Below are 144,179 nucleotides of genomic sequence, written 5' to 3'. Positions count from 1 at the left end.
GTCCATAATACAATGGGTCTGTGTTTGATACTCACCCTGGCAACCAGGAGTAGCCAGTCTATCATCATGTTATTGCAAAGGGCACTTTACTTCTCCTTCCTTGGAATGTTATAGCTTTTATCATCAGGCAAAATAATTTGCCATACAAAATGTTTGTGGTTAATGATGGGTACCCCAAATATGGCTGTACTTTTATTTGCAGGCTTTAATCTTCCTAGTACGCATTCATGTTTACTTTACATTTTAGCTGGTATTGTGCTGGCATGTTGTTAAATCCCAATGCATTTATAGTTTATCTCAGCAATTTGTTAATGTAGGTTGACTATCCATTGGGGGCTGGGTATTTCAGCTTTTGACTATTAATTGTTTTGTATTGGTAGCTTTCTTAAACAAAGTTAATACAAATCTAATGCCACACATCATTAGATGTAGACTGTATAATTTAGGTTTATTTCAGCTTCTGATCATCTAAATAGCTTGAACTATACATTTTCATTGCACGTGCTGATAGTCATTTAACTGTTTTTGTTGCTGTGGATTTATGCTGCTTTTCAGCACATGATAGGCTATACATGGTGGTCAGTTTAACTAATGGAAAATAAAACCCTGGGAAAACTAGTTATGAGACAGTGATCTTTGGGAAAGTACTAGCAAGCTTTCTCACAATCCCACAATGGCCAATCCTGAGACTCAAACCCGCGTGGACAGAGGTAGGATGGCAGTGATCAATAAAAGCAGGCATTTTAGACCACTCAGCCATTGTCTACATCAAAGTACCTGTGACATCTTGTATGTTGTTAATGTTGTTGTTTTTGAGGGTTTTAGACCATTTTCAGCACAAGATAGGCTATACAAGATGGCTGGTATAATCAGTGGTGGTAAAACCCAGGGAAACCCAGGTAAGAACCACTGACTCTTTGGAAATTACTGGCAGTTTTGCTCATGTACCCGCATTAGCCAAACTAAAGACTTGAACCCATGTGGACAGAGGTGAGATGGCAGTGACTAGTAAAGGTGAGTGGTTTAGACCACTCGGTCACCTGGGGTCCCAATATAAGTTTTATTGGGGTTATGTCATTCATTAGTTGGATGGGCATGTTTCATTATTAGCTCCAATGAAAAATGGAGTTACTGTACAAATGCTGATATTGAAATATATACAACACCATACACTTGAAGGCAGGACACAATGACCTATTTTCTCATTCTGGTGTTTTGCATTATATTTTGTGTTAAAATAATTTCTGATTTAGTCATCATTATAGAGTTACAAAAGTTAATCATGTATGCATCATCACCCTAAATTTAGGTCAGTGTAGCAACTGTTTTTTCATTTCAGTTACCTAGCCAATCATTTTGCTGTCTTGAATTCAAGCACAGTTTTTATTGACTTTGTAAAGCTCTCGTTTCTGATTAATTATTAGTATTCATGGCTTGAGAGTTCCATTTCCCATTGGTATAATGAGTATTCATGGCTTGAGAGTTCCATTTCCCATTGGTATCAGTATTCATGGCTTGAGAGTTCCAATTCCCATTGGTATCAATATTCTTGGCTTGAGAGTTCCATTTCCCATACTGGTATCAGTATTCTTGGCTTGAGAGTTCCATTTCCCATTGGTATCTGTATTCATGGCTTGAGAGTTCCATTTCCCATATTGGTACCAGTATTCATGGCTTGAGAGCTCCATTTCCCATTGGTATCAGTATTCTGGGCTTGAGAGTTCCATTTCCCATTGGTATCAGTATTCAAGGCTTGAGAGTTCCAGTTCCCATTGGTATCAGTATTCTTGGCTTGAGAGTTCCATTTCCCATATTGGTATCAGTATTCGTGGCTTGAGAGTTCCAATTCCCATTGGTATCAGTATTCTTGGCTTGAGAGTTGCATTTCCATTGGTATCAGTATTCTCAGCTTTATAGTTCCATTTCCCATTGGTATCAGTAGTAATCATAGTTTGAGAGCTCCATTTCACATTGGTATCAGTATTTATAGCTTGATAGCTCCACTTCCATTGGTATCAGTATTCATGGCTAATGAGAGCTCCATTTCCATTGGTATCAGTTTTCATGGCTAATGAGAGCTCCATTTCACATTGGTATCAGTAGTAATCATAGCTTGAGAGCTCCATTTCACATTGGTATCAGTATTTATAGTTTGATAGCTCCATTTCCATTGGCATCAGTATCCATGGCTAATGAGAGCTCCATTTCCCATTCAAATCAGATAAATGCTGGAGAAAACCATGTACATGTATGTGCAAATTATTGTTCAACATTTGTTTGGCAAAGCCAGGAGTAATTACGCATCAGAGGTATCATGAGTACACACATTAGAGTTCTGCATGATGAATACATCAAGACCACTATTATATTTGACTTTCTGTACACAATTTGGTTTCCACAGAAGGGTCATGAGTTTGATACCTGGCTATAGGCGTACACAGGTCAGCTGTCTCTGTATTTCCCTGGGATAGGTTCATAGCATGAATTCTGATTATGATATACTCAGTGGTGTGTTGAAAAGACCCTTGACCCAATCAATCAACAATGTTATTTCTCACATCATGCATTCAGACTGATTGTCACACTCCCATACACTTAACAAGTGTGCTTATGTCCCAAACAAAACAACAACATTAGTTTCCACAGCATATCTTCAGATTGAATCTACACTCCCATTAACTACACTTAACATGTGTCCTTAAAACCCAACCAGACAAAAACGTTGGTTCCTACCTACAGAATACGTTCAGCTTCACTTCACTAACCCATACTACATTTTGCAAGTGCAATTTAAACCCAACCAGCCAGCAACATTGGTTCTAACAGTTTGACTTCACATTTTCATAATATACTTAAAAAGTGCCCTTAAAACCCAACCAGCCAATAGCATTGGTTCCCCCAGTCTGACTCCACATATTCATGCTACACTTAACAAGATGTCTTAAAACCCAACCAGCCAATAACATTGGTTCCCACAGTGTACATTCAGATTGATTTCACACAGCCAATTCAACAGTATACAACCCTTCCCATCGGTATTTTGTATTGATTTCTTCTCCAAAATCACATCCAAACCATGAAAATAAGACTCCATTATGATTGTCATATGTAAAAACCACCAGAATGATACCCTGGATGCATGTGGTAACCATGGAAACAACAAGCTCCTATTATGGTATAGGTTGCATATAGGACTCATGGTACTAATTCAACTCCAATAGTAAACATATGGAAACACTATCATATTCAAAATTCAATAACTTAAAATTTCTGGGTGCTGATGATGAGACCTATAATTCTCCATGCACATCTAACTTTGGTGCAAGCTTATGTGTGGAGAACACCATATGAACTGCGACATTTTGTTTACATACATGTGCATGAAACACATGTTATTGATTCTGCACCAAACAAATCAGGTGCTACTTTCATTATTGAGTACTCCTGAGTCAAGCCTGTAAAAATGCTAAAATCTCAGCAGTATGAATTTGTCTATATTTATTTAAAATTACATATAGGATAATTTAGCTCTCAAAAGATATTTTTCCTAAAATTTTAATTTTCATTATTAACCAATTATGGACCACCAAACCCATAAATACTCTATTATGTCTTCACCCATTTCTAGACTGGTTCACAGTTCTTCCGTATAATTAGTACCATGCGTCCTTTAGAGAGAGTGATGTATATAAGGTGAAGTTGTTTGCATTTAAAACATGCACAATGGAGAGAATATTATCATACCTATATGGGGGCGATCACCAATCAATATGTACTTTAGAGAGAGTGGTGTATGTAAGGTGAAGTAGTTTGCATTTAAAACATGCACAATGGAGATAATGTTGGCATACCTATATGCTACAGTAATGTAATGTGGATGATATTTCTTTGGATATTGTACTTTCGGAAATTTTACCTGATTTAAGATCACTGCTATCTCACCTCTGTCTGCATGGGTTCGAGTCTCGGATTCGGCCAATGTGGATATGTGAGAAAGCTTGCCAGTAGCTTCTCGAGGGTTGGTGGTTCTTTCCGGGGATTTCCTGGGTTCTTCCTCCACCATTAATACTGGCTGCCATGTAAAGCCTATCGTGTGCTGAAAAATGGCGTTAAACCCTACAACAACAACATGATTTTAGCACACTGCTAACTAAAATGACTGCTCCCTTGTCTTAAAAAATCAGCCTGAATTAGTCTAAAGTACACTATACATAGCAGCTATTAAAATAGGGAAAATGAATTTTGCCAGACTAGACAATTCCAGCTTCTGAAAGTGTAATTAATGAAGTACCAAATATATAAAATGTAAAAAAAGTTATTGGCTCCTTTCTATACAATTTATCTCTGAAGTTCAGGAAGTGAAAATGACCAAGTAGAGCTAGCACTTTTTTGAAAGGTACACATTTGAAGTAAGGCCCAGCTGCATACTCTATAACCCATAGTACACCCATTAATTATACACCAAAATAAATGGAATTAAAGGTTTTTTTAATTATACCTAAGATATACAAGGTCTTTTTTAAATAGCCAGTATAACCAGTGAGGAAAGCTGGGGAATTTCTTTTTCTTTAAAATCCTAACCCTATGGAAAATACGAAACTGTATAGCGCCACCTATGCTACTTTACTGTAATATGGCTGACATTTCTTTGGATATTGAACTTTTGGAAATTGTAAATGATCTAAGCACCATATGAACTAAAACGACTGCTCCCTTGTGCTCCAAAAATCAGCCTGAATTTGTAAAAGTACAGTATCCTTAGGAGCTATTACAAGAGGGAAAATGACTTTTTCCAGACTAGACAATATCAGCTCCTGAAAGCACAATGAATAAATTACCATAAATATAAAATGTAAAAAGAAGTTATTGGCTCTTTTTTATACAATTTACCTCTGAAGTTCAGGAAATGAAATGACTAAGTGGAGCTAGCAATTTGTTTTTGAACTATACCTAAGATATACAAGAATTTAAAAAAAAAACAATCTCCGGCTTTCCTCACTGGTTATACTGGTTCTTTTAAATTCTATGAAGAAACTCACAGTAGAGCATCACCATATGTTGTTGTTGCTGTTTATTTTTTTTCTTCTTATTTTTGGACCTAAGGTACTTTAATATTGGAGCACCCTGGATTTGTATTCTAGATAAGTAAAATAAAATGTGATAGGCCTATAACCTGGTGGTGGCCATATTGTACTGTCTCTAAGGTGGATATTGGTCTACATGTATGCTAGCTAGGATACAGTGGCTGAAATAGGGTAATTAATATTAGTATCTTTGGGCTGTTCCAAACATTCCTGTTTTCAGCTCTGTCCTTTTTCTTCATATGATCATTTTGCTCCTTCCAAACATAAGAAGACTTTGAACACCTCTGAGTACACTGAAGAACTCAGCTATTACAAATGCTATAGAATATCACCTATAGATAGCTTCAAATAAAATATGTAAAAGCTACATTTGACTAATATTAAAACCTAAGATAATAATAATAATAATAATAATATGCACATGCAAATTGTGCAATAATATTTTGTGGTTTTCTTTTTCTGTTCACTGCTTGCATGTACCTTAAAACAATGTATATCTTCTAGTCATTACACCTGAACTGAAAATAGTAATTTATATTTTAAAAGCATTAAATACCATTGCAATATCACATTTATAGTGTGGATAGAAAATAATGATTCAGCTCAAGTTTTTGTTGTTTATATTACTGACCCAGAAGTATAATTAGCATTGAAATATAAAATAAAAGTCTTGCAAATATAGTAAAAGTGAATAGCAATTATTTATTTTTATCTATCATGCCTTAAACAGTTTGTTTCATGGATTGTGTAAATAGCCATTACCAATAAAACATTTTGTCTCTAAGTACTGATAGTATTTGAAATGGTTTATCATTAGCTGTCATAAATTACATTTGTACCAGTGTATTGTTTTTAAAAAATGGCTACTGTATCTTTTTTTTCCATCAGTTTGAATATGTCTCCAATAATAGCATAGTGTGCAATCTATCTCATACACCAATGGAAACATCCATACACACAAATTGTGATACTGAATGCATTTGTATTAAATGAACATATAGCTAGTGGTGTTAATTGATGAATAAAAAGTCTCTTCTGTCCCACCATTGTTGGATGATCATGGATCCACCACACATGGAAATTCCCCTTCTTGTCTGCCAACATAAATTTTCCCTCAGAAACCTTTTTTCGTTGCAGACTTTATGGTCCCACAGCTTTGGTCTCCCAACATGAGACAACCTCTATCTTCCTCCAAGCCAAATGTCATCAATTTCACAGCATCATACAGCATATACAACAACCTACCAATAGTGACAACTCTGCGTTTAACCTATTTAGCTCTACAGCTAATATCACATCTGCGGTATCCAGATTCCTCCATACAGCCCAAACAGCTTTACAGCTGCCAAGCATCCAAACATGGACAGCCAAACAGAATCAATATATTTATGCATCCAGACAGCTGTACAGAGCTAAAGTTTATTACATATTATGACAAGGTGCATTTTGTGATGCGTCTGTTGACTGTATCTGAGGTTTTGACAAACATCCCTAGGACTTTAGTTATATTGTTCTTAGTGTTAAATATATTTCAGGATGAAGAAAGTGACTATGGAGCCACACATATTGACTGGACTTGTGCACAAGATGATTTTTCAGAAACCATAAGTCGACTAAGAAATTTTGCAGTGGATTATAAACTTGAATTGGCTTTTCTGTAAAATTAAATGCAGTGACTCAAGTATTATATTAACAAACATGTTGTTCACAGCTAAATTTTATAGTTTGAAGAAATCTTGTATCAGCATTGTCAGTCAATCAGCCCAATGCATAATGTTGTGTTATGTGTGCTATAACCTAATTCAACTTCTTTTTTTTTCATACACTAACTTTATGTTCAATGTAGTATTTATCCCTGTCTTTATATACTAACTTTATGTTCAATGTAGTATTTATCCCTGTCTTCATATATTAACTTTATGTTCAAATTGCATTTATCCCTGTCATCATACACTAACTTTATGTTCATTGTAGTATTATCCCTGTCTTTATATACTAACTTTATGTTCAATGTAGTATTTATCCCTGTCTTCATATATTAACTTTATGTTCAAATTGCATTTATCCCTGTCATCATACACTAACTTTATGTTCATTGTAGTATTATCCCTGTCTTTATATACTAACTTTATGTTCAATGTAGTATTTATCCCTGTCTTCATATATTAACTTTATGTTCAAATTGCATTTATCCCTGTCATCATACACTAACTTTATGTTCAATGTAGTATTTATCCCTGTCTTCATATACTAATTTAATGTTCAATTTAGTATTTATCCCTATCATCATATACTGATTTGATGTTCAATGTAGTATTTATCCCTGTCTTCATATATTAACTTTATGTTCAATGTAGTATTTATCCCTGTCTTCATAGAGTAATGTAATGTTCAATGTAGTATTTATCCCTGACTTCATACACTAACTTTATGTTCAATGTAGTATTTATCCCGGTCTTCATATACAAAATTAATGTTCAATGTAGTATTAGTAATTTGGTATGTCCATTACCACACAGCTTTAACAGCTGTTTTGCTGAACCAACAAAGGACAAAACAAATAAATGGCACAAAAATAAATTGCACATACTAACATTATTAACCCATTCAAGGTTGCAAGACCATTATGTCTCAACTTAAATCTAAAGTGCTTAAATATGCAAAAATGATATCATGTTAGTCATCTCCTGCAACTGAATGTAGTTTTCATATCCATTTCCTCATGTTCAATATAGCAAGTGTGTTTGTGTGATTAGGATTTTTAATGTAGCTTTAACAATTTTTCAGTCATATTGCTATGCTGTCTGCAGTGTGGCAGTTGATAGTGATGTCTAGCACTGGGTCACCATGCCGCAGACATGTAGCTTGATGTCCCACTCAGTCACATTATCCTGACACCAGTACAACCAGTCCTAATACTAACTTCTTAATGCTGAGCGCCTAGTGAAGCAGTGGTTAGTGCCATTTTTGTAAGTCTTTGGCATGTCTTGGCCGGATTCCAACCCATGACCTCCTGCTTCCAAGACAGCCACTGGATCAATATAGCAAGTAAGGATGGTTCTCTGGTGTCTGCAGTATTACACTATGAAAAAAATAATATGATATTGTCAAGGATGTTGAGAAAACTATGACAAAGATCACACAAGTGCCTTAATTTGCATCTTTCTAGGCCCCCCCCCCCAAGTAAATATTTTCCACAGTACTTATCTATATTCCTATGGAAATAAATTGCCCTTAAACTGGTGTTTCAAAATTCAGCAACCTGGATAGCTTAAAACTCACAAAAGCATCGCATTCAATGAATTGTTGCATATCAGTCATGAGAACTGATCCAACCATTTTCTTGAGACATTGTGCCTTCTCTGGATTAAAATTGTTATCACTATCAACTCTCATTATCTTAAGCATGATGGTTATATGTTAAAAATCTAAGATAACTCTGAGTAAAACGATTACATTGTGTACTTACCAGTATACATTTTCCCCTCCTTATAAAACTATTTATGGGACTCTTACAAGTATACATAGTGCTGTGTCTTTACCAGACACCTGTATACAGTACTCTATCCCTAAAACACAATTAATGGGAGTTGTAGAAGAGTACACAATGCTGTTTTTGCCAGACATCTGTACCTAGTACTCCCTCCATACAACACTACTCATGGAAGTAGTACAAGAGTACACCATATTGTCTTTAACAGGTATATGTATACAGTAATCTCATTATAATACTATTTATGGGAATCATACAATCATGTGTACACAGTACTGTCCTTACCAGTCAAATGTATACAGTAATCCCTCACCATCACACTATTCATGGGAATCATACATGTGTACTATTTTAATGACATTCATTATAATGGTACTTATCTTGAACAGTGATCCCCTGAAAAATGGTCATTCATTATATATGGCTAGAAATGTTTTGTCTCTTTTTACACATCCAGCAATCAGCATATTAGTGCAGAAAATGTGCAATTTACCCCTTCCAAGCATAGATTGCTAAATGTACTGAACTGGTTGCCATACAGTGATCAGTGGGTAAATGTGTTGGACAGGGTACCATATAATGATCAATCATTAAATGTATTGGACAGGGTACCAGACAATGTTTAATTGTTAAATGTATTGGACAGGGTACCCTGAAATGATCTATTGTTAAATGTATTGGACATGGTACCATATACAGATCAATTGTTAGATGTATAGGACAGGGTACCAGACAATGATCAATTGTTATATGTATTGGACAGGGTACCAGACAATGATCAATTGTTACATGTATTGGACAGGGTACCAGACAATGATCAATTGTTAAATGTATTGGACAGGGTACCATATAAAAATCAATTTTTAGATGTATTAGACCGGGTATCCTATAATGGTCAGTTTTTAAATGTGTTAGACAGGGTACCATATAATGACCAATTGTTAAATGTATTGGATAGGGTATCATATAATGATCAGTTGTTAAATGTATTAGACAGGGTACCATATAATGACCAATTGTTAAATGTATTGGACAGGGTACCATATAATGATCAATTGTTAAATGTATTGGACAGGGTACCCTGTAATGATCAATTGTTAAATGTATTGGACAGGGTACCATATAATGACCAATTGTTAAATGTATTGGACAGGGTACCATATAGTGATCAATTGTTAAATGTATTGGACAGGGTACCCAGTAATGATCAATTGTTAAATGTATTGGACATGGTACCATACACAGATCAATTGTTAGATGTATTAGACAGGGTACCAGACACTTATCAATTGTTAAATGTATTGGACAGTGTACCATATAATGATCAATTGTTAAATGTATTAGACAGGGTACCATATACTGATAAATTGTTAGATGTATTGGACAGGGTACCAGACAATGATCAATTGTTAAATGTATTGGACAGGGTACCAGACAATGACAAATTGTTTTGTTAAATGTATTGGACAGGGTACCATATAATGATCAATTTTTAGATGTATTAGACAGGGTACCATATAAAAATCAATTTTTAGATGTATTAGACTGGGTATCCTATAATGGTCAGTTTTTAAATGTGTTAGACAGGGTACCATATAATGACCAATTATTAAATGTATTGGACAGGGTATCATATAATGATCAGTTGTTAAATGTATTAGACAGGGTACCATATAATGACCAATTGTTAAATGTATTGGGCAGGGTATCATATAATGATCAGTTGTTAAATGTATTGGACAGGGTACCCTATAATGATCAGTTGTTAGATGTATTAGACATGGTACCATATAATGACCAATTGTTAAATGTATTAGACAGGGTGTCACATAATGATTAAGAAACAACCTCACTTTCTAGAGACAGATGATTTTGTATACAAGCTCTAAATTAATTTACAATTTGTCAATCAAGACATGCTCATGGGGTTAGAAGTGAAATTACATTTAAAAACCTTGAGTTTTTTTAAGGTTTTTGCAAGGTTTTTCTTAAGACTAAAATCTGACAGAAATAAACTGGATTTTCTTTAATGATGCAATCAACTAGATTTTTGGTATCACAGTAGAAACTTTGTTGTGGTGTCTCTAGCTTTTTAGTTGGTTAAAAACTTTATCAAAATGTAAATACCTTTCCAATCATTAATTGTCAAAACTAAAATAAACAAAATAAAATAAATACAAAACTGTACTGTAAAAGAATCACACAATAATATGAATTGGTCACTTGATCAGCTACATCCATTATATAATGATCTGACCCAAGTACAAACTGACACCATTACTTCTTAAGGTTTATGTAATCTACATTTCACCAGTGATGATATACTTTTTAATCAAAGAGTTATACAACACCAACTCTATTTCTGGTTTAAGCCATACAAATGTTGACAACAGTGCTCATATAAACATACCTTTATCTCTCATGCACCCTACCCATACCTCATGATATGAATGTTTATTGCTGAAACAGATGACAACTCTTGTGAGAATACAATTAGTCACATCTTCTGATGACCACCAGTGTACATATATATAGTGAACACAATAACTAGTCACATCTTCTGATCATTACAATTGCATTTATGAATGACGACTTTATAATATAAACCATGTTTAACCGCAGTCAATAAAATGGCAAGACCACATGCATTCACAACAAAATGTTGTCTGGTACTAGATTCAGCAGTAAGACAAAAGGAACAGGACCTCCAAAAACAATGGGGAGTAAAGTGATTTGTTGACATGGTTGTCTTCCAATCATGATCATAATATTTACCAACTTTCAGGGCAATCCTTGAAAAACTCTAGGAATAGTTGTATTAATGACAAAGTGTTGGATGGATGGACAAGAGTAGTATTATACAGAGACAGAAGTAAAACAGAGAAATTAAATTGTGTTTTATACAACACATATTTAATATTCACACTTACCGCAACTTCAACTAAAAGAAAGTCCCAAAAACTAAACAGTTCAACATAATGGCATGAAAAAATGGTCATTTTATGTACAGAAATGACTAACAAGTTTAATTTTTTCTAAGCATTTAGTGTTTATATGTATAATCTTTCTAACAAAGTTTTCATTAATAAAATTAAGAATTAAAAAAAGTTGTTAAAATATATGAAAAATAATGTTACCACTTTGTCTTTCATTACTCATGCTAACAGGCTTCAGAGAATCAAGTGAAAGAGAGAGAAATATACAAATTATGATGCATCACCTACTGTGAGCAACATGTCCAGGGGACAATTTCTTATCATAAACTGTCAGTGTACCCTAAAGTGAAAAAAAATACCCATCATGATTGTTTCCCAAACTTTACTTCTTAATGTGAACTCACATCTGCACATGGTTATAAACATTAATAGTTTGCTAGTATTTCAAGAACTTGAAATAAAATTCTGCATTTTACCATTTTCTTTAAAGTTTCCTCACGTATATTATATTTTTTTTATTTGCTGATGGGCGTGTCTCTTAGAATATAGAAGGGGCCTTGTGTGAAGCCAGAAGTGTCCCAGATGTCAGGCAATCGGATTTATTTAGCACTTCATTTTATATATATGAAACAGGCCAATCCACTATACAGTTTGCTCAGATAACAATATATTGCCTATTTGCTGCCAATTTTACTGATGTATATTTTATACTTTTGTACTAAGATAAGAACAATTTGAATTTACATTCTTTCAATATAATTGATGCTAAATATATAGATTGTTTCTCAATAACAGATCATGATATCAGAAAGGGTTTAACAGTAAAATAAGATGTATGGTAGAGTTTAGCTGTCCTTGACTGTGACAACATAAAATTGATAAAGCACAACTGATAATAAAACATGCACATCACTTTATGATGATTTCACATAACATGTGTATGGACAGCATATAATAAAACATTCACAAACATGATATTCGTACAATATGTATGGTAATAAAACATCCACATCACATACAAATAGTTTGCGTATCATGTAATAAATCATCCACATCGCTTTGAGGGCTGCACAATGTAACATAACATCCATCTCTCATGATGTTTTTACAGCATGTAATACATCATTCATATCACATGATGTGTGCACAATATGTAATAAAATATACAATTCATATAATGAAATTCACATATAGAACAAATCATACACAGTATATAATAAGACACAACATATAAATAAGTAATGTAATAATAACCAACATAATATCATAACCAATGTGGGTGTATATATATATATATATATACACCGCTCCCTCGATAACTCGCGCCCGGATAACTCGCGATCCCGCTTATAACGCGGTGTCCGTCTTGGCTCCCGATTTTTTCCAGACAAAATGTATTTAAAATATCTTTAAAATATGCTGAACATGAAAAAAATTACGATAAGAATTGATAAATTAAACCTTGATACATTGCTCGTTTTATCATCGAAAATGGTGATTAATGCCCGTAAAAATATAATCCATATTTTGCAATTTGCAAGCTCTAGAGAAGAATTAATTTCAGAGATCTCGAAAACGCTTAATTACGCGTATTTGGACGCCAATTTTTGATCTGGGACGCAGAAAATCACTGAGGCTGGAGTCCTCCGTACGCATGCAATAGGTGCGCGGGAAAATTCAAAGATTTCAGCCACCTGCTTTGTGGGAAAATGTGTTGATCAGTTCACTGTGCTGATATTTACAATGACAGAATTCAGTGACTGAAAGACTCTTTGATGTACTGCTGCTATTTCATATGAGTACATTAAAAAAAAAAGAACATGATGCAACAGCTAGGCGGCTAGTTCAAAGGCTTTGACTTGGCGGCCGAGTGAGAAAATATACTGATATTTAGTGATTGAATTCAGAGGCAGAAAGACCCAGTTTTAAAATCCTAGCGAGACCTCTGTTTAAAGATATCATATATTATGTAAGTTTTTAGGATAAATAGTTGTCATTATACTGTAAATAAACAGTCTGGTGAAATAGCGATCAATGAAAACTTCTGGTAAATGTTAACAGATGGCAACAGAGAATGAAATAAACACCAATTAAACGACTTCCTGTGTGAAAGTCACGTTCTAATCCTTTAATTCCGTTTCAGTGTAAACATTGTAATCACAACATAGTCTGTTCATTGAAAGCATGAAAAGAGTCAATCGACCGTCACATCGAAACCCGTGAGTACTTCTGTGAGAACCTAATTACATGTACATGCCGGCTTTGTTTTGATCAACAACTTGGGGAAGTGTTTGTTGCATTTTTAAAAAAAATCGATTACAAGAGACCTCGGGTGCTGGATTAAGGGTCTTGGAGCTGCCTTTGACGTAAAGCAAAACAGTAACAGAGACAACGACGACGATAGTGACTTCGAATGTTTCAGTGAAACTGATGTCATTAATGCCGAGGCTGTTTGGGAGAAATTAGTACAGACTCATGGTCCTGAGATGGGCGTTTCTCTTGATGGAGGAGTGGATTTGTGCTGACAATGATTGCCCTACAGCCGAATACATGTCAGATTGAACTATAATTATTTCTATAGCGAACAAATTTGCAGCAGAAGACGATTCTAACTGGAGTAACACAAGTGTTGAAAGTGATGCAGACACAGATGTTGCACCCCCACCCCTCAGCACAGGAAGCAAATATTTTGATATTACCATAAGGTGGCTGGAGACCCAAAATGTTGACTACGTAAAGCTCTGAGGGATTTTGCTCGGCGGCAGAGAAACCAAGGAGTAACACACACAAAAAAAATTAACTTATTTTTTCAAAAAGTAAATTGATATTTGTCAAGCGTGGCACAAATGGCAAGTATTAACTTGTTCTAATTTACGTTGTTCTACATTTGTAGACCAATTAAATATATCAGTACTGATTAACTCTTGTTTTTTTTTTTTTTTGTTTTCCATTTTACTTCTATCGCATTAAAATCTATCTATCTATCTATCGTTCGATCGACACTGTTTCTCGAAAAGAGTCGATCTTTTGTGTATAAAAAACTTCTAATTTGGCTCAAACAATAAAACTAGAATGTATACAATTCAACATAAAACTTAGTGACGTAGTACACAATGTGTGAAGTGGTACACATGTTCAGCGAACGGAAACCACGTGGAATAATGTTTTCGATGATCGCCTCAATATACTGTAATTTATCCTGAAATTTTTAATGTTGTCCTATGAGAAAATAATAAAGTACACCGTTATGAAGAGATATTTATTAACAGTTAATCTCAGAACGATTATAAAGTGAGTATTCAACAGTATAATCTGCCTACTCCCCCCCCCCCATTTTCCGTTATGTCGTCAATCACTTTATTGGTTTTGGGCTTATTTTATAGGTCCCTCGATAACTCGCCCCTCGCTTATAGTGCGGTCGATGTTTCTGGACCCCGATGTGCGCGAGTTATCGAGGGAGTGGTGTATATATATATATATATATATATATATGTTTCTGTGTGTGTTTGTTTGTTTTCTGTTAGTGCTAGTGTGGGTATAATGTACTTTTTCAGCACATGATATTCTATACATGCATGGTGGCTAGAATAGTAGGTGGAGGAAAAACCCAGTGAGAACCAAGGACCCAACAGGAAGGTACTGGCAAGCTTTCTCTTATACCCACATTGGCTAAACCTGAGACTTGAACCCACAATGACAGATGTGAGATGTCAGTGATCTGTAAAGATGAGCACCTCAGACCACTAATCCATTGGTCACCCTGCTCATATAGTGACATTTTTAGTGTGGGTAGTTAACCTCTTCCCCATGTTTCAATTACCTAAAACATCAATATAGCCAATCATGTGACATATCATTTGTTTTCTATGAAGTACCTTAATTTTACTTGAGCTTTGCATTTGTGTTACATGTTTTGTATCTCTCTCATTTTTTTTGGGTCAAAGTGATAAATTCCTATATTACCCCATCGCATTTCCCCATATAAATTGTTTTCTGTTTTAACTGCAAGCAATGAACTCAAGAAGAATGGGATATTGAATGAATGTGTGAATGATGATGTCTTGGGCATGAAGAAAGTCCATACTTAAGAAAGGCAATCCCATAATCTGATAATTAGCTTGAAAGGCCCATGTATACATTAATTTCAATAGTGTGGGAAGGTACGTACATAAAAGTGTGGGAATTAATTTATGTGCAGTGTAGGAACATATGTATATAAGAGCAGGGGAAAGTATATATATCAGTGAGGAATGGTGTGTGAAAGAGTTTATGGACCATGTGTATAAGAGTGTCAGGATGTATGTGTATCTGAGTGTGGTAAAATAAATGTGTATAAGTGTGGGAAAGTATGTGTATAATAGTTTGGGGAAAGCATGTGCATATGAGTGTGGGGAAAGTGTGTTTATAAGAGTGTGGGGAATGTATATGTATATAAGTGTGGGGAAAGTATGTGTATAAGAGTGTGGGGAATGTATATGTATTTGAGTGTGGGGAAAGTTTGTGTATAACAACGTGGGGAATGTATATGTATATAAGTGTGGGGAATGTATGTGTATAAGAGTGGGGATGTATATGTATATGAGTGTGAGAAAAGTATGTGCATAAGAGGGTGTGATATGTATATGAGTGTGGGGAAAGTATGTGTATATGAGTGTGGAGAAATTATGTGGATAAGAGTGTGGGAAAAGTATGTACAAGAGAGTAGGCACAATGCATAACTAAGAGTGTCAGAAAAAATATGTATCAGACTGTTTGGACAATATGTATATGCGAGTGTGAGAAAAGTGCACATAAGAGTGAAATAATTGCTGTCTTCTTAGAAGAAAGTAAAATTTATATTCTAAATCTGGACATTTGAATTGGGGGATACAAGTCAAAGATATAGTTTTAAATTAATAATAATAACAATACCATAATAATAAACAGTAATAAATTCAGATTAATAATAATTACAAAAACTGAGAAACAAAGAGGTTCATCCTCACTTTTCTGGTAATGGTTATTAGTGTAAATGACAGCTGACTCCCATTTATATAACCACATGCTATTTTCTGATATGAAGTGATTGGGTTATTCTTCTAGATGCCAACACCTATATTATAATCAGTTGCTTAACAAAAAACCACTTTATAATACACAAAGATGTTAAATTAAAGATGCTCCCATAATTTAGATGGTCTATTAATTTGTGTAAAGTCATACAATTGTATTGCTTTCTTTCCTTTGTATTTATTTGTGTGTATTTTGTGTTTACTGCAATTGTAATTTATAAAAAGTTAATTTGTTATTGCTATCATTTTTCAAGTTTATGGATGTTTCCAGCAGTGGAGAACTGATCTTGCGATCTTACTTCATGCACATATTTATTTAATTACCGTATGACAAAACTGCTATCATTTATTCATTTAGATAAGAAGGCAGATCTCTTCCAATTCACCAACAGGCATGACAGCTAGTAATGATGTAATGATTTACTTTTATTCACAATTCAAAGAATTTAAAATACCTATTTTTGTAGATATTTGGCTTCAGCATCTAAATATGTGTGTAGTAATTACATTAGAATTTTTTTGAATTGCACATACTAAATTGTACACAAACATCCCATGGTTAGGTCATATTTTGAAAGTTGGTCAATCCCATATACTTAAATCATAAACAAATTTATGATAGGCAAGGCTTGGAGTTAAAAGTTGGCAAATCTAGTATACTTTAATATTACACAAACTTCCCATTTGGCAAACCTAGGAGTTGAAAGTTGGCAAATTCAATATACATAAACATTACACAAACTTTCCATTTGGCAAACATTGGAGTTGAAAGTTGGCAAATCCAATTTACTTAAATATTACACAAAGCTAGAAGTTGAAAGTTGGCAAATTCAATATACATAAATATTACACAAACATCCCATTTGGCAGGGCTCGGAGTTAAAATTTGGCATAAATACTACACATACCTATATGGCAAGGCTAGGAGTTGAAACTTGGAATAATATCTTAGCACATTGAATTAGCATATATTGTACCAATGCAATGAACATGTTGTAATCACAGAGAAACGAAATGAACATGAGCATAACATGTCCATGCTAGATCATAGGAATATATATATTGAATATTATCAGACAATAAAAAATTGGGACTATGTATTAAGAAAATATCAAAAGACATTTGTTTCTGCATTTTTGCTATGAACCATAACTCAGCTAGAGTGGATTGCACCATCTGATGCTTGTTACTTACAGCAGTAACTAATGTTTTTAGACTGCCAGCAAAATGCATATCTGGAGACAATGATGTGCACGTTCACAAGGAAAATTTAAATTTTAAAAATGACTGAAAATTTAAAAGTTATGCATATGCTAGCCATAAAAATGTTTTCCAGTCCTGATTTTGATGCCATGATATTATTATCTAATAATTTGATAGAAAAGGCAGTTGTACCTTTGGATAAGAATTAAATTATAATGTTTTGTACTGCCTCAGTGAATTTTGTACAGAAAGATTAGTTGGTTTGTATGGTCCTTTGTTCTAGAATCAGTCTTCTGTATATGTGTGACATTCCATTATGCATTGTTTGTCAGTTCCATATTTTATGTCCACACAATAACATATGTTTTTCACAGTGTAATGCTACCATAGTTTCTAAGTAGCTTATATTTAGAGCAATAAAGAAACCCTCTTTTTCTAGCCTAAAAGTTCAAAGGTCAAGGTAGCGGCTGCTAAAAAGGGATTATATTTCCAGTCAATATAAAACTTGTATGCCAACTATCTGAATCAAAGTGTGTGTGTGATTTGGATTTTTAATGTATCTTTGAAAATGTCTCTGTCATATCACTATGATGTCTGCAGTGTGGCAATTTATATTGATGTCTAGCCCTGGCGCATCATGCCACATACATGTAGCATCATGTCCGAACCAGTCACATTTTCCTGACAACAGGCTGGCCAGTCCTAACAGTAACCTAATAATGTTGAGTGTCTAGGAAGGCACTCATTAGTACAATTTGTGTAAGTCATTGGAATGACTTGGCTGGGGTTCAAACCCACAACCTTCTGTATCCAAGGTGGACACTCTAACCACATTGACTACCAGAGTGGTAGACCAGAAATTTGAAAATAACTTAGATTTATGTTTGAAAGTAACATTTATTGATTTTATGCTGAACCGGTCAAAGGTCTAAGTCACAGGCATTGAAGGGGAACAGCTTTCAAACAACCTTGAGTTATTGATTATATGTTTTGATTAAACATATCTGATGACAAGAAATAGAGACAAGGAAAACAGCTATTTTTTGGGTCCAAATGTTAAATATCTAGGGCACATGAATTGAAGGAATAAACAGTGATTTCTACACAACAGCTTGGGGCCCTGAGTGGCTGAGTGATCTAAAGCGCTATCCATCATGGATCACTGCCATCTCATCTATGTCTGGGTGGGCTCGAGTCTCGGGCTCAGCCAATGTGGATATGTGAGAAATCTTGCCGGTAGCTTCTTGTGGCTCGATGGTTCCTTCCAGGGGTTTTCCCTTGTTCCTCCTCCACCATTAATACTGACCGCCATGTATAGCCCATTTTGTGCTAAAATTGGCATTTAACCCCATAACAACAGCAGCAACAACTACACAACCGCTTAACAGCTTCACCACAAGGCTACACTAAACCTTGAAACAATGATCCTTAATGATTTCAGGTTAAAAGAGCAAATGTCAATAGCAGAGAGACACTAAGAAGGAATTCTCTTTCTTTCAAATAGCATGGGTACTATGACCATTGTTTATCTTGAACACATCTGGTAGATGTCACAAGTTTTAGACCAAGCATACATTTACAGATTTGAATTGAAAGAGCCAAGTATGCTGTGAAAGAAAGAAGGCCTTAAATGTACATAGTAATGCCCTTCAACCACCTGGAAGGTGAATTATGTACCGTTTTACTCAACTACCGGAATATGACAGGTGTGTAATGTAAAATTTAGTCTCTTCTTGTTTTACTTGACTATCAGTACATGGCAGGCATGTAATATACCTTTATGACATTGTTTTTGTACTTGACTACATAGCGTGTGTATATTGTACATTTATGGCATTATTATTTTATTTGACTGCATGTCAGGTGATTAAGATTAATATACTTATTATGGTATTATCGCTTTACTTGACTACATGGCAGGTGTATATTGTACCTTTTACAGTAATATTGCTTGACTTGACTACATGCCAGGTGTATATTGTACCTTTTACAATATTCTTCTTTTACTTGACTACATGGCAAAAATTTATAATATACCGTTTACAGTGTTCTTATTTTACTTTACTACATGGCAGGTGTGTTATGTACCTTTTATAGTATTCTTCAGTTACCTTACCACCTGGCAGGTGTGTGCTGTACCTTTTACAGTACCGTATCTTGTTTATCTTTATTGTTTTTCTTATCTACATGACAGGTGTATAATGTACCATTGATGGCATTCTTGGGGGATTGCCACCATTTTTAAATGAAATTCTTGTAGCTACACTGTCTTATTAGATTGTCATGTCGAAATTGGCATTTTCAACAAAAGACTTCCAATAATGTCTTCTTGTTCCCACATGAAAATGATGCTCGAATTTACATTTTCATCAAGTGTAGTCAGAAGAGAAAGTATTGCTAGGTCGACATGGGAGTGCATATTCTTGCTAGTTTATGGCATCGCTTTATGATGAGGTGAGCTTAGTCGTTCCAGTAGAAGCATTGTTTCATGCAGGGAAGGAGATGGGTGTCGCTTACCCTCTGATTTCGGTAGAGCAAGAGTTAAAAACAGTATTTAACCTGTAAGATAGTATTGTATTTATTAAATATTAATTCTTTCTAACATTATAAGGTATTCCCCAGTAGAATTTTGAAACAATGCTGTCCGTTCCGGTTGGTGTATATTTGTAATACAGATAAATATATCGGCTCGTTTGTAGTTTGCACGATAAGAGAGAGAGAGAGAGAGAGAGAGAGAGAGAGAGACAGAGAGAGAGAGACAGAGAGAGAGAGATTAGCCTAATATATTTTAAACAATTTCTTTTTTGGGGGAGGGGTGGCACCAGACAGATGCCCCCCATTTTTTCCACAAAAAGTGTTTTTCATGTGTATATGTATCCCCCGCAGGTGTGTAAGTTTGTTATTTTTTATAAAAAGAATTTAGTTCAAAATGTATTTATATAAAAATTTTGATTGGGGTATTTTTTTGTTTCCTAGTGTTATCTAAGGGGTTGTTCCTCCGACATAGGTTTTGTTCCTAGTCGGAATCTCCTTTCTCCCCCTCCCTTTTTTCCCTCAGTGACCTTTGCCAGATGTCGCCTATGTCATGTGTATTCTATATGTTTTTTTTTTGCTATATTGTTTGTTTTGCTATAGAGTTTGTTAGGACGGCAGTGTATAAAATTTCCCCTGTAGTTTTTCTCCATTTTTTTACTTTAGATTCTTAATATCTGTATTTTGGAGGCAAACAATTGGTCTGAATTGGAAGATTTGATGAGGGCTGTAGCCTGCATTGGCGGTAACATCCTTTTATTGTCTTACCGAATTCCCCTCTCATCCCCCTCCTCTCATCTCCTTATTTAATTTCAAGTTTTTAAAATGTTGCCGAGAAAACGGTGCATTATAATTTTTTTTAATATAAATAAAAACAAACATAAAGCTAATGTCTCATGTGGGTGATCATGGTGTGTAGTTTTCTCGTTAATCTTTAATACTGGAGTTGGCATAGTCCGAGTAAGGAGCCACATTTTATTTATTTGTATATGCTTCCCTTGTGTGCGGACCTACGCCTTTTCCTCTCTTATTTAGAGGTTCTGAAATTTCGAAAGGATATTTGAAATTGAGGTTAGCCCCTTTTGGTTATCGGCAATCATTTTTGTTCATCACATGTGTGTGATTTTTCGTCGCTCTTCCACAGGCCTTTCCACTTCGCGTGGCCTGTTGTGACTCAGCCCTGCGGAGTCTGTGCGTCATGATTTTCCCACAAGGCGGACCCCTGTACCTAGTTTTCCCTTGAAAGTTTGCTATCATTAGTAGTAAAAAAAGAAGGCTATTACAAAGGTTTATTGTTTTATTTTTATCACTTGGCCGCAGGATAACATTTTCTTAATTATGTAGTTTATTATTTGTAAAATTGTTGTATTGTCACACTTTCATCCAAGTATTACCTATTATTTCTGTGATATTTATATTTTTGCCTATTTCCATAATTAATGTTTGCCTATTAATTTTTATTTTATCACATTCAGTCATCGCATGGAGTTTGGTGAAATTTAGTATTTTGCTTAGTGGACATTTTGGTATAATATTTATCATGCGACGTTTAACAGCTTCTTCGCCCGTAAGCCAGGCGTCGTGTAAGTATTTGAATATTAAACTTTGTGTTTTAGTGACCTTATTTTGGCTCAATTTGACCAAGTTATAGTCCATATAGTTATAGATTTTGAACTTCATGCAACGTTTGCCTTGTACCTTGCTATTTCGGCTTAGATTTAATAATAAATAATATCAGGCTGAAGAAGACAGCATACTAAATGTATGACCTGAGCTGAAACTTGATATGTGTTGCGAGTCATTGTGGCATCTAATACTGCTACCACTAAAGGAATATTAAGCAGTCGCTACACGATATATATATATGATCTATTCGCACACTTTAATCAATGTAAACGCATCCGCTAATGAACCCCATACATATTTTGCTTCTGTATACAGTACAGCTGTATATATTGGGAGACAACATGTAAGTCTTTCATTACATATCGACCGCTCCGGTGGCACTGAGGTTAGAGCGTCCACCTCGGAAGCGGAAGATCGTGGGTTCGAACCCCGGCCGGGTCATACCAAAGACTTACATAAAATGGCACTAACAGCTGTCTCGCTAGGCTCTCATAATCAAGAGGTTAGTGTTAGGGCTGGTGTCAGGATAATATGACTGGTTGGGAAATCATGCTACATATCTTTGGCATGATGCCCCAGTGCAAGACATCACTATAAACTGTCTCATTGCAGACATCATAGCGATATGACCGAAAAATTGTGAAAGCTACGTTAAAAATCCTAATGACGCCCACACCCCCCCCCCCACACACTTTCATTAAATAAAAGGACATATCGTTATTACATATCCACCAAGGGATATAATCATATCAATAACTTACCTTAAACGGTGATTTCCCTTGAAAACTATTTTTATCGCACATTTTATTATCGACTTGGGTATTTAGGTCAGTTATCTCGAACTGTAACATTCAAAGTCACCAATCCTTCGCTTGGAACATGGTATGATCATAATATACTGAAAATCCGAAGGGGGAGGATTCTCGCAGACGCCTTCTATAAAGATTTATCTGTGGATTAGGTAAAATCATAATGCAAACAATTGGGCTAGTATTTATTAGGAGGAATTGATTATATACCTCAATAGAACGGTCATAGCCTTATTCATCCTGGTCGAAACAAAACGAAAGTATTCCATAATGGCGGCAAGACGACATGAATGTACTATTTGTATGGATAGTTTTAAGAATCCGAAGCTAATATCATGCCACCATAGTTTCTGTTGCAAGTGTCTGGATGATTATGTACAGGTTAACCTCCACAACGGTCGATTTAACTGCCCCGTCTGCAGGACAAGTGTAGAATTGCCTGTGGGTGGGGTGTCGGCTCTTCAAAGTAACTTTTACATCGACGCGGACGCCGGTGATACATTTGCCTGTGATATATGTGGTCCGAAAAACGTGGCACGCAGTAGATGCTTGGACTGCGATGAAAATTTGTGCCAGTCATGTTGTTTTGTCCACGAAAAATCTAAAGTTAGTAGGCATCACAAAATACGTGATCTCGGAACACTAGATTCCGAAACGAAAGGCAAAATTCGACAGCGTATATTTTGTGATCAACATCCAGAGGACGAAATCAGGCTCTTTTGCAGAGACTGTCAAACACTTATTTGTTTCATGTGCAAAGTGGTTAAGCACGAAAATCATGTAACAGAGCCTGTGCCTGATGCTGCAGCTGAAATGAAAAAGACCCTAGAGACCAAACTGAATGAATGTTCAGACAAGCTCAGACGTGTCGATGCTTCGAAGAAAAAGGGAGAGGAGCTTGATAAAAGCATTACTGATGCTGAGCAAGAGGAATTAAAAGCAGTTGACGACCAAAGTTCACAACTGTGCAAAGCCATTGTTCAAGAAGTGGAAAAAGTTAAAGCAAGAATAAAACATGTTTATCACGACCTTAGACAGCGTAACGCAGTTTTCACAAGGGACGTGGAGGAGGAATTTAAGGCGTGTTCGAATGCAAAGGACATTGCGCAAACGTTAACTTATCAAGGTACAGACATCGATATAATAAAGAAAGGCCCTGACGTTAAGCAGTTGATTTCTGCAGCCATATCGAAGACTGAACACACACCTAACACGCAGCTGGAGAACAAACTGTTTTCGCCTGCTGAAATGAAGCAGTGTGATCTGATTTCCTTACTTGGAACGATGGAAGATTCAACTGAAGTAAGTATCAATTCTCGTTTGCATAGTTATATATCATTAATGATTGCCTTTGATAAAAGAGGCTGATCTCTAGTCAAGACGAAAATAGAAGCTGTGTTGTTTTTCTTTCTTATATTAATGTTCTGCTAATTATAAAATTTGATGTTCAGTTCTGAATTTAGTTATTGTACTCTGTGTCGATTGTTGATCTAGGCTTTCAGAAAATACCAAAGTAAACAATATCTACTTATTTTGCATTGCACTGACACAACCAATGCACTCTGATCTTTATCCATAGATATTGTCTAAAACCGGTGAAATATAGTTGATTCATTAAACCTACATACTGCACAAGGGTGCAAGATTTAGTACCTACGTACACATCATATATCCGCTTATTGTGTATGTCCATTACATATGATGTAAAATCCGTTTTACAGACCAAACAAGTTATGTGCTCCTGTCTCTTAATAAGTCAATTGTAGACAAGTTTGGGATCCAAATGCAGGCCTGTCCCAACACTACATTATTGCCTCGGGGAATTATTTTCTTGGTTCAGTTACCACCTTGTGGAGGATTATTTAATTCCTTTCAAGCTTGACATTTCAAACTAAACCCTTTTCCGTCTGCTCAAACTTATTTAATTTGGATACAAAAGTGCAATGTTAAGGAAATGCTATTTTCGGTAGACTGTTATCCTAATACATTTCGTAGGGTGCGTGATTATAACCTGGATGGTCGCGAAAGTAAAAATTGAAAACAATAATTTCTAGAATGTGCAAGATACCAAACACTATAACCGGAATTCCAAAAAATATGAAGGGGATGAAACTACACTAAAACAATTATCTTAATCATGCAAATTGAATGTAAGTGTAATTTAGACTTTAGTACTTTTTAGTAGTAATATGCCACAGATTCCAAAAAATTGCAGTCTGAGCAAAACTGTCTTTATACAATTCATCATTAAATATCATTTACAAGTTTTTTGCTGACATGTACTGTTAAAGTTAACCATTCATTGACAATTTAAAAAAAAAAAATCCAAACAACCAAACACTTTTCAACCAATTAATGATGAACACAAATAAATGTATAAATAACATTGTATAAAGATGGTTGATAGTTTTATCAAAAGGTGCGTTACTGAGCTGTGGATCAATATTGCATACACCGTGAAAGATTCCCACCGATTTAATGACCATGTCTATAATAAAGGGATAAAGTAACACAGCTATCCGATTCATGTATACCTCACACAATTCTATAATAAAGGGATAAAGTAACACAGCTATCCGATTCATGTATACCTCACACAATGTCTATAATAAAGGGATCAAGTAACACAGCTATCCGATTCATGTATACTTCACACAATTCTATAATAAAGGGATAAAGTAACACAGCTATCCGATTCATGTATACCTCACACAATTCTATAATAAAGGGATAAAGTAACACAGCTATCCGATTCATGTATACCTCACACAATTCTATAATAAAGGGATAAAGTAACACAGCTATCCGATTCATGTATACCTCACACAATTCTATAATAAAGGGATAAAGTAACACAGCTATCCGATTCATGTATACCTCACACAATGTCTATAATAAAGGGATCAAGTAACACAGCTATCCGATTCATGTATACTTCACACAATTCTATAATAAAGGGATAAAGTAACACAGCTATCCGATTCATGTATACCTCACACAATTCTATAATAAAGGGATAAAGTAACACAGCTATCCGATTCATGTATACCTCACACAATTCTATAATAAAGGGATAAAGTAACACAGCTATCCGATTCATGTATACCTCACACAATTCTATAATAAAGGGATAAAGTAACACAGCTATCCGATTAATGTATTCCTCACACAATTCTATAATAAAGGGATAAAGTAACACAGCTATCCGATTCATGTATACTTCACACAATTCTATAATAAAGGGATAAAGTAACACAGTTATCCGATTCATGCATACCTCACACAATTCTATAATAAAGGGATAAAGTAACACAGCTATCCGATTCATGTATACCTCACACACTTAGACATTATATTTTTATAATTATCATAAACCCAATCAAGCAATATGGACAGAAGTGTCTTCATATATATAAAGATGGCATTTAACATGTCAGTAGTTTGATTATGATTTAAGATTAATATGAAATGTACACATTATTAACATAATTGCTATTGATGTTGTTATCATTGAAATTATTTATTTTATAATCTGATTGCATTTGACAATTTCAAAATTATGATAAAAAATATCAGCCATTCTTTAATAATATTTTTTCTATTTTTATTTGTATTTATCATTGGTTTGGTAAAACATATTTTCGTCTGAACTTTTTAAATTATTATTTTAGCTACTGCCTTTTCTACATGCACATGCACATGGTTCGTTCTGTCTTCTCTACAACTACTACTACTAATACTAATACTAATAATGTTAGAAAATATGTATAAGTTACTAGGTATTTTATATGTAGCCAAACAGTGGCGTTTCTAATGACACTTAATTAGGAACCTTCAACAATATTATAATGTCAATGGTTATTCAGACTACATTATTCAGAATGTGTGGCATATAACAAAAAACGCGTTCTACTTATAATACATTGCTCTGGTTCAAGTCTTTATCAGAACTAGATAAAATGGATCGAAAGCCGGAGGTGAGGTACGATTTATAAACGACTGGAGCCAGACTGTAGCTAACCCTCTTCCTCCTCCTCCCAATCACCTCCTTCTTCCCGCCTCCCTCTCTCCGTCGTCATTATATGATAGAATGGGAAAGAAAAGGCGCGTATCTAATTTTAATATAGAGAGGGAAAGTACTAATTATTCACACTGTATTTGCATTAACAACTCTGCACCTCTATAAATAATATCTCTATTGAGACCGAATCAGCGAAGTCTGTTTCATGTTTCTAATAGTATATTTATTATATCCTTTCAGGAAGAAAGAAACAAAATAGAAAGAGTAAGTATTACTATGGCTGCTTTGTGTTTAAAGTTAAATATTATGCATTCAACACAATTGACAGTTTGACGCATACATTTACTACAAACTATTCATCGAATTTAATGAATCTTTTTCGGCGACTACAAGGTTGTTCATTTATACTGCACTTTTTCTAATTTGGATCTTTACCTCTCCTTCAGATTAATTAGCTTATCCTACTTTCTTTGTTTATTTTCAACGCATAGTAGGAGTCAAAAGACACCTGAGTAATAGTGTAATATGGGTCGAAATCTTTACAACGAACTTAAATTAGTATTACAAGTGCAAAATAGTGGTAGAAGGTGTAGATTATATTTCGAGTTTCCTTACGATTACTGTAGTATCGAACAGCGTGTCCACAGTATTGCTCGGAAAAGTTTAGCACTACAGAGTTCCAAAAGATGCGAAACCCATTTATGTGATCTCAGTATCCCCATGCAAGTCAATGATGTGAGATAGATTTAGATAAATTACATTATTTTAACAATAAATTTATATATTTACAAATTACCGATCTTCATGCATGGAAACCCAACAGTATGTATGTTTGTCTGATGTCGGTTCTCTCTGTGTGTGCATATATATATATATATATATATATATATATATATATATATATATATATATAATACTTTTAGACTTGTGGTGTATGCGCATTTGGTCATAGCACCCCGTTTGAAGGATTAGTACGTACTCATTGAGGGGGCAGGGTTCTACTGATAATGTACGTAGGCATAGGAAACGGGGGGGGGGGGGCGTGAAGGGGGGGGGGGGGCGTGAAACCTCGATAATAAGTTGTGTAATACGTAACCTGTTCGACTGAGTTCAGTCGACGTTTGAATTTTAGCGGACAAACTTATTAAAGTTACGCAGCTTATTTCTTTTGATGCAGCCAGACTTTCAACGTCCTTGGACTATCTGGTTTTTTTAAACACGTTAATATAATTAATCATTGATCGTTTCTGCGTGGATTAAATATTAGATCGTTCTATACAATTGTGTGTGTGGGGTGGGGGCGTCAATCGTACTTACGCAGCTGGGGGGAGGTGTTAAAAATTACGTATGTGTACAGGGGGAAGGGGTCAACCTTTACCAGATGTGTGCATACGTACTAAGTGGATGGCTCCTTACTATTTCTCCTTTTCCTTTATGAAAACAGCGAGGAAACCTGTTGTAAGTTTCTGATAAGATTATGTTTGTTTGTCTTTCTAGAATGCCTAATCCAGGACATGCACAGAACACACATTATTCACATTACATTTAGTACGAATTAAATATAAACTGGCCAATGTACTGTAATAACATCTGCTATTTTATGACCCAGTGCTTACTCCACTTTCTTATCTTTTTCAAAATCACGTCAACATGCTGAAATGAATTATTTCTGCTCTTCTATATGGTTTTGCTTAAAAAGAGGGAGAAGTTGCAGGTTTGTATGCCACATAAGTAAAACGTTTTAATGATATGCATAGTATTATTTAATTTTTGAAGAAAGCACCATGGAAAAGAAAATGGCACTTAACGTTTTGAAAGAAATAAACACGATGAAGAAAGTTAAAAACGTTATTCTATTCTGAATAAAAATATATGTTTTCCTTTCCCACTTCCGCTAGCACACCTTTCGGCGTCCACAGTGTAGATTCATAGTGCCGTTGATAGTTGTATGATTAGATAATATTATATGTACGGTATTAGGATGAAGGGCGCGTATTAAGAACAAAACACAAACTAGCTATAACATATTTGAAGCTAAGTGGCCTGATATTTTTTGTTCATAGTAGTAATCATCAAAAGATTACTTGTTACCTAAACACTTAGAAGTACTCTAAGGTGGAGTACTTTTTTATCCTTAATTTGTATATGTTCAAGTATAGACATGCACTGTGTTCCCATTTGCGAATATGCGCATGCGTGTATACTCTCGTTTTCGAATGAGATACTCAAAGTATATTTCACCGTGTCCAATATCAGATTTTTTATTCTTTCAGGAAGAAAGGGAGAAAAAAGAAAGAGTAAGTGTTCATATAACTGCTCTCATTAAATAAGTACAAAACATACATTGCTTAACGTTATTATATGATTGCAGAAATGCCTGTATTTATGAAAACTAATTATTCGCCAACTATATTTTAACTACAAACCGTATAGTTATTAGTTCATCTTTCATGCAGTTGCTTTCATATTTAGACTAAAATGTCTTATTTATATTATATGCACCGTTTAGGGTGCAAGGAATAAAACAAGACCAAAACATAAACTGTAGAGAGCGTACATTGGTTTGCCTGCCATTTTATTTGTTATAGTGATCAGCATCGCACTGTATCGGTTATGGGAGATGATTCAAGTCACTGAAAATCTATATCTTTACTAGTTTGCGTCTAAACGTAAAATTATTCACTTTTAACTAAACTACAAGGACTACTGTATGGCGCAAAACCTTCGCTGTTGTTTAATTGTAGCCTCTTCAAAAAAAGCAAAGTAGATAAAGATGAATTTCAGAGATTTAAATACGATAGAACACCTGTATTACATCTATGCAAACTAACACTAGATTGAAATACTATATTCAACTAATGGTTTATAATGTATTTGCATTTGCCAATGCATGCTAATTACCTGTCCTTTCTTTTCGGAGGAAATAAGCGAAGTTTATATTACGGTTTCTAATATAACATTTAATATATCATTTCAGGAAGAAAAAGAGAAAAAAGAAAGAGTAAGTATTGATACCTCCGCTTTCAGCTAATAGGAACAAATTATGCATTGCACAAGGTTATTATATGATTGCTAAGAATTGTGCATTTATTGCAATTACTTATTTGCCAAATTTATTTAACCTTTCAATTACCGTGATATCATCAGTTCATGTCTTCTTCGTCTTTCCTGCACTTCGTGTCTTTAATATATACGGTCAAATGTTAACAAAAACCATTTCTGGTCTAATTATTTCATTCAGCTTGTACTTAGATATTTAATTCTCTGAGTCAAATAACACCGAAGTGCCATTATGATACATGTAGAGACCTCAGATTGTGAAAGAGGTAAATTCACATTACAAGTGTGGAAGAGGTAAATTTACATTACAAGTGTGGAAGAATGGGAGAAGTTGCAGAATGTAGTTCGAAATCTCTAATAATTACTAAAATACGTATTAGTGTACTGGAATAATTGCCTGAGGCTACCTAAATCTCGAGGCATCCAAAATATGTATCATCGTGTGGGTATGATTGTGTGGAACGATCTGAATGATAACAAATCCTTCTTATGTGATCTCATAATCATTATAGTTAAGTATATAACTTACCATGGAACCATTATTTTCATACCCATGTTTCGTTTATCTGCTTTCATGTGTCGTGAATTTGTCGCTGTTGTCCGAAATATAAGTCAAATGTATTTAGCTGTTAAACCCATTAGTAGTGAAGGGGGATACTAGAGCGACAATGGGAATTAGCATTACAGACCCCCCTTGGGAACATATAGCGACAAGGGAAATTTAACATGGAGAAAAATCGTGGGAACATATAGCGACAAGGGAAATTAACATGGAGAAAAATCGTGGGACTGTTGAGCGTCAAGGGGATTTGAACATGGAGAAAAATCGTGGGAACATATAGCGACAAGGGAAATTGAACATGGGATTTTTTTTTTTTAAAAAAAAAAATATAAAATAAAAAATGCGTAGGCAATTGAAAAGTCATTCTCTTTTCGAGAAATATGGGGGCCCTGAAAAGGGCCTTTGGGTTTATGTTAATGTATTCATTAACATAAATGGCACCGCATTGGTCTTCTTCTTGTCCTTAGGCTACGTCTCACTGTTGGTCCGTAAATCAGCACTCTTTTCAGGCATCCTTGTCTTTCAACGTAGATCCTACGTATCCACAGGCTGGTGTTTGTCCTGTGGACAACGGTCCACTTGGATCGGACATACATGAGCATGTCCGTCCTAAACATCATGGAAGACACAAGGGTGGATGACTCAACTGTGGTCCACATCTTGAAGCGACGAGAACAGGTGAATCAATGCAGTGAACTGCGCTTATTTATAGGTACAGGTAGGATTGAAACGGTTTGAGTTCATTCACCAATCCGAACACGCGTTACGAAATTCAGTCAGCTCGCATCCAATCCGAAGAGAACAGTCTGTGACGTCACGTGGTCTATATAGATTCGTTAGCGCTTGTGTACAGTCAATCTATGCGACAGTGATTCAACATGACGGAAACTCAGAAAACGATCCATTGGGGTGCACCAGCAGGGGAGACTGCCCAAGGGAACCCGGACTTACTTTCAGAAGAGGTACATTGGGATTTTGTGGATTTTCTCTCCTCGCAAGAATTTGTTCCGGAACCTTCGTTACCTTCTTCATTACCGCAAGTGGAGAATTTTAGACAGAGACAGAAAGAAGAATTGGAGAAATTTATACAACGACAAAAGGAAGCGGAACAAGCTTTTCTCCTACAGCAACAGCAGCAAGAAGAAGAAGAGGTAAGAAAAAAACAACAGCAACAGCAAGAAGAAGTAGCAGCAAAGAAACAAGAGGGTGAAAATCAAACGGTCACGGTACTGTTGGACATTTTAGCGGAGTTAAGAAGTCTGAAACAAATGTATCAGACTTCTTTATTACGACCGAAGAGAATACGACCTTCCCGAGCTAAACACGTTAACCCTGTGACTAAGCCTACCGTACCACCCTTAGTGATTTCAACCCAATCATTATCATCATCATCAACATTACGCAGTCCAGAAGTAGGCCTTTTCCGTGGCAAAGGCTTAAGGCAGTTAAAGTTGATTGCTTAAACTCACCTCTACACCATAAAGAAAAAAGGCCCTTTTCAGGGCCACCCACATTTCTCGAAAAGAGATAGCCTTTCAATTTGTCAATAACTCAAAAAAAATATTAAACAGCCCATTTTACCCTTATAGTACGTTTCTGTGTATGAGTGCGTGAGTGTACGTTCTTATTTTAAAATCACAACTCAAAGACACTTACCTTGTATCATTAATTTATTCTTTTCTCCATTTTTTACAATCCAATTCACAATTCACAACTCAACACTTTAATTTAAAGTTCATTAACTTCTTCTGTTTCCTTGTTTAGTCTCTCTGTTTTTTGAATTTCTTCACCGTCACACTCTTTTCCTCTTCTTCCTCCTCCTCGCTTTCTTCCCTTCTTCTTTACTTCTCCTGTTTCTTTTTCTTCACCTGTCTTCTTTCTTCCTGAGAAGAATCCCTCTCTTCCTCTGAAGAATCCCTCTCTTCTTCTGAAGAATTCCTCTTTTCTTCTGACTCTTCTTGTTTCTTTTTGGGGCAATCTGGAGACCAATGTCCTTTTTCTTTACAATAATAACAGGTATCTTGACTTTTGTCTTTTTTAGCCCCTGTTTTTTTTTCTTTTTTGACGGTCTGGACACTCTGAAGACCAATGCCCTTTCTTCTGACAGATATAGCAAGTATCTTGACTTTTATCTCGAAAGGAAGGAGAGTAGTCCGTGGGCTGGTCTGAAGAGAATTTTCTAATAACCCCTCGCAAAGCTCTGACGAAACGTTCCATCTGGTTAGTCTCTTCCATCGTTGTGCTCGGCTTGAGAGTGAAATGAATAGTGAAAGGACAAGACTCACGCCCTTTTTATATACGCTGGTCTGCTATGATTATAAATTAGTCTATGGTGTTTAAACTTGAGTCATTTGACGTTTTGCACTCAAAATGAAACGATCCTATTCATTCGAGAAGAAAGAAGAAGAAAGTAAGAGGCAGAAACGTGATCTATCGCCTCGTACCAGGGCTGAAATCTTGGCACAAATTCATGCCAGTGATTTTGAAGAGGACATGAGTGAACCAGAATTTGAAACCTCTAAACAAAGTTCACCACCCTTAGTCAACCCTGAAAATTACTATTCCATTCGAGAGACGGAAAAGCGCTCCTCTAGAAAATTTAGAACCACGGCTTACAAATACACGGTGAAGTTTAAAGATTTCAAGGCTGAAGTGCCGTTAGAGAAAGCAGAAGTGTTCATCACTGGGGTGTGGGATTCTTTGCTCACTGCACTCAAGCAACAATGTCAACCCAAAGAAGACGATCGCTTGAGACTTTCCATACAACACGACGGTTTGAAATCCCCTGTTTGGATCGAGTTTAGCACCCCTGCAGAATTGACCGCTTCCAAAGTCATGGACAAGATTCAACACGTACAACAATCTAATGATCAGTTTGACATCACCGATGGTAAAGCCACATTGGACATGACCCACGTCTCCTCCTCAAGGGACCGGACGCAAAAAGATGTTATTGGTGAACGAGCTTCGCAGCATTAAGCGTAGCCTTGTCCAAATTCACAACCCTCATGACCAGATGTGTTTAGCCCGTGCCATCGTGGTGGGAAGAACCTATGCCAACAAGAACGACACGGTAGAATGGAAAAGAACCTGGAAAACTATTCAACGATCCGATCGAGCCAAACAACGAAACGAAGCAGAACTCCTGTTGCAACAAGCTGGCCTGTCCAAAGACACACCCTGTGGCATTCCTGAGATGCAAAAATTGCAAGATGCCCTAGCTCCACGATACACCTTGAAAGTGCACCCTCAAGAAGTGCGCGGGCCTCTGTTGTTTCGAGGGCAAGAGTTTAAGGACGGAAAATACATTCACGTTTATTATCACGATGACCATTTCGATACCATTACCAGTATCACCGGATTCCTGGGATACGGTTATTACTGTGAGAAATGTGACCATGGTTATAATAATCGGGAGCAACACAAGCATTGTGGATTGAAATGTTCAGGATGTTTGGCCTCTTCACCCTGTCTGAGCGAAGAACCAGTGCCTTGTTCAACTTGTCTGCGCACGTTTGTCAGCCCTACCTGTTACCAACAACATCTGAAAACGCAAGGTTCACAGAAGAAATGTGCTTGTCAACTCCTGAGATTGTGCCCTACGTGTGAACAAGTCATACGTACCAATAATACCAAGGCACACGTATGTTCAGGAAAGAAAAAATGTCACATTTGTCACCATATCGTGGACTTGGAACACCAATGCTACGTGCAAAAATACCAACCCCCACCAGAGAAAGAGGATGTTCACAAGAAGAAAGGCAATTTCATCTTTTTCGATTTCGAATGCATGCAAGAGACCGGCATTCACATTCCTAATTTCTGCGTGGCTCATCGAGCGTGCGAGAAGTGCATTCAAGAACCTATTTTCAGTCATTGCCCTCACTGCAGCAAGATTCCTGGAGGACGTGAAAAAATCTTTCGGGGACCGAACACGTTAGCCGATTTTGCACAATGGGTCTTAGACCCCATCGACAAGACGTGGAGCCAAGAGGACATCGAACTTTACGGAGATTGTCATCGTCATGCCACGGTGATGGCTCACAATTTCTCCGGATACGATGGACAGTTTCTTTTGAGGTACTATACGGAACAAGGCACTGAACGTCCTAAAGTGACTTTGAACGGAGCCAAAATCATTTTCATGCAAGTGGGACAAGTACAGTTTAAAGATTCGATGAGCTATTTGGCCATGCCTTTGAGTCGAATGCCTAAAACGTTTGGAATGACAGAAATGGCTAAAGGGTACTTTCCACACTTTTTCAATACGGAAGCCAATCAACACGCCGTTCTACCCCATTTACCTGAGGCTCACTATTACGACCCTGACAACATGCGTACCGAACAACGAGAAGCTTTCTACGCTTGGTACCAGACTCACGCCTCGGACCCTTTCGACTTTCAGGAAGAAATGTTAAAGTATTGTCGTTCCGACGTGGACATTTTACGACGTTGCTGTGGAAAATTTCGAGAACTGTTCATGGATCACGGAGGGGTCGATCCTTTGAAAGAAGCTTGCACCATTGCCAAAGCGTGTTCCTTAGTGTATCGACAACGATTCATGCCTGAAAACACCGTGGCTGTCATCAGTCCTCAAACGACCCACTTTGTCAAGCGTCAATACTCGGTCAAAGCCCTACGCTGGTTACATTACTTGTGCGACAAGGAAGACAAGTGGATTCAGCATGCTCGCAACGGAGGGGGCGAAAAGACCATCGGAACGTATTCGGTCGATGGCTGGGACTTAGAAAACCCCAAGATCGTGTACGAGTTTAACGGTTGCTTATTTCACGGATGTCCCGTCTGTTACCCTGACCGTGGCACTAAAAATCAGTTTTTACAACGAACCATGGAAGATTTGTACCAGGACACTTGTCAGCGACGCCTAAAGTTAGAACAGCAAGGTTACCAAGTGGTGGAAATGTGGGAACACGAGTACGATCACCGTATGAAAACCGATCCCGAGTTTAAACGCCTCGTGGAAAGTTACCAGTTCATGGACCCGCTGAACCCGAGGGATAGTTTGTACGGAGGAAGGACCAATGCCACCTGTTTGCTGTACCAAGCCGACGAAGAGAAAGGAGAAGAAATCAAATACTTGGACGTGTGTTCGCTGTATCCCTACGTGTGCAAATATTGTCGCTTTCCTGTAGGGCACCCGCAATTGCTGACGGAACACATCGACCTGAAAAACATTCGACAATACGAAGGCTTGATCAAGTGCAAAGTTTTGCCTCCCACGAATCTATACCATCCCGTCTTACCTCACAATTGTCAAGGCAAATTGATGTTTCCCTTGTGCCGTACTTGTGCCGAAACGTGCAACCAAGATCAGCCTTGTCAGCAAAGCCAGGAAGAACGGGCCTTGACGGGAACCTGGGTCAGCGTAGAATTGTTCAAAGCTCTGGACATGGGATACCAACTGTTAGAAGTGTACGAAATTTGCCACTTTCCCAAGACACAACAATACCGCAAGGGTGACCCTACTCAGAAAGGCATTTTCGCAGACTACGTGGATGCCTTTTTGAAACTGAAACAAGAAGCCAGCGGCTATCCTTCCTCGTGTCACACTCCCGAAGACCAAATACAATTCAAAGAGAAATACTACGAACAAGAAGGCATCACTTTAGACCACATCGAGAAAAACGAAGGCAGGCGATCGTTTGCCAAAGTGATGTTAAATTGCTTGTGGGGTAAAATGGCACAACGACCGTGTTTACCCAAGACGGAATATTTGACAGAACCTTCCCGCTACTTTCAGATGATTCACGACAAAACCAAATACATGAAACACGTGGACGTCGTTCGAGAGGATTTAATCTTGGTCAATTACGAAGAAGATCTGGACTTTGTACAAGACGACCCTTTTGGAAATGTCATCATTGCGGCTTACGTGACAGCCCATGCTCGCTTAAAATTGTACGAAGCTTTAGAACTGTTAGAAGAACGCGTCCTGTACTTTGACACGGACAGTTGCATTTACATCCATCACCCGATTCAACATCACCCTGACATCGAAGGAGACCGTTTAGGAGCCTGGACAGACGAGCATCCCGACGACAAGATTCTAAGTTTCGTCAGTGGCGGTCCCAAAAATTACGGCTACGAATACCGTGACAAAAAAGGAGAAGTGCACACGACGTGCAAAGTGAAAGGACTGACTCTGAATTATCGTACCAGTCGAGTGGTCAACTTTGGGGTATTGAAAGAAGCCTTGCAATCGGGAGAGGATGCAAACTTTAAAGTGACCACTTACCAACCGAACAAGATTGTACGTTTACCCACTCACCACATCGTCAGTCGGCCCTTGGAAAAAGTCTATCAAATCGTGTACCAGAAGCGAGTGAGACTTCCCAATCATTTCACCTTACCGTATGGACACGTTGGTATAAAATATTGGTTGTAAGAGGATAGTTACCCACCAGAAAGATGACTTCGCCACAGCAAGAATCGAGTGAGAAACCCGATGAGAACTCCAAGTTCAAACCCTATCATTTTCCAGTCTTCTTACCTGACTATTGTGATTGTGCCCGTCGATTGGACACGTTTCAGAAATGGCCTACGGATAGGGAAGGATTACCTTCTTCGCATGTTTTAGCTAGAACAGGATTTGTCTACTTGGGACCTGAGTCAGGATTGGGATACGAGGTACAGTGTTTCGCTTGCGGACTGAAGTTACGAATGGATCTATGTATCTATAAAGATTCAGCTATTCTGGAACATACTCGATGGTCTCCGCACTGCCCTTACCTTTCTATGGCCTTTCCACCCATCACACTACGGTACAATGTTGACGGTACCTTAGAGACGGTACCTTCCAGAACAGGACATAAAAAACGTAAAAAATAAAGATGTACAAGCTGGAGACTGCATTGCGACTAGTATAAAAAAGGGGCTATGGTCAAGATCGATAGTTCATTGTGACTATCAAAACCGAGCGAACAAGATGAATACTTTCAGAGAAACACGAAACAAGTTGTTTAGAAAGGCACAATTCAAGTGTGAGACTTCGGAAGTGGAATGCGATTGTGAGCCTTGCGATGGATACGATGCTGTACCTTGTGACCTGAGCGATGCCGTAAAGCATCATGGGAACTTTAGTGTCCCTACCCCTATCATGGAAAGTGATGCTGTGCGTGTCAAACCTGTGGGATGCGAAAGCGATGCCACTCGTCCTCTTGGACATTTTACTGGGTTTCGTTTTAAAGGGGAATGTTTACCTTCACGTCTACCCCCTTACGGATGTCATCCAGCCCTGAGCAAACTCCTGTTCATGTCACCCAACCCTCATCGAAACGAACCTGTGAAAGACGAATATTCGTTTCCTGTGCGTTTGTCGGAATACTGCGACTTTGAAAATCGTCTTCAATCGTTCAAAGGAAAATGGCCTAAGTATCTGGGAGGACCGACCCCCGAAGAATTAGCCAGAGCCGGATTTTTCTACTTGGGCGAAGGAGATAAAGTCAAGTGCTTCAGTTGCGGTGTGTCACTTCACCACTGGGAACCGCAAGATTCGGCCTACGTTGAACATGCTCGATGGTCACCGAATTGTCATTACTTACCCTTAGTGGGACCGAGACATTGAAGGAACTTACCATGTCGTTGATGAAGAAACCAGATTGGCTAGGAGTCAAATGTTGGACATCACCGAGACCAGTATTTAAACTGCATTTCAAAAACGATATTGAATCATTACCTAAAGAACTGCAAGAGAAGATTTACAAGGAAGTTTGGCAGGGGTTTGCCAGAGTGAAATCTCAATGGGTCACTGTAGAACTTTTGTGCCGAGAAATTCACAAGAGGAAAGTGAAAAAAGTCCACCAGTGTGTTAGATTTCTTTGGGTCAAGGCTGCATTCATCCTATTATATTACTTTAGGCCGTTTACATCAAAAGAGTTCAGTGACATTCTTGGACGTTACCCTGAATGGCAGTGGTCAGAAATTACTCACTATGTGGATTACTTTTGTGAATTGTACGGACAGACCTATTCATGAATACTTTACAAGAGAACATTCGTGCTTTGCCTGTGGAGTTGAGAGAAAGGATTTACCGAGAACTGGTGAAAATACAAGTGAAACGCAAACTCAAAGTGATTCATCCGTTTATAAATTATGCTATGTTCCAAAGTACAAGAAGACTGATTATGAGTGGATATTACATTAGGCACAAAGTTAAACGAGGCTATTGGCCACCACCCAACGATTCCAAAAACAGTGTATATACTTATGGATACTTTACAAGAGAACATTTTGGGCTTGCCTGAGGAGTTGAGAGAAAGGATTTACCGAGAGCTGGTGAAAATACAAGTGAAACGTAAAGAACAATCGCATCCGTTACGTCACCAGATCTTTAAGCACTGGTACCTGACTGGTATAAGAGAACTGATTCGTCAGAAATTGTTTCAGTGGTCAGACCTTGTTCAATACTTCCAGGCCCCCGATGATCCACGTGTTGATCATTTTGGTTACTTCGAGATTCACCTAGAGCAACCCATTGAGGAAGACGAGGTAAAGGATTACCAACATTTGTTACGTGGAATCTACTTAGCGGAAGAGGAAACTTCTAATCGAAGTCTGAAGTTCAGATTACAGTATGCAAGATTTACATTCCCAACTGGAAAACGAACATCACTGGCTAGAAAGTACGTGTATTGCTTCCAAAACAAAGAGACTATAAAAACAGGCTGCCATGCCACGACTTATGTCGTATGTAATCCAACAGATTTCGTGGAAGGAACTCAATGACCATATTCAAACCGTGGATCATTACCATCAATTATTACAAGAACTGTATCCATTCAATTTGGGACGACAAGTGGTGTGTGTCTTAGTGACTTGTTTTCTGGGATTTCGTTTACCAGCCGATTATTTGTGGACTCTTTACGATCAGTACTTACCATACCCCCATGGCCTTAAATGGTCACGAAAAACTCCTTTTGCTCAAAGCCTTGCGTTTTCATCTGGATACTTCTCGACCTCAACAGGAAAAAAAGATTCGTCAACTTCTAGCTACCCAAGACGTGTATGACGATGTGTGTGTAGCTTGTGACTTACATCCCCATTGGACAGATGTCCGTGCCTGGAAAGAATGGGGTTTTGAGGCTTGGACCCAAGAAGTGGCCCAGTATGCACGAGAATTGTTCAAGGAAAAAAGTTACTTTTCAACCCGTGTTAGTGACGGTGCCAGAAGAACCCGTCACCCAGGACAGGACTGTCGTGGACAGGCCTGAAAGACCCTTTCGGGAGGACACTTGTGTGACCTTACCCCCTACTATAGAACTGGTTAGAACATTACCCAAAACATGTTGTACAGACACTTGTGTTTATTCCACGTTCATCGTTATCATGTGCCTTTTATCCTTGTACTTAAGCCTTTGGCTTTTATGTATTTTTGTCTTTCGTATTCATGTTTGAAAAAAAAACTTTCAATAAACGTATTCTGAAAAAGTACATAAACTCTTGTCTTGTTTGTTTTAGTGTCACAAGTGACATTTCTCACACCATGACTACCTCTGCTGTCTCTACTCCCTCTTCCTCTACTGTCAAAGTCATCGACGAACACTTAGATCGTGCCAGTTGGGAGGCTTTGTATCTTCGCCATCCCTTTAACATGCTCATTGCTGGACCTAGCGGTTCAGGCAAAACCGAATTCGTCAAACGTTTGATCGAACATAAACATCATTTGATCGATCGGCCACCTCAACGGATCGTGTGGTGTTACAAAGAGTGGCAATCGGCGTACAGCCTCTTGCGAGAAAGTCAAGGCGATTCCATCGTGTTTGTGGAAGGCATTCCTAAAGAAGACGACGGCATCGTCTCTGACTCCCGTCTAACCCATTTGGTCATTTTCGACGACATGTTAGGAGAAGACGAAGAAGAAATTAAACTGTGGTTCACGCGCAAAGGGCATCACCGTAATGCCAGTGTCGTTTACATCACCCAAAATTTGTTTCAACAAAGTAAAGCCCATCGCACCATCAGTCTCAATGCGCATTACGTGGTCTTGTTTAAAAGCCCTCGAGATAAATCGCAAGTGCAAGTCTTAGCCAAACAGTTAGGAACGCCTTGGCTGACTCAGGCGTACGACGATGCCACTCAAACGCCACACGCCTATTTACTCGTCGATTTGAAACCTACGACTCCCGAGGATTTGCGATTTCGTACCCACTTGTTTCACCACTGGTGCCAAGACGGAGCGCCTGTCCTGTACACGTCTCCGTCCTCGACTTCATTTCACTCCCCATAAAAAAAAATCTATAAAAACCTCAGACCCTTTTTCGTCTGTCTCACACAGTGTGAACATGACGTCCCTTCAGTCGCATCTTCCCGTCAAATTGATTCGTGCCTTGTATGGCATCAGTCGAGAAAAAGATCCACAAACACGAGCTCGTGTCTTAGAAGCTAGTCTCAAAGAAGTCTTACGATGGTTCACGGTGACGGCACGTCAAATACTCCAAGGAATCATTCAGATTCCTCATCAAACCCAACGCTTTTTCGATCGAAAAAAAGTCGCTTTGGTCCAACTGGCCGATCCCCGCATCGACACTCAAACCAAAAAACAAATCATTTTGAAACCTGGAGGGAGCGGTACTCTAGGAGGGGTCATCATTCGCTCACTCTTAAGATGGGATCCTAATGCCCCCAAAGTTATCCCCAAGACAAAAGTCCAACGAAGCCCCAAGAAGAAAAAGAAAAAGACCAGGTCCCCAAGAAGAATAACTTCTCCAGTGGCAGGACCCTCCTCTTACCAGACACCACCCCGGAAAAAGAAAAGAAGCCCCCAGAAAAAGAAACAGAGAAAAAGTCCTCAGAAAAAGAAAAGTCCACAGAAGAAAACTAGTCGCAAGAGAGGCACTTCAGCCAGGACGCAACCTTACACTCGCAAACCACGACCTGCCACAGCGGTGACTGCGTCTCCGGCAGCCTCACGTTTGTCCACTTCTCCGTTGATGTCACCAGGAACTGAAGAGTACTTGGAGACGTTGATCACACCAAGAACTTCTCCGTTGATGACCCCCAAAAGAACTTCCCCAGTGGCAGGACCCTCCAATTTAGCGGCAGTGGCTGTTGCTCACAAAGTACCTTCTCCCAAAATCAAAGTCCATGAAAGATCGGGTATGTTACAAAGTTTACTGGATTTGTCCGAGCATGAACTGGCTCGATTTAGTCCGTTGCGTACCCCTGCACGACGTGTCATGCCTGTCCTCAAACTGATACGACGTAAAGACAATCAGTGGCGACGCGTTCCAGTATAAAAAGACCTGTGACCAAGTCGGGGTATCATTGAACTTGTAAAAGATGTCACCTCCAAGAAGCCACAAAAGAAAGAGACAAAGGCAGACGCGTCATCCGACAAAGCGCTTAGCCAAGCATCGACGTTACCCTAAGAAAAGACACAGTCGTTCCATGAAAAAGAGGCGTCAACAAAGGGGAGGATTCCTTGGCGATTTTGGGAAAAACATTGTCACCTTTATGACAAAGCGATAGTCCCAAAAAAAAGATAAAAGGGTGTGTGTTAAGTCATCGACGTTAGTGTCTGTTTGGTGAATGTCCCGGAACCCACAAGCAAAGATGTCACCCTCCAGAAAACCCCAAGGAAAGAAAAGGAAAGGACTGCCACCACGTTTAGCCAAACATGGGGACCTGTTATCTGTCCTGTCCAAAGCTTCTCCACCCCTACGAAAAAAACTCATTCAAACGGCCTCCAAAGAGGTCATCGATACCGTGTGCGAATGTTGTTTGAACGTTTTGAAAGGCACGATCCCTTTGTCCAAACACAAGAAACAATGCTTAGGCAAACATCGTCACGTTCTTCGGAAAATGGTTCAAAAGAAAATTCCCATTCGTCAAAAAAAGAAGATGTTGGTCCAACGTGGAGGCATTTTACCTCTCTTGTTAGGCCCCATACTGAAAGGAGTCTTGGGAACCATGTTGGGAGGACTGGTGGGAGCAAGATAAAAAGACCCTCGGAAGTCCCAAGATCTCAGAATTCACCCCTGACAACCCCATGGAAGGACGAAAACTAGCTTTAGTGCCTTACAAACGATGGATGGAATACCATCGGTGGCAAGAACAACGCACCCCGCATTTACCTCCCAATCCCAATTTGAGCGAGATGTCCCAGTTACAACACGAATTGCAATCCTTGATGGATCGCCAAGATTTGTCCGAAACAGAAAAATCGCAAAAGTACGGTCAACTCTTGCAACGACTGCAACTCTTTCACCAGAAAGCTTTAGACGAAACAGCTTTACCCACTCTGAAAGATTTTAAGACCTTGATGAAAAGTCCAGCACCATCATCATCATTACCACCACCACCACCACTACTGTCATCCCCAACCGTCACCAGAGATGCTACCCCACAAAGACCTGAGGAAGAAGAGATGCGCGAAATGTTTCAAACACCGTCAGCAGCTCCCATTTCGAGTAAGATTGCAGCATCCTTGTTGACCCCGTCCCCCACACCCCAACGAGAAGAAATGAAAGCTTGGGTTAAAAAGATGATGTCCACGCCTCCTTCGACAGAAGTGAAAAAGAAAGAAGGGAAACCAGAAGCGAAAAAAGAAAAGAAAACCAAAGCCATTCCATTGCCACCTCCACCACCACCACTACCTTCGACTTCTACTCCCGTAGCCCATCGGACACGTAAATCCGTTTCTAAACCACCCTTTCGACCCACCCAAAGTAGCATCACCGAAGAGTGGGTGACTTATTAACACAGCAAAAAAAATGGAAAAAGTCTTAGCCAACATTTACTACGATCCCTCGCATCCTGCAGGTTACGCAGGAGTTCAAAAATTGTATCGTGCTGCCAAAACGCGACTGAAAAGTCTCCGTTTACCTCAAGTGCAACGATGGTTACAAGAACAAGCTACCTACACTTTACACAAACCCATTCGACGCAAGTTTGCCAGAAGTCGCACCCGAGTGGAAGGCATCGATCATCAATGGCAAGCCGATTTAGCCGATGTCTCTCATTTGGCCAGCTACAATCGTGGTTACAAATATTTGTTTTGTGTCATCGACGTCTTTTCCAAATTTGCCTGGGTCGTGCCCTTGACTTCCAAATCGAGCAGCGAGTTAGTGCGAGCCCTGCAACGGGTGTTGAAACAAAGCGGTCGTCACCCTCTTCGATGGCAAACGGACAAAGGCACCGAATTTCTGAACCAAGCTTTCCAAAAAGAATTAAAGAAACGTGACATTCATTTTTTTACCACCGAGAATCCCGAAACCAAAGCCAGCATCGTGGAACGTTTTCAACGCACTTTGAAAGAACGCATGTGGAAATATTTTACGCATCACCACACTCTGAAGTACATCGACATCTTACCGCACCTGGTGCAAGCGTACAACCAATCTTACCATCGAAGCATCGGACGTGCCCCGCAAGACGTGACTCCCGACAACGAAGTGCTGGTGTTTGAGCGCCTGTTTGGTACGTCCCCGACGAGGGCTGTCCCCAAGAAAAGTGGAGTGTTGGCCATAGGAGATTGGGTGCGCATTGGCAAAACCAAACGCACTTTCGACAAAGGTTACTTACCTAACTGGACGACCGAATTGTTTCGCGTCACTGGACGAGTGCATGGCCGTCATCCTGCCGTCTATAAATTGGAAGACATGAACGGAGAAGTACTCAAAGGAACGTTTTATTTGCCCGAGTTACAACGTGTCACCAAAAAAGAAGACGACGTGTACGACATCAAAAGCATTCTCAAACGCAGAACCCGTAAAGTGGGCAAACGACGTGTCAAAGAAGTCAAAGTACGTTGGAAAGGATATCCACCCAGTTTCGATTCTTGGATCGACGCTTCGCAAGTCATCGACTATAAAAAGAAGTGACCATCATGCCCTTTCACACAGCAGACGCAGCTACGTCGACCACTCCTTCTTCACCTAGTTCTTCTGTGCAAGATTTACAAAAACAACCCTTGTGGGTGTGGTGTGGAGAACGTGTGCCTAAAACGCAAATCGTCTTTTTCTGCCAAATCTTCGTGGTGTATTGTGTCATCGGGGCAGCCATCGCCAATTTGAGTTTGCAACAAGGAGACAAACAATTGTGGACCATTTTATTGAGCAGTTGCATCGGTTACCTACTTCCCATACCCTCCCTGAATTTCTCCTCGAACGGGAACCACGGGAACCTTGTGTCCAGTGCCAGTGCCAGTCACCACTCCAACCACAACCAGAACCCCATTTTGGGCGGAGACACTCCTCTGACGTCCAGTAACCCCTCGGACAGCCACAGAACTCTGGAATTATGAGTCACCAAAACCAATTTTACTTAACCTTACCCAGTGACAGTTCCATGGAGGTGTTTCCCAACAACACGTTGTGCTGTTACACGGCCAAATTACCTCAGGCCATCCCCTTAGATCACGAAGCCCATTGGGAAGTGGCTTTAGTAGAAATGATTCACCCGACACAAATCAAAAACATCACTGAAACTCAAAACACTTTTGACGTCGAAATTCTGGAGCCAGCACTGCAGCAAACCATGACGAACAGTCCTCAACATAGATCACATCTTGCGAAGGACACAATACCTCGCAGCAGCAATGACCCTTCTCCTCCTCTTTACGTTTATCACTTTAAAATTAATTCAGGCCATTATTTTAGTGGTCAACATCTGGTGGAGGCCATCGCTGACAAATTCTATGCAACCTTTGAGAAAGTTCTAAAAAAACGTGTCACCATCGAGTACCACAAACAGTCTCACCGTCTACTCATCAGATTTGATAGTGAGGAAAAAAGTATACGTATTAAATTTTGCCCTGGATTGCATGACATTTTGGGTGGAGACCTCAATGTGGTCACGGATAAGCAGACCAAACAAATTCACATCGCAGAGATTGACAACAACTTGCATTTTGCGAGGTACTTTCGTTTCCCGGTAGAACTGAACCAAGGACTGAATTTGATCTTTGTGTACTCCGATGTGGTGGAGTACAACGTGGTGGGACACACCTCCGTACCGTTACTGCGTGTCATTCCTTTCAAAGTAAATTCTGCCACGGCCACTGACGAGGAAGGTGGAAACACTTATCACGTCCACCGCGAATTTGTGCATCCTCATTATTTGCCTGTCAGCAAGTCTTATTTGGACACGGTCAACATTGCTATAAAAGGAGATTTGGGACAAAATATTCCATTCACCAAAGGAAAAGTCACGGTGAAACTCCATTTTCGAAAACGGTTCTCTCACGACTCGTAAATAAGTCATGTATCCAGTGTACCGAGGGGTTGCACGACAGCGAGGACACGGTTTAGGAGACATGTTAAAATCAGCCTTTCGTTCGGTGGCCCCGGTCTTGAAACCGATGGTGACACGCGGATTGCACGCCTTGAAAGACGCAGCACTGACGCAAGGCAAAGAATTTCTCCAAAATGTCATCATCGACAAACAAAATCCTAAAGAAGCCTTCATGAGGGCAGGCAAAAATGTCTTGCTGCAAACGGGCAAAGACATTTTAGGCCGACGAGACACACCTATAAATGCCCTGCACGCTACCGAATCAGGCATTCAGCAAGGACAAGGCAGAAAGAGACGACGAAGAAAACACCCTTTCACCAGACTTCAAGCGAGAAAGATCAAGAAAAGAAGATCCGTTCGAGACTTAGACGTTTTCGATTATTGAAACACAGAAAAAAATGATGCACCGAGAGTCTTGCGCTTGTTCCAAGACGGAACTGGATCTGTTTGCCATGCCCCCTACCATGATGACCATGCAAGAATCCCAATGGGTGGAATTTCATCCCGTCTCCTCATTGACCGATTCCGCTCCCATCGAGTTTGAAATCAAAGGACAGCCCGAAGATTACATCGATCTGAATAGCAGTTACTTGTACCTGAAAGTCAAAGTTCTAGATAAGGAAAATAAAACAGTAGAAGACACTGAGAATATAGCTCCCGTCAACAATTTCATGCATTCCTTGTTGAGCTCAGTGGACTTGTACTTGAATAACAAACTAGTCAGCAGCAGCATGGATACATACCCTTACCGTGCCTACCTGGAAAATCTCTTGACGTACGGAATAGATGCCAAGGACACTCATCTCAATGCTTGTGTGCTATGGGAACCTGACGAAGCGGACAAGTTTAAGATAACTGACGCAGGTGACAATGACGGCTTTGGGGAAAGACGAAGCAGAATCACAGATGGACAGAGTTTAGAACTGATGGATCGTTTACATCTGGACATGTGGTTGCAAGAGAAATATTTGCTGAACGGTGTCAATGTTCGCCTGAGACTGAATCGTAGCAGTACCGCTTTCCATTTGTTGGCTGATGCTGATGCTACTAAGACTGGCAATCCCAAAAGCCAAATCGAGGAGGCCAAACTCTACGTACGACGCGTGGAAGTGTTACCCAAAGTGGGAAACGACATCAGTCAGACGTTGAGCAGAACGACCGCCAAGTATCCCATACGACGTGTGGAAGTGAAAACGTTCACCATTCCCACTAACCATCATTCCATGATCGAAGATCATCTGTTTCAAGGACAGTTACCCAAGCGTTTAATCCTTGGTATGGTCTCGAATTCAGCCTTCAACGGAGCCTTCGCTGAAAATCCTTTCCACTTTCAACACTTCAACGTGAAGAAAATCGAAGTCAGTCGCGATGGCAAGACCTTGTGTACCCGACCTTTCGAGCCTGACTTTGCCAAGAAGAATTACTTGAGATCGTACTTGTCCCTGTACGAAGCCACGGGCCAGTTAGGAACCAACACCAGTCACGGCATTACGTACAAGGATTACGCACGAGGTTATGCTTTGTGGGCTTTCGATTTCACTCCAGACCAAGGCAGCGACGAGGGACATTTCCACCCTATAAAATCAGGCCAGATTCGTGTGGAACTTCAGTTTGCAAATCCTCTGCCAGAGACAGTGTACGTCATCCTGTATGCAGAATTCGATAATACGATAGAAATCAACAGTTTGAGAGAAGTTATTTTAGATTACTAGAAACCATGGAAGATTGTTATCCCTCTTTACCTAGTGGAGAAACTTTGGAGATGGAATGTGAGGAGACCGTGGAAGGAGAATCCCAAGACAAAGACGAAGAAGATATCATGATGAAGTCGAGATGGCCAGAACAAGAAGCCCATTTAGTCTCCTGTTTTGCCAAACACTTGGTCGACAAAAAAATAGAATTGATCAAGAAAGATTGCTATGGATGTCAAAACGATCATCCCAGTCAAATTCAACACGATAAATGCCTGATGTTGAGTCAAGAAGAAAAATTGGACGAGTATCTGGACGAAGCTTGGAGTCTCATCTCGAACAAAGACGTGTTGCACCAGTGGTATAAAGACTTGCGTGAACATTCTTGTCCACCATTAACCACTCAAGAAATCCATCGTATCGAAGCTCTCCTGAATCAGAGTGAGGAAACAGAACGAATAACCGTTTATTCGTCAGATATTTTCAAGCAAAAAGTCAGGATCGAATTGACGACTTATTATTACCTGTGAAGAAGAAGAAAAAAACACAGACAAATCAATGGATACCTGGGAACTTTATTACCTTTTGAACCACAGTTCGTATACGTCTTCTTGGAATCCTGTCGTCTGTGCTAAAGATGAACTCCCTCATCGCAAACCTAAAGACCATCAAGCTTACGTGATCAACACGGATGACAGTCATCTCCCAGGAACCCACTGGGTAGCCCTCTACTTTCCTCAAGAAGGATGTGTGGAATATTTCGATTCGTACGGATTGCCCCCTTTGGAAGACGATATCATTGACTTTATGAGAAGAAATGCTCAAACCACCCGATTCAATAATGTGAAATTACAAGGCACAGATTCCTTGGTGTGTGGACAGTACTGTGTGTATTTTCTGCATCATCGCAGCCTGGGCTATTCCTTAGAACATTTAGTGACTCATTTTGATTCTCGTTCTTCTTCTAGAAACGATGTGAAAGTAGATCGATGGTTTTGTGACCATTATGCTTATCTTTTGTCTCAAGCTAGGAAACGTAGTGTCCATCAATGGCCTAATGATTTCCAACAGTGGAAATCACAATTTCATTCACAACGTTGTCAGCCCTGTTTAAAGTAGATGGTCCATTGAGAAAAAATGTTTGTGATTAGAAAAAAATTGTTTGACTTTAATAACCGGGGTTGTTTCCAGTCTAACCATCCATTGTCGACTCATCCTCCTACGAAGATGTGCTCCAAACTAGCTAAGCTCAACGAAGCCTACGTGAATTTGCATAGGGTCAGACACAGTCTGATACCGAAGCCAGAAGAAATAGAGAATGTGAGAATGTTAAAAATCACTGAAGACCTGATAGAAGAGCTCTTCAGAGAAGAAATGAACAGGGAAAAAGAAGAATGGACAGAGAAGTACAGACTTCAGAGACAGCAGCAACAGCAGCAGCAACAGCAGCAGCAGCAGCAACCTGAAGCTGACAGAGGCTTTGTCGATTGTCGTATCGACACCAAAGAGTTCTTCTTCTCTTTTCGAAGAAGCAGACCTATCGCCAGAAAGTCAATCCTCAGAGGACATCGCATTCTTAGAAACTAAAAAGAATGCCATAGCAAACAAAAAAAAAAACAGCCCTTTTCAGGGCTACCCAAATACTCTAGAAAAGAAATAACTATTAATTTGCCAATGTGTGTAGGTAGAGTAGTGTGAATATAAACACTAACTCTTTTTTAAAAAATGTGAGGGTATGTGTTTGTGTGTTTGTGTTTGTAAGAGCTCACGTAAGTTGGTGTGGATAGTAGATTAAAATGATGTCTTTTTTGGTGTTTGAGGTGTATATTTGGGGTTAGATTGGATTGCTTTGCGTATGTGGATAGTCTATTGAAGTGATTTATGAAAAAAATTTAAAATAGTGATGGGTAGCATAAAAAGTGAGTGAGTGTTTCTTTTAGGTCCGCGCGTTGTTGTTGTTTTTGGTCATGATCTAGGTAAGATCAATTTTATGTTTTTAGGGGGATGTTTTCCTTCACGTCCGTGCTTTCACTATAAATTGAAACTCGCTGGGCAGTCTAGCTACCCTTGTTGATTGATCAACACAAGAATGAATAGTAGTAGAATAAGCAAACTTCTTGAACTCCAGATACATCTGGAATATGTAAGGCGCCTGGTCAATGAACTGGCTGCGGAGGCTATAATAGAAGAAGAAAGAATAAAGAAGGAAGAGGAGGAGAGAAGACAGAGGGAAGAGGAGGAAAAGAAAAGAGAAGAGAGGATGTCGTTCAATATTCCCGAGACAGAGGATTGGGGTGATGAAGCGAATCATCCTCCCTCTTCGCTCCCCAGAAGAAAGGTGAAAGGAGACTGGGGAAGAAGATGCGTGTGTGGCGCCAGGCCAGGAAGGTGCAATCATTAGATAGTTGCATCTGGAGTTAAAAAAAACAGCCCTTTTCAGGGCTATCCAATACTCTAGAAAAGAAATAACTATCGATTTGCCAATGTGTGTAGGTAGAGTAGTGTGAAAATAAAATAAACACTAACTCTTTTTTAAGATAGTGTGAGGGTATGTGTTTGTGTGTTTGTGTGTTTGTGTTTGTAAGAGCTCAGGTATGCTTGTGTGAATAGTAGATTATGGGTTTCTTAGCGTATGTGAAGAGTATAGTTAGGGTTATATTATATGAAATGAGAAAGTAGGGGGATGTTTTCCTTCACGTCCGCGCGTTGTTTGGTCATGGTCTAGGTAAGATCAATTTTACGTTTTTAGGGGATGTTTTCCATCACGTCCGCGCTTTCACTATAAGAACCCATCAAGTTTGTCGTTGGAACCATTCTACGGAAGAACCCAAGAAAATGAGTATTGAACTATTTAATGAGCTAAAGGATGACAGATGCAGCCTATGTGGTGGAAAGGCTAGAGAAGGAGTGGATGCATGAAGTTACTAAGGACTTTGTCAAAAGTCAAGTGACGAGTCTAAAACTTGCCAGGGATCTGATTGTGGACATGATTGAAGAGTAAGTTAAAAAGTTAAGAGGCTTCATAAAACTTGACTATGTGAAAGTAGGTAAACTGAAAGAGGCCCTTGATTATGCTATTGAAGTGAGGTGTTTTTTAAAAGATATTTTGGAGTGGACTGAGTGGTCCTATGTGAAATGGGGTTTAAACCAAATGATGAAAGCAGAGGAGATGATGAGGAAAGTGATGAGAGAACAAGTCAAGATAATCAAAGAAAAGTGGTCAAAGGAAAGAAAAGAAGAAGAAAATAGAAAAAAAGGATGAATTCGAAAAACTGAACACAAACTGGATGAAAATCCAAGAGAAGTTCCGGGCCATGGGCCACCCGGACTGGCTGCCGGAAACAGAAAAGAAGAAGAACAAGAAAGGAATGATGGACAAAATAAGAGGATGGTGGAAAAAGTTAAGAAGTTAAAAGAAGAAAAAAAATCCCAAAGGCCCTTTTCAGGGCCAGCCATATTTCTCGAAAAGAGATAGCCTTTCAATTGCCTACCCCTTTTTTATTTTTTAATTTTTTTTAAAAAAAAAATCCCATGTTAATTTCCTTTGTCGCTATATGTTCCCACGATTTTTCTCCATGTTCAAATCCCCTTGACGCTCAACAGTCCCACGATTTTTCTCCATGTTAATTTCCCTTGTCGCTATATGTTCCCACGATTTTTCTCCATGTTAAATTTCCCTTGTCGCTATATGTTCCCAAGGGGGGTCTGTAATGCTAATTCCCATTGTCGCTCTAGTATCCCCCTTCACTACTCCCATTATATACATACATAAACTGAAATTAAAATTACATCAGAAATAATAAATATCAATAAATAATAAATCTGGCCATGTTGTAAACTTTTCTCACATACACAGAATCATAATCGTTAATCGCCGGAGATGAAATTCAGATTTAAATATTCAACGTTTATCCAGAAGGATACATAATCGTCTCTTACGTTTGTGCTGATAATTAAATTTGATTATTAACAACTGAGGTTGCAGAATGTACAAAATGCTGGCAGAGGATGTTATCGTCAGTACTAATTTCGCTCCACTTGTTAATGAATATCTACTTCAAAAAGGTGTTAACAGACCCTCGCATACACTGAACTATAACATTGATAAGGGTCAAGTAGAAATTGACCGCTGAAGTCACCCTAATGTGCCATTACCAACTTGAGGTCAACTTGGAATCGTCGTACGGGCAGGTGAAAATGCTATGGCATTCACTGCGACAGCGCATTCATAATCTCGCCTGGATTGCTTCTACAATGATGAGCTACCTCCCATGTTAATGATGTTAAGCAAACATTGTCTGGGCTAGCAGTAAAAACAAACCTGGTCTTCAACAAGGACACACTTTTTCGGGCAATAGTTATTCGGCATAAACGATTGTTTAATATAAAGGGTGCCGGCGTAATAGGCGTGTTTACAGATGAAAAGGGTGTTGAATAAGTATATCCCACTATGGTCCGAAATTTAGATATTCCGGAGGCAGCTGTTTTTAAAAACAAATAAAAGTATGACAAGTGTGGCAGTAAAACGGGGTATTTGTTTGTTTAAATTCGCATGCGTATTGTGCTAACACCTAATCGTGAGACCGGACAAGGTCTGAATGTAGGGCAATTGAAATACGCGATTGTATTATTGATAGAAAAATATGATGGGCCCTCAGTCTTACGTACATAAAAAAAAATAATTGAAGCGGAACAACAAATGCAAAATGAAATTACTAAGAGGACCGTGCTGATCGGAATATACAAACACACGTTTTTGATAGTGGATGCTACCTGCGGTTTTGCTGTAGCAGCAACTGTTGGTCCTGGTTTGACTGGAATCACGACAACATCAACCATTGTAAGTACACCGATAGGTATTGTTGTCGGAGCTATATCGATAGCAACTGGTGTTCCTGGTGGCGCGAGCAAATTAATTTCGATGCGACCACATTCACGAGCGTGTATCTATTCCGAATTACTTGCGGCCACACAGAGCTGTCTCAACACGATCAGTACATTGTACTCGGCAGCAAAAGATCCAATTTTACGCGAAGCTGTGTTTGAGATTGTGCTGGCAGAATACAAAAGCACAGACAATTACGATCACAAAAACGAAACAGCGCGGATTTACAGAAAGTATAAGTCGAATACAAACAAAGAAGCAACATTTATTGATCGATTCCATATACTTGCCTGTCTGAATACACTTTCTGCGGGATTTTGGTACATAGAATTTCTGCAGACTATAGTAGTATAATAATGGATGTTTAAACCTTTGTGTTCTTATTTCTGGTCAACTGTCATCAGCAGAAGACTCTAACCGCTGGCTCACTTACATAACGTGTGTGCTTACGGCAACCCGCGGGACTAAATTAAAAGAGATCAAACATGTATCAATCCCGTTGGGGCTAACTGTGTCATGCTGGGTAGAGGCAATGACGGGTTTACGTTGGACAGTAGATTGCAAAATTGAATTCGGATTTCTTAAACATTAAACATTTTCCTTGCTTGGTTTTGTCCCCAGAATTCTTCAATATGTGGCAGCAACACATGCGGCTGAGGATAAAATTATGGACCGTAGTTATTGTCCCTTATATATATATATATATATATATATATATATATATATATATATATATATATATATATATATATATATATATATATATATATCACTCTGGTAACTCTTGAGATTATCGGGTCCATTGTACCAATCATCTGTTTTAATTCTGCTTTTATCCATGTGGCATCATTATAGGTACTTAAATTCCGACACAAAAAATACACTTTTTTTTAGTACATTTTGTAAAATTAAATACAAACTGTCTGTGTGTGAATTGGATTTTTAAAGTAGCTTTAACAATTTTTCAGTCATATTGCTATGATGTCTGAAGTGTTGCAGTTTATAGTGACGTTTAGCAGCGGGACATAATGACGCAGACATGTAGCATCATGTCCCACCCAGTCACATTATCCTTACACCAGGCGGACTAGTCCTAACAATAACCTCTTAATGCTGAGCGTAAAACAGAGAAGTTGTTAGGAGCATTTGTTTGCCTTTGGATTGATTTGGTTTTTGGGTTCGAACCCGCGACCTGCCGCAATCAAGGCGGACGCTCTAACCACCTAGGACACCGGAGCGGTCACAACATAAACTGTCCATTTTTACCAGTTGTTTGCCTCCAGCCTTGACTTGTAGTTATCATCCTCTTTTCTTCAAAACGTAGTCGTAGTAAAGGAAAGGATAATTTCTTCTATATTATATGATGTAGGAAATGGCAAAATTATACGGTTTTGATGATAATAAAATAAAATCTTCAAGTGTACAGATTAAGTTATTAAAGTATTGAAGTGACAATTTATTGATTTGGGAAAGAACATGAAGGATAATGTTTGCCAAGAAATAAAAAGATGAGCATCTTAAAGTTCTCTGCAATCATTCCTGAAAACACTTTACGGCGTCCAGGGTACGGTTTTTCTTATGTAATGGGCCCACGTAACCATTGGGAGATTGGTGATTATATAATATTAGAAGCATCATTTGAGGGCGAAAGGCGTGAGATAAGAATAAAACTGTATAAATTGCAGACTTGATGGGTTGTTTGCCATTTTATATGTTTGTTTCATTCAGGCACGCATTATATAGTTTACCTAAACAATCACAAGTACTGTCTGGTGGAAAACTTTGATTTCGTTAATAAATCTCCTCAATACAGAGCAAAGAAAGAAAATTTGAAATTCAGAGATATAAATGCGAGACAACCCGTACAGTACGGTTATTCTAACTCCCTCCATTTTGGCGTAATGTATTGACATACACAGTAATTCCCCTTGCGGATATGGGTATGCGTGTCCGTTCCCGTTTTAAGAGCAGATAAGCGGAATTTACTTCACTTTGTCTAATGTCAGATATATTTTATTTTATTTCAGGAGGAAAGAGAGAGAAAAGAAAGAGTAAGTATTTATATAACTGCTTTCAGAAAAAAGTACAAATCACGCATGGCATACATTGGTAATTATGATTGTAAAGATTCGTATAGAAAGCAAAAATATTCGTCAGATTCAATATAATCGTTTACCACTTACTATTATGTTATCAGTTCATCTCTGACCTATTTTGTATTTGTTTTATATACTTTGGCTGAAATTTTATTTAAACCATTTGCAGTATTTTGGGAAATCTTGATGATTTTGCTTCAGCCCACAAGGAGACACTCTTCATGTTGAGTCTAGTACTACCTTATGTATTGTTATAATACATGTATATATATATGCTATATACAAAGAGGTCAATTAGTATTACAGGTGTAAGATAATATATTTTGATAAGCGCCCAAATGTCGGAGTTTGCAACAGTTAAACATGTTACAGAAATTAAAATTAATGCAAAATGAATCCCTCCACAAGGATATGTCGAATATGATCCCACGCCAAACGTGGTGAAGCCGGAGTCGACTCTGTGGATGGATATAACCCCCATGATAATATAGAGCTTCGACTCTTTGCACTTGGATCCGCAATAGATAGTCCCCATGTGAGGAATCAAAACAAAAATTGTTCGATGCAATATTAAAGGTTTTGAACTCGATTAATTGAAAGATACAAACTTAATCGCGAAAAACAAAATATAATTGTCGGCGAAATACAGCAAATTTTGTGAAGATACCAAAGGGAATTTATATTTTATCCCGAGATTGCCATCCGTTTATAATTATGCTGCAAGGCAACGAATTACGGTCGCTGTCGGGGGGAAACTACATACAAAGATCAGTATGTTGTAGAAGAATTGTATAAAGTATTTCTTCAAGAATGCCACACGACGCCAACGCGTGAACACACGATCACAGCAACAATACCACAAATGTTACCAAACAAAACTTATCAAATATTTTGTCCGAGCCGATCCCTTAAATTTACCACTAATTGTCTGTGATGCTATCACAGATCATCCCGATTTTCTCCATCAACAAGTGGGGTATCTTATATGTCACAGGTATCGCTGAGTAGTTTATGTTACTGGAGTCGCAAGTAATACATTCTTTATTGATGACATTTTGAAGTCACATCTCGAGGATCGAAATCAGCGTTGCCTCCGCCTTTAAAATAGCCGATGCTGAAATGCATGCACAGATCTCGAGGAAATACGTGTAAAACAAGATTATGTATGTACCTGTAGAGAAGGAACTACAAACACTGAAGACACATTTAAAACCGATGTAGATCCACAAATAATGAAATAGCATACATATATACCACTGATGATGTGATATTGTGGAGTAGTATCGCGAGTATATTCGTTCCAGTGCAAATATTGTCTAAGGACACTACAGGTAGTGTGTGTTATTGTTTTGTCAAGGGCAATAAGCATTCTAGTCACGACAATTAGCTCCTAAAAGATGATATCAACTCGAATCCAAACCCGACGCCATCTAAAATCCCTGTGATATAAATTATAAACATGGCTAAAAATATCCGTTTGCGCTCAAATAATGATTGATAAAATTAGTTGTTGGTGCCATGAATTTTCATCCAGCTAAAATTGACGCTCTAGTGTCAAAGTTTTTGTAATTGACAGATATCGGAGTCGTTGACGATAACGTAGTCGCGGCGTTAATTATCGCGATCTAAGCTGGATGTGCCGCGTGGAAATTATATCGAGATAAACAACAAAAGTCGACGTCGTTAACGCATGAAAATTACAAACACGGATACGTAAGCGATGGCGATATAAAATATCTTATTGTGCCAAGATCTGGATAATCAGTAAGTTATGACACTAATATTGGAGGTGGCGGTTGCTGTTCCCGTGGTGGCACAATTTCCAGGTTACCTTTAATGCGGATTCATTCGTATTCAACATCGGCGACAGCGTTTGTCGTCGCTCATTTAGCTTCAGTGACTCACAACACGGCATTTCTTGCTACTGGCTTGTCAAATAATTCTTGAATCGAGGATCAAAGCGGCATTGCTCCAATCATTGTAGTGACCATTCTTTCGGGTTATTAAAACGTAACTACATTTATCGTGCAGACGCAACTTCTCGTTTTAACATAAGAATAGAGTTTATAATGAACATGATGCAATTACGACTGTGATTGTCTCCACGGGTTTACTATCTCGTTGTGATCGAATAAATGCGTAACTCTGTAGATACTACGTCTTGACGGGGCAACGATGGATGGGCCGGTCGGAATGAACAATGAAACAACCACAAATATACCAATACTATAGGTGGAAGCCAATGTGGAATGTAAATCATACACGGATCAAAATAAATCAACATCAGTGTTAGTCACGGCGACTGACTCTAATTAGATGCCGTGTCCCCATGAGCGCATTTTAACGTCTGGTCAGAATTTATTCGTCGTTGTTACAACCCTGATACTATAAGACTATCAAACCTCGAAATTGTTGCCACTAACCGCAGCAACTATGACAGAGGCGATTAATGTCGGTAAGAAAATTTCAACGAATTTAGCACATCCAGTTGCAATTGATGACGTTGTGAAAAAACTTATACCTGAATCACAAAGACTACTGGCCAGTTAGGTGTTCATACGTAGACTACACATCCACAGCGGTGGTCAATTGCCTGGCCGTTACAAATGCAACAAAGCGGACCGGGACGCATAAACATTATTCAAAGAGGCTCTGTTCATAATTCACTGGGATACAGAACCGCCCTCGCCGAAGCAGCAAGAGAGATATCAGTAACTTAATCTGATATTGGAAGATTGGAACCCTTTGCGAAGTTAGACGAGATAAATACCTCGTGAGACATATTCGAATAGAAACTGAGGAAAATATGGTGTCATCTTCATTCAGATACTGAAAATCGTGAGAATACAATCATGAATCGTCTCGTTGATGATTAATAGCAACAATCATAAAAAAGAGCATCGATGAATTCGATACATTGTGTGCGCATATAGAATTATCGAGATCGATGCCAACATAGCTCAGCTGGAACGAGATGTTAAATGGGAATTGTTGCTGTGAATGATCAAAGTGTACAACAAGGACCCCTATTATCCTTGAAGAGATTAAGGCATCACAATATGAGTAAACACAGTTCAAGAGAAATGGAATACGACCGTGTCTGCAACTTATGATTACGTTCGGCTGGAAAAGCATTTAAAACACAACACAATGATATCACCTCATTCAGCAATCGGCTGGGAATATACCGTGACTTTCGAACTGTTCCGAATATAATTCAACGGATTCATATTATATCATACCTGACTTTTAACACTATCCTCACGGCTGTGGGTAATTAGCTATGCCATATCGATAACAGATTTCATGGAAGGACTACAACATGAAATACGTACGCTGACTACCACGGGAAAAAAAAAACAAAAAAAACAAAGGTGGTTCCTTCGGTGAGCTAAATAAAACATCGTCATTGATTGAAGTTCACAATGCAGACGTCGAGTCTAAACTTACACAGATTGATACACGACTCAACTAATCAAGGATAACATTATAACATTCCAACTCTATATCTTTGAATTAAAAACAATTTACCACCAGAGATAACAAAGTCAGGGTGGCATGATCAGCTGTAATGCGAATTAATAATATTGACAATTAACTTAACTTGGTATCCTCCAGAATCAATATACTTAATACCCTATTGGGGTTAGTCCGTGGCGACGTATATGTCATGAATACTATCACGCCGACTCGTACCAAAATCACAACAGTGCAAAAAAGTATCTCGGAGGAACCAGTTATTTGTGACCACTTAGATGAAACACGTGCCAAAGTTGGCCTAATCAAGTATAACATAGCGTAAAATAGTTCTAACCAAATCGTGCCACCCCTGCTAAATGATCCCACGCTGGTAGCCGTGGCTTGTATTCGTGAGCATATTTAAAAATCACATCAATATATAATACAAGCCGAAATCAAACATTTCACAACTCTACGCTTTGGGATTAATCGAGTCACATTTTGTTACGTAGCTACAGCACAAAGAGACGATTTAACGTGAGCACTAATATTTCCGTCGACCTATGCGGCTCATTCTCCATAGAAAAGCATTATGATAGAAGATGAATACTCATATGTATTGATCGCAACACAAACAAGTGCGTTCTATTTATTACTGTACAAAGACGTCCGTATTACAACTATGATATGGCAGTATTTGCCATGTTAGAATATAGTGCTGACTATTATTTTTATTGTAAAATGTTTAGGAGACGTTGCTAGTTAAATACAAAAACGTATGTATACATTAAATATAGCACAATGGAGATATAAAAAATGCCAAAATCAGATACAGTTGGAAACATAAATGAAAATATTCCCGTATATGTACTGGGCTAGATATCGTCATGAACGTGCCCACAATCATAATCGTTTCGCATCACTAATATATGATTCTATATCTGGGGCCGTGATGGTACCACATTGAATATTATACTTAATTTTAAATATATACACTTTGTATTATTTTTCTGTTTCACGAAATAATTGATTGTCTCTCGTACCTTTATGAATGGACAGTGTATGTGCCAGATGTGTATCACAGAATCGTTTGATACTTCTGAGAAACGCCAAAAGTATTCGAGGTAAATTGTACATGCGACTACGTCTGTCACTGACATCATATTACATAAGTGATTCGAACTGTGTCAGTATCATATATCGGTGTGATCGCGGGATGACAAGTTGAAGATTATTTTATCACGGAGCTGAAGTAGGTGGTACTGTGTGATGCGGGTACGATGTTGAACATCTAAGTTAAACATGCCAACGTATTTTCCAAGTAATGCTTAACCGCAACACGACTAAGGCACTTAATAGAAGTTAAAACCACGACGGATATACAATGCAATGAAGCACCACCGCATGAATACTGCCATAGCTGTCAAGGAATACACATCGCATTTTTCACAATCAACCCCTGAGAACATATGTTTGTGATGTCATCACGAAAACTGTTACGATAACACCGCGAAAGATCAGGTGCTATTTCTGGAACAAGAAGTACAGCATAAGTACCAGTTATAGTCATGCGGAGTTGCTGTGAAGAGGCAATGTAGTCGCTGTAGTTTCGTGGGATATTGCGAGATATAATGAATACTAAAGACAGCAGAACATAGTGGATTCCGCTTCAAAGATTTGTGACAGTCTGTGTGTGTGTGTGTGATTTGGATTTTTAAAATAGCTTTAACAACTTTTCAGTCATATCGCTACGATGTCTGCAGTGTGGCAGTTTTTAGTGATGTCTAGCACTGGGCATCATGTCGCAGACATGTGGCATGATGTCCCACCTAGTCACATTATCCTGACACCGGGCAGACCAGTCCTAACAATAACCTCTTAATGCTGAGCGCCAAACGAGGCAGCTGTTAGTACCATTTTTGCAATTCTTTGGTATGACTCGACCGGGGATCGAATCCACGACCTCCGGCATCCGAGGCTGCCGCTCTAACCACTAGGCCACCGGAGCTGTTTTGTGAGAGTCAATCATGTAGTTGTATTAGACGGGAGGGTAAGATTTCCGTGGAAGAAATAGCTCAAGTCAGTGCACAAGTTAGATATTATCAGGTCGAGTCATCTCTAGAACAAAGAAAACGTGACTTCTCATTTAGAAGACGGTGTTTCAATTGTCAATACGTGGTTTACACAAATGTTTTTGGGTTTTGGGGGTTTATTTATTTATTTTTGGCATTCTGGTTATGATTCATGAAAGCTACTGAATGAATCACTCATAGATTTAGATGTGTAACTGAAATACATTTTGCTACCCTGCAATATAAGCACAGGTGGAGGCGATTGGATAGACAATCATGTATGTGCCTGGACAAACATACAATAAACAGAAAACAAAAACGTTTACCCACGCACACCCTGCCGAATTATTAATTCAATACGGCGAGAGATTATCATCTGTGGACCCAGTCCATAGGCGCTTTATCACTATAATCACGTGATAGAAAATCCTTATGTGAACAATAAACTGTATTTTTCGTGGGTGTATCAAACTTTCATTGACGAATCAGAGTATGATTATGTAGAATATTTACGTTCAAACGTGGACGTTTATGATAGATTGAATTGTGCAATGGCTAGCGACGAATATGAGAATGGTCGATTATCATTAACTAAAAGCTCACCGCACTTGGAATTCTCAATGTGATCCCGTTCAAGTATATGTTTGACGAAGTAATGCACATCGCTGGACGAATATTACGTGATAGAGTTCATGCTGAAGCAGCCAAAATCTTCGACGTTGAGTTAATATCGTAATGGCCTAAACTGTTTCCAGATAATCGTGTGAACGACATAGCCGCGGTTAATCAACTCGCGATTTTATCGCGTGTAAAAAACATTTTTATTGAGACTATACTGTTTCGAATTTCGATCGAAGACAAAGTACATAATTCACGCCAGCAGTATATGATTACACGAGTAGAATGGTCAATCGCAGATGTATTTTATCATCCACATTGTTACCCGGATATTCAAAAGAATTATCATATATAACCCATCAATATAAAACTTGATCAAGTCGAGTAAGAAGTGAAGTAGGGATGCTAATGTCGATCGATTACATTTTTACGGAATTTTGCTTAATGAATATTTGACACTTGTGACTTATATCAATTATTTGGACGAAAGCGACTCATCACTGACCAGGTTGACGTTGATTGGGTTCAACCAGTTTTACTTTTTAAAGGAAATTATCCCAGTCAACGACATGGTGAATATATTGTTTTCTTGGTATCAACTTGTGTCTAGATGCTGGGGCAAAGTGATGTTTATTGTGCTAAAGTATTCAATTTATTTTTTAGGAAATGAGCCCAATTAAGATCCGTCCACATGTAATTTTTGAAAGTTTAGTTCAATAACGGGGCAGGGCGATATTTATTGGGCTGAAGAAGTCTCCATGTTTATAGGACATTAGCCCAATCAAGATCAATTGACATGAAAAAAAAGTTATTTTTTCCCGATCATCAATGTAGGCTCAGATAATGTTGCGCGAGGCTTCTACACGATTGATAACAATGATTTTTTTCGGAGAAACATCATTTATGTGCAATTTGATAGAATGCTAGCTTAAAAAAATGGCGACTTGTAATCACTTGATCCATGACCCCCCCCCCCCCCCCAACACGACAGATAGAAGGGTTAATATAGCTATGGAAGACTTATAACCAAATGTGAATGTATCAAATAAATTGCACAATGAGGTTATTTCCTTGCAGAAATAGAATCAATATGTTTCTTACTGGTATCATACAGTCTAAGTAGGCCAGTCTATAATTTACAGTTATATGTATTATATGGTACCTAATTATGCAGTTCCTTATTTTCACTTCTTCTGCATAAAGAGAAAGGGAAAAGTTTAAAGATATGTCTGACACAACCTTTCCAGGTCAAACTGCAGCGTTGTGCTATAGTCGGGTAAAGTAGCCATATACGCTGTAATTACATCTTTCGCATACGTTTGCATCGAATGTCTGAGACAAAATAAGCTACATCTGCTTCAACGTTTCTAATATAATATTTGTTATATTCTTCAGGAAGAAAAACAAATAAAAGAATGGGTAAGTATTAATTTATCTCCACTCAGTCAATAAAACATACGTTCTATCTTTCACAAGGAACTTGTCCGATTATTAAGAAGCGTACACGGCTGAAAAGTAGATACGCACACAGTTTAAGGTATTATTTATAAAGTTACCTTTTCATCATTTTCGCTAGTCAAAGTTCCGATGTGTTAACCCTATCTACACCTTGGCGGCTCGTACAGATATTTCTGCGCTTTGTCCTAGTGCCATCTATTTGATTTCATGAGTTGTGTCCCTTAGTATGCAATGCCAATAACCAGTAGTTTGTAACAGCGGTGCATTGTATGTCGGCTAAAAATGGCGGAGGCAGATGATTTGAAAAGAATACTTTGTAAGTTTAATATCGAAAGTATGACTATAAGGCAGATATAATTAATTACATGTGCATATAAGGGAATGGATGTATTTGTACAAACACTAACCGGCAGTGGAACATTGCCTATTGATGAGTCCATTCTTCCTGTACGCTCCACTTGTCTCAATCGTATAGGAACAGCATTTAAATTTTAACAACCTGATTCGCTGCATCGAATGAAATGCATAGACCTGAATGACTTAAATATCTCAACGATCTGCCAAGTTGTAGATAGGGCTAACACATCGGAACCTTGGCGTTTCATTGACATGTTCATTTTTATTTAGAATGCGATGCTAAGAATAGTTATCATATAAGTTCATGTTTACGTTATGTTATGAATTCCACTTATCAATTACCTAAACGCAAATCTGAATGCAGGTTAACAATACCGGTAACATCACATGACACACGTATTTGTGGTGGGGCATAATGACCATTTCTGAGTTAAGCTTTCTTACCAATTTAATAGAGCATTCAAAATACAGTAGTACCACATGTTATTTTGTACAAAGAAATCACAGAGTTTCTATTCTTAAACGCAGATGACACTAGAATCACAAATCTTATAAAGCTTTCTTTAACAATCTGATTCGTCGGAGATTTTACCAGTATAGAAATTAAGAATGCCGAATGTGTTTACATCGTACTTCTTTCATCAATAGATGGTAGTTTACCTGACTCTACCATGAGGACATGATTTATAGGCTATCTTCTATATCAACTCTCACATCTTTCCCAGTGTGGAAAGCAAATAATATGCACATATGTGACATTTAAGCAGCATTCTACAAGTGTATTAGTTAACTCTCTCTCTTTCTCTCTCTCTTTGTATATATATATATATATATATATATATATATATATATATATATATATATATATATATATTGTAAGATTTGGGAAAGTCAAGTTAAATGTGTTGAATCAACATATGTTATCTGCTAACATTTAATCATTTAATGTCAATGGTTTCTTATTGGTCTTTTGATTATTTTCATTCAATATTGCAGGTAATGTTAGATTGAAATAACATCAACACTATTAATTTCATACTGTACAAAGACATATTTAAACAAACTTGGTTATTCTCTTCAAAACAAATCAGAACGATGGAATATACGTACTCAGGTATAATATGTACTCCCTGAAGCATTTTAGTTTTACGGCTGCAGGAGGTTTGCCATTAACCTGCACTTATGGTGAATGCAATTTTAATGTCATTACTTTAAGACAATATGAAGTGTATGCATGTACGAGAGAGTGAGTGAGAGAGAGAGAGAGAGAGAGAGAGAAAGACATGCATATAGACAGACCGACAGTTAACTTTTGCAACCTAGTATTGCAACTGAAAGTAAATTAACTGAATTTTCAGTTGCAATTTATCAGAAAATGATTTTATAAAATAAGCATTACATAACCAATAGGTAGATGTTGTCCAATTTTCATATAACTGATAATGTCTATGATTATTAGAAAATATTTTAGGTCGTTTTGTAAGGAACCTATGAAGAAATAAGTTAAATGTGTCGAAAGAAGCCATTTTCCGATGCTTGATGAATGTATTGACCACATTTTTGAATTGCAATTTAGGACCTTAGTGCACGGGTCTTGCAAATTACCTTTTCAACGAATAAAAGAGACAATATTAACAATATTAGTCTCATAGCAGCAACAATCATACGAGTGTTTCTTATAACGTTATTGACATTCTTTACGACTTGTATTATAGTTTATACTAATTTATTATGGTAATGATATTAATAGTCACCTCACAATAGACGTTATGCCTTGCATGGCTAGCAAATTATATTTTGCATATTTCCATTTAACCTAAACGTTTAGAATTAGGTTACGTATGTAACAAACACGCATATTTGATATGTTTCAGTTCATTCAGTATGCAATTAATTTTATCAAACTTCTAAGTTGTAATCATACAAAACACTTTTGCTAAGGAAAGCAATTTGAACTGGTGGAGTAACTTACTGAATCAATTGTTTCGAATGGCTTTACTAATCCAAGATATTGCATGTTCCTGTCGTGTTTAGTCTAAAGGGATGGAAGCAAGAGTTAAGGCCCTTGAGGAAGAACTTTCCAATACAAGAAAACAATATGAGGAAACCAAAGCTAATGTATGTCGGTATTTGAAACTTTCCTGTTTTCCGCTAATCTCCATTCTCTGAAATTTTGGAACCTTTGTTTCATAAAACATTGTTTTTACTATGAACATAAATGTTCGAATAAAAGTGTGATAAACAAACACGTAGCATAATTGAGTAACTGTTTATGTAAATCATCCTTGATAAATATATATAATTTTCTGCAGCCTTTATTTCAGATAATTAAATGCAAAATAATATTGATTGGGATAGAATCGATGCTTATATTAAATCTTGTGTATCATTTATGTGTCTACTTAATTTAAGAAAATGTAAAAACGTGGTTACTGACCAACTGAATATTACCATGTACTGTCGGTGCTAAATGCCATACAAAGTTTGAATTAATACTGAAATCCACAAAATAGACAAGACAACGTGTTTGACAAAAATAAATAAGTGTTTAAAAAATAAATTTGCATTTGCATACGGAAAGAGTCTTTTGTGTGATCATACATAAATTATTTAAATTATCATTTGTCACAAATTGTAGTTTTGTAAACTGAATTCGGATTTATAGTTAAGCAGTGTTGTATTGCTTCATACATCTGTATGAGTTGTATTATCTGACAATAATAATTCTATACAATCGCTCTCTAAATTTAATACAAAACTGTGGCTGAAACATAACATTACTCATTACCTATACCAACTATAGGCCAGTACAAAAGGCTTGAAGCTGACGCAGGCAGAAAAGGAGATACAGGCCCTCCGTAATCAGATTGCTGATTATGTTGCTCAGGTAACATTACTCGTGGCATGCGGTGGGTTGTATTTGTGATGAAATAATAACGATACACCTTTTTGTGCCAATAATAATTTTGTTCAATGTATCTTTGGGTAACTGTCAGGTCTTACAAGTTGAAACATGTATTGATACTAGCAACGATTTATATGCTGTCATTGTAGCAGGACAGGCCACATTTTGGTTAAAAGTTGTCGATCGGAAACATTCAGGTTGCAAAGTGTTGACACTGGTAATCATTTGTATCATGCTAATATGGCACTAACAATCATTTTGGGTCAAAATGTTCATGAACGAAAATGCTTAGACAGTGTAATTTATTTGCATATATATGTGAATGTGATTGCATCAGAACCAGTGCACTACTACAAATATTTTGAAGACTATCCTTTGCATTTGAGAAGTTCACAGAAGTTCGAGATTGTGTATCCACCACTGGTAGTGAGAATCAACATTTGAAAATGGGACTGAAGAGAGTAATAAATACAAAAGAGCCTAAGGGTGTTATTCTTTGCATACATTTTGTTTCGTTTGATGTAAAATAGCAATTTGATAATTATGCCAATGATCACTGCCCCTTCTTCCTTGTGGTTCTTAGCTGCATCTTTTAATGTCATGTGAGTTTTTGTTAACACTTTGATTTGAGATCTTCAATATCTTGTCCTGTTATCTTTGATGTTCTTTTCTGTTTTTAAACCATTTTGAGTAGAGAATGAAAGATGCCAGTCAAGTGGCACTTAAAATCGTTATTATATGATATGCATGATGATGTAGTCTCAATTAAGTGCCTCAGGTTCCGAAATACAATTAATATGTTAATCAGAACCTTTGTGTTTTGCTCAACAAAGGGAGTTTTGTAAGTTTTGAAAAAGTAACGATAAATGTGTTTAATCAATTGATGTTCTCTGCTAACATTTAATGTCAATAGTTTCTTGTTGGTCTTTTGATTGTTTTCATTCACTATTGCAGGTAATGTTTGATTAAATAGTAGCAACACTATTAAGTTCTTACTGTACAAGGGCGTAAGGAAACAAACTTGGTTATTCTCTTGAAAACAAATCAAAAGGATGGAAAATCCGTACTAATGTGTAATAAGAACTCCATGAAGCACTTTAGTTTTACGGCTGCAGAAGGTTTTCCATTGTTTCGTAGAAGTCGCTGTGTATTTGATCTGTAACCTGCATATCTGATGACCTCAGTTTTAATGTCCTTAGTTTAAGGCAACATGAAGTGTATGCATGTATAAGAGAGATAAAAGGACATACATACAGACAGACAGACAGACAGTGAACTTGTGTAACCAACTGTAATTAAATTAATTGCATTTTCAGTCGCAATTTATCGAAAAATGATTTTGTAAAATTAACATTCCATGACAAATAGGTAACTATTTTCCCCATTTTCATATAATTGATAATATCTATGATTATTAGAAAATATTAGTCACGTTCTGTGAAGAGCGTATGACGAAATAAATTAACTGTGTCAAAAGATGACTTTTTTCAATTCTTGACCAATGTGTTTACCATATTTTTGTGATGCAGTTCGGGATCTTAGTGCATAAGTCTTGCACATTACCTTTTCAACGAAGAAAAAACACAGTGTTAACAACATTATTCTCATACCAGCAACAGTCATACCAGTTTATCTGATAGACCAAAGCGTTATTTATATTCTTTACGATTTGTACTATGTTTTGTATTATTGTGTGATGGTAACGACGTTAATAGTCACTTCACAATAGACCTTATGTCTTTCTTGCCTAGCAAAGTATATTTTGCATATCTCAATTTAAGCTAAACGTGCAGAATTAGGTTATGCATGTAATAAACGTGTATATTTGATAGTTTTCAGTTCATTCAGGATGCATTTATGTTTGTCAAACTTCTAAATTTTAATCATACAAAAAGACTTTGCTCAGGAAAGAAATTTAGACTGATAGAGAAACGTACAGAATCAATTGTTTCGAATGGCTTTACTAATCCGATATATTGCATGTTCCTGTTGTGTTTAGTCTAATGGGATGAAAGCAACAATTAAGGCCCTTGAGGAAGAACTTACCAAAACTAGAAAACAATATGAGGACACCAAAGCTGATGTATGTTGGTATTTGAAACTTTCCTGTTTTCCCGTATTCTATCTTCTCTGAAATGTTGGAACTGTTGTTTCATAAACAATTATCTTTACTATGAACATAAATGTTCAAATAAAAGTATGATAAACAAACAAGTAGCATAACTGAGTAACTGTTTATAGAAATTATCCTTGATACATATATGTAATGTTCTGCAGCCTTTATTTCAGATAATTAAATGCAAACTAATATTGATTAGGATATAATCGCTGCTTATATTAAATCTTGTGTATCATTTATGTGTCTACTTATTTCAACAAATATGCAAGCACGTGGTTAGTGACCATCTGATTATTACCATGTACAATCAGCGCTAATGGCAAAGTTTGAATTAATACTGAAATCCATAAATAGACAAGACAACGTGTTTGACAATAATCAATACGTGTTTAAAAAATAAATTTTCATTCGATACGGAAAGATACCTTTTTGTGATCATACATAAATTATTTAAATCATCATTTGTCACAAATTGTAGTTTTGTAAACTGAATTCGGCTTTATATTTAAGCTGTGTTGTATTGCCTCATACATCTATATGAGTTGTATTATCTGACAATAATAATTCTGTACAATCGCTCTCTAATTTAATACAAAGCTGTGGCTGAAACATAACATTACTCATTACCTATACCAACTATAGGCCAATACAAAAGGCTTGAAGCTGACGCAGGCGGAGAAGGAGATACAGGCCCCCCGTAACCAGATTGCTGCTCACGTTGCTCAGGTAACATTACTCGTGGCATGCGGTGGGTTGTACTTGTGCTGTACAAATAACGATACACCTTTTTGTGCCAATAATAATTTTGTTCAATGTATCTTGGGGTAACGGTCAGGTCTTACAAGTTGAAACATGTATTGATACTAGCAACGATTTATATGCTGTCATTGTAGCAGGACAGGCCACATTTTGGTTAAAAGTTGTCGATCGGAAACATTCAGGTTGCAAAGTGTTGACACTGGCAATCATTTGTATCACGCTAATGTGGCACTAACAGTCATATTGGGTCAAAATGTTCATAAATGAAAATGCTTAGACAGTGTAATTTATTTGTATAGACATGTTCATGTGATTGCATCAGTGTGTGTATACATGATGTTATAGAACCAGTGCACTACTAGAAATATTTTGAAGAATATCCTTTGCTTTTGAGAAGTTCACAGAAGTCTGAGAATGTGTATCCACCACTGGTAGAGAGAAGCTGCATTTGAGGATGGGACTGAAGAGAGGAATAAATACAAAAAAGCCTTAAAGTGTTATTCTTTGCATACATTTTGTTTCGTTTGATGTAAAATACCAATTTGATAATTATGCCAAGGATCATAGCCCCAAACCTTCTTCCTTGTAGTCCTTAACTGCATAAGTTAATGCAATGTGAGTTTTTGTTAACACTATGATTAGAGAACTTCAATATGTTGGCCTGTTCCTTTTTTTCTTTCTTTCTGTTTTGCTTTTGCTAAACATGTTTGGGTAGAGAGTGAAATATGCAAGTGCACTGTCAATAAAAATGGTTATTATAAGATATGCATGAAGCTGTATTCTCAAGTATGTGCCACATATTCAGAAATGCCATTAATGGCTGTCCTGTCATAATGCTTTGTGCTTTCCTCAACAAAGGAATTTTTGGCAAGATTGTAGCAAGAAATGTTAAATATTTTGAATTAATAGATGCTCTGTGCTAACTTTTAATGTAAAAGGTTCATGTTGGTATTTTGATTCGTTTCATTCAACATTGCATGGAATATTTGATTGAAATAATATCTACACAGTTCATATCAGACTCTACAATATTATAATGAATCAAGCTTACTTATTCTCTTAAAACAAATCTGATGGAAAATCAGTGCTCAGCTATACTATGAACTCCATGAATTTGTTCAGTATTACAGCTGCAGAAGGATTGCCGTTGTTTCGTATAAGTCGCTGCATTTATCACACGTAACCTGCATTTCCTGTGAATGCAGTTTTAGTGTCCTTAGTTCTCTGTAACCTAAGACAACATGAAGTGTATGAATGTATGAGAGAGAGAGAGAGATAGAGAGACAGAGACAGAGAGACAGAAAGACAGACAGTGAACTTGTACAACCTAATATTGTAACTGTAAGCACATTCACTGCATTTGCAGCCACAATTTATCGGAAAATGATTTTTTTAAAAATGAACATTGCATAACAAATAGAAAACTTTTGTCTCAATTTTCATATAATTGATAATGTCTATGATTGTAAGAAAATATTTTGGCACCTGCTGTGAAGAACATAAGAAGAAATAAGTTAACTGTGTCGAAAGATGACATCCTCTATGCTTGATCAATATGTTGACCATATATTTGAGATGCAGTTCAGGATCTTAGTGCATAGGGTAGCACATTACCTTTTCATCTAATAAAGTATACGGTATGGACATTATTGATAAAATTTACAGGTATTTTTCATATATGAAGATTGTATTAATTCTTTTAACACATCATTTTATTTTTTATAATCTGGCTCTGATCTGTGCAATTATTTCCTGGGTTTTTTTTTCTCATGATTCTGGAAGAGACAAACAGTGGATATTTTAATTGATTTTGTATTAATTGTTGAAGAAAAGATTACTGCATGCTAACAAAAAATGTAAAAGTTCTCGTGCATCCATATTTGTTTGATTTAATATCCTTCTTAATAAATATAGTGTACACACATTTAGTTAGTACAAACATAAATAAATAATCTGAGGAATGTACACTTGTATAAAAACCCCATAGAAATCACAGTTATTATCAACAGTGGTATATGCCAGTGTGATATTACCTGCAGATAAAGTGCGGAAATTCATTTTGTCATATAGTGCCTGGATAAAGCCATCATGATACATTACTGTGATAAATAAATTTCACTAAAGCTTTGAGTATTGAATTAATTTCGACTTTGAAGACTGATGTAATAGCTTTGAAACTGATGAGAGTTTAACAGTGATAACTAGCTGAAAGGCCGGTCTTTCCATTGAATCCGTAAACTATTTGCATATGATTTTATTTGATAATTGGTTCTTAAAATTGCCCTAAATCAATAGACTTGTTGATTAGTCAGTTTATCAGAAGCCATATGATATGCATCCAGATTCTCTAGTAGAGCATGTTGTGTGATCTTCACACTGTTTATAATTAAATTGAACATTATTGATCCTGATTTAATTTTCTAGCAGAACTTGGTCTACGCTAACTCTAGTTCGGCATGCATTTAAACTTTTAGTACCTACTATGCTTGTTTGATCATAAGGTGAGACCAATTGCAAACCCATGTCTGCCAGCACATAATGTGATAGCTGATCTTGATGTGTGCTATTTGTTATGAGTCATCATTGAAGCAAACAGCATAGCAAAAAATACAAGTGTATGTATCCCATAAATTTGCTTTATGATTCTTTAATGTGTATATTAATCACAAACTGTTCCATGAATCCTTTGCACCTTTTTAACACGAAGCTTTCAGTTCATTTCTAGTAGATGTTTTCTTATTTAGAATTAAATGTCCATAGCACCGCTTCGTATCACAACAGGTCATTCACAATAGTTCATTCACAATAGGTCATTCACAATAGATCATTCCAATATTTTAGTCAAGCGTTTAATGAGATAATGTTAAGTGTCTGCCAAATAACACCTGACAAGATTGTACTACAGTTCTAAATTTGATAAAAAGAAAAATTGACCATGCAACTTGGTATTAAAGTGCGAGTCAATACTCGAAGGTGCAGATTATATTTCTAGTTTCCTTACCGTTACTGAAGTAACGAATAGTGCATCGTCATTATTGATTGAATCAGATACATATCAAAGCTTCCAAGGGCTTCAAAGCCCTTTTATTTGACCAACTACAATCCCACGAAGTCGTCCACAGGCATCATTTATCTCGACGCCAACAAACTCTATAATTGGGCCATGTCACAAACCCTTCCCATAAGCGGATTTCACTTGATCACCGGAGAACAGTCCCTTTAAGAAAATCGAGCAGGATTCGCCAATCAAGTAGGCCATTTCGTCTAGGTCGATCTCGTTTATCTAGGCCATCTCTACGCTGCTCACAACGATTATCCATTCTGCACTGAACGATTTCTTATCGATAACGAAATGCTGTCTCGGGAACAGTGCGATAAAAAATAGTTCTGTCTGGGAGACAACAAGGTGGAAAAAAACGTATTCCCCTTCTCGTGGATAAAAATTTGTACATTTTGCATCATCGTCTTCTCTAAAAAGCTATCCAGAACCGACTATTGCTCCATAAAATTCATCGCAATCTCAAGTTTCAACAGTCCCCGTAGATGAAAACCTACATCAATCTATACACGAAACAACGGGTAAAACCACCACAGACTTCTGTAAAACGTTTATTCAAACTTATGAACAACAGCGTTTTCAGAAGAAAAAAAAAAAAACAAACATGAGAAACACTCGACACCGGCAAACGAATTGTTAACAGCCTATGATGCCATTCTCCACATCAAAATCTTTGATGAAGATATCGTCACCATCGAATGCAGAAACAAAACAATCCCAAGCTCGATAATCTTATCTACGTCGGCGCGACCATTCTCGATCTCTCCAAAATACTCATGCACAAGTTTTTTGTGTGATTTTATCAAAAACAAATATGGAGATCGGGCTACTTAGCTCATGACTGATACAGACTTGCACGTGCAAAAAATTCACACCGATGATTTGTAGCAAGACATGTTCGACCACAAATAACTTGTCGATCTCAGCGACTATCCCACACAGATCTTTCCTCTGCAACAATAACAAAAAAGTCCGAGGAAAGTTCAAAAAGTGTTGAGGTTATCGAACTTCGATCCAAAATGTACCGCATCGGTCTTGGCGATGGCACCTTAATGAAAAAAGCTAACGGTGTAAAATAAAATGTCGTTAAAATCGCTAGGATCGATCACTACAGACAAGCAATACATAGTTATCTACACTATTGCACCATGAGGACATTCAAATCCCATCGACATCACATCTTTACGCACTCATTACCATAAAAGGACTTTGCCCATTTGATTATAACCGATACTCCACCGATGGCATTCGTCGATTCGCCATCGGACACATACATGCACATAACAAACGATAACATATTTAATATACACACTGACACAGAAAACACACTCTCACGCACAAAATAAACAAACAACTGAGCCAGAAACCCCGACACCCTAGCTGTATTTATCAAGAGGGCATCGCTCAATTTTTGCACGGAGGAAAAAGTGATCCAGGACCTCCATGAAACTACTACTGCAGCTTTTTACGTTTACAAGTGTACACAGTGAGCTTTACCGACAACATAATTATCGTACTCGTTTCAAAAAGTGCATGATATGCTATGCTACTTATTGATTATTCGGTACTTACCATTTCAAGCTTTATGAAGATGTTGACAGAAAACTTTACCCAGAATCATAATGTGACTCGGCGTGGTTGATATTGGTCAATACTAAAAGAAGGGAATATAGTTAAGCAACCTGTTTCAGAGTCTCAACTTTAAGTATTTAAATGCACACAACATTTGGACGATAGCTTATCGTTAATATAACACGAGATATTTGTGTTGTGTTCAAGACAACGAGGTTGTTAGTTCAACGTCATGGCCTCAACAACAAAAAATATATTTGTACCTTATGTACGTGTCCAGATTGCATTGCTTGAAAGTACAAACACAACGTTTAAATTAATGTTATTTAATGTATACACAATGATTAGACGAGGTGTTGCAATTTTCTCAACTATTTCTTAGGCATAACAACAACTTTGTCGATGATTTATTTTGTTTCCAGTATCCTACATTCTATTGAATATGTTTTTGGATTTTATAGCGAAATGTCAACGCAACTATGCAGCATCATTTATATATTTTGTGTCGTGTTCTGTATGGTCAAGTCAATGGATCAAAGGTGAAGCCCACACAAGATACGGCGTGTGCACTGTTTTCGTTGCTGCGAGACCAATTAAAATATAGGGACATTTCATAAGCAGCAATGAGTTTATCTCTTGCAGTAACAATTTTCCAATGAAAGTGTCGAGTTAGTATAATGCGTTAATACTTTAAACTATAAGTAATTACTCTGAAGTATTTTCAATGAGATATTAAAACACACTGGGACATAAACTACTCCAATATTGACCCATTTGTCTAATTCTGTGTTTTTTCTGGCAGGCATGCGTGGGTAAAAGTATCATTTGTCAATAAATAAAGAACTGTATTAAATGATCTCAACACATATCAAGGCGTTCTACACATCGGTGTGCTATATAAGAACGTCAGCGCTAGTTTGAATAAAAAGACACTGCATGGCCAAGTGAAAGGGAGCTAACCTATGAAGCTGAAAATTTGTTTCCGACAGGGTAATTTCCCGTATTAACATGCTTAGTCTTCAAACGTTGGTCTATAAATAGTTAAGCAGACCTGTTTTCAGATTATTTTGTCTTCTACTGAATTTTTTCAAGCCATTTGATTCGATTAATCTCACTCATACGCGTTATTAATGTTTAGAGAAGTAGGATATCGAAGACAGTTCTTCGTGGTATAGAATCAATATATAATACTAATTTTTGTGTACGTGTCTACGTTAGTCAGCATAGCATTATATACAATGTATCTTTCTAATATAAAAAAACAACAACGATTGCATTCTAAGTCATTTAACGTTGAATCTATGAATTATACGATTACCATATATATATATATATATATATATATATATATATATATATATATATATATATATATATATATATATATATATATATAGACCATTTAGTATACTGACTTATGGTGATATTGCTAAGTTTGCAGATACTGTCATAGATCTAGGAATTCAAGTAATGGAGAAACAAGTTTCAAGATTAATATTGATTCAACTTAAAGTAATGCTAGTATAAATGGAGGTATTCTGAAAAATTATCTCTCCTATATATGCCATAGAACAAAATATGTGTGGTTATGAATATTAAAACCATAATGAAAATTTGTACAACAGATTTTGTACCAGTTATTCGAAATGGCCAAACAACAGGTTCTTTATCTGCGTGCTCTATCTGTAAAGGTGGCCGATATCATGTTTATATTCCAGACTGTACAAATTGTTTTAGAAACCTGATAAATTGGACCAGAATGACCTATTATGCATACTCAGCATAATGTTGCAAACTATGTAATAAAATCAACACGAACATTAAACCAATATTTAGTGCCAATCCTGATCCACTATCCCCATACTATTCACCAAAGGATACTTTATGATCTTCGTTCAACAACTGCAATCTTGTATATCAACACCACATGTGTTTCTGTGGCCAGCGTGCCAAAAGAAACGTCGAGAGTTCGAAATTTGTGACATACGTATTTTTCATTTATATTGTATTTTTACTTCCTTTTTAATTTTTATGTTCAAACATTCTTTTAAAGTCGCAGATCCCATTTTGTTGTTATCGTCTTTTACTTTTCTTTTATTTTTGTGTTGAAACTTTCTTTTTAACTCGCGCATTGAAGTTTTTAAAGTTGTCATTTTTTCAAAACTTTGTATTTGTATGCTGGAACTTTGTATTATGATTCGTCTGCCAAGCAAGAGGTCACGAGTTCGAAATTACCGGCATCCCAATCTTGTTATAATTTTTATTTTATTTGTTACATTTTTATGTTGAAACTTTCTTTGAAACCCTGTCTTCCCAATTTTTTGGTTTATTTTTACTTTGGTATTTTTACGTTGAAACATTATTTTATAATAAAGTCTGCCAAGCAAGACGTGACGAGTTAAAAAATTGCGGCATTCCATTTTTTTATATTGAAACTTTCTTTTATGACTAACTTCTGCCAAGCATAATGTCCCGATTTTGAAACTCGCGGCATCCCAATTTGCTATCTTTTAACTTTTATTGTATTTTATATTGAAACATTCTTTTCAACACGCTCATCTTTTTATTTTTTTTTTACTTTTTTCATTTTTATGTAGAAACTATTTATCGTGACTCTCTCTTGCCAAAGAAGAATTGGTGAGTTCGAAACTCGTGGAACCCATTTGTTTTGGTTTACTTTCTTGTGTTTCAACTTCCTTTTTAAAGTCGTTCATCCCAATGGTGTATTGCGCTTTTTTTAAAAATTATATGTTTATGTTGTAACGTTCGCAAGAAGTCGCGTGTCCGAAACTCGCGGCATCCCATTTTTTATATTGAAACTATCTTTTATGAATAACGTCTGCCAAGCAAGAGGTCGAGAGATCGAAACTTGCGGCATCCCAATTTCTTTTTTTTTTGTTATACTTTTTGATTTTCATGTTGAAACGTTCTTTTAATCTGGCGCATCCCAATATTGTATAACCGTTTTTTTTTTCTTGTAACCAGCAGTTCACTGTACAATTTATCCAAAGATGATGAAGTACTAAATGGCAGAAAACTTAACAGATTGTTAATCTATATCTCTTCAGAATAATGACAGGACAAGAAAGTTAAAATTCAGAGATTTATATAAGACACAATCCTTACAGTAAATCAGTTACAACGAAAACTTTCATGGATTACTTTCTTACATGTAAGGACCTGCACTGTGTGGCTTACACTGTATTTTCATTTGCGGATATGTGTATGCGGGTATATTCCCTCTTTTGAGAGCAATTAAGTGGAATTTATATCACCTTGAATAATATCAGACTCATTATATTCATTCTGGAAGAAAGAGAGACAAAAGATAGTAAAAGTATAGCCACTTTCAGTAAAAAAAGTACAAATGCATTATATGAAGTTATTATATGATTTCTAAGACGAATACAGTTATGAAAACCAATTATTCGCCAAATTTATTGCTTCGAGGGAAAAGGAAGTAGCATCCTTCTTTCTGTAAACACGTAGAAACGGACACATTTTTGGACAAATGAATCATAGCGTTTATTTTAAGATGTGCCTATTATCATGTGACATTATCCCCCCAGCTGTCCGTCCTGTTTCATTAGTGACCGTCTGGCCCATTACTGTACAAGATTTGAGATGATAACTAGTTGCCCTTTTTCTAAATGTATAATGCGAGTAACATTATATGTTTTGTTTCACAATTCAAGGTCACATGAAGGAAAATACAATCTTAAAACTTATTCCCAAATGTGGAATAAAATTTTAGAAATACGGACAACACTTTCTTATCCTATTCAACAAAACATACTCAATGTGTAGCTTGAGTATAACATAGTCGTTACAATATTGATGTCACAACAAAGAAAAGCTGACTTTGTGAAATTAGTTGTTGTCCAGGCTATAATTGCTAAAACATTGAAATTAATACTACTTAAAGGTTTGTTATAAATGTCCATAATGTATAGCCATCCTGGTTTCAATTATGTTTCAAAACACAGCAGGCGAAGATCAAATTGGTATTGTATTGGGTTTCATACATATTAAATAGTGTCTAAAACATTCTACAGAACATCGTCAAATATGCACATTATCTCCCTTACCTTTCATGGCAACGTGTGTTATATATAAATCAGTGCTTAATTTCCCACTGAAAATATGTCGGATGTAGTCCGAATGTATCCGTTAGCTCTGCTAGTCCGCCAGTCAGCAAAAGGTGTTTGTTTTTACTAATCTTTCTAACATACGAAACATCGGCCATAGACAAAATTATTATTATAACCACTCCTCCTGAATGGATGGTCGTATGAGCATAAGTTAGTCCTAACGGTGCCATTTAGACATCGAATATGCATGTCACAGTGGCCAACCTGAAAATCTTGCTATCAATATTTATCCTGAATCAATGGTTATATCAGCAGGTAGAATGCACTGAAACACTTCTTTTGATGTTTAGCTGATCGTAAATAAAAATAATGCCCATGCTGATTATAATATGTTTGCCACAGTGGCCATCTTGGCAAATTTAATATAACTACTTATTCTGCATTTCTTTAAGTCCACATTCTGCTTTCACTAAAAGCTTTCGTACGATGTATTGTATATACGTACTAACTAGACATGTTGTCAATTGGATATGAAGTATGGTACAATTGCATCCATCTTGAAAATAGATGATTTACAATAACATTGAATGTGCTAATGTGCCAATAGTTTTGAATGTGTTTTTGTACCATAATGACACAATTACGTAAATCTTTGAATAAGTCGATTGTATTACTTATTGTACAAATCGGGTGGTCATCGTTGGAGTCATTTTCGCCACTCTCTTGAAGATATCATTGCCATCCATTTGATCCGAACCGACGTCTGTTCGGACTAACGTTCATCTCAAAATTACCAAAATTACGTGGATTATATTTGCTCTTCCGGTAATAACACCCTTCAAAAGTTGCCCTTAGATTGTTGCCTTATCTTCAGTTGTTATCACCTACCATTACCGCGCGAGTGGTTTATAAAACCAGCGGAGTAATATCGCACAGTGGATAAATATTCCAATATATAATCCCTCACTACCACCAATGATCTCAGTATCATATTGTTTAGGATCTATCGTGACATTAAATATATTTTTGCCCACGAATACGGTCAGCAGAGCCTGCACCATTTTCGACAATGGGAGAAAATATAACAATCATTTTAGTACATAAGCTAAAGTCTCTTCACTTCGATGTCTGTGTTTTTGCTTGCTTCATTTTATTTTAGTTTACTCGACCCGTTATTGCATATTGGGATAGTATTATTTGGTTTTCGCGGCATTGGACAGTTATCGCTGAAAATTGACGTTGACGTAGCTCCCGCGCTGTAATCGTTAAAATTAATTTTAGTACAACAACAACTAACGCAATTTTAAACGTGGGCCCAACTTTAATAGCAAGATCACGTGACAGGTATCTCAACGTGGGTCATATTACTTTATTACAACAAAGCCACATGATTTTCATGTATTGCATTATCAAACGAATTTCAATCTTTACAGTTAAACGTAGCCACGAATGATGTTTGTTCTTGCAAATATTTATATAATTACCCAAACAAATGTTAGCGTGTCTTGACGTAAATGTCAGCAAGGAGAATACATTACGATGGACACAAATATATTTATTATTATGAATATTATTATTTCTGTGGGATCCTATCTAGCCGACTTTAAACTTTGTTATAACAGTGGCAAAATTGAATTGATTGGTATCTATATCACGCATCAGAGGATCTCCAGCGTGTCTTTTGCGATTAGTTTGCCAGTGGTGCACATAATACATATTTATATATTCGTCCTTGAAAATATTACACGCAATTTCACTTTCACCGGAACACCGGCAACCAATCACCACGGAGCAAGTTGCTGTAGCGACTGAACATTATACTTTTGTCTTGTTTATTTTTTTTTTATGATGCGATTAATTAGAGCAGTGGGGAACCGTATGCACACCAAGCCCGGTCTCCGCTAGTAGATGAGTGATCCTAACGTCTGGATATTTTTCACGGATTCAAACGTATTGTGACATTTTTTTACATCTCGTATACGCTTACGTGAAAGTCTTGTGTTAAGCGCACACATGCCGAATATAGCATCAGCTCAACGTTTAGTAGAAGACGCCACACCTAAGTGGTAATATTCAGAGAGTACCCCGGAGTGGACATTGTTATGGACAATGATTCAGATATGCAGCGTCTACTCGATCCAACAAGAGTCGTAGTAGATTTTCAAGGGAATGAATGGAAACAAAAGTTGTTCAGTACATTTCGATTAAATAGTTTACTTTCTTTTGCATCTGCATGCTTATAATATATGTATTATAAATACTGCATGGTTATAGAAATAAAGGCTCTTATATAGAATGAAATCAATTAATGATAATCTAATTTAATCGCGACACTGAACCTCAAAATCTGAGAAATTCTGTAAATTCGGTACATATACCAACGGGAATGTATTTTTTATACTCAGATTGTGGAACAGTTGTAGATAGCTATCATGGAAAACAGAAAACCACAGTTGCTGTCTGGCAAAACGGTAAGGAAGATCGGCCGTCGTAGAAGAGTTTTCTAACTTATTTCCTGAGTAATATGACACGACGACAACGCACAAACACGCATTCACATCATTAATCTTAAATAATGCCATATCTGATTCCGTGAATATACCAGGGTTTGTTGGCGACACTATTACAGATTATGCTGAGTTTCCGTCGATGAGTTTGGCTGTTTATCTGTTAGAGGTATCGCGGATACGTTTATGTTAAGGGAACTACAACTAATATATATTTTATCGGCGAACCTGCGAAGTGAAATACCGTGGAGTCAATTCACAAGGATTGGTGCCTATATTACCACATATGAAATGGTCGATCTTAAAAAGAGTGGATTGAGTGTTGAGGAAATGCAAGTGGAACGAGATTGTATTGGTACCAGTATAGAAGAACTTACAAACATCAATGCCATTTTTCGAGTAGAAATAATTCCATTATATGATATATTAGCAGAAAGATATGCCATGGATTACAAGCCTCCGCGTGACCGTATCGCGATTATATTTCGTTCCCGAGACCAAATATCACAGAGGGAATAACGGTAGTCAGTTTCATCTTGACTGTAATAGGTATTCTGCCCGTGATACTATCGCCTAAAATGGCATCAGCCACAAAACGAACCAAAACGTGACCAGCAGTACCTGCCTCGGCCTAGGCACCAACGATTTAATCCCAGGCACCTTTACCACCTGCACCTGCAGCATCAGGAACTGCAAGGTAACTGTCTGCGTAGGAAAACGTTAAATCATTGTACACAATCTCTTATCATGGTTGCCCTGAGAGTTCGTCCAGGTATAATGGAAGCTATGGTGTCAACTTTGTTACAATGGCCGGTGCAGTCTTTGGAATAGTCGCGGGTAATGTAGTCGTAGCGTTAATCATATCGACCGAGCCAGGAAAAACTACATTGAAATTATACCGAGATAAACCACAATGACGACCTATAATCGGCGAAATTATAAATGTGGTTACTGCAACAATGACGATGGTAATATATTTTAGCCCGGCCATATCTGTATCATAACTAAACCGTGACGCCCTTGACGGCGACGACTGTGGCATTGGTGAGCACGACTATCTTCGTAGCTCGACCGGTACCGATAATGCTTGATGAGCAATCGTTTTCGACGCCGGTTTAGGGGACGCAGATGCATTCTTCACAATGGTATTTGTGTAGATTAAATAGCACCACGTGAGAATCAAGGGTAGTTTTTTTTCCTATGTAAAAATATAGTTACATGTGAAGCTGTTACACAACACATTTGAAGTTTTGCTGTTGAATTTCAAGGAATGATGCGAATTTGTTGATGAAATTGATGTTTGCCGGTAGTTCAATATATTGTAGTCTCGATCGGGAGATTGTGTCTGTGAAAGTCACGCCCGCGATTAATATTCCTGACGAGATCATAAGGTCTATGGTGGTGTACGCATTAACATGTAGAATTAATTGTACACAATTTTCATAACTGTGTCCACTCGTGCGACCGCGAAAACATCACTTCATTTCCGGATCATTTGGCTATTGCGAGATGAAATCAAACAATAGGTACTCGTTGACCAACATGGACGCTCATGACTACTTCCCTGATTACGTCCGCGTCGCATTTTCATGTCTGTCTCAGGTTTAGCTCTCTCTCTCTCTCTCTCTCTCTCTCTCTCTCTATATATATATATATATATTACATTCTATTGATAAACAGATGATTGATAATTTTTTATTAATTCACTTCTGTGTGATCCCGTGCACTTATCTGGCAATTTACTTTCATTTCGTTGTGAATTCTCATCAGTGTATAATAAACATTAGATGGTAGCATTGTGGTTACCATTTGAGATCGTGTTGATGTTGAATGCGCCTGTAAACCTACACGCCTTATAGTCGTGCATCAAAACACAGCATGAAATTAATAACGACATAAGCCTCGACAACAGATTAGGATAATACCCAGTTTCGGCCATGTCGTTGCCCGCAATCACCCTCGCGCTTGTATTAAATGATTTATATAATTTTCTTCAGCTACACATTGGCCACATCGTCTGTCGTGACATTTGTCCCTGTCCACTGTCATCATATGTCTATTTATGATGAATCTCACACAGGTATGACAACATGTTTCATTTGGCTTTTGAACGGTGTGACATCGAGGGATTCTAGTGAATTATATTTAACAATCGAAATTGTGTTGGCCACTTTAAAAATTTGTTTGAGTGGATCCGCTTATGTAGTTATTTTGTTGAATATACCCCTGGGTCTCTTTCTAGTATCGAACGGGCACTGTTCCGATCGTGGGTGTGATTTTTACGGCGGGTTGTTCGAACAAAGAGTAAACGACATAATCCTCAACAATAAGTTAGGATAATACCCAGTTTCGGCGATGTCATTTCCCGTAATCATCCTCGCGCTGGTATTTGTTGAATTATATCTTTTATCTGATCTACGAGAGTTCGTCTATCGACGTGTACTTTTCAACTGATATGTTCTTGCTATTTGACTGAAAATAAAACAGCCTCCTAGAGGTAAATGATTTTAGTGGCGTAATAAATTATCAAGCGCGATAACGATTCTCAATCGATATTGGGAAAGTAGGAAGCGATTTCTCCTAGGGCCATTTCATACATTCGTGCGATGAATGCACATTCCTAACTGGCGATAAGGTTTGTCATCGCACCGTTGGCTTCAGCAGTTAGATGTCGAGTAATATTATGTCGAGTCATGATTGTATGGACACGTTTCTGAAGCAGGATCCGATTTGGATTTTTGCAGTGGCAGTTTCCCATTGTCTGCCAACGTTGGTATATTTTTTCTGCATCCACGCATTGATCGCATCATGTATTGTGACATTCTCCCTGTCGACAGTCATCATATGTCTGTTTATGATAAATCGTATACTGGTATGATAACATGTTTCACCTGTGTTGAACGGCGTGACCTCGGGGATCCCAGTGAATTATATTTACCAATCCAAACTGTTTTTGGCCACTATAAAAAATTTATTTGAGGGGATTCGCTTATGTAGTAATTTTGTTGAATAGACACTTGGGCCTCATTCGAGTAACAAGCGGGCACTACTCCGATCGTTGGAGTGACTATTTCCGCGGGTTGTTGGAACATATATACACATAAAAGGCAGGTACAACTACGCGTGTTACATTTCAAAGTGGTTACTAAAGACCATACTTAGACTATAACAGCGACTGCCCCGCGTAGATACAACTATGTGGTTTATAAAGACCATAATGCGAATATGACACTGACTGTCCCTCGTAGATACAACTATGTATGGCACATTTCAACGTGGTTTATAAGACCATCATACGAATATGATATTGACAGCCTCCTCGGGTTTACTACTTCGTTCGGATTGCTGGTGAATTTGCATGGGTTGAACGAAACTATATTTATCTCTTAGGAATATATATATATATATATATATATATATATATATATATATATATATATATATATATATATATATATATATATATATATATATATATATATAAGTATGGACCATTCATTTCGATAAGTTTTATATCATTTATTGCTGATTCTGTGAAGCTTATCTCTATTAAAATATTAAGGTACGCATTAGCTGCTTTGATCTTTTGCAATGAGGCACCTTATCTTTAGCTGAGAAATCATCTAGCAAAAGTGTTCTTACTCTGAGTGTAGAGTGCTGCTTTATTGTACGGCTGAATTCTACTAATATAGCAGTCTGTTGCTAGCATATAACGTGTTAACTAAATTAATGATTGAGTTTTACGGTCAAACAATGTTACATGTTTTCCAACTCACTATCCACCTTCATTACTTTTACGCAATGCAACATTTGCTGTTTCTTGTATCCCTGAGCCTACATGCTGTCAAACTAATTATTATCATAAATACATCGAAATAAGATTCAGATTATATAATGTCCTCCTCTATGATATTTCAATTTAATTTCCGTTATATATATACTGCGACTTCTACAATCTGTATGATATGGAAGGGATACACGCATTTATTATGTGCTCATTTCTTTCTCCGTTAACTTTACATCGTCAGAATCGTTCAGTATTTTATGATATTGCACACCTTCATATTCCACTCACTTTCAGGACACAAGTTCCCAATAGTGCATTAGTCCTGTAGCCATCACTGAGTTTTCTTGATAGACCTATGAATGGTAATATAATGCACCCGTAAGCAGTGAGTATAGTTTATATGTGTCAAATGTTACATTAGCGAATATAACGTTATTTAGGAAGGTGATGTATACAAAAAATATCAATGTTTCTTTTCAATATTTGAGCCTCAGTCTCAAAATGAAGGGTGTAAAAATGAAATTTGTGACCATAAGTACTCTATATATGGCAAACTGTGTGAACTATATGTATTTTCAGCACGCATGTTAACCAATTTGCAACATTATTCAGCCTAGCAGCATAATAACATCAGCGCACCCACTTCAACCCCCATCCACGATCCCAAAACAGGTCATGTGAATACCTTTCATATCTGCAAATCTGTTAATATTCCTGAAAGAAATGTAACATTGCCATAATACTTTCACCAGAAGACTTCTTATGATACATCATTGGTAACCAGAAAATTGCGAAACTATGATGTTCAATATGGCCACAACAACGGCCATCGTGAAATCATTGTTATCACAAATCCCCCTTAATTGATTGGCGTATGTAACGCATAGTGGGTTCTAACAAAGCCATTCAGACACTGAATATACCTGCCACGGTGTCGAACTTGAAAAATGGTGTTATCGCTATCTCTTCTAAATGCATACTCAAATCAAGAGTTGGGCACTCACTGAAATAATTACTGTGATGTTTATTTGGTCGAAAATACAAGTGACACCCACGCTTCTTCTAATATGCTGATTATGATGGCCATCTTGAAAAGCTTAACATAACTGCCTTTACATGGCTGGTCATGTCGGCATTTTGCTTTCGCCAACATACTTTGTATGGTATCTGTATGTACGGTATGAATCAGATATCAAACATGGCTACAATGACATCCATCTTGTAAATCTTATCAATGCTCCTGTTGCAAATCTAGACCTTAATATAAGTAACAAGACATGAAGTCAACAATTTAAGGAAGATACAACAAAAGTCTTGAATGTGTCAATGTACCAATCGTCTTTGATGTGATTTACTACCAATATTATTGATTGTGCAGATGTGCCAGTATTTGTAATCTGTTTTTGTACTAGAATGACACACTCTAGTATGTCTTTGAATGTGTTCTCAATAATCCCAAAGTAGTGTTTAGTCCAAAATGTAAATGACTACTTTGTAGTTCCAATGAATAAATCAAATTAATTCACTTTTCATACATTATATGAGAACAACTGAAAATGACTCCACAGCTTGGTCTGTAGAGTCATTTGTAGTTTTCACTTTTGTAAAGAGTCTTCATTTCACAGATGATGAATTATTTCTATGATTATTGGGTCATAAATGAAAGTGATACTCACGCTGCTTCTAATAGAATTACCACCATGGCCATTTTGAAAAGCTTGACATGACTTCTTCTTCTACATGGCTGGTCATGACGAAATTGTGCTTTCACCAAAAGACTTCTTATGATGTCTGTACGTACTAACTAACAATGGTATCAGTCAAAACGTGGCCAGAATGGCATACATCTTGAAATTTTGTCATTGCTGCTGTTACAAATCTAGGTATTACAATATATAACATAGACAAGTGAAACCAACAATTTCAGGAAAATACAACAAAGGACGCATTTCACGAGTATATACAAAATAAAATTCAAACGATACTGAATTGTGACTAAAATTCAAAATAATCCTAATGTCCTTTCACATGTCCAAATGTACAGAACATTCACCAATTCGCAGACAATGCCTAACATGTCTTACAAACACCAGTTAGCATCTCTTACTTACAAGCACTGGTTAGCATGTCTTACTTACAAGCACTGATTAGAATATCTTACAAACACTGGTTGGCATGTCTTACTTACAAACACTGGTATCATGTCTTACAAGAACTGGTTACCATGTCTTACTACTTACAAACGCGTGTTAGCATCTCTAACATACAATCATTGAGTATCATGTCCTACTTACAAGCACTGGTTAGCATGTCTTACTTACAAACACTGGTTAGCATCTCTTACTTACAAACACTGATTATCATGTCTTACTTGCAAGCACTGGTAGAATGTCTTACTTACAAGAACTGGTAAGCATGTCTTACTACTTACACAACGCGTGTTAGCATCTCTAACATACAATCATTGATTAGCATGTCATACTTACAAACACTGGTTAGCATCTCTTACTTACAAGATATGATTAGCATGTCTTACTTAACAAACACTGGTTAGCATCTCTAACATATAAACACTGATTATCATGTCTTACTTACAAACACTGATTGGCATGTCTTACATACAAATAATGTTTACCGTGTCTTACTTACAAACAATGTTTAGCATGTTTTACTTACATACACTGTATATTATGTTTTACTTACAAATACTGGTTGGCATGTCTTACTTATAAGCATTGATTAGTATGTTTTTCTTACAAGCACTGGTTAGCATGTATTACTTACCGGCAGCGGTTAGGATGTCTTACCATACCTACAATCAGTTGTTACCATGTCTTACTTAAATGAGCTGGTTAGGATGTCTTACTTTAACAAACACTAGTTAGCATGTCTTACTTACAAGCAATGGTTAGCATATATTTCTTAAAAGCATGGTCAGCTAGAATGAATTAAATCAGTATGCCGCTTTGGTTAATATATCTGATTTACAACCAGTAAGATTCTGTGGTTAGCAGGTCTGACTTGCAACCATTACATTGCAGTGTTTAACATATCCGATTTACAATGAGTGGGTTGTAGTAGTTATCATATCTGACTTGCAATGAGTGGGTTGCAGTGGTTACCGTGTCAGACATTGGATTTGGATTTTTCAAACTTAGCTTTACAATTGTTTCAGCCATATCGGTACTCTATCAGCAGTGTGGCAGTTTTCAGGGATGTCTAGCACTCGGGCATCATGCCACACACATGTAGCATGATGTCCCACCCTGTCACATTATCCTGACACCAGGCCAACCAGTCCTAACACTAACCTCTTAATGTTGAGCGATAAGCGAGGCACCTGTTAATACCATTTTTATAACTTTTTGGTATGACTCGGCCGGGGATCAAACCCTCCCGCATCCGAGGTGGACGCTCTAACCGTTTGAAGGCGAAAAGAGTGAAATAACAATGGACAAACTGTAACAAAAATATACTTGATACTGAGATGTCTGATATATTTTTTCTAGTAATAATCAGCAGCAGACGGTACTTTTTCATAAACAATTTGGAGTATTCTATTGCGGAAAACTTTGCATCTCCTTAATTTGTATCTCTTCAGTCTAACGAAAAGACGGAAAATCTGAAATTCAGAGATTTAAATACAAAATAACCCTATTATAGATTAGTTAAAGTCACCATAATTCTTGAATACTCTTTCAGTTCATGACGTACAGCGTATTTCCATTTGCGAATATGAACCTGCGTGTCTACTTTTGTTTTGAGCGCCAATAAGCTAAGGTTATTTCACCGTGTCAAATATCAGTGATCATATCCTTTCAGGAATAGAGAGCGAAAAATAAAAAATAAGTATTAATATATATGTTTTAGTAAATGCGTACACATCATGAATGTTTGCATACAGTTATTATGTCATTACTAAAAAAATATTCGTAAAATATAACATATTCTACTACGAACCATTACGTTATGAGTATATGTATCCTGCAATGCACATGTGTTCTTATTTAGGATCACATGTCATTATTGTAATGTATGTACCGTTTGAAGGCCCTATGAAATAAAGTAAAACAAAACACAAACTCATGTATTTGATGTCAGGCTTGTTTTCCTTTCTTGTGATCATGCATCAAATATTGCAGATGATGTTAGTCACCGAAAATCTGTATATAGTTGGAACTAAGTTGCAAAATATGCACTCTTAGCTAAACATTTAAAAGTATTTGATGGCGGAAGACTGTATGTTTGGTTCATTGCTATTTCTTCAAAATAAAGAAATGACAGAAAGTTGGAATTTGGGTGTTCAAGCAATGACTTGTATTTTATTTACATTTACGAATATGTGCATGCATGTATGTTCTCTGTTTTGGGAGGATGTAAGTGACATTTATAGTACGGTTGCTAATGTCGCATTCATTATATTCTTTCAGGTCGAATAGGGAGAAAAAAGAAAGAGTAATTATTGATAACAAATTTCTTCATATTTCTCCAGAACACATACAAGAAAGCAATCATAAACCAATTAAAGCGTGAAAGACAAAGTTCAAAAACATTAACTGAATGATATGGTTGGACTCAAAATCATGAGACGTCCTTAACAATAAGCATGGTCGTAGATACATTCATGTTCAGATCTGAAGCATACTGCTTTAATACACATCAAGCAAAATTAATATGGTGACAATTGACCTAGCTATAAATGTCAACTTCCAAAATGTATATATTTGATAGCAGATATGGTACAACTTATGTAGTGCACTCCGCCAAACATCGTCCAGTGTTCATTCATACTCTATCCCTTATCCTATTTTTTATGGCAGAACTTGCCATAGCTGAAAGTGTGCTTATTGACACATTGAGGAAAATCTGTTTGAGCTTCTTAAAATGTGTTAAATATATCTGGTGATCTATCCGTTTGCTCATGGTTTTTGGATACTTTCCTAAATAACTGACGTGATTGTCCTGAAATTTTGCAAACACACATGTCCTTTGAGATAATTGATCCCTGATGAACATGGTACCTCAATGTCATCCATTATTGCTGTTGCAGTGGCAAACTTTTGTGATAGCTACTCCTGCTGATCATAAGGTCGTACGAAGTTGGATATTTTTCTTATTGATGTTGTTGATTATATTTTATTTATATTGCGTACCTGACCTTTGTCTTGATAGTGATTACAAATTGTGAATGTATTTATGTCATGATTGCAACTAGTAAACAAGATGTTTATTCCAATTTGAGTTCAATAGCTAGTGGAATTTTACATCATTCAGTTTGGTTGTCGAGAGCAATCTATTGCTACATAGTGCGGTTACACACATTTTAAATGGAAGTTAAATTAAAACGATTTTAAATATTGATTCCTGTCAGTCTTCGGGTATCAGAGGGTACTATTGTGTTAAGAATGTTTTAAAAAAAACTATTATCTATTTAAGTTATTAAATGGAAATACAAGGTACCCATTAACATTGTCGACTAAAACACTACCTTGATACTAGTAAGATTATTTGATACCTCTGTCCAACCAGAAAGTGCACATTTGAAGATTCGCCATTGTATTTGCCGTAGTAACCAGAAAGTGTCATGAGATGAATATAATTATTGAAAATGTTTGCTTGTTTGTGTCTGGACGTATACTTATTCACATTATTCCAACGGAATTTGAAGTTACGTATTAACCTTGTAGCTCATTATTCCGTATCCCTTTCGGCTAAGGAAAGAACAGAAACGTTTAAATTTATGACAAACTGAACGTTTAAATTTATGACAAACTGATTTTGTGGATACGTGTTTCAAATTAATCTCGGAAGTTTATGGTATATATTTTGTTTCTAATACATGAATGGAATTTAAGTGCCATAGCTAACTTGTAGTTATATGTGTGTACATGTATATTCGATTTATTAATGTACATATGCTGTAACACTATACAATACAATATATTATACAATATATAGTTTAAAGATTGTACCACATGCTCTTAGCGAGACTATCATGCGTTTATACTTTGTGGTTATATTTTAATAACCACATTTTACCTAAACAACTAGATGCAATGCATGGCAGCAATCTGTGCAGCGCGTTATTCGTTTAACAAATCATGATACAATAAGGAAAGAAAAGTTAAAATTCAGATTCTAAAATACGAGAAAATCCCGACAGTGTTTTTTCTTTTTTATTGCTTATTTATCTGTTCAGGTAATGCATTTGCAAATATGTGCACCCTCACCATGTCTAATATCACATTTATTTTATACTTTCAGGAAGAAAGAGCGAGAAAAGAACGAGTGAGTATTAATATCCGTGATTTAATCCAATAGGTACACACTTTTTACTTTTTCACTCTTTACACGTAACATATAATGACACTTTGTCAGGTCACATTGGGCTATCTACTTTTAAAGGTTCATTACATTCATGGTCAAACTTCTACTCAACTATGCATCGCAAATAATACATGCTGAACTATATATCGTACATAATAAATGCTGTGTCGTGTACACTGTAGTAACGTCTCTAGGTCCATGCTAATAACAAAATGCAATGTCTCCACTTATTTTTTATTTTGCATGGTCAATTTCAGACATAGCGAAGAAAACCTATCAGAAGGAGTAAAAATGTATTCTTTGCCTCTGGTGGTCTATCCCATATTTCAAGTTTGTCATGGATACCTTTCCTAAAGAACTTAGACGAAACTTTGTAAACACATTTATCATTTGAGCTAATTGATCCCTGGTGAACATGGTGCTGTTTGGACATCCAACATGGCTGATGCAGTGGTAAACTATGTTGGTCGCTTCTCCTGCTAAACATATGGTCATATTAAACTACGGATTTTTATTATCATGCTCTTATGTGTATTTAATTCATATAGGTTCCTGATTTTGGCCCTGATTGTGATTAAGGTTTGCCATGATTATAACTAGTAAACAAGAAGCTTATTCCAAACTGAGTTCAAGACTTAGTGGAATTTTCTATCAGAAGTTTTGTTGTCCAGAACAATCTATTGCTGCAAAGCATCGGCATAAATATGTAAACGGAGGTTACGTTAAAGCAATTTTAAATGCCTATTCATATATATGTTTGTGAATCAGAATTTACTACTGTGTTCATATAACATTCTAAACTAATTATTTATTTAAATTATTCAGTGCAAATACAAGGTACTCATTGAAGGTTTCGACTAAAGAAACTAGCTAGGGACTACTGAGAAATAATTCAAAGAGCGCTTGGATTGTAATATTGTGGTGCATCAGGCCATTCATTACTTTTGGTACGTTAGGAATTTCAAGACTCTCGGGATATCATATCATTCAAGACTATTGAAGTTGATTACGGAACATTCTGTATTGTATATTTGTGATAGAGCATTTAGTATTATTTGGGATTTAATTCATACTAATGTAAGTATCTCTTAAATGTTCACTACCTATTATAAAGTGTTTGTTGAACTTTTAATAATTGTTGCTTTTGCTTCCCTTCCAGTGTTCAATGGAAAAATAAGCTTCTTATAAGACTGATGAGAAATCCTTATCTTTTCCTAAATACACATTAATTTTAAAGAAATGGCACGTCATTTAGGACTGCTGTAGGTTTGAAAACAAAAAATATAATAAAGTCAGTAGCTATTCCAAATGGTTTGATTTCAAAGATATCATAGTCACGGTTTTTCACTGAAAGCAATGCACTAGTTGGGTACCAAACCTCTATCTGATTTTATTTTGGATACGTATGGATCATTCATTTCGATAAGTTCTATATCATTTATTGCTGATTCTGCCAAGCGTATCCCCATTAAGATATTAAGGGACGCAAAAAATGTTCTGATCTTTTGCAATCAGGTACCTTATCTTTAGCTTATAAATCATCTTGCAAAAGTGTTCTTACTCCGAGTGTAGAGTGCTGCTTTATCCTGCTGCTGAATTTTACTAACCTATCAGTCTGTTGCTTGCATATAAAGTGTTAATTTAATTACTGATCGAGTTTTCTAATATGGTCAAACAATGTTACTTGTTTTCCAATTCACTATTCACCTTCATCACGTCTACGCAATGCAACATTCGCTGATTCATATATCACTAAATCTACATATTGTCCTTGATATTATGACACACTCTAATTCTTCTCATAAATACATCTAAATAAGTTTCAGATTATATAATGTCCTCCTCTAAGTTTTCTCAAACATAATTTCAGTTCTATATACTGCGGTTTCTACAGTCTATGTGATATGGAAGTGATACACACATTTATTATATGCTCATTTTTTTACGTTAACATTACATCGTCAGAATCGTTCAGTATTTTACGATATTGCACACCTTCATATTGCACTCACGTGCAGGACACGTGTGCCCAATAGTGTATTAGGAACTACTTTGTAAACAAATAATGTACACTTGTGTAGCAGACGCTTTACGTTTTGGTTGATTAAATTTGTTTCTGAATGAAATAAAGCAGATGTTTCGTGGATGGCCACTTACCAGCTACTTTGATACATTCCGCGTTACCTTTTTCATACAATGTTTTGGATTTTGGCGGTAGACGCCAGATTTCATAAGTTGGTGGTTACCTTCAAAAAACACGCAAATTACAAGGCATAATATGTCTCCTTTAGCTGTTAATAAGAATGGCAAAAACACTATAGTTTTACAGTTGTACATCCTTAATTTCCTCAAAATATACTTTCTTAGTTCTGCAAATCCGAATTCCATGAGCCATGTCATGGGTTCCCAAGCTTGATTACGCATTTCGAAGTGGTACTGTTATTTCGACTATATTCCAAGTGCAATTACATGCTCCTTACGGCACTCAAAATGAAATAAACATTATATTCCATAGCGTCTTTTTGATCATTGAGATTGAATGATTTCATATTTTCCCCACATTATGAATTCAAACATTCAATGGCAGAAAAGAAACACATTTGCAGATGACAACACGCTGCTCCGTCGCCGCTGAAATCTAATGTACTTCATGTAGAACTGGCACATAAATCCAGTCCATAATCACGAAATGTCATAGAAGTGACAAATAGGACAAAATATATTTATTCCAGATCAAATGGAAACGTTGCAATCCACATTCATTCGAAATATGACTCCAAATTTCAATTTTAAGTAGACCAAAACGCCATTTTCTTTCGAAAGTTATGTCTAGCGCGCGATTATGTATTTAGTTTGGAATACGTCACACATTCAGTTAATTTGTTTCGTGTAGCGTATTTTTGTTCAGATAATTAAGCCTTAGGAAGAATAAACAAATGAGCATATAAGAAATATGTTATGGCATTTGTATGCGAAAATATAAACTCGTTTTTTTCGGATGGATATACTGCACCACCAATGTCGTGCATTATTTCCATCCAAACAACTCGTTTCTATTTCCCCATTCATTAACCTATACATATAAAGAGAGAGAGAGAGAGAGAGAGAGAGAGAGACGTATAGGCACTTACATTTGTGGAGATACAGAGCGCCCACTATTGCGACACCACTATGCATATATGTATACATTCGTGTTTGGTTGATTTATGTGTTTAGAAAGTATATATATGGACTGTAATGCATACTCATTAAGAGACGTTCAGGTGCATAAACGTTCGTGATTTTATTAAAACAGTAGACGTACGAAACACATTTATACAATGAAGTTGTTTTCCTTCGTTTAGCGTCTAAACGTTCAGGACAAATTGCAAATTCCTGTGTTGTCTCGATCGAAAATAATGAGACCGTTTCTTCATACGTCTGATTAAATTTTCAAATGGCAATTACCATGCTGTTATGGACATGATAAGATATAGAAAGCCAAAAAAAAAAAAAAAAAAAAAAAACGGTTTAAGAAAAATATTCTTTGTTTTAATACCAATATGTCGTACAGAAATACTAAGCATAATTTAAGATGGGTATTGAGTTTTTCATCCATGTTTTCTATTTTGTTATTCATGTTGACATATTTCACACGTTTGTACATTGGACTAAACTTGCATTTCATCATAATAGTGGTAAAATCAAACATGTGTAATAAGTTATAAAGAAGGGTGCACACTTTTTTTTATTATTCTGGTTAAATTGGCAGTGAAAAGTTCTGGTTTGCTTTTTATTTCCATTTGATTCTAATCGGAGTTCCTCTTTATAACACTGTTGAAATTTAGATGTAGAAAAAATTGCAATGGGATCCGTAGTGAAAAGAGCGGAGAAAGTGGGCTGACTGCCTACAGTGAACATAGAATCTACACTTCGCGCAAATTTTTACAATGTTGTCTGTTCATTATGCTCTCCTTCTACCATTCACCACTATTTTGTTTATAGAATCTATCATATTAGATAATTATCCAAATGAGATATCACGTGGTTACAATGACAGCAAATCTCAAAGGAAATTGAGAGCCGAAAAATCTATTGATAGCATGACTGTGTGATTTATTATCTTACTTATTGTCATGCAGGAATCGCGGTTGACCAAGTGGTCTAAAGCGCTTGTTTTTACCGATCACTACCATCTGACCTCTGTCCGAAATGTTCGAGTCTTGGCATTGGCCGATGTGGTTATATGAGAGAGCTGCCAGTAGGTTATCGTTGATTGCTGGCCCTCGTCTGTTATTTTTTTTCCCGGATTCGTTCTCCACCAATGATAGTAGGTGCAATGTATTGCCTATCTTGTGCCACGAAATTGCGTTAAACCCAAAACAACAACAATACATTATCAGTCACGCATTAGGCATCTTTGTGTGACAAACGTATAACATATGAGAACTTGGCAAGAAAAAAAGAATGCATTTGTTACCATTATGATGCAGTCCGACACGCACGGAGATACGGGCAACAAGACAAAACTCTTTATTTCACTGTCTAGTGGAACATATAAACGTGATATCTAAGTGCATGCATTATATATGTTGATTATAGCAAAATTACTTCGCTCACAGGGCAAAAGATATTGCATGAATACTCCTACAAATCTTTATCATTGTAATAAATATCACCCTCCAAAATGGGAACTTCATAACGGTTACGTAACGGATGTTGAATGCTCTAATGTACTTTCTTGAATTTGAATTTAATTATCCTCATTTGCCATCAGTTATTTAAATGGTACTATGTACTATAATTGTCCACTCAGATATGAAGTCTCATGTAAAAGAGAATGAAATGAAGTTGTCACATATTTCGAATCTGATTCTGCTATTTTGTCTTTCAAGAATGTCCACACATACACATACAGAAACGGCATTGTATCTTTTCTCAGTGCAAGAATTAAATAATATTTACACATGTTGGTGTTTATGGAATGATTATTGAACAAGTAATAAATTATCATGAATTTGCAAAAAGAGGAAAGCAGAAACTAATGACATATACAGTTTTTGCAGAAATAAGAAGATGAACTATCGTTGAAAGGTTTATTCTATTCTGAACACTTCGTTCTCCCTGCCACTTTTCAGAGCACTCGCTACGAGTTTCTTAAATCTGTTCAGATTTAAATTCAGCGAAGTGCAAATTTAATATTATATACGCCGTTCGAGGGCTCAGTGAGAGTGAGAAAGAACAAAAATAAATAAATAAGGAAACAAAACGCAAACAGTAGAAAGTACAGATTTGGATGCCATTGCATTTGTTGTATTATGAAGCAGCCCACTCTGCCAATTATGAAGATGATACTCGTCACTGACAAATCAGTCTATTTCTTTGTTATGTTGTGTCTAAGTAACAAAATATGCAGGTTTAGTTAAACATTTAGAGGTATTGTATGTACTTTGTGGTTCGTTAATTTGTTTTATCTCATTAAAATAAGGACTGGACGGAATTGAAACATTCGTACTTTTAAATACGGGACAGTCCGCGTAGTGATTTATTTTAAATGAACGCTATTGTGGACTAATCTTTTGAAGTAATGACTAGCATTTCATTTGCATTTTAATATCAAAATTATTATATTATTTCAGGAAGAAAGAAAGAAAAAAGAAAGAGTAAGTATTGAGACACCTGGTTTCACAAAATAAGACGAAATAATGCAATGCATACGACTATTATTTCATTGCTAAGACTAGTGAATTTATTAAAACAAAAACAAACTATTTCTCGAATTTACCTCGTATTTAATCGAACATTGCTAATATTAATTATATGTTTTATGATCTGGAAAGATATAAAAGATGCATAAACGTTTCCTGTCATGTCATGATCAATATAGCTATACCATTTACAAACCATCCATTTTTCCTAGTGCATTTCACCTTTTTCAGTGTATAGTGCAATTATTTTGTTTGTTCAAAAAAGTAAATTTTTACTTATTTGCAAAAAGACAATGCTTTGCTAAATAAATACGTTAAGAAGGACGCTGTTTTCGACCAAATGATCGAAAATGAAAATTGGTGATATTCTGATGTCCAATATCGCCGATACAGCGTATATCTTGAAAATCTCTCTATAGTTCAACAAAAAGACATATTGAAATGGTGGTTTCAAAAGAAGACGTTTTATTATGTCTAGTTGATTCTAAATGAAAGTTTTGACAATATGATGTCCATATTATGGCCATCACAATCTCCATGTTGAAAATCTTAGTATCGATACTCCTGAACGAAAAGTTATATTGACACGCACGTGGTTTTCAATATAAAACGTCTTATGGTGTCTAGTTGACCATAAATGAAAATTATGTCACTCTTATTTCTAATATGGCCACCACAATGGACGTAATGAACATATTAGTATCGTTGTTCTTCCGGAATGGCTAGTAGTACCAGCATAGTGTTTCCAATAAACTAGCTCCTATAATGTCTTGTTGGTCGTTTGTGTTTGCTCTGCGCTAAATTCGGCAATATGTTTTTCCCGTAAAAACTGTTCCGCCTTGATGAGGGTAGCAAGTAATTTCAAGAACATTCTAAGCTGTAAACAAGGTTATTTTTTAAAGTTCCAATTTAGTACGATGCCTGCAAGAGTCAGATTAAAACATTTTCCTATGAAATATCAATGTCCTGAACTCAAATCCATGTAAATATGTTTACCTACATTTAATAATTATCCTAAAACATAATCTAAAAAACAGACAAAATAGTTATGCAATATCTTGTTTACCAAAAAATTAGGCATTAGTCAGGTAGGCCCCATTTCCTACTCTCAATTATGGACAATGTGCAACCACAAAAAATATACATTATCGTACGCACTAAATGTACATAACTTCAGTGGATTGTATTTAGTAAAATGTTTTGGGGATAGACTATCAAATGTTATCTACAAGACGTCTGTCGTTGTCGATCATCTGTGCCCTCTCGACCTGGACTGATGTCGCCTTGAGAAAATAAGAGTATTGATCCCAGACCAATAACGTCGTATGCACCCAGGTTAGGAAATGTTAGCGTGATTAGTAAAGTTTGGTCAATCGTGCTAAGTTTATTAGAAATTATAACGCGTGTGTTGTATTTTCCTTTCAATACATGTGGACGGCTGGGTATTCTACATGGATCAATTGATGCTCCGAGCTGTGAGATTCTTATTTCTTATCCTTTACACCTGAGAAAGAAATAGTAGAATAAGCTCTAAAATGGCGGAGATAAACACCATTGATCAATTTAGAAACATCAAAATGAATCAATTTCGTCTACAGAAAGACGTCGTTGAAAAATATGTAAGTGGTGATACCCCGAGCGGGCCCCAGGGCTGGACATAATTACTGAAACCCGACACAGAGGCATCTGCATTACGGAACTTGCAATTAACATATTCTTCATTGGTTATATGGCAACTTTGAATAGTCAGGATCGAAACCGATATTGCTGTCGCGTTCTAAGAAAATAATCGACCATATGTAAGGTCTCATCGGTCTCGAAGAAATACACGTCAATAGAGATTATTTAAATGCCCGTAGAGAATACATTCCGTATAACGAAGACACATATCGAAAATGTATAAGTCCACATCATAATAAATCAACAAAAGGTTATATCACAGATAAAAGCCGTTGCGGAGCGGTATTCCGATTATATTTCATTCCTGTGCCAACATTATCTCATGGGCAATATAGGTAGTCAATTTTATTAATCTGGCGACGGTAATATAAATTCTAGCTTCATTAAAGAGAGCAGCAACACCAATACCATCCCCGACATCACCACCGGCACCTTCCCAATTACCTGTCACCACATATCTCCAACCAACGCACGGGTAGCACATGCACCTGCTCCGCCATCAGCTGTACATGAACCATCCTTGTGGGACATATTTTAATAGTAACTAGAAATGCTCGTACAGTGCTCACAGATTGGATGTTCTACATTAATGTCACTGCTGATGGATCTATTCGTTGACAATGTTCAAAGATGACAATGTTTAATGTCAGAATAGACGTTGGTAATCTAATAGCAAGTTGATCATCGATATAGCAGTTGGATGTACTGCATGAAAATGATACAACGAGGTCGTTAACGAAGCTCAGTTACAAACGGAGCTACATAACCGATGATGATGATAATATATAACAAAATGGTAACATCTGCATGATCACTAATCCGTGACAATGGCCTTGGCGGAGATATCAGCGGATAACACCGTGGAGGTACAATTTCAATTGTCATTAAAACTGAAAAGTGATTAAAATTAGATTCGTTGAGAATGCTCGTTAAAGTGTAATAAACATACATATTAGCACTGACGTTGCCATCAGGGACCATGCTGAAGTCTGTCAAACTTGACACTCACAAGGCAAACTTAATTTGACACTGCTGAAAGAACATACGCGTTGACAACGACTTAGAATATAACCAGGCTTCTGAGGTGCGATTGACGGACGTCAGCCTGCTCTTAGTATTTAATGGTTTATAGTTGCATTCGCCTTCCAACGAGAAATGGTCCATGCACATGTATTTTTCGATTGAGCGGTTGGAGTGTGTGTGATGTGGATTTTTAACATAGCTTCAAACATTTTTCAGTCATCTCGCTCCGATGTCTGCAGTGTGGCAGTTTATAGTGATGTCTACTACTGGGGTATCTTGCCGCAGACATGTAGCATGAGGTCAGACCCAGTCACATTATCCTGACACCAAGGCTGCCAGTCTTAACACTAGCCTTTTAATGCTCAACGCCAAGTGAGTGGGCTGATAGTATTATTTTTGTAAGTTTTTGGTATGACTCGGTCGGGAATCGAACCCTTGACCGTCCGCATTCAAGGCAGACGCTCTAACCACTAGGCCACCGGAGCTGTCTCTCATGAATTTTAGAATTTGGAGAGTGTACTTCTAAAGATCGGTTGGAGTAATTTCATTGAGGATCAAACAGCTTCATATTGTTAAATGATTGTAGGGGGCTTAATATTTATTCAGCTTGATGACGATTCGGATACTGCTCGTCGACAAGGGTCGGACTCTATAATGGAAAAATACGAAGCGATTGTCCCAGGAACCATTTCATTATTTCGCGTGGCGATATCCGTCTGTGCATATTCTGCGTTGTCAATAAAGATTGGCATCGCTTGTTTATTGTCCAGCGATTCTCAACACGGCATCGCTCACTATTAAATTGTCAAAACATAATCGAATAAGTCAAGATCACGCTACGACGTATCAACGCATTTCAGAAGTTTATTTACATCCGCATCAACATCCGAAAGGGTTTTCGCTGGGGGAATATCACTTGTGTCTGTCAACGTTGATCACATCTGTCCAGCTACCCACTGGCTGCATTTTCCTTTGGACATTTATGGATATATTTACTCCGTCGAGTATCACGTTGAGTCTTATTCTTGCATGATAACATGTTTAACTTGACACTGACAGAAGTTACCTTGAGAGATCCTATGGAATTATAAATACCAATCGACACGTTTGAGGAAATCACGTTGAGGGAATTCGCGTATGTCGTCAATTCATTTAATATTCTCGTTAGAACCACATTTGAGTGTAAAACCTCATTTGATCCAATGATTGTACTGACAATTTTTTCCGGGTTTATTATCGAGCTGACGATACAATTTCGTGAGGATGCTTTAAACCATATTGAAGTTTAGGAAACTTTCCGTTGAGTTAAATGCGTAACTATGTCGTTGCTAAGTCCTGACGGGGGAACCATAGATTGACCGATTGATGTAAACAAGAACATAATCACAACGATTATAATTTCAGTTTCGAAAACCAGTTTGATAAACAAATTATACACAGCTCATTATAAATACGCACAGCTGTTTGTCCCGGCAGTTTAGACCAATTTCGGTTGTTTCCAGATGTGCGTGTGTTGAAGTTTCTCCGCTGAAAGTCATTTATAACATCCACCCTAAATGTGTTGCCACTATCCGGCAGAACTATAATGTTGTCGATTAACGCCATTCAAAATGTTCCTGCTCCCACAGATGACACAGATGTAATAACAAGAAATGTACTGAAGCAATATGCAAACATTGCTATTTGAACAACCCCTGTGATAGATACGGACTTTTTTCCACGAATGATCAAAGTGTAGAAGACTTCGTAGCATCCTTGACAAGATAAACCGGTATAAATAAAATCAAATGCAACCCAAAATAAATTAAACACTGCTATGTCTTCGACTCGTGCTTACAGTGGGATGGAAACTGTTTCAAAAATAAGTACAATGAAATCACTGCGATCAACAACCATATGTGGGAGACCGTAGCGCTGAAACTATCACGTACGGTCAGAACACTAGTCCTCAAAGGTAAATATTTCAAATAATTATGATCCAAATTCAAAGAATAATTTATGTCACGTGCAATATAGTCCTGAATACATAAAAAATTAACAAAATGCTGAATAGATGAAACGAAAAGTAGAACACATTTCCAGTATATTTTGGGAGTCGAAGTAAACAATCTGATCAGTTCACTACTGAAACGTTTAAACTGGCGCCGCCTGTAGTCGCCAAGGCGATTAATATACAAGAGTTATTGCCTTTACCTATATAACACAAACAGAAGGGACGAGTTCTCGGTTATTGGGACTCGTGGATTCTGGAGGAGCTAGGGACTATTGCCCTAAGGTGAATGTGATCGAGGAGCGTATTCGAAAGCGAAATATGTTTAGCGAAGTAATACACATCATGGAACGAACATTACTCCACCGAGTTTAAACCAAAGCTGCTAACATAGTCTGGGTTAAATCAATATTGCAAAGACATAACTTGCTTCCAGAAACTTATGTGAACAACTCAGCCGTGGCAAATAAATATGCGATGCTATTTGGACACAATTTGAGAAGATGAGGATACGAGAGTTTCAATGAAAGGCAACTTTCATCCCTCACGCAGGGATCATACCATTACACGGCCATAATGCCGAATTCCAGGTGTATACAATAATCAATATTATTACGCGAAATGCATGCAGATATCAAACTGGGGATCACACGAGACCATTACCATCTATACCTCGTTAATATTAAATAACTTAGACTTGATCAAGTCGTCAAGCCTTATGTAAAATCGGGTATGTTACTGTTGATTGAGAACTATTTTAATAGGAATTTTCCTCAGTCAGCACTGTAAAATTGTGACTAACATCAGCATGGTTGCGACCAGACGACTCGTCACGTACCTAGTCGATATTGCGTATGATAATGAATATTTCCACATTATTAATAGGAAATTAGCCCACACCAGCCCGAGTTGATATTGTAACCATGTTGTTGTGTTTTTTATATTTTGGTGTAATCTTTGTCCTTGATGGCGGGGTAAAGTGTTCTATATTTATAGAAAATGTTGAATTCCAATCATTTAAAAATTGACATCGAGAAGCTGATTTTTTTTTAATAAGCAATGTCTATCTCTATGCCGAGGGTAATGTTGATTGGGATCAATGAGTTTTCATTGTTATAGGAAATGAAGTCAAACAACATCAGTCGACATGCAATTCATTTTTTATGAGTTATACAATTTTATCACACTTAGACTCATATACTAGTACGTTCGCCTTCTACATGATTGATAACTCAAAGCAATTTTCGTCATTTTATTCTTCTTCGGATAAACTGTATTGATAACACCTGTCGATGCGAAAACAAATTGCAAACAAATAGCCATCTGATTGACATCTATATGTGATTGATAGAAGGGTTAATTGTTCTAATGCGACTTAACCATGCGCCATTATATCAGACACATCAGGAAGTTATATTTTTGAATAGGAAAATGAGAACTTATAAATATGTTTGTTTGTTGGTATCTGTATGATTAAGTACGTCGGTTGTACCTATACAGTTACGCCTATTTTATGTAGCGCAAATTATTGCGGCTCCTTTTTTAACTTTTCTGAATAAAGACAAAGAAAAACGTTCAAATACGGATATTTGCACATGACACAGCCTGTCTAGTAGATTACGTTAAACGGCAACTATTGTGGAATACTCAGCTAAGGTAGTGACAGTTGTACTTGTACGTCCCATTTTTGAGACCAAATAGCAACGTTTGTTTCTAGTATCATCTTTGTTATATTTTTTTCAGGAAGAAAAGCAGATTGATGCATTTGTAAGTATAAAAAATATATGTCCCCTCAGTCTACTATGAACAAGTTATGTATTTTATATGGTTCGCAAGACGCGTACATGCATCAAAATAGGTATTCGTTAAAGTTTAAGTTATGCTTTACTATAAAGTATAGTTACCGTTTTATTATCATGCACCTTTTGCATATTTTGGATGAAATTTCAATAACATTATTTCAGATTACACCAGGTTTTATAAATGCTTTAGATTTCCGCATAATGAGATTATCCTCTTTTTGACTCATACTGTACATTAAGACATTCTTAATACAGGTTTATTTTCTCTACCGAGAAAGGGAGACGTAATTGTTTAATACAAATATGAGAAACCCAATTGAAGGCGCGTCCTTTATTTAGAGTTTTGTTCATGCTACACCACCGAAAGTCTATTTCACAGTTTCTAATATCAGGTTTATTGTGTTTTTTAGCTCTCGTCAGGATGGGTAAGTACTAAAATGTGCACGCACATGCATTACATGATACATATTACTCGAATTTAAATGTTATTTGACCACTGATAGCAAAGCCATCAATTCATTTATCATGTAATTTAAGTATTTGGAGTATCAGATGATCATAAAAATATTGTAGGTTACATTAGAGTCTACTAAAGGTTTTTCTACAGCGTCTATCGAAGTTTTCTTTTATATGATTCAATATCACAGGATTCGTGTCATTATACGGGTATAAATATTCTGCAGAGTAATAAAGGAGTACACTATTATAACAAATAAGAAATACATAGTGGACAGTGAAGATTATAACGAAGGTATGCTCATTGGCAAGGTAACGACCAGACGTTCGTCATTATTGCTAAGTAATTATGAACTAATCTTTGCATAATGATGCATTCCCCATACATTTGCCTGGTAAAACCTTCGTTGTTTTACTTGATTTCATCTTCCTCAAGGGTATATTGACTACCTATCATTGATTATGTTTACATCATGTTTGTGTTGTAGAGACGGATATATGGTGTTATTTTTTAATAAATTGGAATAATGCTTATGTATCACCATAACAACTGTGTCTGTAGATATATAGGCTCTGTTTACATTTAGCTTCTCTGAGAATTATATAGACATTTACATGAAATTAGTAATTGTACCATACATAATGTACGTACATGTGAAACCTGGTGGTAAGCAAGGAATATGTACTTTGTAAGCTTGGAATATGTTTGATAGTATTAATCTTCTTTACTTTACACTTAATCATCTCAAGCACATTTGGGATAAACAGAAAGGAAAATGTATACTGATGTAGCAGTTTGTGTATTTCTTGCTTCATGACAAAATGTGTACGGGTTGTAGCAGTATGTGTCGTTCTTGTTTAGAGATAAATGTGGCTACTTATCAGTGAGATTTAGTTTCTGATACGATCACTGTTCTTAAATAATAGATACTTTGCAAGAAGCGGATTAGTCTTGGGACAAATAAACATGTACTATTAAAGAAACAATAGAGAAATGGAACAGTGACAAAATTAATAAAGCCACAAAATTGTAACTAAAGTAAATGTAACCAGGATCAAGCACCAGGTAAATAAAAAAGTGTTTGTATGTGGCAGTAATTACTATATAAGAAATAAAGGGCATTACATATCAATAGGTTGTTATTCAAAAAGATTTGCCAAGTTTTATAATTGGTCTTTACAGATTTGGTTTCATAAAACGATAATATACTGATTATGTCATTGCTATGGTACGAGCTGTTAGACCTAATTAGGGGATGCATTTTATTGCATAAGGAAGCTATACCACCTACCTTCACCAACATTAATCTATTACATACATCGTCATTGATATAAAACAAACAGTCAACACTGCTTATAGGAAGTATCTCTATCACTTTCTTGATTGAAACAACAATAAATTGCATCTCACACCTTTAAAGTGTCAATCAGTCTCTCAAATAAATCATTGCCTTCTACAAGTAGCTTCTCGTAGCCTAAAAAAAGGTGGTTCACTCTGTCGTCACTCTCTTTTCCATATATTAACACAATATATAATTAGATACGCGATGCACAAATAGTTTTCACTACTTCAGACAGAGGCCATTCACTCAGTGTCAATAGTTCAAAGAAAACCACATGTTACATATCGTTAAATCCGAATGAATATATCTGAAGTTAGTTCCATTAACCATTAATTCAACATTTTCTCTCCAGATTGTTCATTCTTGACATTCAACAGCATAACTAAGGAATAGCATAACTAATGTGTCGATTCCAAACGATTTTTTATGTTCTTGCTACATGTCTGAAATGATATCGTCCGTGCCGTAATTCTTAGCAATTTTGTAAATGACTTATTCTATCCTTACTGATTTAAAGAGTCTTTTAAATACTGATATAGACAGGTAAACGTAGTAAGCATACTTTTTCAGATATATGTCACTCCTTACCCGTTCATATTCTGTTGAAAAGGGATACTTTCGCCTTATCTGTATATGTTTGGCTGCATTTATATTACATAACACGGTTTTTCTGTCATTGAGTGTGTGCTACCATGTTACACATTTGAATAGAACAGATGGTAGAATACTTATTTTTCCAAATTGTAGGACTTGTTAAGGGATTTATTTCGCCGTTTGTGATATAGATACAATAAAAATGACTTTAACAGTAGTTTTCTCCCGTCACGTGCTCCTTCTCCAGCGTTATATGGTTTTAAGTTGTGTGTTAGAGGAACGCCAGGATACTACTTAGTTTAAAATGGATGGTTTTGAGATTTGTCAAACAGAAAAGCGGAAGAAAGTATACATTCTTTTGTTAATTAATTCAAAACAGAGTCTTTGCGGCGTTATATATGTCTTCAACTTTTTGCGTACTTAGATCTTTTCCCAAGTAACTGTTATATCGAATGATGCGAAGGAACCATTTTAGTGATTTCGTCATGTAAAAGAAGCAATACACGTGGACACCAGCAATGTTATAGACCACACAAGGAATGGTTCAATTCAGTGATCACATTATATGTTAATACGATCAAGATCTGTTAAAGTTTGGTAAGATATGTTTATTATGATCAGCTGTTTTCTACAAAATAAAAACAAATGTCGCGCTCTCGAACGAGTCTTTCATGATGCGAAATGTTATTTATCGTATTCCAAGTCTTAACATCTTGTACATTAAATAACAGTGCCAACTGCATAGCATGTGGTAAAATTAACAAGACATGTAACGTATACATCGATATCTCTATCCATATAATATCATATCGTTTTCTTGATACAGGTAGCTGTAGTTCTACTAACGGAGTGGTTTCTAAAACAGTTATAATGGATGTTGGAAAGAGATCTGTTCTGAAAAAAAAACGATAGAAATACTATTGTATATATTGTCATACGACTGTTTGAAACACTGGAGCTATAGTTATATCCTGCTTATAATTAATATCTAATTTCTTCTTCCTCCGAACTTTATTGAGGGATCTAATTCAGAGCGGAGTCCTTCTTTAGCATGACTTTGCTTAATAATTTATCAAATTAGGTATCTTTCTTTGCTTCAAACCGATGCTAGGATTATTGTCATACGGATAAGTATCGTCATGTAATGACAACTAGATAAATCGTCTTGCCCATAACTCTCCAAGAGAGTTGAGAGTTGAGGTCGCATATAACTATTATTCCGTTTGCTAAAATTTCAGAAATGCAATCCTGTTTAAATATTTCCTTCCATGAAAACAATCTCACTGAGTTTAGAACACTCTGCAGTTTTCTCAAGCTTACTACACTGTACTATGTCATACATTTTATATTTTCACTACTTCGTCTGCAACAATTGTTTAACATTCTTATAATTCGTGAGTGACCGATATTCCCAGCCTTGTGAGCACCAGACGAGTTCCATTTTCTACGTATCTACTGCGTTTCGTCATGAACACATTTTTTTACGGTTAGTTGTTCAGAAAACGGATTACCATACGAAGAAACTCATGTTACGGACAGAAACGTAGATGTCTCGTCCTCCAGTCTGTTCATCATGCTATCAAAAACAACTCCAATAACGACATTCGTCGCTCGTTCAACCATATGCAGTAACTTTAAAAGTTTGGAGCCTATTGTTTTTTTTCTTCTAATTACTCACTCATCTGTCTTGTCGATGTTCCCTTCCATTTTACATATGTTGTTATATACCCCATGCCTTGTCGTGATTTGCACAAACGACAACAACATGATAACTTCAACTATTCATAGAGATATTGGCCTTAACCACTAAAACAAACTTATTTTTGCAATGCAATATGGTCTGTCAGAGATTTAGATGGTTTCGAGGCAAAACTTATACAACATTGTTTCAATTCTTTCATTGTTTTGAAGTGGCTTGCTAAACTAGTAAGTAGATACTGGCAACATGGTTCCTGATGCATACTATTTACATTTATATTTAGATTTTACAACTACATCTAACGTTCGATTTTTACGAGCTCCCGACACAATAATAACGCACATGGACTTTCAGTATGTGATTGCTATCCCCAGAACTCCATGTCCCTTAGTCTTCTTCAAATTTCACTGTTAGCCTATTACTCGAATGTGAAAGGATTTAATCACGGGATTTATGCTGTGCGGGAAATTAAGCTCTCCTTGTATAATATATTACCCATTGAGTTACTGTAATGTCTACACCGTTTAATAATCAGTTGATTTACGGTGAATCGTAGGTTGCCCCTTTTACGTTCCATGTCATTTGCCGATACGTATGGTCAGATATTTGACGGCCAAAATAAATAATTTTGATAAAGTGCAGCAAAGATCATTGATTGCTGAACCATAATTTACGTATGTTATAAAATGTTCATTTCTCTAAATTCGATAATAGCGGCTATTGTCACCATCGACATATTTCTCATATTATAAACATGCACAGATAACTGGTGTCTAATGACCTTTCTATGAAACCTTTTCAAAATCTGATCCTTCATACTAGCCAAAGTTTTAAAAGGTTTGCGTGTCTCGCCTGAATCCGCTTTGTTCCATCATCCTTCCTGATACACTTGTTTATCTCTATGCAACAAATATTTACTTGTATCCTTCAGATTATAACTCGACATTAATATGAATTGATAACAGTTCTGAGCCCTTATTTTATGTTAGTTGCGGTAACTTTGTTTTTATGACTTTTATCCCTTTTTTTGTCGTGGGAGCTCTTGTTGTTGAGATCTTAGCGTTTTGTTCTTGCAGTTGCTTCTCCAATCTTTCTCATTTTGAAGAGTCATGATAATATTGGTAATAGTGGTGAAAACAATTGTGCTATTACTTGTTGCCATCGAAATGTGTCTGGACCTTTGAAGCTGAATACCTTTGTCGGTAAACTTGCAGCAGAACAAATACACTTATTTTTCACATTTTTAACCATTATAGAGCTGTTAATAATCCAATCAATAGATAAAGAGAGATAAAGATATATAAGTGGTTCCGTACAACTAATTAGTGAATATGATATTGTACGCTGTAAATTTACGTTGATAAATCCTACTTACAGATTGACAGTTGATATTATAATCAAGCAACATTATTCCAAAGTTATTTTTAATTAGTTTAGCTGGATGATTTGAAAAGGAATAATACAACGTTTGAACTTGTACATAGCTCCTATTTGCAAATAATGAAATGAATTGCATAATGTACCAAACATAAAGACAAGTATAATGTGATGTTCTAAAAAAAGAAGAATAAAACGTAGTGCTATGTGAAGATGGTAGAGTGAGAACAGAAAAGACAGGCAGAATGAAGGAATTAAAAATACATAATTTGACTTGAACAAGATAATTACCCCACACTCTCGACTTTGCTTCTGGGTGGGAAATATAATATAACCCAAACTAACTCAATTATAGTATATCCCATTAAGATATAATTAAATTAACATATACATCAACACACAGATATGCATAGCTTAGAGTGGAATTTGTTCCACTTGAACTGGGTCATGACAGAGTTACGATGGTCCGATTATGGTAAAGAGAAATCTTTAAAGAGATAACTCTTTAAGTTGTAGTGTGTGATAGTTAACATTAAAAAGGATAACGTGTAATAACTTCTTTAGGATATCAAATATATTACTGTCTGTAGTATATCCATTTTTCCTAGTAAATCAAAAATAAGGAAGGCTTGCATTATAGAATTGTAATACATTATACAACTTTAAATATGAAGACTGCCATTTACTAGTTAGCTGCTTACAAAGTCAATACATCTGCGAAGATGATTCCCATGTTTATTAGCCAGGTGAATTTACTCTATCTTTCTCTCTCTATCTCTCTCTATCAAAAAGATATACACAACATTGACAGTTGCCATCAGTTACAAATGACCTGCTTGCATGTGAAAATAATAAACTTTGTCAAAATACTTGAACTAGGTGTTCTTAAAAACACTAAACGCACCCTGTGCCCTCATTCAGAGTTTACACTGTAACATTGCCCTTTTAGTTATTGATATGAGCTAGTGGTATATAAGGAAACTTAAAGATGTTATTCTTGTTTTGATGCTTAATGCCATTTCTCGGTACACGATAGGAAATATATGGCTGCCAGTATATGTGGTGGAGGTAGAAACTCCAGCAAGAAGCTCCTACCCACATGAAACTACTGGTAGCTTTCTCACATATCTAGATTGGCCTAGTGCGAAACTCGAACCCAAGAGGGCAGAAGTGAAATGTCAATGATCGAGAAGGCGAGCGCTTTGGACGAGTCGGTCACCCGGTTCCCGAAAGTTACAGAATGAGAGCTTTTACTTCATTAATTTAAATGTTTTATAATATAGCAAATCTACGTTTAAGAAATTCAAACCCCAAATCGTTTGCTGATTTGGTTATTCTTTCTTTTTTCTCTTTCTTCGAAGCTTAGTTTGTAGGTAAGTCCGTTTGGTTCCATTTTGATCTCCATCATACAAGAGGTAGTAAATTCTGGGGGCAACATTAGTCATTGACATTCTTCTTAAAATCATTAGGAGATGAGGGACAAGGCTTATTATATGAACAACTTTGACAGTATTACAATATGGGGTAGGCTATATATTGTCCTTCCTATGTCATAGTAATGTCTGCAAAGGCTATTACTTCTTCTGTCTTGTTTCAAATAGTTTCCCTCAAAATCGTTAGAAGTGCACATACGTTTTAATATATTCATATCGATTATTTAGAACAATCAGTTTTATTTTACCTGATTATAAAGGACGTTTCTGTTCATCATTTTGAGTATTACCTTCATGCAGTATCATTTTGGGGCTGTTCAGTCTATCAATATTGAATAACAGTTTATAGGGAAATGATCTCTAAGCTATATAAACCAAGCTATATTATGTTTGCGTTTAACAATGACCATGCTTGTTTGTTTGTAAAACAGATTATTCAAAAGAATATATTATTAACTTGCAAGTGATTAAATCATTTAAATTCAATTTTGTTGAGGTCAAAGATGATATTTTTTTGCTTATTTACAGGCCAGCATAGATCTCGTAGAGTGAAAAAATGTTTATCAGTTTCATCCAGATTATACATTTCTCCAATATGTTTCAAAACAAACAAATTCCGTAATAGGGCATTTTCGAAGTATTGATCCTACTCTCGATGCTTCTAGCTATAGTTGCCAACCAGTTTTAAAACGATTATATTGCATAATGGTACATTTTAAGGACAACATATTAAGAGAAACTCATTGAGTTTCAATTTGATTTTTGGATGAAATGTTTAGGTTCATCATGATACACACTTGTAGGTGAAATCCCTTTCTATCTTGCCTAGAGATAGTGATAGTCTAGTTTGTTCGTCTTACAAAACCGCAGCCTTATTCGTGCCGACATGATGCAGTTTACCTTTCCAAACACAGGATATTGCACCATATTCGAAACTGTATATGATATTTAAAAAATTAATGAAGTTGTTGATAAAATTTAGGACCTAAAAGTTCACATCAAATCCAATGTACGCACCAGAAAGCATAATATTTTTCATGAACTAGGACACTAAATACAAAGTCGCGTCCTAGTCTTATACATCCAAAAGAAACACCAAACATCACATAGTGTGACTAAGAGAAATAACCTTAACTATGGTCACTTTGGCGGAATATTTACATCCAAGTCCGTACATTTAACAGATGGATTGGCTAGGTCGCATGCAAATTCCATCAAAGAGGATATAAATGTTTATCTCCCCTAAAATATGATACATTTTTAAATGCAAAATACATTTTATCAAGCCCACACACGCATTTCCTTGGTACATTTCAGAGTAATCAACCTTATATATATATATGTCCCATATTTCTTCAGATAAAAAAGTCTTGATGAAAGTCGGCATTCCCTAGACCAATTATCACCATCATCAAACAAATAATCATCATTATTATTCATGATACAATATTCCTTAAAAAGTGCTGGCATGTGATTCCTATACTCAGTGTATGGACGCTTACTTACATCGGTGTGGTTTTCTTTAAACACAACGCTTTTAGCAAGGCATGTTCTTCCGTGCAAAACCACTCAGGTGGCTTAGTGGTTAGAGCGTCCGCCTCGGATGCGGAAGGTCATGGGTTCGATCCCGGCCGAATTGTACCAAGGACTTGCCAAAAAATGGTACCTACAGCTGCTTCTCTTGGCGTTCAGCAATAGGAGGTCAGTGTTAACACTGGTGGGCCTGCTTTCAGGATAATGTGACTGGGTGGGACATTACGCTACATGTCTGCGGTATGATGCCCCAGTGATAGGCATCACTATAAACTGTCACACTGCAGACATCGTAGCGATATGATTAAACAATTGTCAAAGCTACGTTAAAACTCCAAAATCATACACACATACACACACACACACACACACACATTTTCGTGCAACCATCAGTGACAGTAGGTCTAACGCGATGCTTAAGATACATTCTTTGCGAAGCGTTACACTGGGCATTTTTACGTGAGATCCATTGTTATTATAATAATTGTAAATATCTGACACAAAGCATTAAACACAAAAAGCATTGGAAATTATTAGCATATATATATATATATATATATATATATATATATATATATATATATATATATATATATATATATATATATAATTGAACACGCTACTTTTTATTTGGTGCTACACATTATGCAACAGTTTTTATTCAACATCCAAAAATATACATTTTGAGGTGTTGACGTAAAACTTCACGCTATTGTTAAGCCTATGTAGATATACCCTATTATGGTATATATTACTATGGCAGTTGTATTTTGTTTTGGGTGTAACCCATTTTCAGCACGTGTTAGCCATACATGGCGGCCATTATATATGGTGGTGGAAGAACCCGGTAAAATTCCGTGAAGAACCACCGACGCACCCGAAGATACCTTCAAGCTTTCTGACATATAAACACATTAACAACACGAGGCCCAAATCCAACCGGAGAGAAATAAGATGTCAGTGATCGGTAAAGGCGAGCCCCTTAGAACACTCGGACACTAGGTACCCCAATAGTATGTTAACGTAGCGTCAATCACATTCTTATATAAAAGTACCAAGTTAAAGAACTTACGTTTGAAATATTAAATAATTCCCGTTAAATTTCGTACAATGGTAGTCATAAATAAAAATTATTCAACTCCAACCATGTGTCTTCATTTCAAGCCATTCATCTTGGAAATGGTGAGTATTTCCATTGGACGTCGTGAAAATGAATGAAAACTTTCAGACTGGACCATTATTATGTAATATATACAAACTGTTTAAATTAAGTGTTGTCAATAAAATATGTGTATCTTACTCAAGGAAACTAGGTGATTGAGGTAACTGGGATACAAACTTTGTCCATGCAGAATATATATCGGATAAGAAAAAAAGATTAACTGTAGATGACATTAATATTGAATCCGTAAATAGGTTTAAGTTAAAACATATTTGTAGAAAGGAATATTTACAAAGTGTGACTTCATGTGGAAGATTTCTGTACACGAATATGTAACGCATTGATGAAGATTTATATAGCAGGCTTTCTATCAAAATTATACAGAGAAATATAAACAGGACAGTAAGAAACAGACAAACATAAAAGAAAACCTTGATCATATATTGCATTTTTATTCTCTCGGAAACCTCACTGATGTTATTGCCCACAATACACGAACTCGGCTTTCACATTTTTAAACAATAAGAAGGTCACATTTTACTATGAGATAGACATAGAGAGAGACAGATAAATGAAGCATGGAATCACAGCGATTATGCAATTGTATAAGGGAAAAAGCTTGCACATATTAAAATAATAAGCATCAAATATAACTGCAAGACAGAGAGAGAAAGACAGAGAGACGGGGGAGTTTAATAATGTGTGTAGTCTTAGTGATTATGCCACATTATACGGGATGTATATTGTTGAATCAAATCTACAGAATGCTTGTTTTTTATAATCAGGAAACATTCCAAAAATAATTATTGAGCCAAACGTACATGTTTACAAAAACAAAACAATATATAAATTGTTGTTATGCAAATATAATAAATATATAATACACTACATAGATTATAAAAATAGAAGTGGCGTATGTCGGGTTTATTAAGACAATTAAAAAGTAAATGCTAAATAAGCGAGAACGATACAGATCAAGAGACAGAGGCAATATACAGGGCTTGTTTAGAACCATATTATGACTATATACTGTAATTTGCTTTGACAAGATAGTGAAAGACTCGTTATTTTCATTTTTAAGTTTCAATTCGAAGAATAGATAGCAATAATATAAATTATATAATATAACGACAAAGGGATTAATTTAGAAATTGAACATAAAGCTATTTTCTAGTTTAAATGGGTCTTTATGGTTTGCTTTTATCAGTTAAGACATATAAATGATGTAGCATGTATTGTGTTGCTAAAGGGTGCTACTGATGTCAGAAAAATTATAACGATAAATCAACTCGGCGAAAGTAAGATTCAAGATCATTATCGACGCTAAAGCAAAGTATAAGTTGTATGTATCAGATGGCACATGAATGTTCTATTACGAACATCTGTCTAAATGAATCCTTGATATAAGAATTATGCATTAATAGGAATTGTTAACCTTTCCAAGGCTCTTTTTTTGTATGTTAGTTGTGTTAACTTCATTTTATATTACGCTTAGTCTCTGTCTTCGTTGTGCGAGCTGATGTTATTACATATGGTAAATTTGTTCTTGCCGTTGCTTATCATATGTTTGCATGTTGATAATTGATGATCACTGTGGTAACCACTTTATCCGTTATCATTGATTATCAAGACTGTTTCATTCGATGAACCGTCTTTACACTAGCGAAACACATCAGTCGGCTCTTTTCAAGTACAAGGCTCTTATGTAGCTGCAATTAACTCAAGGATATGGGTAGATTTGTTTCAAAACTGGATTGGTGGATATAATAAGTAATGAAACAGATCAATAGATATGTCGCTAGTTTAAACCAGTAACACATTAACATGTCAAAAGTATGATTGACATTCTTGGCTGTCTGCAAAGAGATACATATGAAACGACCAAAAAGCTAATCGGTGTGACAGTTACTCGAAATACAAGTTTATCTTTAATAAAGAGTATTTTTCTAATTTCTTGGATTAGATCTTTTGCATAATCATATATGTACTTTAATAACGAAAGTGGTGCATACATTTGTAGACATAAGGGGATTTAATTGTTATGCGTATATCAAGAGGAGGAGTTATTTTCATACGAAAAGCTATATAATGTAGCTAAGTCTGTGACAATATGAACAAAAATGTAAATATCAATGGTAGCAATTTAGCGTTGGTAAGAAGAATTGCTTGGTATTTGCGAGTGCGAAGAATATTACTAGTCAATAGAGAGTATATTAATTAATTGTCCTAAGCGATAATACAAAGAGCATTGTAATAGTCATATGTATTTATGTGTTTTTTACAAACCGTCCAACAATACGGTGTATGTATTATTTCTTTCAGTGTATGGTATGATTTTACATTAACGATGAACGTGCTCCATGACATTACATATGTAGACATAGTTGAAAATGTCATGGGGTGTACTTACATTACACAAATATATTTAGTTTATTGTGGAGCATCAGGTGATGATTGTCTGGAAAATATCATTGCTGTAGGGATGAATTATAAGCTATCCATATAGTTGTATCTATTCTTTAGCACTGCGTATCCAGCAAAACGTTCAAAAATGTTAATCTAATAGTGGATAACATGCATGAGGACAATAGTATCACACTCGTTTCATCCTAATATTTCAAATGGGTAAGAAAATAGATGGCAATCCTTGGCATGCAACACTGTATTTAAATAATGAGAAGAATGTCATAGATATAATAAATTATAGCATGCATTTCTGTTCTGATTAATACAAAAGCGTTGATTGTTTGAAGCTTTGAATTTTATTACATAAATAATAATGAATGCCCGAAAGAAACTGATTGTGCTGCTACAATAACAATTCTAAAGTAATTATTATTTTATATAAGTGGCAAAAATAATTCACGTATGTGAATCCATGCAAGCAAAAAATTTAAAGATGATTCGAATAACGTTTTACAGTGTACTGGGCGAGATAAAATGAAATTTAAGAGGTAATAAAAGTTATACTAGTTATATTAGTATCTAATCTATGATAAGTAATAAAAACACAGTTCGTACAAAAAATAAAATTGTGGTGAGATAAGCTCAATAATGTAGATTAAGCGAGCATATAAACATTCATAGACTGTGTGAGAATAGATATACGGACGCCTTTGTAATGCATCCTAATAACTGTAACACTGTAATGATAGAATAACCATGCAGACATTTAACCAGACAAATGAAGAGAACCAACAAATTAATTTATTTTAGTCAAAGCTTTATTATCTTACCACACTCATTCACAAATATATCTACAACTTTTTGGAATTTTTTTGAAATTTTTACGACATATATTTCTTGTTAGAATAATTAACGTGGGTGTGTGGCAGAATATAACCCGAATTCTGTTATCGGGATTTACAGGCAAACAAAAACCAAATTATATTCCTGTTGAATTTCTCCTAATGAAAACCATACATATTTGTTGGTGTGATCTTGATAAGCAATCTCGCGTCTTGATTCAACTGATAATTTATGCAAGACACGTGCTTTATTGACACGCATTAAGCCATTCAAACGTGAATCAAATTTATATGCACTATCGTCAATAATACATTTGTCATAGTTTAGCATAGCTATCTGACTAATATTTCTCGCATCAGTAAGAAACTGGAACGGTGAAGCGGGGTTTACTCTATTCTGGGCAACACAAACACGTGAAGTAAGGTTTTCGTTAACAACTTCTCTAGAAAAACTTGTTAGAATTGTTCGCACCATTAGTTATATAGTATACCGGTCTTTAAATTGTATACAATTATCGGTCTAGTTTTCTTCGTCACTTTTTAAATCGTGCATGTTTGCTCACTGTGCATTTGATCAGCCTCTGGTACCTCTAGGTTATTTTATAAATTTTTAAACAATTACTTGTTCATTTATGTCCCTAAATTCACCAGAAGACTCCTCAAATCAAAGTTAAGAAGTTTTTTTTTCATCATGACTTGGCTTATATATTTGTCAGTATGCTCCGCAATTCAATATAACCAAGTCGGTACATTGTAGTAGCTCTTAATATACTTTTTACTAATTTATTTATTCTTTATTTTCCTCAGTGTGGCAACATTCCTATTAATATCCACTAATTCAAAGCAACAAATAATCAACATTACTGTATGAGAAAATATTCCTACCACTATTTGAAGATTTATATATATGGACACAGTGTATTGATTGACGCATGATGACACGAATTAGATCTTGATGAAAGCAGAAGAACAACAGCAGTGGAAGTGACTACAAAGTCCAAAATCTGTATGTCCGGTGTGTAACGTGGCTTTAATGCCTTAACCGACAAAACGTGTCAAACGTCGGTCAAATTGCATATTGATCGATAAAATAATTTTATTCGTCTAATTCCAGTACTAAAATAGTACTTTAATGTTTTATTCACTTCTAGTTTGCCTCTCTTTCTGCCTGTCTGTATTTGATCGATGTTTTACTCCTGTAGATGAAAACCTCTTGCATCAGCTACTCGTTAGGGATTTCCACTGAATCAGCCTACACTGAAAATCTCACCATTCGTACAAATATCATGTTGTGGAAATGACTTTCTCTCTCTCTCTCTCTCTCTCTCTCTCTCTCTCTCTCTTTCTATATTATATATATATATATATATATATATATATATATATATATATATATATATATATATATATATATATATATATATACATAATGGTTTATTGACCTTAGCAGAGAGGCACCTGCCTGATAGTAAATATACTGACATCAATGCATCAAAGTAACATTAGCAGAGAGGCAGCTGCCTGATAATACATATACTGACATCAATGCATCAAAGTAACATTAGCAGAGAGGTAGCTGCCTGATAATTAACATACTGACATCAGTACATCAAAGTAACATTAGCAGACTAAGTTTAAGGTTCAATGTAGAAAACTAACCAAGCAGAGTTTCAAAAATCTCGGAATATATTCATATTTAGTAGTATTGTTTCTTCTCTTGTAATGCTGACTAAAACATGTACTTGAACTCCAAATCAGTAGAAAACATTTTTCTCTACGTAGCTTGCAATAACGCAGAAAATCTTGCCTTGCTAGTCTTGCAATGATATAAAACACGTGTCTTCCCTTATTATCTTCGTCTTCTCTCTAAACCTGCGCGATAATTCACGATCCTTGGTTTCCAATAACTAGCTGGCATAAGACAGGAAAACCATGTTCGAAATTGTACTTGGGATAGCAGAAATCTCTTCAAGTATGTTGCTGAAAATGCAGCTTTGAAAAGATTTGATCACGTTTCGATAGCATATACATGGGTGATCGTGGTTTTAATTTACCAATATGGTACTCAACGTCGGAACCGAATCGAAACAGCTGAGGTTCCAACAAATAATTTGCAGTGAGACTCAGCACTAGATTATGTGATAATATGACCCAGTGTTTGTAAGTAAAACGCTCTAATGAATGCGCGTATTTACATATCTATGATATGTCTAAAGTTTAAAGAATGAAACGCACACTGTATTCACACTGGTGAACAATATATGATCAAACTGTATCACTTCGAGCTCCGTAGTTACTCAAGCTTTCACCTAATATTGGATATATGCATATCTACTAATAGGTTTAAAAGTTATAGCTTTATCGACTAATGTTCAGTGGATTAATATTAACTTTGAAAATATGGCGAATAACAGAGCTTTCAAATCATAAATTCCCAGTGAAGTTTATAGTAAACTGTCATTGAGTTGGCATCATGGTGTAAGTTTCTCGTACACTAATTAAGAGGCGTCAGAACGAAACAAATATATGTTATAGCACGAAGAGTATGAGAAGCCTTTCGTGATCAAATTAATTCCAGATTTAACTGTTATACAGTGGGGATATGCAATGATAATAGATGTGATATAGCGTGAAAAGTGTATACTGAATCACTTAAATACAGATTGAATAAATATGGAGTTGAAAGACTGTGTTGTATTTACGTGTGACATAAATCAAAAAGACAATACATTGCATATCCCTGATCCATCCACTCTTCCAACGTTCCGTGTTTGTTTTTAATGTTAGAGACCGCATGCTGGAGCCAGACATTTAAGTCAGAGTTATGACCAGTGAAATTCCAACATTTTAATACCCAGTCTCAAAAGCCTTATCCTTGTAATGTTCTTAAATTAGGATAATCTTTGTAATTGTACTCGGTGAGAAACGTATCACAACTATAATGTGCTTAAATTCGGATATAATGTGTAATAGTAATCAGTGTCAAAAGCATGTTACAATAAAAAAGCAATTGTATGGTGCTCAACAAACCGTCTTTTTGACTATCTCTTAATATATTTCTTTCCTATGTATTCCTCTGATCATTACCTTTTACTTTTTATAGTAAATGCGACACATCATGTTTTGTGTTTTTGTGTGGTACAATTTGTGTTATATATTTATTATATTCACAATATCAGTACATATTTTATGGAAATCCTATCCGTCCACATAACGGTTTATTCCGAAATTTAGTTGATATTGATATTATAACGTTCTAAGCATGTATCAGTCATATCCAGTGCGTTAGCTCATTGGAGTAAAATAAATGTAGCAAATTATTCCACACCATTAAAGTTTCACGTTTTCCAATTAAATGTATTTTCATTTGCAACGTATGCTGCGAAATTATATAATGCACATTGAATAGTGGTTTTCCTATCACCACCAGCATTTGCTTATTACGATTTCATGTAGATAATCTGTAGCGAAGATCAGTGTATTTGCAGATTTTCTCACACCGGATATATGCTAGGCAAAATTTGTTCGTTGGAATAACGTAAGCTATACGTTCGACCTGATGGTAGTATCGAATAACTAACCACTTTTACTATCAAACTAGCATATTCATTAAAGATTATCGTGCCGATAATGACATTGAAATACGACCTGGCAAATATTTGTGAGATGGATACATATTAACACTTAAGCCAAATTTAATTTTTAAAACTGTGAACAATGTAACAGCCTTATACGCTATATTGTGAAAATATATTTGAAGTGGATTTTGTTGCTGTCTTTGCCAACTCAGCAATTTAGTTTTACTGATACTTACTTTGAATCCAAATGCTCTGATATATCAACTCTTTTTTCGACAACGAGGAAACAACAGCGTCATTTAGCTATAAAACAATAACCAAATCGATATAATTTACTGTACAAATGTGGTGAATACTACATGTTATATGTGTGAAAATATATGATATACATATTATACACAAAACACGGAATAAATGAAGATCATGTATGAAATGAATATGTACACAAACATAATCTGATTACATATTTTCATGTCTTGTGCACGTTTTAATTATTTTCTCACACAAATAACGTATCCATGTCTTCAGACCATATTAAACTACAAAAAGCGAACTTTAAAGACATTTTAGGATCTATGGATGCTGAGCTGAACTGAATTTCCGAATATACAACTTCTGTTTTATCAGCATTCAAAATGGTTATCACACATGTGGTTGAGTTTTCCTTTCGAAATGCTAACTCATTTTGAAGCAAGTTTCCATTTTGTCGATCATTTATTACCATCATCAACAAACAACCAACGTTATATCCACTTGAACACTGCATATATCTAAAAGAAGGAACGATGACATACTTAGTTTGTTCCCATCAAATCGAGCTTTTTTTTTTATTAAATACGTAAACATTGTAAATTTGTCGTTTCTAAGATCCCCTCTTTTTGCCAGTTTGCTCAAGAAACATTAGAGATTACATGAAATGTCCTTGTCCATATCATACAGTGTGAAATATGCACAATATAATTCAATCTCAACAGGGATGCATCATTTTAAACAGCTCGTCAAAGAGATTGCTTGTATTTCCAATGAACATTGTGAACATCATTAAAAACATTCTGATTGGACCATTATTATGCAACATATAAAAACCGATTATATTAAGTGTTATAAATGCATTGTTTTTTTAAAAGATATCTTATCCAAGGTAACAAGGTTATTAAGGTAGCTGGGATGCAAAATATGTCTAGGTATAATATATATGTGATAAGAAAAGTAGATACAAACTTGATATGACATTAGTTTTGAACCAGTAACTATGTCTAAGTTAAAACAAATTTATATAATGGGATATTTAGAAAGTGTGGTTTCACGTAACAGACTTCTGTATATATTTACGTTATGCTACTGGTGTATATTTTATCTATCAGCCGTTACAACTATTTAAAATATGCACACACTGAGAAAGATATAAGCAGGACAGAAAGAAATAAACTGAACAAGGAACAATGACCACATATTTTAATATTTTTCTTAGAATCATCGTTGGACTTTAAATTATCCTTAATGTTATTGCATACAGTATACAAAATGTGCTTAACTGCACATATTCGAAAATTAAAGAAGAAGATGATGAGAGATAGAGAGAGTTACATGAAGCAAGTAATTAGAGTGATTGTTTCATGGTATAAGGAAAAAAGCCTGCACAAATTTGAACAATAAAGTTTCACATGTAGGTCTAGGAGAAAGAAAGAAAGAGAGAAAAGTTAAATAAAGGGTGTAATCATATGGATTATGTAACGGTATACGGGACATATATAGTTTTGAATCAAGTCGAAAAAGTGTTAGTTGTGATTATAACCAAGAAACGTTCCAACGATAAGTTTTGTGCAAAAATATTTTTTCAAACAAAATAGAACAATACATAAATTATTATGATGCAGATATAATAGGTAAATAATAAACTATGTACAGTACGAAAATACAAATGGAGTATGTCGGGAATATTAAAACAATTTAAAAATAAATAAAGACTAATTTGAATATATAAAGTGTAAGAGACGGAGAAAAAAAATATACAGAGCATGTTTAGAAACATAATGATTTTACAGTGTAGTATGTTTTGATGATATATTGAAATACTCGACTTTATTTCCCTTCGAAAGTGTCACTTCACATATGATCCAGTAACAGGATAAATTATATAATATAACGGCAAATAATTATTTAACAAATAAAACTTGGTATCTTGTTATACGTGCCGTGTTTTATTTATTATTTATTTTACAAACCGTGAACTGTGCACTCCTTTCAAGGTTCTTATTTATGCGAATGTCGGCCACGACGTATAGATGGAATTGGTCTAAATTGTGTTTATTGTATCTCTCTCATCTCTCTCACGCCTACACTCTAGCATATGAAATATATCAGCAACACACAAATGAACATAATAATGATCACTCTGTACGTGGAAATAACAAGAAATTTGAAATGATCAGCACTGATTACAATTGAATTCATAACAAATACAGAAAGAAGAGATACAGATTCATCAAAATAGCAATGTTAGTCCCCTCGATATAATATTGGTATGATATACACCAGGATAAGGGAGCTCACACATTTATTTTAATTTTAATCTTCTGATTCGAAATGTTTTGATTATATCGAATTTTCATGGATCATAACCAAGGAAATTGGTTGTAAAATTGGTTTGTTTTTTATGTCCCTTTCCTATATCTAAGGCATATAGTTCAAAATAGTTACGTCTTCGATAAAGCCGTTAAAGCAACGCATCGATTACGATTCGGAAGCTATACATGCTGTTTTGTGACGGCAAAAGTCACAATAATCCCTTGGTTTCCTTGATATACCTTTGCATTATAGACTGTAAAGGTGCAATTTGAATTATTACATCGCGTGAGTAGTGCCAGTATCCAAGAATACACAGGTTTGCCTAACTCCACGTCACAGTCCACTCCAAGTTTTACTCATTTATAAAATTTGCGCCTTTCCTAGATAACTGTACTGATATTATATTGACTGGAGGTAGCATAATACATATCATGACGCACACTTTTGTCTTGAAATGCCACCTAGATGATTATGTAAGTGATGTTCAGAATCGCTACGATTTTGAGTTGCTTGTTCCATTCTTTGGTCAAGCTGGAACATTGGCAGAGGTCCTTACATTATGAGTTTTTTATATTGTGCTTTTTCGGAAAGCCGTTTCTCTAGCCGACAAATTTTTAACCATATTGAAACAACTATCTACGGCCAACACGTTTTAGCTGGCATCAAGCAATCGTCTTCACACAAAGTCTGTTTGATTAAAAGCAAGTGTGATGTTGCAATGTATGAAATATATGCGTTGTGGTGTGATATAGTGGGACCCGCATAATTATTGATTAAACGAATTGTTGGTACAAAGACAGAGACAATTAGACAACAAATAGTTGCAATATGCAAATTAGAGGTATATAGAATGGCAAGTTTTCTGAAGCTGACAGTTTTAGAAGAGTACAAAATGACACTAGAACTATGCCATATCTTCCACTCCTGATGGTACCATGGAATAATGTTGTTTATGAAGTATGCAAATAATGATATCACTTTACTATGCACAATACCTCGTTTTAGTTATTTTTAAAGTAATTATTTTTCTGTTTCTAAGAATTAAGTTATACTTAGTTATATAACCTAAATATCTTCATTTAGTTGTTTCACATTTTTATCACACTGGAAAATATAACCATCTACACAACGGAGATTGTACTATGACTATTTCTCTCCCATCAGATATTTCAGATATTTCATATTTGGGAGTTGCTAAATCATGAATTGTTTCAACCAAAATCAAGTAATAATTTATTATATGTAATGAAATATAATTATAATTGTTATTATATTACCATTATTGACTAACTTTTTATTCACGTCTTTAAAGACATTCTTTTTTTGTAGCTGCGCAAGATAGTTGTTATCGTTTGTCAGTCCAGTTTCCAACCTTTTCTCACCATTGCTATAGTCTTTATCAGTAATTATATATATGCAACATTGTGCATATCATCCTCGTTTATTGTAAAATATAGTGATTGTTTAGAGATATCTTTATTTCATTCATGTCACAATACAAATCTGATATTGCATTAATTGTCCTATCATTAGCGTCTTTTTCTTATATATATTTTGTGACGCTTGATATATAATCCTGATCTGATACAACATGACTGGAACCATCTTGAAAAATGTTTACATTTTATTAGCATGACATATATCACTGAGACATGTTTGGGTACAATATCGTCTGAAATATTACACTTATTGCTACATGATAGCAATAACTAATATACTAATTGATTTTAACTATTGTTTACTGCAAACATCGCGGTGAAGAAATCATATTGTTGTAGTTGTAGCTATTTCGCTTACTTAGTTTAAGACAACAGAGAGGTAAAACTCTTTTAAATATTCCCTGATTTTTTGCACAAAACAAAGTGTACTATCTAGCATGTCTAAAATAATGATTATTTTTCGTTAAGAGTCTACCCTGCTCTATGGTATCGATAAAAGAACTATATTAATATTAACGTTCGGACAAATAACAATTTTTGTTTCAAATATTTGTCAATCGTGTTTTTTGCGTATTGAGGTGTGACGTGTTAATATCAGTAATGCATTTTTCAAATTCAAGTCTAGGAAGAGGTAGAGAATTAACGACTACTACATTGTCTATATTGTTGTCAGTAAGGAATCAAGTAAACCCCCACAATATTCTTGTCACTAAATTTTACATTCATTAGGAACCAGTCTTTACCAGCAAGACCCATTTGTTTTCCATATTATGTTCGTTCATATTTCAACAGCTGTTAATTTTTCCATATCGGTAATACCTTAAGGCACTATATTCCACTCCATTTAGGTTTAATTCTGCTAGAACTTATGAAACAATATTTGCCGGTATTTTAAGCACACTACATTGACTTCAGCCAATGAAAGACATTCATATTTGAAAACAATGGCAGAGAGCGTACTTTAGTAAAGTCTCACCATGAGGAGAGGATACAATGCCACTTAATATGCTTTGCCAGTGTTTCGAGTCGAGAAATGACAGCTGATATTATAATCAATAAATATTATTTCGAAATAATTTATCATCAGTTGAGTTGCATGTTTTGCAAAAGAATAATATAAGTTCAAAGAGAAGTAAATATATGTATTTTCCTTTATGCGCATAATGCAATATGTTACAAAATCTACCAAGAATGAAGACATGCATACTGTGATTTTCTAACAAAAGAAAAATACAAAGAATACAAAGTGAAAAAGGAATGGGGCAAAAGGAATAGACTGACAGAATAAAGGAATTAAAAATCCATAATTAGACTTGAATAATATAATTACTTCACATATAAGAATTTGTTTCTGAGTAGAAAACAAAGTATAACCCAAAATAATTCAAGTATGGCAAACGGCATTATGAATGCAGTGAATTAACAGATACACCATTACACATGCACACAGAGATAGTTTGGAGTGGAATATGTTCCATTTGAAATGGGCCATGACAGAATTACGATGTGGCGATTGCGGTAAAGTGAAAACTTTTAGGAGTTACCTGCTTGAGTTGCAGTGTGTGATAGTTAACTTTTAAAACGATAACTTGGAACAACGTCTTAAAGATAACAAATATGTTACTCACTGTTATATCCACTATACAATATACATTATTCGTACATATTAATTGATAATATCGGTAATATATCATTTTGTCTAGAAAATTATGCTGAAATCGATCGAAAATAAGGAAGGCTGGTATTTACTAGGTAGCTGCTTTCAAATCCAACACGTCTGCGAAGATGATTCATATGTTTATTTGTCCGGCATCTTCTCTCTCTCAGACAAGAAAACATATACAAAGCACACAGTTGCGTTCACCTACAAATGATTTGTTTGTCTGTGGAAAAAAAAACAACAACAATCATCTCCAGTATACTTTTAATCAACTCGGTATATTATTGATATGATCTAGTTTCTAAAAGGAACTTGTTATTGGTTTGAGGTCTAACGCCAATTCTCAGCCATATATGGCGGCCAGTTAAAGTGGTGGATTAAGAAGCCACATTAAGAACATCAGACCCACTGGAAGCTACTGACAACTTTCTCACATAGATACATTGGCCTAGCTCAAGAACCCACGCTGGCGGAAGTGAGATGTCAGTGATCCGTAAGGCGTCAGAATTCGACCACTCGGTCACCCTGTTCTCGAAAGTTACAGACTGAAAGGTTTTACTTCTGGAATGTCAATATTTTAGAATATTGTAAATCTCCATGCAACAAATGCAAAATTCAATCGTTGGTTGTTTGCGTTATTCTCATCAGGATATTGCAAGTGATTACATTATTTAAATTCAGTTATTTAGTGGTCAAAGATTATATTGTGTTTGTTCCCAATAGCCGCTTGGGAATTTAGTACCTTAGTGAGTCCTAGGCAGTATGTCGCCAAACATAAACTACAGCAGTAACACTACACACACGTTTTTCTATAGCTGAAAGATGACTTTAAGTTTGAGATTCGCATTCGTTGAAATATGTCGTGTGAATATAAATCATCGATCTTGACGTTAGTAACATTCCTACTTGTTGCAAAAAATATAAACGATAGGGTACGTTTCGTGAGATCTCCATCCTAATTTATATTCAAAGTCAAAACATAATGCTAAATAAATGCAATAAAGACAGAAGGCTTAATGGGCGGTGGTTTGTTTTCATGTCCTGCACGAAGACCACCATCTTCAATTTCCCGCCTGTATTTCAGTGGCCAGGGGTTAGTGCGCTGTTTTAACAGTTTACCAATGCACTTTATGATTTTGAGAATGATTAATGATTAGAGAAACAACCTTTGGTAACTTTCCAAGTTTACACAACTCGTTTTAAACGCGATATCGACGCTTTATTATTTTACATTTTTGTGAAGAAAAATCACGTTCTACTTTCTGAGAATGCGTTCTCTTTCTGGATTTTGAACGAATTTGTCAAATGCTGACATTAACATATAGTGAATGTCTGTTCCATATAAGTTATCATTCCCCGAGCACAATCTATTGAAGGATGAATATTTCGCCTTCTCTACCCTTGATACATTAGCCAAAGTCCTAAAGTATCTGTACAGGGACGCGTAAGCAAGCTTTAGATAATAGAGCTTGCACACGCGTCACTGTATAGTTCTCATACAACTCGAGTTGTTCTGTCACTGAATGTAAAATGCCGTAGTTCACATACGTATAGAATAGAACGTACTTGAATTATTCCTCGATTTTAAAACTTGCTAAGGGCTTGATTTCGCCGTTGCCAATATAGATAAAATAAAATGGCATATACATATGTTTGTCTTAATCACATTGTGCTTCTCTTTCTTTATTTTGGTTTTAAATAGCATGTTAGATGAACAGCGGCATAAGTCGTATTTTTTACTAAGAGGTTTTGGTTTGGGCTTTGTCAAAGAGAAAATCGGGGAAAAAAAAGACAGTTCTTTGCTAGCGAATAAAACAGCAGAGCTTTTCTTTTGTGTTATATAAGACTGGATAATTTCGTATAGCTTGACATTTCATTAAGCAAATGTTGCATGTAATGATGCGAATGAACCATTCAAGTGGTTTCGTCTCCTAAATAAACGTAATTGATGCTGAGATAATCACGTATCCACGCAAAGTTTATTTGGTTTAGTGATCAACTCGTGTATCATTAGGAGATGAACCACGCAAAGTATGGGCCTGACCTAAGCACTGCTTAAAAAAGTATTTCTACAGACTGTTTCCCATAAAAAACTAATTCATAACTTGACATTACCGAATTTATTTCTAAACCCCTGCAGTAATGGGTTTGGAAAAGAGAGTTTTGTTCAGTAAACAATAACTTGTTCTCTTTATAGAACTTTTTTTTAGGCGTGTGTGACTGGAGCTATAGTTATATTCCTATAAGTATTCATGTATAATTAGCCCTTCGTCCTATCTTTAAATAGCGTTATTGCCATTAATTATTTAATGAGGTTTGGGTATTTATTTGTCTCATATTATTTTGTGAATCAAATTCCAAATAACGGTATAATGCTTTGAAGGTCCGGAAACAGTAACTTATCATCATCAATACCGTCATTACCACTTATTTTTTATTATTGGAAGACACACTTTCACAGCTGATGCCTTCTATCCTATGCATTGGATGAAAGGATTTATAAAAGTTGGAACAGTTTTCTTTTGCTGTGTTGATTAAGGCCTGTTACGTCGATCCGGGTATATTTATAATCATGCGGATAAGTATCGTCATGGAGTAACAATCTAGAAAAATGATTTGTCCATAACTTAAATTGAGTCAAGGTCGCATATAACTATTCCGTCTGATTCGGTCCTGTTTACAGCTATCATTCCACAGAAATAGCCTTTTCAAGTTCTCTGAATTGCTCTCTTTCGTATATTTCTTGATAGGCATACAGACTATCGAAACAGTTTGTTCATTTTCGTATTATTCGCGAATGGCAGGGATCCCCAGCCTCATGACCTGCCAGTCAAGATCTATCCTCTAAGTTTATTTTCAATTTCCATATGCAATATGTTTTATTACGAATAAGTGTGCACGAGTCATGTAATATTAATGATGTCTTGAATAGTAATTCTAATATCGACATTTGTCTTTCTTACTATCCAATGTACATTTATAACTGCATTGCGTATTATGCCTACGTATTACATAATTTGCTGATCATCGATGATGTCGACCATAACAATTAAGTGAAACTTACTTTTCTTAGTATATCGAACCATACCTAAAGGAGATATGGCATGTTTGTTAAGGCTCGCTGTCTTCATAACTATTAATCAGTTGGGGTCAAATGAAACTGACTGTCCACAATAGGATAAAGCGTTACGAGCGTATAGCTTGCTTGATAAAATATTTTATTTACACATTACAAAAGTAGTTTTAAAAAATCCCTATATTTTTCTTACGTTAGTCACGTAGGTGACTAGTTCAAGTCAGGAATAGTTGATATACAAACATAATAAAATTATAATAATCGCCATGAATTTATTCCACCTCTGATCTTTGTCACTGCAAAATATGCCTAGACTAAGAAAGTAAAGCCAAGTTAGGTAAAGTGTGTACACGAAGCGTTTACATACATCTTTAGTAAGTTAAAATGAACCGAAATACAGTGTTGTCATTGGAATAAGTTATATGACCTCACATTATGGCGTTATTAAATGAAGAAATGTAAAATAGATGCATATCCACTTACTCAGACGAGACGTTTGTACCAGTGAATGAATTTATTTGGAGTCTTCTACGATTAATTGGGAAAGTATTGTACGTATAATGAATCCAGAAAATGGGTAGATATATCATGGGACCTATTGAAGGATTGAATAAGTCGCATCACATTTCAATAAACATGTCGCCCATTTAAAACAGTAACCTAGCAACATTTCAAAATGTATGAGTTGACTTATTTGGCTCATTGTCAATAGATACATCATAACCAATACCAATAGATGAAATAGGTAGAGAGACAGAATCTAAAAAGTTGTCTAATTTTGCTACAGGTATATTACATGTTGCTTGTCATCAGAATTGTAATTTAAGGAGAGTGAGTGGTACATAAATTTGAAGACTGAAACGGAGAAATGATTAATTAATATTGTATGAGGAAGAGCTATTTTCAGAAAACGATATATATGTTGCATTAATAATTGAGACGATTTGAAAAACTACGAATGTTAATGGTGAGCAGTTGTGTGCTTGTATAATGGAAAAAACATTGAGATTAATCATTTGATAATTGCAATCCGGGAGAAAACCTTGTTTCATTAAAGTAGCTGCTGATAGTTAGACCAGAGTTATAACACTAGAAGCAGAGTACTAATCATATATAACAATTGTTTATTGTGTGCATTGAACCAATTAGACGGTGAATTTTTTATCAGATGATATTTTTGATATGATAGATGAAGGAAATAATGTAAATACGGTTCAAATATAACGAAATCTATGTAGTAATGGAGAGGTAGAAACAAAAGAATCAGTGAATACAATCTCTCATAACTTGCAAGTGAACACGAGAAAGTTACTAAACCAACTCGATTTTTTATTATAAAACGGTGCACTAACGCTTCTTTCATGAAGATTTTGCACTTACAGTTTCACCGAAAGAAAGTAGTACAATGCAAATGTAATAACTTTCCAAGGTGTAGAAATTCAAATTCCAGGTGTAGCTAGCAGTGGCTTCACTGATTCTGTGTTCGTTAACATTTAAGAAAGCTACGAAAGCAAATAGCAGCTACTTGCTTGCTATATGGCAAAAATAACAAAAAGGTGGAAATTGTAATGCCTGATACAATTAGCACTTTGTTAACTAAAAGCTTATATTATACGCATGTCGACAGAATCTAAGAAAATACTTAGTACAAACTATCAAAAATAAGCGTTTAATAAATTATGACATGAATTTTGATTTGTACCTGAAAGCGTATAAATGCAATAACAACACTTTACTAATTTGATTGGTTTTGTATACAATTAGATAGAAAACCTAGGGAATTAGGGCAATTCAAAGTATAGCTTGATTAACCTATTTAATTCGGACTACAATATGGTTTTACACTATGCATCAGAAAAATAATGAAAACATTAACAAGTTTAATATAATTCATGAAATAATTTATTTTCCTAGAATACAAGTTAAAACACAAGGTAAACGAACATTTGAAATGACATTACAATATTGTGATTTAAATTCCAAATAATCATTAAGATGCTATCCCAAGTCCAGGAAATCCAGTATATAATGTGCTGTTGTGCTAATAGTCTAGGAAGAGCTGATGTGCTAAAAGTATTGATGTATCATAATTGTATAATCCAGAGTGCCCTTGAATAAATTCGCAATGATTCGAAATAAATGATATAGTCTAAAATGTCAATGATCACCCTGCTACTCACAAATGAGCAAATGTTAAATAAACAGCTCCTCCTAAACTGCATCGGAACACAACTGAACCCAATTTAAAAATGAATACAACCAGGATACAATAAGACAACAAGGATGTCAATGATCACCCTGCTACTCCCAAATGAGCAAATTTTAAATAAACAACTCCTCCTAAACTGCATCATAACATAACTGAACCCAATATAAAAATGAATACAACCAGAATACAATAAGACAACAAGGATGTAGATCAAACGCTTACCTCCAGAAAAAACCAGCAATCAGCAGGCATTGATACAATTCAAAGATTTAATTAAACTGAAATACAATAACTCGAACAAGTTTATAGAAAACTCAGCGTAAAAAGATATGAGGCATATTTCTACCTTATAATATGTACAAAACATCAAACATAACTTATATTGGTTTCTTTAGATAATTACAAAGTACACTCAATGCATTATGTTGGTAAACATGTGCTAGCTCATGGTGCCCGTTTCAAACAAAATATTAAACATCAAACAAATATTGAGAGACTATGATATGATTGATTGACACAGTATCGACGCTAAAGCAAACAATGTGTATTTTAACAAACCTAATGATGGTAAACCAGGAAATAATCGAAATTAATATACATACGTGTCAATGGATCCAAACGTCGTCAATCTATGTTGATGGTCCATATGCTTTTGATTTCCTTAAATGGATAGAAACATATCTAACCGAAATAAATAATCCATGATGTCAACAAGTGATGGTTGACAAATTTAAAGAATCCAAATAAATGATAAGATGTTTGCAAGAACATTTTAATGATTATCCTTTTGCACCTTGATCTTACTGCTGCTGATTTATCGCTACTGCATAATATATTAATTTCCTCGATCTGTAAGCGATGCATATGTATAATCAGCGCCAAATCTGTTAATCTTGAGACGGTAAATGTCTATTTATTATAAAAACAATTGGCTTATGACACATTTCATGAACACATTCCTTTCCGAAAAGGCGTACGCGACATTTTCCTATTCACCACAGACTGCTGATTATTTTCGATCAGGAATTAGTTTTGCTCCAGAGTGAGCAATTTACGTTTTCCCCTTTTCCGCCAATAGTAAAACTTCCACTCATGTTGCCTCCGTATTTTTAAATAATGGGTTATTTAGCTCTGACAAATTATGGTTAATGTACTTCTCTACTTTAACAGAAGAGAGTTAAATCTTTCTTTCGGGAACAAAGCCCAAGACACGTTATTGGCTTGTTCTTTACTAGTCAAGTCAGTCAGCGGGTTAGTTTTAAATGAATGTTTTAATACACATTTCATGTAAAGGTCTATTTAAGAAAGGATCAATTTAATTTTTTTTGTCGGTTTCTGGTCCAGAAGCAAATCTGTTTGCATGAATTTGTTTCAGGTTTCGGTACCATCTACCAAGACTCACTTATTCGATGGTCAAAGCATTCCATACCGTATTACATCTGCTGGTTCTTTCTGTGAGATTGGCGATATAGGTTTTGTCAAACAAGTTGATTAAAGCCGTAATATGCTTCTTGCTGTAATTCGTGTGCAGAAGAGTATCGTCATTATAATTACATTTCCCATTCCTTTTAACAATTTGCGCATATGACGGATGCTGATGCGACTGAAGTGATTAGTACGAAAGACACAAACTTCAAGTTATATAAATATTTTGGGGTTAGGTATGTCTTTAACGTATGGCATAATCGGCTTTCAACATATGCTAGATGCAATGGTCATGAGACCCAATTTATAAATGTTGTTTCCCTACCACGTTTAAAATATTCCATATTTTGCACCGGCTCCACATCAAAAACGATAGTTTTGCGAAGGTCAGTACAAAACAATGTTTCTGCCATCTTTCATTCTGACCAACACCACGCGGAACGGGAAGGTGTAGTGTGATGGTTCAATTACCCTCATGTCTGGCATTTTACCTAATTTTAAGTCGATTGTTAGAGTGTATTGTATGTCCTTTAAGTTTGATTGATTGTGAGGTGCCTACGTCTTTTTCATGCTTGTTATCCTGTCCTTATACAAATTAGAAAATCTATTTGAAAGAATGATGCTAATATTAGCTACTACGTCTTTTCCCACCTACATGGGGAAGTCAAGAGCAATTTCGTTACCGGGGAATACTTTTAGTTTGCCACCCGACTCGTCTTCGATGACCATAGTACATACCATATTCAGCATATCTATCCTATCATTTGCTCAGGCATTACTACTTCCCGCTTTAACTTATTTGCATGAAATATTCCATATATGTTCCAAACTATGTCCATTCCTAATATGTTGTACATTTAGCCTTTCACCAGCTTGACATAAAATGACCCTTTACGTTTGACTTACAATGTGCCACTACTAGAGGGAAGATATATAAACACTTTATCACCTACTTCGAGCTCCACGGTTACAATATTTCGCACATTTGCCAGCCGACATCGCGAATTCCTGGTGCAGAATTATCCTAGAACAATACAATGATATACCGTATTCCATATCTAAAGGTGAAAAAATTACTACCATCCGACGTGGTAAATTCTTTTGTACATTGATTCTTACCACCGGTTTAAAATCTTAAGAAAGGTACCGGTCACATTGTTCTCCGATGATGAGAACAATGCCGATTTTTGTCTTTGCTATAGCTTAAATTGATCAGGCGAAATATCTGTTAAGTTTCTGAACCTTAGAGTCAATGGAGCAGTTGTTTCTTATTATCCACCTGCAACCTAGTTTATTCCGCTATACTAGTGGGAAATTGAAAATGTAACAAAGATGGGGTCTAGAACACTCAATATTTCGAATTGTTACGTTGTATATGGGATAGTCCATATATATTGCTTTGATGTTTCTTTTCACGACACACGATGAATTGTTCGATTTCAAGCCAGACATTTGGTTATCTCTAAGAAGTCTCCGAGATACCCCTACGTCTATACACACGGTGTCGAGTCAAACCTTACCGTCCTAACCACCGCAATACTGTTTGCTCACAGTCTCTTCGAATTGTGGAAAAGACAATAGATACTCAACCGAATAACATGACTAAAGGTGTTTGCACACGTAAAACGGAGCTCTCTCTCTCTCTCTCTATGTATATATATATATATATATATATATATATATATATATATATATATATATATATATATATACATTCTACCTTTTGGACAAACCCTTTTCCACACATGCGGAGCATTCCCTGTCCATACGAATAGCAACCTTCCTAACTATAAAACTCTCTCCTCATAAGCACGTTTTCTTGTTTCACGTGAGTGCCGTGTCTTTACATTGTTTTTGGAAACGAAGTGTTAGCGATATAATGTTCTTGTGCAGCAATGTGAGAGATACTTGTGAAGGATATTTGCCTCAGAAACAGATACTGCTTTTACCGCATGTTTTTTACAATTGCGTTTTGAGATGAAGTCTATTTGACTCTTTAATGTTGCTTAACCTTACCACATTTAAATCATCGTTGTGGACACGTACACGTTCTACTTACTCTGTTATAACGTTCTTCTCTAATTCTACCTATATGCATGTTTTGAAACACATGACTGCATCGCTGGAATCGTTTAATTATTTCACACAGAGCATACAGAACAATTGAACATTCAACCTTTAATAAATTTATTATGTCACTATATAACCAATATTATGAGTGTGTGTGCGTTTGTGTTATAAAATGCTAATTAGGTGGCTCACAGTGCTTTCCTTTTCTCTGCAGATAAATGTTTATATATATATATATATATATATATATATATATATATATATATATATATATATATATATATATATATATATATATATATATATATATATATATATATATATATATAAAGAGGGAGAGAGAGAAAGAGAGATAGATAGATAGATAGATAGATAGATGTATATAGGTGTGTGATATTAATTATACTATTCATTGGTTATACTAGAGAAAATTGGCATCATTGCCAATATATGTACATTTGCAAAATTAACTGTTCATATTTTTGCTATTAATATGAATGCTGTTAGTCATTTTATCTGTAAGCATGACAATGAAATAACGTGGTTGATGTGCATAATTATTCCGTAATTGGTGACGTAAATATGATCAGCATCATTTTATACTTCGATAAACATCGGAAATATTTGCATGAGAGGTACATTTTAATCCAATTCATAGGGGTTTTCTGGAAGTACACGACCAAGATAAGTGGCTGAACGCATGTATCTTTTTATGCTTGTTTCCTACATCCACAGTTATCTTCAATTGAACAACGTATATCCTACCTTCAAAGTAGATATGTGTTATGCAAAGACCATCAAATCACTGCTGGTTACATTTATTCCTGGATACAAAACCAGCTGCATATTAATGCAGTGCATTAGTACAATACGCTTTTGTCATTTGATGTGAACACTGAGCCAGCTTTCCAATTTTTGTTTACATTAGATATTTCGTTTACATGTGTTATTTTAGTATATTCTTGTAGTTATATCTAAACCAATTGTCACAGCTGCATACGTTGAGTCAGTTTTATACCTTGGTCAACAAATTGTTGCTCATATATAGGTATGTATGTATGCATATATATATATATATATATATATATATATATATATATATATATATATATATAGAGAGAGAGAGAGAGAGAGAGAGAGAGAGAGAGAGAGAGAGAGAGATAGATAGATAGATAGATAGATATACACACACACACATACAGAGAGAGAGAAAGAGAGATCACTGTAACCGGTTATATAATGGAGAGGATCCAATTTCCACGAGCGTGTCACTGCGGCTATGTCTAGTTAACCGGATGGAGTCCATATCACGCCAAGGGGTCGTACCGGCACAGCCACAACACCCTATTTACACTGGAGGACTCCAGGTCCACCACACAATCTTCAAGGACGAGAAGCTGATATCTGGCCATTTTCCTATATTATACCTTCCCATGTCATACTCAGTTCCAAGAATTTCACGTGTTTGACACTTCCAGACCACAATGTAACATTAGGCCTGAAGTCAGTGTTACATATGCCTCATTGGATTAATATATATGGATGCATGCAAAAAGAGAATTATGAAATACACGCCTTACAATCATGCTGTAGATAAGTGCATTTAATCCCAGTTCAGTCATGGAATATATCTTTGTTTTATCCCAATGCAGATTAGAAAACGGGAAGTGTGTGGTTAAATCTTCAAATATACATTAAATATTGCATAAGTTCCTTCTTCCATTACTGGACGATATATATTAGTACACAGTGGTCAACACAGTTTGGGGAGTCATAGCTCAGAAAGTTACAAGACAATCGCGCAGTAAGAAATTTTAATTAGTTGCAAAGTGTGTCTTACGTAGGCTGGTCGGCTGTGTATGGATCTGACAGTTTCCTTATAAATATATTAAGGACCTGCAAATTATATTAGTCCAGTCAGAGTTCCTCCTGGAAAACTTTCCATTTAGAGGATAAAATTGTAATTTAATGACAAATTCAAATGCACATTTATTTGAAATATAGTTTTTTTCTGTTTTCTTGTTTACCGCATTTATTTTATCATTCCATGTAAATAGAAGGTTTAAAGAAATCTTTTTAAAGAGCTACAGTGTATCAGATGCTTCTATGTCCTAATTGACGTTGAGAGTAACAATTTAGGATTTTGTTCTAGGTTAATATTGAATTATAACGTAAACGAATGTACGTGTGTATGAAAGCTGTTTTGAATGTATAAATGAAGAAGAAACCTCCTGTTGAAACAAACATATATTCCTGATACAATATGTGTTGCGTTCGATCTCTCACTATGTCCTATACTGTTTGCATGTGGGGCATATGGTGAAATCAAGGCCTACGATGTTCTAAATGTCATACCACATTACATTTGTTTTAGACAAAACTGTTTTTTATTTTAATAGTGTCAATAGGTACATACAGTTATTGATGATAATTGATATTTCTAATAAATATATGATTTTGTCATTCCTAAGTGTGGTTGCTGATATTCCTTGTGAAAACATATGGATTTAATCACTAATCTGACCACCTACTGAGTTTATATAAGTCCACTTTCAAGGCGTCAGCTGCTAGGATTGTGTAATCGCTATTCATTAATAATGACGTGTCGGCTGCAACAATTTCCATCAAAATGCATTTAAATGACAACATCGTTTACTATGGTACAAATAAACGTGGTCCAAACATTGATTGTTGGGGCACATTTCTCCTGATATACTGATATTAAGTACTGCTTATGTTTTACGATATTTTGTTGATGAATGAACTAATGCAATATAACCTTATACATAAGTGAGAACTTTGTTCATAGTAGCAAATTACTAAAATAGCGCAGACTTATTCAGTGTAAAGATTTAAGTGTTCCCGCAGTAAAATCAGCATGAGCGCTTCAATGTTGGAAACCAACACTAGACACGAACATGTTATATTCAAAGTTGTTTTACCAGAATAGACATATTGTCTAATATCATCTCGGTTATGTATTTTGATTTCGGTCAGTGTGATGCAGGAGCTTGAGTTATTACATCTTATGGAACATGCTCCTGTTATAGTGCGTCTGAATAATTATACAACATATGAAACGTGCTCTCGTTATAGTACATGTTAATAATGACACAACTTTATTTGCATTTTGTAATTTCCTTTCCGCTGATAAGTGTTTACATTAACGATGAACATACATCATTATGTCACGTAAGTACATGTAGCTGACCATTACGTAGGTTCTACGTACATTGGCACAAAACGGTGAAGTTTGTTTGTGAAGCATAAGGCGACGTTTGTCTGGAAAATATTAATTTTGTATGAGTTCAATGTGAACCAGCTTTATAGTTGTACCTAACTATATATCATTACAAACTCGACAAAACGTTCCGCACGTGTCAGTCTGGTAATGTTGATAATGGATGACTACATTATTACCATAATCGTTGTATCATATTATTTAAAATGAGGAGGAAATTATTACTTGGCAACCCGTCTTAAGCAACAATATATTTTATTATGCTTTAGTATGTCGTCACTTTTATAACATCTAGCCTACAGTTCAGTGCTGATTATTAAAAAAGGTAATAACTGTTTGAAACAAACTTTGAATACACAAATAATAATGAATAAAACTAAAATCGATTATTGTATATATCATTGTCACTGTATGATAAGACATGCATACCAGCACGTAAAAATCAAAAATATATTTCAAATGTTACATATCGATAAAGTTATGTTCACTTCAGAATATCACCAGAGGAAGCCACTGAAGAAAGCCAAGCTGATTTATATGTGTTCCATTTCTTGTTTCACTTTGAGGTATAAAACGTTAATTTCCGCGTGATATTACATTATTTCACGAGTTTGGTTATGCACTACATTATTAGGAAGTCAAACATTTCATTGTCATATATAACTCGACTTATTTTTTCACACACATATATATATATATATATATATATATATATATATATATATATATATATATATATATATGTAAGGAGCATGTGGACTCAGTTCCACTAATAGACAAGAATGATCAGTAACGAGTTTTCTGCAGTTCAACAAATATGGCATGCCCTTAGAATACAAATTTAAAGATTGAACTTTCGTTATTGCGAATTAAGTCCGATAAAATCATACAATTAGGGATAAAGGTCTTAACAAGTCTTCTTAAGATCAAACTTCTGATAGATGTTAGTTCCTTAGTTGAAACCGAAATTAATTCCAGCGCTGGAAGTGTTGATGTGCATATGGTTGGTCGTTCAGTGATGATGTGTAACGTTATTGCAAATGATTTACATAGCGCAGAGGTTATCGGAGTAAACATTTAGGTGCTCCCGAGTAAAATCAGCATGAATGCTTTAATGTTGGAAACGAACACGAGACACAACATTGTTGTATTAAAAGTTGTATTGCCATTATAGTAATAGTGTCTAATAGCATTTCGATGATATATTTTGATTTCGGTCGGTGTGATGCAGGAGCTTGTGTTCTTACATCATATGGAGCATGCACTTGTTATATTACGTCTGAAGAATGCTACAACATATGAAACTTGCTGTTGTTATAGTACATTTGAATAATGATACAACATTAATTGCATTTTTTTTCTTTCCTTTCAGTGGGTAAGTGTTTACATTAACGATGAATATAGAGCATGATGTTACGTAAGTACATGTAGCTGACCATTACATGGGTTATACGTATATTAGAACAAAAAAGTGAAGTTTGTTTGTGAAGCATCAGGCGTCGTTTGTCTGGAAAATATTATGTCTGTAGCAGATCAGTGTAAGCCAGCTTTATAGTCGTAAATAACTATATAGCATTACAAAATCGACAAAATGTTCGGCACGTGTTAATCTGGTAATGTGGAGAGTGAGTGAAAACATTAGCAAAATAATCGTTGTATCCGAATATGTGAAATGAGGATAAACTCACTATATGGCAATCGGTCGTAAGCAACACTGTAGGCAACCAGTCGTACGCAACAATATGTTTTAATATGCTTGAGTATGCCGTCGCTTTTTTCAGTCTTGCCTACATTTCAGTGCTGATTATTAAAAAAGTCAATAATTGTTTGAAAAGTAACATTTGAATACAAAAATAATAATGAATGAATTTAAAATCGAGTAATGTACATATCAATGTGATGGTATGATAAGATAGGCTTACCAGCATGTAAAAATCGAATAGATATTGCAAAATGTACAAATTGATAAAAGTTGTGTTAAATTCAGAATATCAACAGAGGAAGCCGTTAAACGAAGCCAAGCTGCTTTATATGTGTTCCTTTCCTCGTTTCTCTGTGATGTATAAAGCGTTACTTGCCGCGTGATATTACATTATTGCTCGATTCTGGTTATGAATTACATTATTATATAGTATTTCATTCCATTGCCATATATGATTCGACTTAATTATTCGCATTATATATATATATATATATATATATATATATATATATATATATATATATATATATATACATATATACATATATATATATATATATATATATATATATATATATATATATATATATATATATATATATATATATATATATATATCGATGATCTCAATTCAAGTAGTATACAAGAGTGAGAAGGAAAAAGTTTTGTACGATTCAACAAATAATGTCTATCCTTAGAATACAAATGTAAAAAAACAAATTCGTTATTGCGACTTATGTCCGAAAAAATCATAAACTGAGATATAATAGTCGTAGCAAGTGCTAATGATCAATTATCTGAAGAAACTTCTTTAGCGGAAAACCAAAGTAAACCCAATGCTGGAAGTGCTGATGTGCCTGTGGTGGGTCGTGTAATGGTGTTGTGCACATGCCATTTTGTTAGATCACAATAATACAATTCCAACTATATCCTTATTTGAAATTTCACTATAAATGCAAGTCTCAATTTCCAAACATATTATTTGTTAAGGTCACGTTGCATATCCAGTAAATAAATAAATTTAAAAAATAAATTCCTGCCCCAATAAATGACTGAACAGAACAATAATACAACCGATTATGCAAAGACCATACATCACGAATTAATAATTTCTAGAAAAAGAAGGGTATGTAGTCTTCTACTTTAACTCAGGTCGCTATTAGCATTTTCTAAACAATGACTATTATCTGAAGGAAAATCTCTTTCTAGAATGTTCCTAATATTTTCAAGATATAACTTCAGTTATAAATAAAAAGGTATGTTACTAAGTTATAACATCGGATGTGGAATATATAAGGATAACCATGTATATTTATGGGGTCATTAAATAGCCTAGGCCGTGACCCAAATACATATTTACTTTTATTAATAATCATCCCAATATTCAACACATACATATAGTTTTTAAAGCATCAGCCTCGGATGCTGGAGGCCACATCATTTAGACATAAGAGAATAACCATTCCAGCAGATCATTATACCTCGGTCATCAGCACCACAAGGCCAACAATGTCAAAGACTTGAGGAGTATGATCAAGAAACGCAGCCAAGATTAACTACAAATAATACAAATCAGTATTAATGAAATGTTGCAAGAGGATATTAAAAACGAGATTTAAAATAAAAATATGTAATCAGCACCAACGATAATCCCTTAGACATATCAGAGAGGATTCGATTTTGATCAAATGTCTATAATGGGTTCGAACAAAAGCAAAAGCTATGACATTAAAGATAATCACTGTCATATTCTTGCTGCAAAATTCGAATTTTGGACATAACGCAAAGGTGGACTGTCTCCTAATTGTGTGATATCCAACCAGAAATGAGATATATAATCTGATTTTATCCACGTGTAATTGCTCTTTTGAAACAAGATAATATGTACGTGTATTGTGTTAAAGTATTTCAAGTCACAGGTTGAGCTGAAATTCCAGAAGTCATCGTGGCATCGTTCCAAGATGGAATGAATGTTCCTGAGAATCTGGCAGGATTCTAATCGATATATCTGTGAAATACACCCCGTAATATTTGTACATCCTTCGATGTTCAGTTAAAAAGGCAACGCTTGTTTTAAACTTAACCTGTGAATACACAAATATCAAAAAAGAATGTTCCAAATTCAACTTTTCTTTCTAGCAACAACCATTCTAAATTAAGTACTATGATTTATAACAGGAAGAAAATAATTAATGCATGCTAATCCATGCAATAATAAAATGAATAGTGTATTTGGCGAGGTAACATAACATTTGCATCAATTAATATAGATATCAATGTCATTGTATAATAATATACCTCTACCAGCACGTAAAATCTATTAGATATCGCAAAATTGAAAAATTTAAAAGAGTCGTGTTAGGAAATCGATGAAGGAAACTACTGAACAAAGTAGCAATGCTTTATATGTGCTCCTTTTATCGTTTCTCTCTGAGATACAAATTGTCACTTGCCGTATGTTATCACATGATTCCACGATTCCTGCTATCTAGTACATTACATTTGTGCATTCCAATACTATCATCCTCTCTAAATTGTGTTGTGCATATATATGTGTGTTTGTTAGTGTCTGTGTAATAAGCCACATGCAAACTATACTTACATCTAAACTATTCCCAGTAATGAAAGTATTATCCGCACAAAGATACAATTTTGGTAGGAGACGTTCAATAATGTTGATTTAGCGAGTATATAAGAACACAAGGGCTGCGATGGAATACAAATAATGACTCTATTCGAATGTTTCATAATATCTGTAACACTTTAAAAATATGATATCCATGTCAAAATGTTACCTGACAAAAGAGGAGAAACCAAAAGATTAATTCATTAAAAAAAAGCAATATTCTTGTATCACACTCATTCACGCATATATCAACAGTTTTGGGGGGAATTTCGGAATTGTTTTTTAGATATATCTTTTACAATATTTCGTAATGTAGAGCAGCGACATAAAATGAACAGGATTGTGATATCTTGATTTCACTAGTACAAAGAACAAAATTTCTTCCAAAACATATTTAGAGGAAAGAGCAACACACATTTTTATTGATGCGATCTTGGTACATCATCTTCGCGTTTCATTCAGCTGCTAATTGTATAAGACACGTGCAAATTTCATATATATATGTGTCTGTGTGTGTGGAATGGCTATCCATTATTATGCCAGCTCAAACTTGAAATCAACGAATAAGTTCGTATTTATAATATGATGTGTATGTTAAATTTATTGATTCATAGCAAGTTAGAAAATGTTGGTCATTTTCGTGCAATCCTATCAAATTAAGTGGAATATTGCTAATGTCATAATTAATTCAAATAACCATTATACATAATTTACCCAAGTTATTCACACCATAAGCGTCCAACATTTTAATGCCATACGAATTTTCATGAATGATAAATTTATACAAAATCAAATTAAACCGTGTTGTCATTATGAGGTAATGGTATCCGAAATTCCCGCATCACAATGGTATGTTTTTTATTTTGCCGCTCTAGTACGAATGTTTTACTTTTTCTGACAATGTATTTAGTGTAGTGTTTCAAGGTTGCTATTACATTTCCATTGAATCTTTAATTAAAATCGATGAATTTAGTTAGGATATTTTGTAATAATTTAGAGACTATAACGGTATTAAACGAGATAAACATTCACAAATGTGAGAGTATGTTGCATGTGGCATTGTTTAAACGAGTTTCATCAGTCATAAATATTTATTTACTAATAGTTTGTCGAAAGAAAAGATCCATTTTAAGCAAGATAGTCTGCATTGTCATAACATGTCATCATCATAAGGTATTTCAACATTTTGCACTACAGTATGGTCAAAGTCAAATCAGATTAACTCTTTGAAACTAATCAATGGCATTCAAGATACTCTTGTACAGCTTTATCCGCTTTACCCCATCTATAGTCATACTGTTGGATGGGTCGTTTTAGTACAGAAAACAAAACAATTGTTATGCCTTATTGTGTACACAACAGAAAGTATAACATTTCATTAGACTTTAATGGGAATGTAGAATATTTAATTATTTAATTCGATATATTTTCAAATTTTGAATCAATCCGGTGCAATGTTTTCTTTGCATTTTTGAAGTTTAAATATATCAGTACTATTGAGCATATTCAATATTAGGTGAAAGATATTTTTGGCAGATACAGACCCAATGCTTTTGGCTTGTTAATAACTTATTGCTCACCATGTAATTGAAGTTAAAACGTATGTTATTAACTCTTTCAAGTGCACCATAGTATAATGAATAATACACAACACTTCTAAGAAATTTATTGCCAGAACACTACTAATACAAGAAATAACTATATAGGATAGAGTCAATTAAATCAGCTATAGTAACTCGTAATGATGCTGTTTGGAAAAATCACTATACTTTCCTGGCATGACAAGCTTGCATTCGATCTATGTAAGCCATACCATATCGCAAGCCGCATTTTATAATTAAGTCACTCCAGATCTTACCCGTTATAAGTATGTCGTAAACAGTATGAACTGCAATGTGTAGTTTGATGAAGACAAGTAAATGCAATTTCTGTTTCATGCTAACATATTGTATGCAAGAAACCTAATCAATACCCAAACTGAAATGTTTTTGATTTGTTTCCAGAACGCAATTTGCAGTATATTATTGTTCAGTGTAATACCTCTGCTGCCAGGTGTAAACTTTTAAATAAAGGAAAAACGTACCAGTTGATAAAACATATTTCAGATTAGTGTTTAACATATGTGGAAAGGATGGTGCCTTCGATATTAATAATAATAATGCCAGTACTACTACTAGTAATACTGCTACTAATACTACTGATAATAATAATAACAATATTAATACTACTACTATTACTACTACTACTACTAATAATAATAATAATAATGAAAATAATAATAATTGCTTTGGTAGTAGTAGTAGCTGTAGTCGTAGTTGTAGTAGTATTGGCAGTAGTAAAAAGCATACTAGAAGAAACTGTAGTACTAGCAGTAGTTGTAATTTCATATATTTATCTATTCATTAATTTATGTAACTAGAATAACACTTTGTGTCAGGATTGATCTTTCTTATAAATTTTCAATATACATGTCGCCAGTTGGATCCAGCAACCTAGCAACATGTCATAGCTATCATTCGGCCACTAATTATGCATGAAACATCTAAATAAAACAGCAGCTAAAATGTCAGAATCTGAATATATTAGACTATTGTTTCGAAACGTTGTCATGGAAGAGATTTTGTTTATAGTCAAACAAGGACTTTTAGGAGACCATGTGTTGTACGGATTGGAAGACATAAAAGGAATGAATGGTGAATACATATTTGATTAGGAAGAATTATCTACATAAGACAAGCAACATGACGTCATTAAGACAAATAATTTAGAAACTTAAGAATAATACTGGTAGCAATTTTGCATTGGTAAAACGGACATAATTACATAGTTCATTTGATAGTTGCGAGCCCGAAGAAACAGTTATTTCTCTGTATTATGTACCGATTAATAGTCATAATATATGTCAATAGAAACATCTATGTTAAAGACATACTATAACAATTTTCTACTATACATATTCAATAGTTATTCCTCGTTTGTTTGTCATTCAAATACATATTTGGTAAGATGGAGGAAGGAAATACAAGATGAATACGATACAAAATATGAGCATTATAACGAAATCACAGTGGTATTACAGCAAAAGTTGTACAATCAGCGAATTGAGTTAGGAGAGACTGATGCGCATGTCGGATTTAAAAAAAGAAAAATTAGTATATAATATACACAAGACTAGTTTAATAAACTCTTGGATGATTTATTACTTGTACCTGAAAAGGGGAGAAATTATTGAATATGATTTTACTAATTTTACTGGTTTCTACCAATTTAATCATACTTCAGATAATGTTATCGGTGTATGACACAAATATCGAAGGAACTCACTATCAATCCATATATTATTAACCTCACATGAATAATAGAACTCATAGAAGAAATGGACCCTAGCGTTTTAGGAAAAAAAATTTTAATGTGTATGGCTTGATTCGCTTAAGATTTAAGGAAACTGAACTACTAGAAATAGGAAACATTAATTGAAAACTCATTGTATCCATAATTAAAGAAGCACAGTATTATTGATATATAGGTGGAAACGAATTATAAAGTATTCTGATATCTGCCTTTGTGTAATTGCAAACTGGAATGCACTTTAAATACACAAGGTCTATCTCACGATATCAGTTTATACAATGCAAGAAATTATTAGAGTTATTAACAATTACACACACACAGACACAGATACACACACACACACACACATGCACACACACACACATATATATATATATATATATATATATATATATATATATATATATATATATATATATATATATATATATATATATATATATATATATATGCATTAGTGTGCGTAATTTTAATCTCTCATGATCCAAAGCAAAGCCTTCTCGTGTCTCAACCTCTGACAAATGTAGTGTTGGTACACTGATCAACTTTTCCTTAAGAGTGTTATAATGTATATTATGGCGTGAAGCCACATTTATTGATTTACCTTTATCTAACCACGTCAGTCAATGGACTAGGAACATCGACATAATTGTGTGCGAATTTCCTGTATTAAACGACTAACCAATAGAGCGATGGGACCTGGGTATATGTTTCTAATCCAGAATCGTATGTTTTATTCAATTTTTCAAGGCCGGGTTTCAATTATTCGGACTGACTTAATATATGGTCAAAATGCATCTATATTATATTACAATAA

At 35.7% G+C, this 144,179-nt stretch overlaps 1 protein-coding gene across 2 annotated transcripts; it reads left to right on the top strand.

Moving 5' to 3' along the window:
* The first annotated feature begins 22,673 nt into the window (after window positions 1–22,673).
* On the top strand, window positions 22,674–137,795 carry LOC149774125 (E3 ubiquitin-protein ligase TRIM45-like). 2 transcript variants are annotated; one of them, XM_089945814.1, is made up of 15 exons: window positions 22,675–24,036; window positions 26,996–27,019; window positions 29,029–29,052; window positions 29,733–29,756; window positions 54,233–54,256; window positions 61,846–61,869; window positions 64,300–64,383; window positions 65,069–65,152; window positions 67,170–67,253; window positions 67,932–68,015; window positions 89,328–89,351; window positions 95,009–95,032; window positions 101,514–101,537; window positions 101,983–101,997; window positions 137,056–137,795. In XM_089945814.1, exons 1-15 carry the CDS (start codon window positions 23,005–23,007, stop codon window positions 137,092–137,094), a joined length of 1,614 nt encoding a protein of 537 aa, XP_089801940.1. In that variant the 5' UTR covers window positions 22,675–23,004; the 3' UTR covers window positions 137,095–137,795. The 2 variants fall into 2 exon arrangements, with proteins under 2 accessions (XP_089801939.1, XP_089801940.1); XM_089945813.1 differs by lacking the exon at window positions 137,056–137,795 and having other exon boundaries at window positions 22,674–24,036; window positions 101,983–102,069.
* Window positions 137,796–144,179: the final 6,384 nt, after the last annotated feature.

The sequence above is a fragment of the Sinohyriopsis cumingii genome, unplaced genomic scaffold (genome assembly GCF_028554795.1).
Source record: "Sinohyriopsis cumingii isolate HCF-2022 unplaced genomic scaffold, ASM2855479v2 utg000426l, whole genome shotgun sequence".
NCBI classification, from domain to species: domain Eukaryota; kingdom Metazoa; phylum Mollusca; class Bivalvia; order Unionida; family Unionidae; genus Sinohyriopsis; species Sinohyriopsis cumingii.
This window is presented reverse-complemented; position numbering and strand designations above follow the sequence as displayed.

What these genes read in the sequence shown, in the direction of transcription:
- LOC149774125 (XM_089945813.1), top strand. Translation starts at nt 23,005, where the DNA reads ATGGCGGCAAGACGACATGAATGTACTATTTGTATGGATAGTTTTAAG. An exon ending in CGATGGAAGATTCAACTGAA is followed by an intron (nt 24,037 to 26,995) that starts GTAAGTATCAAT and finishes ATATCCTTTCAG; the next exon opens with GAAGAAAGAAACAAAATAGA. An exon ending in AAAAAGAGAAAAAAGAAAGA is followed by an intron (nt 29,757 to 54,232) that starts GTAAGTATTGAT and finishes ATTTTATTTCAG; the next exon opens with GAGGAAAGAGAGAGAAAAGA.